At 38.6% G+C, this 129800-nt stretch overlaps 2 protein-coding genes across 8 annotated transcripts; one reads left to right on the top strand and one right to left on the bottom strand.

Annotated features, from left to right (window-relative positions):
- The first annotated feature begins 8192 nt into the window (after positions 1–8192).
- LOC102222042 (serine/threonine-protein kinase/endoribonuclease IRE1-like) lies at positions 8193–42741 on the top strand. 6 transcript variants are annotated; one of them, XM_023333927.1, is made up of 24 exons: positions 8193–8500; positions 9723–9840; positions 9929–9962; positions 11422–11494; positions 11577–11649; positions 13554–13676; positions 13770–13871; positions 14251–14310; positions 14400–14616; positions 17010–17088; positions 17245–17395; positions 17573–17715; positions 24327–24515; positions 26997–27150; positions 27323–27427; positions 27570–27660; positions 28615–28804; positions 28879–28975; positions 30069–30268; positions 33880–34027; positions 35706–35833; positions 35934–36057; positions 38906–38973; positions 39069–42741. In XM_023333927.1, exons 1-24 carry the CDS (start codon positions 8411–8413, stop codon positions 39249–39251), a joined length of 2940 nt encoding a protein of 979 aa, XP_023189695.1. In that variant the 5' UTR covers positions 8193–8410; the 3' UTR covers positions 39252–42741. The 6 variants fall into 6 exon arrangements, with proteins under 6 accessions (XP_023189695.1, XP_023189694.1, XP_023189693.1 ...); XM_023333926.1 differs by having other exon boundaries at positions 24327–24533; positions 27573–27660; XM_023333925.1 differs by having other exon boundaries at positions 24327–24533.
- A 13570-nt stretch (positions 42742–56311) lies between these two features.
- Positions 56312–98994, bottom strand: gna12 (G protein subunit alpha 12). 2 transcript variants are annotated; one of them, XM_023334259.1, is made up of 6 exons: positions 98240–98994; positions 87016–87234; positions 66884–66934; positions 66618–66818; positions 64048–64254; positions 56312–59796 (listed from the first exon to the last, which is right to left on the bottom strand). In XM_023334259.1, the coding sequence occupies exons 1-6, from the start codon at positions 98555–98557 to the stop codon at positions 59635–59637; spliced, it is 1158 nt and encodes a 385-aa protein (XP_023190027.1). In that variant the 5' UTR covers positions 98558–98994; the 3' UTR covers positions 56312–59634. The 2 variants fall into 2 exon arrangements, with proteins under 2 accessions (XP_023190027.1, XP_023190028.1); XM_023334260.1 differs by lacking the exon at positions 87016–87234.
- Positions 98995–129800: the final 30806 nt, after the last annotated feature.

Here is a 129800-nt window from a genome sequence, read left to right as displayed (position 1 = left end):
TCGGACCTCGCCATTGTTGTCTGGCTGATGACCTACGCGGCAATATTCCATGATTCAGCTCATGTCTATGATCGAGGTGAACCAGCACCAGATCATGACATTTCGGCTCCTGTGATTAATTCACCTTGGCTCGCAAAACAAGCTGGCACACGGGCTTAAAACCAGCCTACTCTCTCAGCTTTCGCTTTAGCATTTTCGTCATTGTAAGTACATGTAGTTAATCGATAACCACTAATCATGAAGTTACCTGGGTTACTGTTTCTCCTCAGGCATCAACCTGCTGTGTGGGATGTGGGATCACCGCAGAATCCTATGGATTCATTTGGGTGGCATCGTCCGCCCGCTGGTGTCACAAATGCGTGAGCAGCCATTTTAATGATGTAACGGCAATTCTCTGCGCCACAGGGCTGGAGGATTTGCCCTACATAGCGGATTCCACATCTAGATCCCTGGAACGGGTGCACAAAATCGTGTGGACCTCTGTATTTGGCCTAGCCGACGACGACTTTCCAGCATCTCCATTGTATACGGGGCTACGGCTGCCCGTAATTCATAAGTTGTGGGAACACCAACTTACTCGGCAATGCCTCCCAACTTTACATCTGTTGGATGGCCGAATTGTGGCGGTGGGCGACTATCTTCCGCCTACACGTCCCGTGTCTCCGGATTTGTTTATCGACGTCGGATGCCAAGCCAGCAGTGCGACTAACGAGAGAGGTACCCAAACTGAGAACCTCAGTTCATCTCCCCAAGCATGCCAGACTGAGGACATCCTTTCCCCTTCATCTCCATCACCAAGTGATATGGATTTCCAGGATCTGCTGGCAGAGTTGGACGGCTACTGCAACAATCCATCAACGCTGCCAGACTTCGGCATGGACTTGCCTTCGCCTCTGCCGCCTCCGCTGGAACGTTCCACCCTTTCCGTCTCAGGTGACTCTACACTTGACAACGATTTGGGCGCAGAACGCTGGCTTTCTCCGCCATCCAATCTGTCGGAGTATGCGGTTGTGGATTCCTGGACACCTTCATTGTCTCCGGTTACCTGCTATGAGCGGGACATCCTCACTATCACTTGTGATGATGGACTTGATCTCTTTTGACTTTGGACTCTGTGTTTTCTGCGAAGCACCGTCCGATCTCATGGAGGGGGTGTCAAGAAAACTGGCATAGGGTGTGAGATCTTTCCGGGTGCATGCAGAAAAGGTGCATGGAGGCCTGAGAGAAAATAAGTAATCTTGTAGTTTGATTAAAAGCTAATTAAATTGAATATGAAGGAATAGTAAAATGAATACAAGTAATCACATAATAACCTTCTGAAATGTATTATCTGAAATGTGATCTGTAATGATTTCTGTAATGAATTAACTGTGGAAAGATTATGGTTGATGAATTATAATAAGTAAGAGATGTGATTGATTGTTAACTAAGGATCAAACTTGTGATGATGTGAAGTTGTAATCATTTGAAATTAATTCAAACAGGTTTAACAACAGATTTAATGTGTTTAATGAGCTATAATACATAATAGTGGGTTATAGAAAAAGAGAGGAATACAGCACAGTCCTGAAACAGGAAATGTCGCAAGCAGTTCTGAACAGATGGTCAGAGCGCACAGGATGGTTGGAGTGTTGAGTTTGGCTGAAGCAACGGAGAAAGGGGAAGTACGGGACTTTCCACCATGGTCAGCAGAAATAGATTGGGCAATGTGAGGACTTTTTCATGAGATACAGCAGATGTGGAGAAAGTCACGTAGGCCAAACCTCCCCATACACACACATGGTGGAGAGATGCATAAAAAGGGGCTGAAAAGAGGAACCAGCTGTTCCCAGTCCGACGGCGCAGAAGGAGAGACAACTTGCTGAAGCAGATTGAGCCACGGACCGCACTTCAGAACCACGGGGGAGCTCGGACTTCACACCGCCAAGAAAGGACTGGGTTCCATCGCCCCATCCCTGGTTCTTCATTCGATCGTCGGTCTCGTCTCAGCCCAGCAATTACAAACTCTGCAACAAGACTTGGAGGAAGGACAAAGCTCCCTCAGGGATGAGGAACTGGGTTTTGCAAAAGGATTCGGACCCGTTCTGCTTTGTTTCTTTTCTAAAGAGGGTTTTTTCCACACAAGGCAAAGACCTCAACCAAGGATGCTAGAAATTCCTGTTGCCAAAGATCCACCATCGTCTGGGTATGAGTTGAATCTGCTCATTGAAATTCCATCTCAGAACTTGCGACTTTAGTCAGGGAAAAGAGGACAGGGTAGTATGATTGTACATGTAAATTTTATTACACTGTTTTTGAATTATTTACGATTGATTATTGATTTGTATGTCGCATATCCCTGCTTAAGCTTGCTTAATAAATTTATACTATAAAATTCTAAAGAGGTTGGTGGACATTGGAATTAATAGAGTCATTTAATCTTCGTTCAGTTCTTTTAATTAAGGTAAAACTAATGTACATGATTCCAGTAAATAGGAGGCTTCATAATTTCCTTTGGTGAGAATAAATAATGACCCTGGGACTTACATCTAAGTCACTAAACATAATCTAGCCGGTTCCAAGTGCAAGTTATGATTTAGAAAGTGGGCTACCGTTAACAGAAGTGGTTATTGGAATTATGCAGCTGTGAGGGCTACTCAGCTGATTGTTTCTTAACTGTAAAGGGTCATAACTTCTGGATTGGAGGTAGTTAGAGCTAGACGAATCACTTTCGCCACCAGTTTAAATAGATTATCTCTTATAGAGTACTTTTAGGGTAATACCCATGTCTCAGAGATTTTCCGGACCTGTTAGACAGAGAACTGGTCAGTGGGCAGCCCTGGGTAGTAGTGAGGAGTGGGCGGGGCTGACTATTGCAGGATAACCTTCAATCTATTAGCAGGTTTAATTTTGCCTGCACTTGGTTGGGTACATTATTTTAAGTGTATTTGACAAGTTTACCAAAATATAAAAAATGTCATTCAAACTGCATTTGCCTTGTTTTACTTTTTACTTGTACTTTTCATTACATTACTTGAGTACATCCATTTTTACAGTAATTTCCATACTTAAGTACAAGAAGTTTCAGATACTTTAAGACTTTAACTCAAGTAACATTTCAGTCAGTGACTTCGACTTTTACCAAAGTCATATTTTGGAGAGGTACTTGTACTTTTACTTGACTCTGAGATTTCAGTACTTTATACAACACTGCCCATGTCCAACAGCCCAGATTTCCACAGTTATTTATTGGTAATTCAGACCTGTTCCTTAGTATTAAAACCAGAAACAAACATATTATAGAAATAATCCAAAGGAGTACTATTACTAAACCTGCTTCAATCGTTTTTTGGAACAATCTTTACTCAGATATTGATTGGGAACAAAAATGGTTATTGCCAAAAAAGTTGTTTTTTTTTAATTTCTCAAATAAGGTACAGGAGGTGTCTCTTAAAATTTTACACAGGTGTTACCCTTCAAATTCAGTACTGACTAAATATATTCCAAATATTGATTCCTTTTGTCACATCGAACAGAAACATTAACCCACCTTTTTTGGGAATGCTCCTTCAGTAAAACATTTTGGTGTGACATCAATATTTTCAGTAATTGGAAATGTGATATACTTATTCCTTTGAATGTTAAATATGTTTTCTTTGGTATTTCGAATAATAGAATGTCTGGGAAAGAATATATTATAAACTTTCTTACTTCTGTTGGCCAAGTTCTACATACACATGCCTGCAAATTTGCTAAAAACAAATCTAACCTCACTGTTTTTAGACCTTATTTAAGATGTTTTTTAGACTCTTTCAAATTGTGCACCAACTCTAAAGCTATGAAACTTATGGCCTTAAGTGATGAATTTGATTTGTAAACTTTTATTTCTTTTTTGTTCTCATGGAATCCTATGGATTTATTACCCCAGCACTTTGAGCATACTAATACTGTCTGCAATTGTATATTCTTTATTTCTAAATAAAGTTTATTCATAAAAAAAAGTTAAGCTGCCATACTATTGGCTGTACTGCTTATTAAAATAAAAGCATCGAATCAAAAACCAGAAGTCAAGTATATTGTAACGATTCTGTGTTTTAGTTCTGCTGGGGTTCATATGGTTATTTGTATTTGTTATACGTTGCATTGTGATCCTTTCTGTTAGAGTGTTATGGGCTTTCCCTGTCTGACTCTGCTGGCTCCCACTCTCATGTGATAGGCCTGTCATGTGGGCAGGGGATCGGTGGAGCGGGAGTACCAGGACCGGAAGTGGGGGAGAGTTCAGAGGGGAGTTAGCAATGAAGCTAACAGTTGAGTGTGCCCATTTGTTAGAGGCGTGAGCTGCAGCCTGAGGAATAGCAGCTTGTACCTATTTCTAATAAACCCTGTTTGGCGGGACTACATCTCAGGTGTTGGCGTCATTACAATATATTATATGAAATAAAACAAAATAAAGGCAATAAGCGCAAAAGCGGTGATACAACAAATAAGGAGCTTAATTTGGGGTTATTTGCACACAATATAGCTGCATGTTTGACTCATGACTAACAAGTCTCAGGAGAGATCTCTATTTCTGCTGACAATGATCAGACAAGGATAAAATATGACATTAGCAGTTAGGAGAATCCAAGGGAAAGTAGAACGAGGTGACAGAATTAAGCACCCAATCCAGAACTGGGCTCTAAATCCAAACAGACAATCAGAGAGCAAGAGTACGGTACATCATCTAAGAATTTGCAACTCATCCTTGAGGAGATGCAGGTGTGAGATGAGTAATGAATAACTTTTGGTGACATGGTGAGCAAGAGATAAGATCACAGGTGACTGAGGCCACCTAGCTGTGATAGTGATGACAAAAGGGCAAGAAAAAAGAAAAAAAGAAAGATCTCTGACCAAAATTTGACTTTTAGTTTTGTTTAATTAAAAATAGCAATTTATAGCTCCATTGAAACAAATGCAGCTCAAAGTGCATGCAAACAAAGTGAACATGCAATAAACAAAATGTGAGAATTATTTGCAAAACAGAGTGATACAAATTTGTACATTTGTAATAGACAGAATCTCTTTTCTTATGTAACTGTGTTCATTTAACATATACAGTCATTAACCCTTTCGTAATGGTCACTGCAGTGGACAGCTATAAAAGCCATTTTCTTGCGTTTCTTGCAGATGTTTATGTTGTAAATGCACAGAGACCACTGAAGTGGACACCATTGCATCATACAATAAACTATCAACTACTGGCTATCCACAGCTAGTGCAAGAACATTTTTGTGAAACAGCATATGTTTCTTCAAAATTGTCTAAAATAAACTCGTCTCAGAAAGATAAAGTGTTTTTTGTTTGCGTCTTTGCTATAATTACATTTAGACATGCTTCACAGTCACATTTTAATTTCTAGAAATTAAAACATTTGTTTTTAAGCTTACTAAAGTACACAAATAGCAAATAAACATGATGAAACAGCATATATTTCTTCAAAGTGACCGGAGTGGTGGTCTCCTTATTCAAAAAGGGGTACTGGAGAACTAGCAGATCCTTGGATTCAGGAAGAGGTTGTAGAGCTGGACCAGCTCTTCACCCTCAGCAGGGCTCTGGAGGGAGTGTGGGAGTTTGCCCAACCAGTCTACATGTGTTTTGTGGACTTGGAGAAGACGTTCAACCATGTCTCTCAGGGAGCCCTGTGGGAGGCGCTCCGGGAGTATGGCGTACCAGTCCCTTGATACGGGCTGTTAGGTGTCAGAGTCTAGTCCACATTGCCTGCAGGGGGTGTGGTTTGTTTACAGTGAAAGTTGGACTCCGCCAAGGCTGCACGTTGTCACTGATTCTGTTCATTACTTTCATAGTCAGAATTTCTAGGCGCAGCCAAGGTGTTGAAGGAATCCGTTTTGGTGGCCTTAGGATTCTGTCTCTGCTTTTTACTGATGATGTGGTCCTACTGGCTTCATCAGGTTGGGATCCACAGCTTTCACTGCACTGTAAAACATTTCAAGTCAGTTAAACTTGCAAATTAAACTCCACCTGCTGCCTTAATGTTAACTCAACTAGCACTTTATTGTTTTTTCAACTCAGAAATTAAAGTTTAAAAAGATGATTGTACTACCTTGTTATTGTCTTAATGCAGTTCTTTAAGTTGTCAAAGTTCATTTAACTTTCAAAGTTCATTTAACGGTCTTACTCTAATCATTTAGTTTACTTCAAATAAGGAAGGAAACTAATAAATGATCTCTTTTTTTTACCACGGTTTTTGGCTCAGGCAGCCTTGATTTGAGAGTAGTTAGTCATGAAAGTGGGTAATGAAAGAGAGGGAAGACATGCAACTAAGGCCATCAGGCCAGAATCAAACTTACAGACAGCTGCATCAAGGACTACGGTCCCGTTATGTGAGTTGTGCTCTACCCCTGCACCACCGCAGCACATCTGTCCCTGGTGAAGCTTGAGTCATGACATTGCACGTCAGATATGAACGTGGCATTGAACTTAATTATTTCAAATACACTTTTGAGAGTGAACTCTCAAAAGTGTATTTTAAAAGTACACTTTTTAGAGAATACTCTAAATAGCTGAAAATGTGTTTCTTCCCCACTCCTGAAAAGCACAGTTTACATAGTTACTGTTTTTATGTTGTTGCATCAACTGTTAATAGAAAAGTACCGGTAGTAAATTTTAGGATAATAAACTTACCTAACACGGATGCTGCATGAAGAATTTCCACAAAATAGTGGAAGTAGTAGTCCTTTGTAATTTGCTTTAAAATGTGTATATTTTGACAGAATTCAATACATGACTTAAATACAGTGCATGCATGATCATTCCCAACTCAAAAGTCACTGCAATATGTTTTTTTCCCTGTGACTTCAATTCCATACTCTTGCCTTTTCCCATCTCCTTTCTTTTTATAAATTGATGACTTACAAATCCAAGTTCAAACAAATCTGATAAATTTTCAAATAGTAAACACAATGGATAACTGAAAGTTTTACTTTCTTAAACCCATAATGTAGAGTTCAAAATATAAAACATGTCAGAGCTCTTTGTGTTAAAGAAATCTAGTAAGTGGAATTAACTAAATGAGGCTGCTGTCATGTTTTGTAGTGTAGAGTGGTTCGCAGCCGAGTGTAAAGCGGATCAGTGCCTCCAAATTCGAGGCCATGGTCTTGAGCCAGAAAAGGCCAGAGTGCCTTCTCCGGTTCAGAGAGGATGTCCTGCCCCAAGTGGAGGAGTTTACGTGTGTTGGAATCTTTTTCACAAATGAGGGAAAAATGGGGCAGAAGATCAACAGGCGACTTGGCGCAGGGCCAGCAGTGAAGCGGCGCTGTACCAGTCTGTCATGGTGAAGAGAGAGCCGAGTTAAAAAGTGAAGCTCTCAATTTACCTGTTGTTACAACCCCGCCCCAACACAACGAAGGATGGCTTCCACAGTCACCAGATCTCAATTCAATAGAGAACCTTTGGGATCTCGTGGAACTGGAGATTCACATCATGAATGTGCAGCCGACAAATCTACAGTAACTGAGTGATGCTATCATGTTAGTATGGACCAGACTCTCTGAGTACCTATGCCACAAAGGATTAAGGCAGTTCTGAAGGCAAAAGGGAGTCCAACCCTGTACTACCAAGGTGTACCTAATAAAGAGGCCAGTGAGTGTATAACCCCTTTTACAAAAAAGTAAAAAATTAAATAAAATTAAAATGAAAAAATGTCTGTCATATTTCAACTGGAAAATGTAGTCTGGGCTTTGTCATTGTATTCAGATTCAGGTTCCATTATGGTTTTATGGAACACTGGAGTATTACCTAAACCTCAGGGTATGAAAAACAAGTGATTGAGAGAATAGAAAAAAACACTGTGATGAAATAAAATAAAAACTTATGACAGGTAGATGAAGAAGAAAATTTATACCTTCTGAAATTAAATTTAAAAAAAGTTTAATTAAGAGACCACACCACCCTTCATAATGCAGAAACCCTTCCTGTCACTAGTGTGTGTGTGTGGATATATTGGATGTGAAGAAAAGAGAACAATTAATCTCTCCACCTCTTTCTATTGCACAAAAAGGCTTTCTTGTTGCGTTTACACTTGTCCTGTTGTCTGTTTCCACGTGTTCCAGTTCTTTCCATAGCCCCGCCCATCATATTCTCAACGCCGTTTCTGATTGGTCGAGCCACCCATCAGTTAATTTCAGGACAGCGGCTCCACCTACCTCTCCTTTCCCTCTGACGGTTTGCTCCTAACTCTACAAGGTCCGTCCCAACACGGAAATGTGGAAAAGTGCCGCTTTTATGGATGTAAAGCGACACTTTAATTGTCACCACCAGATGTTGGACGTTCGCTACGCGGCAGACGGACACTGGAAATGAATATAGAGTTCGACCTCTGTCGCTAGTTTAGCAGCTTTAATTGAGTCCTCTTGTTTATTTGTGTCGGACCACCATGAAGTCGAGGGTTTTAGGGATTATGGGGAGTCTGGAACACATTCTGCTGTCTCTTCTCCTGCTGTCCTGGGAGAACAAACTTCTTCAGGTAAACTTCACAGCTTTAAACTGTATGTTTCTGTTGCTCTCAATACGGTTCGTGTTCCGTCATTTATGTGCACAGAGGAGCCTGGCGCAACTGGATTCTGCGGCTATTTCAGGCTCCAGTAAGGCTCCAGTGAGTAGCTGGTTGGCCAGGGGGGAGAAAACTCTATTAAGACAGTAATAAAGAGTATGTACGTGCGTTTTTACGACTGTTCGCGCTCATGAGTCTCCCAATGCACGGTTTGGTTCTGAGTTTGCCGGGTTCTGTTGTTCACCTGGACACCGGCGCAGTTAAAAGGCTGTCTTCACTGGGTCAACATGGGAGCGGTATACACACACACACACGCACCGACTCACACACGGATACAGCGCTTGTCACCTGACAGGACATCCTTTGTCCCATTGTCTCATCTCAACAAAGTTTAATATAATTTACATAAAATTTAATCTTATTGTTGACATAAATCTAGCCTAATCCAAGCCCTTGCTTAAATATTTACGGGTTTTTTATTACTTTTTTGTATTTAGTGATTTGATTATTTATTTTACTGTTATTCAATAAAATAAAAGAAAAATACACATAGACATACAAAACAGCTTTGATATGTTGTGTCACTTGGGGCATATGCAAAAGAAGTTGAATTTTGGGTGGTTATATACTATTTGATCAAATAACCATATAGAAAAAAATCAAGACAAATTGCTTTTAGGTGACAGTATATCTAAAGTAAGTTTTATTATGTTTTACTATAGAAAAACATAATAAAAGTTCCTTTAAATGGGAGTTGATTTTTGGTTTTTTAGACTTTCTGAATGCCTTCCAGTGTTTTTCTTTGGCTACATCTAAGCTCTTTTTCTTTGGTTCTTGTGCCTGCCAAAACATTGCAATTTTATGTTTATGTTTAAATATTCAGAGAGATGGAAAAAAAGACCTTAAGTGATGAAGGGACTTTCCCATACTATAAAAATAGTATGGCAAATAAAATTTGTCATCAGTAAAATTGCAACATGAAACACACTTATGAAAACTCTCACCACTGTGTGTTTTGTTAGTGGTGGGTGTAGGGAGAATCAGCATATGCTGCTAAATAAGGAACACAACACAGTTATTACAGCCCCTCCCATTCACACTCACCCATCAAGTACTCAAAGTTTGGTGAAATCTTTTGACATGACATCCTTCTCTGACAACTGACAAAGCTTTTCTTTCCTTTTTAATCCTTCAGGTTGGAGGAGTCAGATCAGTCACACTCCCAGAGTCCCTCCTGTTTGTCTCCACTCTGGACGGCAGTCTGCATGCCATCTCCAAGCAGACAGGACACATCAAGTGGACTTTAAGAGAAGGTTTACATGCATGTGTTGGTGGTATTCATTCTGTCTCTCATTGTTAATGTGGGATTTTTTATAAAAATATTTTTTAAATATGTTTCAGACCCTGTTATTCAAGTGCCTAACTACTTTGAGGAGTAAGTAACACTTCAGGACATACATATTTAGCTGGATTCTTTTCTATTGGAGATTTATGTGCATTAATAACCCAGTTTGCTGAACGAACTTCCTTCTGTTTGCATTTTATGTTTACTTGTTAGAATTCAGAGTTGCATGGTGATCACATATGTATCTAAGATTCTACTTATTCCTGCCATTAACATGTCTTGGATTATCCAGTCCCAAGTAGATACACGTGGATGTAATGTAGTCCCAGTATAAATCCAACAAAATCCACTTGAACCAATTGCCTTCATCATTTACTAGTTGCCTTCATAACTAGTAAATGTAGTAATTTATTCTCAGGACACATATAGTTGTTCTTCGAAGGCCTCTGATACTTGTTAGAGAACATTAGAGAACAAATGGTGTGATGAAGGCCAGAGAACACAGCAGACGGGTCGAGGAGAAAACAATATCCTTGGCGTTGAAATCTCAACAAGCTCCTATTGATCCATCCTCTGAAAATGTAAACAACATGGCAAAACTGCAGCTTGGAGTAGAAGAGCACTAACCAGATAATCAGCCAGGAGTGCCGTGGTATCACTGGAGTTGTTGCTGAGATCCACCCCCAGATCCATCCAGGTGGGAGAATCTGTAAAACAAAAGTATTAGTAATGCACTGCACACAACTGGTCTTGAGAAGCCCATACCCCAGGGAAATGATGTATGACATGGAAGAAGAAGCTAAAATGAACCAGCTTTTCTTTCATACAAAACACCAGTGGATGGCAACATTTAGCATTCTACATCCCTGCAGTTAAACAGAGTGTAGGCCAGCAGCACCATGCTTTTCTTCAGCAAGACAGAGGGAACTCGTCACCCCTGCAGGTCACTCCTGGAACAAAACCTGTTGGAGGATTCAGAAATCTTTCGGCTGGGCAAATATTTACCTCCTTGCAGGACAAACATCCAGCCAGAGCTGCAATGAAATGGTTTCATGTTAAAGTATTTTCATGTATTAGAACGGCCCGATCGAAGATCAGAATTAAAGCCAATGGAGAGTCTGGGACCAGGCTTGAAAATGAACTTGAGCTTGAAATATTTTTCAAAGAACATTGGCAACAATTTCCATCTTTTGAAGGGCAAAGTCAGTTGAGCCATACATTAAAGGCACTACTATGTGTTGATTTATCGCATTATCACCTGATATACATGAATATATAAAGGTTTGTGGTTGTGACAAAATGGGAAAACCTTAAAGATGTCTGAATACTTTTGCATGGCACTGTGATTTTGTGCCATTGACAAGCTTTACCAACCTATTCCTTACATTATGTTTGGCTGATCTTCTGTTTAAGTGCCATATATGTATGGAACTTTTTTGTGATTTGTAATTGACTATCATTCACTGTAATTATTAATAAAGGAATAATGTTAGAAATTATAAATATTTTTGACAGGTTTAACTGTTTTGTTTCTGTTTCTAAAATGTAGGCCTGGTTTTCTCCCAGATCCTAATGATGGCAGTTTGTACGTCCTTGGTGGAAAACATAAGGAGGGCTTGATGGTAAGATTGTTTATATTGTGTCACATTTTCTTTTGTGTTGTTTTTTTGACAAAACAAGCATGACGGTTTTCTGTTTCCACAGAAACTGCCTTTTACCATCCCAGAGCTGGTTCAATCCGCCCCCTGCAGAAGCTCTGATGGCATGCTCTTCACAGGTCTGATCTTAAACATGTCCTATCAATTTCTGATTTTTCTTTGATTGTAAATTGTCCTAAAAGAAGACAAATACTTTGCAAAAGTCTATGGTCATTTCTAGGCCTGTCACGATAGCAAATTTTGCTGAGCGATTAATTGTCTCAAAAAATTATTGCGATAAACGATAATATTGTCTGAAGACCTTTTTACACTGATTTAATGGAAATGACGTAATCATGCATGTGATTTCCTGCCAAAGATAGATACACATTATTTTCAAAAGAATATTTAACACTGGAGCTGATAAACAAAATAAACAAAACAACCAAAAACAAAATGGATTCTCAGTCTCCATTAACAAAAAATTTACTTTATAGAAACTAAACAACATAAAGCCAAAGTGGAAATAAACACTGCATTCAACCAAAAGAGTGCAGATTATGAAGTCTGTATATTATGTTGCCCTTCAGTAATAATTAGATTTAAATAGAGACAATGGGCACATCGACTACCTGATGCAATAGTTCACACTACATGATTTTTTGCTCCTATTTTTCCCCTTATGACAATCTTAAAACGTTGGTCTTTCTAAGAGTGTGTGGTGTGTTATGGTAGATCTTCGTGGCGCTCTGATCCAAATCAGGGGTTTTCCCCGACTGGGAGGTTAAAGCAGCCTGTTGAATGTGACAGGTAGCCAATCAGAAAGCGAGGATTCTCCTCCATGTTTTCTGAGGGGAAATTACGTCGGGGAATCACAAACAGCTGACATGGCGCAACCCGAAGTCCAGCGGACATTGGAGATGATATGTGGAAACAACATTAATGTTTATTCAACATGCAAAGATTATAGAAATGACAAGAGGAGGAGTTGGAGCGAAATTGCTACCGCAGTTGATAAACCCGGTAACTTTTCAGCTGTTCTTCGTTACGTGACGTAAATAGGTTATAATGATTTTCATTCAGTCAGGACTTTACGCTGACACTAGCCACATGCATTGCAGGTAGATTGTAGTAAAGCATTAATTAATGCCTGGTTTTAAAATTAGTTCACTGGACTTGTAGCCATTATTTTGTGCCCATTGTTGGACACCACACGGCAGGAACGAACCGATGGAACCGTTATACCAAGGATTTCTGTCGGCTAATGTGTTGTCTGTCAGGTTTTAAAAATGGGCCGACAATCAGCCATGTCGTGTGCGCTGGGCTTTACACTAAGGAAATGAGGAAGGGAGGGTCAGTGGAGAGCACCGGAGTTGAGCCTTTTTTCATTCGGTGTCATCAACAGAAAGAGAAAAAAGGCCGGAAGAGACGACAATGCCGATAATTGAAATGACCTCGATAGTTTTAATTTATCGTACGATTAATCGATTTATCGTTTATCGCGACAGGCCTAGCTCATATCATTATATATTTCTCCCATGGAGACGGATCATATTTGATCATATTAGGTGATCTCGATGAGCAAACTTTCTTAAGTTCTTAATAGTTTTTGTCTGGACGTTGGCTGTTTTTTTGCTCACTTTCTGCTAGGGCAACAAGTAACGATTATGTTATTAACCAATTATTCTTTAATCAGATAAAAAAATTGGCATATCCTACAGATTTTTCATTCAACCTCTTTAGCCTATTTTCTGCAATATTAGAATATATGTTCTTTTTTAAAAATAAGAATATAAACATGTTATTGTGTAACTGTAATAACAGCATTCCTTTATTGAATTTGGACCAGGTAGAGCTAAAACTGCCCCTTGATGAGAGAGTGACACAGAGAGAGTGTGTGTGATACAGTTAGAGAAAAGTCTGGCTCTTAGGAAGCAAACTATAGAGTTTTACTTTTACAGTATAGAGCTGTATAAACACATAAGTCACCTGTCTGCTGTTTGTAGATAACCTTCCTTCTTCGTGTGTGTGTGTGTGTACACAGGGAAAAAACATGACGTGTGGTTCGTAGTGGATCCTGAAACTGGCGAAAAGCAAACAAGTTTAACCACCTCCTCCTCTGAGTCCATCTGTCCCAACACTCCTTTGCTCTACATTGGACGCACTGGTCTGTCGCACACACACCGCACCTCAGGAGCCAGGCTCATGTGAGCCTGGCTCAATTAGTCTGGAGTTAATGAGTGTTTCCCTTTGTTTCCAGAGTATATGGTTACCATGTTTGATAGTAAGATACAAGAGCTTCGATGGAACGCTACGTACAACGATTACTCTGCTCATCCTTATGATGAGAAGCAAAACTACAGTACGTCTCTGCGCACAGATTCACAAAGTTAAACAAGTAGTTTGTTCAACAACAACCTCAAAGACTTAAGCATTGTCTTAATATACATTTATCTGCAAAAAGTATTTATATCTGTTGAACATTTTTAAATTTTATCAAATTACAACCATAAAATTCAGTGTATTTTCTTAGGATTTTATGTTTTTGACCATCACAAAGGATATATTTAAACAATAAGTTTCTTGGTGCTGTTGCATAAGGGCCTGGTCTGTGGAATTCATAACTTTGTTGACTTCACAAGATATTTGGTTGCAGTTGTTTTAAGGCATCATAATTAAGAGGGCAGTACACAATGTTATACTGCCAGTCCTAGAACTAACTTTAAGTAATCTTCCTCCAGAAATGGCTCATCTGGTGTCTAGTGGTGATGGTCTGGTGGTGACCGTTGACCGGGAATCAGGTAGGAGGATCTGTATGGATTATACATTTCCTGACTCTTATCTCAGCCGTCTAGCAGGGATTTGAAGTGTTTGTTATCTTGCTTTTCAGGCGATGTCCTGTGGACTCAAAACTACGGTTCACCTGTTGTGGGGGTATACCTCTACTATGAAGAGTCACTGAGACACGCCCCTCACCTCTCGCTAGCCATGGAGACGCTGCGCTTTCTCACCTTCTCCTCTGCTAAAGACCAGGCAGAAGCTCACTCTACGTTAAAATGGAGCTACCAGTTTGTGACGGAGCAAGCCAGAGCACAAACCCAACTAATGTAAGAACATTTCCATTGCTACCATTAAAATGAAGATTGTGTCTGGTAGGAGCAAGTCTTCATGAAGATATGTGCAAATAGTTGGATCTGCAAAAAAGCTTTGTAGTAGGGCCACACGTTAATGGCATAAAACTCAACTTCATGTTTGTTATGAAATCTATAAAGAAAGATTGCGAAGCTATCACTCTACACTAAAACATGCAAGGGAAAAATTCTTTGTGGAAATCATAAACAAAAACATTAACAAAGCTCAAGCTTTATTTGCAACAGCTGACAGGCTCACAAACTCTCCTGTGATTGTACCACCTGAACTCCAATCAAACCTGCAAACATAGCCTGCAAGAAATTTTCTAACTTCTATTAAGAGAAAATTACAAAAATTAGAGGATTAATCTGCACATAAATCTAAATATAGTTCCAATGCTATGTACAAACATAACAAAACATAAATAATGACTCAGTTTCAACTACTTAACTATAAAAATTTAGGATAAATTATAAATAAATAAAACTCCTCTTAATGATGTCTTGATAAAATGCCCACAACTTAAGAAAGTTCTGTCTGTCATTCCATCTGATCTGATTCAAACAGTAAACTCATCCTTCTCTCAAGTTTTCCCCCATGGTTTAAAAATAGCAGTTATCAAACCACTGATACAAAAGTACAATCTGGATAAATCACTACTGCAGAATTACAGGCTGATCTCCAATCTTCCATTCATCAGCAAAATTATTGAAAAAATTGTTTTAATAGTTAAAAAGTTTCTTAACAATTACCAATCTCTTTGACGTCTTTCAGTCTGGTTTCCGTGCTCACCACATCATTGAGACTGGCCTATTCAAAGTGTTCAATGACAGCAGGGTTTCCCACAGTGTATTATAAGCCTGGCGGCCCGCCATGCTTTACCACTTATAGTGGTGCTTTCAGAGGTGCGCATTGAGAGAGTGGTAAGAATGATTTATCTATGTGAATAGAGAATTATATGCGGCATTTACATCTCAACACGCTGCCCAGCGCCTGGCTCTGTTTTCCCTGTAAACTTTATGATCTCGTTTGGCCGGTGCGTTAGTAGTTAACGAACCAGCGCTAACCTTATCATGCAGGTTAATCCCAGTGAGGAGCTTTCGCGCTCGCCTCGTAGTCACTCCTCACACTGGTTTTATATTATTTTATTATTATTTTTAGTATTATTATTCCAGTTACACGATGCTTCAAACCATACCAATTGCTTTGCCCACTTAGTCAGCCAGAATTAAGGCGCGCAGCTGTGCAGAGATTTGCGCGTGGCCACGCCTGAGCAGAATTGAGTTATTAAAACTCAACAGACACAAAATAGAAGAGCTACTAATGCCACATTAGCAGCATTAAATTAAATTTCCCATTAGTTGCGCATCTCTGTGTGCAGGGAAGTGGGTTTAACTCATCCACTGGGCCAGTCAAAGGCTGTATGAGGCCTTGAACAGAATTTGACTTGCTGCTACAAACATCAGCACCTCTAACAGCTTCTGTGTTAGATTTAGTGAAATCTGGGAGATGGGGAGTAGTTTAATTGGTCAACCTAAAAAGCAATAAGTTATAATTGCAGTTTACTAATTTGTATTTTTGAACAAACAGAGCTCAAACCCAAAGATTAAACCCAGAGCATCAGATTGTAGCTGTGGTAACAAAACAATCTAACTATGAATATTGTTCTTTGAATTTTTACAAAGTAAACTTGCCAGCTCCTTAAAATCTTACGTTTAAATGTTAAACGATTTAGAATTTGAATTTTTGTGTGATGAAACCATTAAATCAAATTCAGCAGGATTGATATTCTCAATAATGTTCTCAAATATTACATTTATATTTAGATAGCATTTCACTGGTGATGTTTTCCCGTAACATAAACTATTCAGTAATATTTTTACGTATCCTGTCTACTTAACATCTTTAAATACAAAAACACAGTGGACCGCCGGTGGACCGCCTAGAGCTCTCCGACCAAAAGTGTTGTGTTATTTTATAACATAAACCTGCTTTAAATCTGTCCAGAATTACAGTATATTCCCGGGCTGTTTGCTGTTTTCCTTGTTTTTCAAGATACTAGTTGCTCTGAACAATGATTGAGTGCAAATGTGCCAATATTCTGGTTTTCATTTGTAAATCATTATTGAAAATCATGGATCTTAATCTCTACATGTCACAATTATATGAACTCCCAATGAAATATAATTATGCTTGTGGTCATTGGGTTTAAAAAGTACAGGTATATGAATACTTTACAGGCATTTTGTGTGTGGTCTGATTTTCAACTTGTTGTTTGAGGAAAAGTAAAGAAGGCGCAGAATGCAGTTTAGGCACTCAGATGGAATGGAATAGAGGACAAGTGAAAATGTTTTTTTCTTTTCTCCAGACCCACTCTCTATGTTGGAAAACTTGACTCCCACCTTTATGCTTCAGCTTCACTCGTCCATCGTGGAGTGTCATTAGTGGTGAGTGCAGCACATAATGCTACACGTTCTGCTAACAAAAGTCCCTACTAACACTATATTATGATTAAAGAGCAGATCAGATCAGGTACGAGACGGTGAGCAACTGATAAGGCTAGAGATAGGGCGATTATTTTATGCTTTCTGTTACCATGGCAGCCTCGGGGACTGACGCTGGCTCGGATCGAGGGTCCAATGACCGCGGAGGTGACGGTCAGTCAGAGAGGGGAATGTGAGATCACTCCTTCCACTAATGTCCAATATCCACCAGGGAGCACAAACAGCCAGAAAAACCACTGGCTGCTAATAGGTAAGGGCATCTTATCAATCTTCACATTAAGCTTACTATGTTGATGAAAGTGAATTATTTTGTATTTAAAACCTTTTTAATGCCTGGAGAAATACTGCTTAAGCCTGAATCTTTAGATTAAAAATAGCAGATCACTCAAAACTTTTGCACACTACTGTATGATCTTTAACACTACAGGCCACCATGAGGTCCCTCCATTAGCCCACACCACCATGCTGAGGGATTTTCCTGCCAATCTGCAGCATTCTGGTGAGCCAGTCATCCCACCTCAAACCTCTGCCTCTCCCTTCTCCTCTGCTTCCTTCTACCACCAGCACTATGTAAGTCCACACACAGTACAGCTACATCTGAAACCGCCTATTTACACACACTAAATAAAAATACACAAGCACATTTTTTCCTCGCTGTCGGAAGTTAAAACAGACCAAGCTTTTTTTGTTTTAACATATGCCTCTTTTCCACTGGCTCTACTTAAGCAGCCCAGCTCGGCTCTACTTCAGAGTGAACGTGTTTCAGCTCTGTAGCAGGGTGACACATCCTGGCGGTGGGGGTATTGTTTGCCTCAGTTCTTCTCCATGAAGCTCTGCCATCTCAGTGCTGATAGCTGCTTCCTCCTGAAGGAGATCCAGTTGCTATTCTGACGGTTCCTCTCATCGTTCACCATTGTGAATGCTATGTTCTTCTTCTTCTGTTTCCTGGGAAAAGTAATCAGATGTTATAGCTTATAGTAGATAAATGACACAGAGTTACTAATGTGAAAGTTTGTCATAGAAAAAAAATATTTCCAAGCACTGTTCAGGTAAAATCACTCAATCAGGTGTATTCATATATTGTGTACAATACAGAGAGCTTGTAGGACAATCAGTAATGAAGCAGGTCTGGATGAAAAGCTCTGCCAGGCAGAGACAACACATGAGTTTTATACAAAGGGATAAGGGATCCTAAGTATGGGAAACAGACTGGTTCCCATGCAGCTGTGAAAAGCAACGTCCAACCTTGTGCATATAACGCAAATAGTTTTAACTTGGTGGGAACATACAGGAACTTAGAATAAACATATAGCAATACAACTAGCAGGTGTAACCTAATTATAATTTTTCCACATCATTTCCCCCCTTTTGATTATAAGTAAATATGTAATATTTAATATTAATCATTTTCCTCCTGAGTCAAAAGATATAACATAACACTATCCTGGAAGATGTAACAAAAAACAACAAAAAAACCACATATACGCAAGATACGAAAAACCTACCGGCATTCACTTATTCAACCCTGTAACAATATGACTGTGTTAGGTAGGAAAAGTTATCCTGCGACCCCTCCTTGCTAAGGAGACGGTTCTGTATATGTCTGTCCAGGAAAATCGTGGTATATATCACACCAATGATTGAAGACATGAAAAAAAAATCAAGAACAATAATAATAATAAAAAAAAATTAATACAAAAGCTAAAACCAAAAGTTAAGAAAAAAAAACAAGAAATAATCAAAGCAAGTAGTAAAAAACAAACAAGTCAGTGTCGAACAAAAATTCAAGCTTAATAGAAAACACCCCCTCTAAGTAGCTAGAAAAACAATTTGTACTGAACTGCATTTTTCAATTTAAAACCAATGTCACAACAACAATTCTTAACAATGAAATACCCTACTCCAACTAAATTTAAAAAGGAAAAAAACCTAAAAAGGAAAAAAAACTAACACATTTCAAGATCAAATGAAAAATAAAATCAAAATATTAAATGCATATTTAGAACATGCAGAAAGGATAGGCATTTGTTTTTGTGAAACATAAACATTTCTATTTTAAGTAAAGCATGGTATTAGGAAAGTCATCCTAGTTACAATTATACAACAATGCATAAATTCATAAAGCTTTCATTGGTCATTTAATTTCTTCAAGTTGTAGTTCAGCATTAAAAGTTAGAAAATTGAGTTTTAACCTTTATGGAGTTTACTCAGGGTTCTTTTCAAATGAGATGTTTATGCTACTTTCGTAAAAATCTCAACATGCATTACATGCCTTAATGTGGTAACAGAGAACATAAATTTGTGTATTTCCAGTGCTTTACTTATAATTAACTTAGGCTAAACTTTTAAACTTATCAGCTAAATTTTAATTTTACACACATTTGAGTTATTTTAAGTTATGCCTAGAAGAATGAATGTCTAAATTCTTAACTCTTTTGAAGTGAAACAACTAAGAATAATCATAATTAAGTTACTAAATTTCATGTGTTTCTAGGAAACCCCTAAAAAAAAATCAAATAAAAAAAAGAAAAGATTACATTAGTGCAGTGAAGGTATAGATAAGTGTCCGTTCAAAACCCAACAAGAAAGCACAGATTTCCCATCTGAAAAGTAGGTACAGTGTTGTAGAAGCAGGGACACTGATAGTGTATCTGCTCAGGAGGATTTATTGCCTCCTGTCAGAAAAGTGTTGGTACAAATCTTCACTCTCCGCTTCGACCACTCGCCAGTGGACCAGCAATAGTTCTTTGAGTGGAGAGCCCTTCAGAAACTTTTAAACTAGCTGTTGCTCTGGACGTTGTCCTCCTAGGTGTCAGAAATTGAAGTACTTGATACTTGGTAGAATGAAGTTTTGCTACTCACTCTGTTGTTGTTTCAGATTTAGAGTTGTGATCTAGATGGATATTACAAACAGGTAGTCCTTCACAGTGGTTGGTGTGGATTCAGGTTGTTCCTTCCTGGACTTTAGCAGGTGTGCTGGTAACGAGTTACACCTGGAATAGCCTCTGGAACAGCCTCTGCCAGCGTTTGGAGTTCCAGTCCTTCCTCTGAAAATCCTTCATCATGACCCATCACCTGGTCTGATGGCTGCAGCAGCACTTTGGCAGGAAATGGCAGGAAGGTTTTCACTGTCTGTGAGGCTCGACAAAGCATAGTGGACAGGTTTTAGCAATAAGACAACATAAGAATCTTTTATTACTTTTTTCATTTTCAAAATTTTTATTATTATTATTATTTTTTAAACTTTAGTTGGTGAGAGTTGAGCAAAATCCAATATTTAATGGTTAAAAGGTGTGTTAGGTGGAGAATGTTTTAAAGGATTGTACCATCTCAATGTCAGCAAGTGTGAAAGAAGGGGCAGGTTACTGCCGAAGGTGCATCGGCTCTTTCATTGCCAGTGGCAACAAAGTCATCATAAGCATCAGAACCATATGCTTGAATTCAATGGGTTGTTTCACGTGAGTTGAGCGGTGTAGGCCTCACTTTCACACAGAGATGGCAGTGGCTGACAAAACAACATCCAAAAAAAGGTCTAAAACCTAAAAGGAGTAAGGAATGGTCTCACCACCAATCCTGAGCAAAATGTCTTAGCTTTCACTGAACTTCAAAAGAACAAACAACTTGGAATCAGTGAGAATAATAGCACACAAACAACTAGTTTTCACGCTTCAGTTAGTGCTACTAGCGCAGATGTTTTAGCAGGAAAATGTTTGAACATAGAGCCAAAGATAGGTGTTTTACATAGGTGTTTTATGCAAAAAGCAAACAAGGTTAGAGCAATAGTATGGTCAATAGCATGGTTAAATAGTAATTATCAAATTTACTGAAGCTTCAAAATTTCCTCAATTGTCTTTTAACAACATATGTTAATGGGCGGAAACACTAATTCTACACTAATGAACAGGATCCTTTTTTAAGCTATGTGTACACATACAAAAGAGATCTCAATATAATTTAGGATTACAGCAACCAATTGATCATATTTCTGCTGAAGCGCTTCATTAATTAAAAAAAACAAATGATTAGAACTAGTAGTTCATTCTGAAAAGACCTTACAGAGGTCTTTTAACCTCTCTAAGTTCAACTTTATCACAGCTGTATTTTACAGGAATTTTCTTCTGTTCAATTGAAATGCAACCAAATATTATATGGTATACCCAAAATGTAATCTGCACTGCAGTATTAATGCTATTTAATTCTTAACACTAAAAAAAATATTTTGTTTATTTTGTATTATTTATGTAACTCAGCGTAGATTTTCAAAAAGGGAGAGGGAAAAAAATCTTTAAAAATATTTAGAGTCAAGGGACACTGGTATTTTATGTAGGACCACTTAATAATTCCCATTGAGAACTTTATATTACTGTCTGTGTCTACAATGGTTCAGCTTTTTAATTATTTATTTATTTTAAAACTTTTATTTCAAAACCATTTTTCCTTAGAATGTTCTCTACCTGTTTTACTTGTTAATGGCATAATTTGTTAGTTTATTGCAGAACTAAAGTGATTGCAGATTCCCTTCACAGTGTCTATATCTATGGCTCATGGACCCTTAACATTGGGAGTACCAGGGTTTCGACCTCTCCCCTGAAGTCCCGAAAGAGGGTCAAAAGACCTGAGTCCAAACTGACGATTCTGATGGCTCAAATTAGCATCCCTTTTTCAATTGTAAACGTGGCCACTGACCGTCAGGCCAGAAAGGAGGAGTGGAAAATCATGCAAAACTGGTTATAGCTAAAATAACCAAATATAGCTAAAATCCTTCAGGTCAGTCGACCCGTCTCTGGGCTCCAAAGGTAGAAATGTGAACATAGGACCCTTCTCTGGTACTCATTAAAGGATCTTTAGTATTGGTCCTTCTGTTCAGAGTTAACAGTCATTCTTCTTAAAGTCATTCTTTTCTCGCTAAAGAATTTCTAAATGTGAACAGGGTTAGTAGCAGGCAGTCTTCGTTACAGTGGCTGTGTGTGTGTTATAGCTGTGTGTGTGTGTGTGTGTATAGCTTATTGTAATGGCGATTGTTTGTCAAACCAAACATCCAATAAAAGGTTCCATCCGCCACTATGAGGTACTGGGGTCCAGATTCTTCACGCAGGCACAAGAAGTTTAATGTCCAAACTTGTTGATTATCTTGGTTTCTTTTATTTTCCTTTTCAGCAAAACACTTATAACGTTCAAACTTTCCTTTGTTGCTCCTGTCTACTTCTGTTGCTCTGTTGCTCTGGTAAAAACCATAGGCCCCAAACCCAAATGCCTGCTGGTCCTTTACCAGGCCGCTACACTTATAGAAAGTGGATTGATCTACCTCACTTCCTGTCTTTAGAAAACGAATAAATAAGAACAAATAATAACAACAAAAGATAAATAGAATTGACAATTATTAACCTGCAAATAATACAAAAACTAGAAATGTAAAAATAAACTAACAAAATTCAAATGCATAAATAAATAAAGAATAAATAGCTCCAACACTTATCTTAAATGTCTCTTTTCACTCCTCTCTCCCTCCTCTTGCGGCGTCGCTGCAGCAAAATCCTCTCCCATCTCTCTCCTCTGATTCCTGTCAGTCCAACTGGTTCTGGCGTTGGATCTTTGGTTGTCCAGATCGTCCCTCAGTCAATGTCCATGTTGTTCACAGATGAAACAAGCGTCAAACAGTTCAGAGTCTTCTTCTCTCACAGCTCCGAAGCTTTGTTTAGTTTTTCTTTCTCTACACTGATACTGGACAGCAGACCTGCGGAGGTCAGCTCAGTCGCACACAGTTTTCAGTCTGAATGTCCAACAGGAGACCGACAGTTGTCCCCTGGAGGTGATGGTGGTCGTCTTTATCTTCTTAATTCTCTGGCTCTTCTCTGTCACTTTCATTGGCTGGTTTTGTAGGAGGGACAGCATCTGGTCCATGGGAGGACAGGTTTGAGGAGTTGAGGTCAGGGGTCAGATGCACTGCAGTGAGGCTCAGACAGAGGGAAAGAGAAGAAGCAAGTAGAAATCGATTAAGGAATGTTGTTTTCCTTGTTTTTTCTATACGTACGTATTTATGAATCTTATTTTAACCTTTTGCATGATCATCAGTGAAACCTGAGGGCTAATTGTTTGTACAGCTCTTTGAGCTGCTTGTAGTAAGAAAGGTTCCCTTATAAATAAAATTGATTGATCGATCCTTTTAAGAAATAAAATCATTTTGTTTTTAAATACACAAAAAAACAAACAAAATTTTTTAAAACATATTGAGGCCTGTAATTTATCCACAAAAGATTTATGTTCAGCATTTTTATTCTTTCTTCGTTTCCCCTGCTTTTCTTTTCAATATTTCATTATCATAAAGTCAAACTGAGGAGGAGATTGTGTTCTGGAACCACATAGACCCATTCTTTCTTGAATTGGGTGGGATATCCTCTTTAGACTGCAAACGTCAAAATTTATAATTTGTTAGGTGTAGCCTAACTAGCAGGCTAGTTATAATTATAATTTTTCCACATCAAAGTTACATATACAGAAGGAATTATTTAAAACACACATTTTACTTTAAACACTTTTTTAAACCATCCAGACATAAATAATTATAAAAAACTGGAATAGTTGTGTAAATTAAAGACAAAACATAATTACTTGCAAGTTTTAGACCTATGCAGACATACAGCCATGGAAAAAATACCACTTGTTTTCTTAAGGTTTATTGATCATTCTTAAGTCCTGTACTATTAATAGTTCATAACTGTTTAATTAGAGAACTGACATCCATCCGTTTTACAATAATAGAATATCATATAACATGTGGAGAGCAGCAGCGGCGTTAGCATGCATTAGTTAGAGTTACCTTAGTGAGAACATCTTTTAGAGATTAAAAGATTTGACCCAAGTCAGACAGTTTGACTGACTTGATCAGTACCTTTGGTTACTGACCAAAGGTATCCAAACTTTTGAATTTGAGAAAAGTTACAAAGAAATTTCTAAAAAAAAAAAAAGAAAAGAAATAATTTTGGTAATTCTAACTAAACTAAAACAAGAAAGGTTTGGTCAGATTTAACTTCAGACAGTGAGGAAAAAAATATTTATGTGTCTTTTATTCGGGGTATGTAAAAATCTGGTTTTATTTGCATATGTGCTTTGGAGAAGTCCTATTACTTTAAAAAAAGATTCAAATCTATTCTCATCATGTATCTGTTGTCTTTGTGTTTTAGTTTCAAGCTGTCTCTGGCAGCCACAGTGACCATAACACCAAGAAGGAAGGGGTCAGTGAGGAGACCACTGGGCAGACCCAGAGACCTGCCACTGTGTTGCCCATCTACCTGACCCAGGACCGTCTGATGCTGGTAGTTCTGACCATTCTGGTTGGAGGATGGCTCTCCTTTGTGGTCACTTTTCCTCTTGTGAGTTCATCTGTGAAGGTCTGCATTTGTTTACAAGTCTTGAAAGATGCATGTTTGTTGGTTACATGCTACTCTGGTGAGAAATTAATGCAAAGAGAACAGTTTTCTGTGTTTTTCCATAAGAGACGAAATATTCTGCTTGCTTTTGTATATCTAGTGTTTTTAATCTAACATAACTTGATTAACTGAGTCCTGCTTTAAGAGGATCATTTAAAATTGCAGTTCCACTCAGAAGTTTAAGTACACTCATTATCGATTCCACTATTGTATTTGGGCTTTCATCAATCAAGCCAGTTTATTTTTATAGTACTTTTCAGCAATAAGGCAGTTCGGAGTGCTTTACGTCAGTGGTCCACAACCACCGGGCCGCGGACCAATTGGTACCGGGCCGCGCAAGAAATAATGAACTACTTCCGGATCTTTTATTATGAAAATGCTAAACCGGATTTTACCGGTTACGTCTTGCGTGTCAAAATTGAGGCAACTTGCAGCAGAATAAGTAACAAAACAACATCGGAATACAGTGAACCCTCGCTATTTCGCGGTTCACCTTTCGCGGTCTCGCTGCTTCACGGATTTGCATCGTGCATTGTGTTCTGCATTCTGATTGGCTAAACAGTCTCTCCGCTTCTTCTCTACCTGTGTGTCAACAACATTGCGGTTTAATATGTACACGTACGTAAAACAGCTTTCCATATTTAACATAATCGATGGTGGCATGTCGGTTTATAAGAATCTTTTTGCCCAGAAGAAAACAGAGCGACAACAGCTACAGATAACTATGTTCTTCTCTCGATAAAACACACCTGCACCGCGGGCTTTAGAAGAAAAAAAACGCTACAGAGCGGAGTCAGGATGCAGCGGCTCAGTCAGAAGAGCAGTGAAATACGCGTGAGTCACTATTTGTCCTACTGTACTTTGTTTTGTTTTATAACTCAGGTCGTGGTGGGACGGTGCTGATCTCCGCAATTTGGGCACGGGAATCCGCCTTCAGTTCATATTAAAATTATTATTTTACAGTACGGTACTTATTTGTAAAAATAAAAAAATTGTTTATACAGTACTTTTTATTTGTTAAACAAATGTTTGGGCCTGTAAAAAGGTTTTGTTCTATGGTTTCAATGTATTATGGAGTATTTCATTGTATAATAATTGTAAAAAGATGAAGGTTTCTACTTCGCGGATTTCGCCTATCAGGGGTTCTTTCTGGAACGTAACCACCGCAAAAAACGAGGGGGTTAGCCCTAACCCCCTCGCCCCCGACTCCATACTTACGACGTGCGCGCACCCCCCGGTCCGCAGCAAAATTGCGAAGGGCTGACCGGTCCGCGCGACTAAAAAAGGTTGGGGACCACTGCTTTACGTCAATAATAATAAAATAAAATACAAAGTTATAGAACATAATTGTCAAGTGCCATTGTTACACATCAGAATGTTGATTACAATGTTTCATTTATAATGATTCAAAAACAACTTGTTGGGTTTTAGTCTAGATTTAAAGGCACTCAGTGTTTCGACTGTTTTTGCTTTTATTTAGCAATCTTGGTTACTAAGATTCAGTGCAGGTATGAACATGAAGGCCTGTGCATATTCTGCAAGAACAGACATGGTTTTTTCTCTATTTTTTTTTTTTTACCCCAAAAGACAAAAACAGTGTTTTCTTTGGCCAGGAGATTTGATATTTCACAAGAAACTCAGATGTAGAACTGCTGGACAGGAGTCATAGGGCCCTCTCACTGCATCATATATTAGTTTAGTAACCAGGCTCTCGCCCACCTAGTATTTGTTGCACACCATACAAGAAAAAAAATTTGTCCAGATTTTGTGTAAAGGAAAAACTGAAAAAGTACAATCAAATCCATTTTTTTCTTACAATTCTGGGGGAGAGATTTTTATGTTTGCTCTTACTGAGTACATAGACATTTAAACACAAGAAAAGACCCTCCAACTGGCTCAATATATTATTTCCAAGGAGAGCCTGAATGCATGGCATATAAAATATAAAAGCCAGTCCAACACTGCATCCATGGCGTGCTTTGGAATAGCAAGTGCATTTTCTTCTCTAGTGCTGAGGGTTTTGATCACATCTTTTGCCAAGTTCCTCATACCCACAATGGATGAGCATAAACAGGATTACAATATTCAATCTTCTCAACACCAGCAAAGCTTCTTTCCATTGTTCATTGTAAACACCTAACCCTACGGCACAGAACAGTGAGCCAAAAAACAAACAAACCTCAAAACGAGGTACAGCCCAGCATGCGTCTCCAAGCCCTCTGCTTTATGTGCGTCATTACCTGGTCTCCTGTACACTTCGTCAGCAGTTAACTATGAAACTTAACACAAACAGTGCAGTAACTCTTTGAACATTTCAGAATCATTCTCTGCAGCTAAAATATATAAATTGCTGTACAGAGGTACATATTGGCGTATGGTTTGAATTTTGCTCTGACGTGAACGGTTTCCATGGCTGTTCTGCAGCGTAAAGCCCAACAGCTGGAAGCTCAAAGGCAGCTGGAGGAGGTCTTACAGTCTCGCCTCCAGGAAATGCAGACCAGCATGCAGACAAATCTTCAGCTAGTCACTTTGGTTTCCGCAGATAGTAGTATGTCCACTGAGCCAACCATCACAAGTGGTAAGGCACTTTCAAGGTTTTCTGTGCTTGTCTTTACTAGTGATGTTTTTTTCTTTTATTTTAAAAATAAGAGCCAGCTCAATTCTGTAACAAAATGAGTGAACAGTATTTTGGAGTAATTTTTGTTTTCCTAAATTAATCTTATTTTGATATTTTTGATCTTCTCTGTTAGATTTTCCGACTGCATCAAATGATAATTCATCTAATATTCAGCATCACAACAGAAGAACATCAGAGTCAGATAAAAATGACTCGGTTGATCAAAAACCTTCAACTGGTGAGGCATGAAACAGTCTCATTGTTTTCTTCATTATAACATACATAAATAAAACCTCTTTTAAGGGGAATGAATGCTTTAATGAGTGATAAATTATTGTTAGTTGAATATCCAGTCATTTTTTCTTCTGGACCTTTTTCAGCAGAAATTGATAATGAAGTGCTGGTAGGAAAAATCTCCTTTACACCAAGTGATGTACTTGGACATGGAACAGCTGGGACCTTTGTCTTCAGGTAAAATACATCAAGAATCCTTTGTGGTTATTGAACAAATCTTTGAACTTTAAGTGCTTACTATTACTAGAGAATATAGGACGACTTGTAAATATATTCATATTTCTTGATCTTCTCTCATTTGTCAGATTAGAGCTATAATCTTCAATATATTTAAGTGGGATTTTATGTGCTAGACCAGTACAAAGTAGAGCCTTGTGAAATCTGAAAAGTATGGCATGCATTTGTATTCAACCCTTTCAACCCCATTTTTATTGTGATACCCTGAAACAAAGTCCACTGCCTTGTGCAGTCACACAATTAATAAATATGATAATTTAGTCTCAGTACACATGTAGCTCTTCTTTGAAGGTCATAAAGGTTTGTTAAAGAACATTAGAAAACAAAGAGCCTCATGAAGACCAATAAACAAAGCAGACAAGTCAGGGACGAAATGGGGGGGGAAAGAGGACATAAAGTGTCACTAAGGCATCAAGGACTGACACATCCATAAGTGGGTCTATTCCCTGCGCCAATGCTGCGCCCCTGTGATTTTCTTTAGCTGGAACAAGGTAAATGGTCAGAATTGATTGAAATATGGATGGACCAAAATAAACAGTAACTCTTTAAGAAAATATGTCAGAGGCTTGAAAAAAACTTGAGGGCGGAGTGGAGGTTCACCTCCCAGCAGGAAAATCACCAGAAACAGAATGATTAGAATGGGTAGACCTGGTCAAAGTTCAAAGGAAAATCCCATTGAGGATCTGTGGCAAAGCTTGTAATATGATATTCAGTCTTTGAAGTTTGTAATGTGATTCAATGTTGAGTCACATTACAAATCGGGAATGAATACTTTTCCAAGACATTATATAACTTTAGGATCAAATAACATAAAATGATAGATCTGAATCTTTATTCATATTATGTGTTAATTTACTCTACATTGTTTCAGATAAATATTGTCTTGAACTTTAGGGGTAGGTTTGACGGACGTCACATTGCCGTGAAGAGAATTCTGCCTGAGTGTTTTGAGGTAGCCGAACGAGAAGTACAGCTTCTCCGAGAATCGGACACACACCCCAACGTCATCCGATACTTCTGCACAGAGAGAGACCGTCTCTTCACCTACATTGCCATCGAGCTATGTGCTGTGACTCTGCAGCAGGTCAGCACTGCCCAACAGAATGCTTCATGCATCCCTATACCAAGAGTTCATGTATCTGACTGTGTTCTCTGCAGTATGTGGAGGATTCCTCTTGCTTTCCTGAGCTGGATAATATAACTCTTCTGGAGCAAACCATGTGTGGCCTTTCTCATCTGCATTCACTCAATATAGGTCTGAAATTGATTAATTTTGTGCTCATATTAGCATTTCATCAAAGTGTAATTTCTAATCCACATCTTATAGCTGCAGTATATAACTTTTGTAAATATTTATTGAAACTGTCACCATGTGGTGACAGTATGGTATTAGACTGAACATGGGAGAAAAAAATATATATAGCTACTCTGCCTTCTCCCAGTATTTACTAGAAACAATCAGAGCCAGGAGGCAGATCTTAGCACTGCCAATCACAATCTCATGTGGCACTGCTCCTTCCCCCTTTCATCCCCCACTAGCTCTCTGCAGCTTCTTCCCGACAGCAGAAGAATGTTCACATAGTTAACATAGCCACCAATGACCATTTTCTTGTAGCAATAAGTTGTTTCTCCAGCATGAACACATTGAGCAATGTAAGGACATTTTGTGGGGACCTGGAAATTCAACCACTCACAGGAGTACTCAAAGGAAAAAACAAGTTTAATTTTAGTTTCAAATTCTGGTTGCTCCTCAGGCCGAGGTAATTAAACACAGCTCTGAGAAGAGAGGGGAGAAAACTGGTGATACACAGTTAAAGGTGGGGTAGAGCTTGGGTCAGGGTGCAGAAATCCAAAACAGAAGGGATCCGTGAAGGACTTGGCAAAGGGTAAATCCGTGGGCAGAAAAGGGTCTTAGAGACACTGAAGACTTGGAAGAAAACGCTTGATCTCGCTTGCCAGATTATCGACAGCTCGTGGCTGTCGATAATCTGGCAAGGAGGCAGAGGCTGAGAGGTGTTTGAGTAGGGCAGGACCCAGGTGGAACAAGTAAGCATTCAGGCGTGGCAGGTGAGCTGAACACAGTGACTAAACACAGCATTGACATGACATAGAACATGAATCATGACAGAGCAGTGCATTCACAAGGTTGATTAACAGTGCTAAGATGACAATAGTAGGTCAGGCAGGAGGTCAGTCTATTCACAGATGATCTACCTCATATACTGTCACAACATGGTAACAGCTTTTACAAATATTTAAAAAACATTTTTTATAAAAGTTACATACCGCAGCATTAAGAAATATTTTGTTGTTGCAAATTAAAGTTCCTCTGTCTTTTCCTTATGAAGTCCATCGTGACCTCAAGCCCAGAAACATTCTCCTCTCTGGGCCAAATGCTCTGGGTCAAGTCCGAGCACTCATCTCAGACTTTGGACTGTGTAAGAAGATCCCAGATGGTCGGAGCAGCTTTTCACTGCGCTCTGGAATACCAGGAACTGAAGGCTGGATAGCTCCGGAAGTTCTGCGAGAGACACCTGGAAACAAGCCTGTAGGAAAAACTGAACCTGAACTCGCTAAACTTATATTCCCTGTCTTTGTTGTTTTGGGTTTGTTTTAAAAACTTTAATTTGAATAATTTTTACAGAGCAATTACATAGCCATACATCAGCAACAGTTAACAGGAGTGTTGTTTAAGTTTTTTCGCAGCTTAGACATCTCAGCATAACATTTCACAATTTCAGCATCAGATTTGTGGTTTCAGCATCACCATACAGTCCTAAAATAAGGATGCACTTTTAATGGGACAGCTTGGCACCACACACCAAAAGCCAAATTTGTTGGACTTATTTACATAAATAAAGCTCCTGCTGCCCCCCCTCTTAGACTAAAAGTAGCTTTTTGAAGTCTTAATAAGTATACACTGAACCCTTGTTTTTTGCGGGGGGGTGCGTTCCGAGAAGAACCCATGATGGGCAAAATCCGTAAAGTAGTTACCTTTATTTTTAACAGTTATCAAACAGCATAATTAAATACTCTACATTGAAACCAAAGAACAAAACCTGTTTTCAGGCCTGAGCATTTTTTTAACAAATAAAACGCTTTCCTACAAATAACTACAGTAAAATAATCATTTTAATCATCAATACAAAGTATTCTTTTTTCTTCTGGGCAAAAATATTTGCCAAAATTTACCAAGCTGTATACGTATATTTAAATACCGTAACATTATTGGCACACAGATAGAGAAGAAGCGTGGAGACTGTTTAGCCAATCAGGATGCAGAACACAATGCATTTGAAAAAAAATGCACAAAAAACTCTGCGAAGCAGCGAGGCCATGAAAGGTGAACCGTGCTAAAGCGAGGTTTCACTGTATTATCTTTTCCATTTGGTACAATTTCCTTACTTTTTGAACAAATGTGGTGTAGGAGGGCATTTCTAATTGCATCCATTTGATTGTAATGCATTTCAGGGCTGCTGTAAAAACAATATTTAAAAAATATGCTTTGGCCTGTCCTTGCAAACCAGCTGGGATAATACAGAGTAATGCACTTGTTACATCCTGGAGGTATAACCTCCTATATGATATAGTTTATATGTAGCCTTTTGCACCCAATCCCAAAGTTTTGTAGTTTAGGGCATGACTACAAATGTGTGTATGATTGGGGACCGCTGAGCCACAGTTTCTCCCAAACAAGCTTTGTACTTTAGGATCTATCTTAGCAACTACATCTGGGGTGCTAAAATATCTACTAATAATTTTCCATTTATATTTTCACCAAGCATTTGAGTTTGTAACTCGATGTTCCTCAGTCCAAACTCCTTCCTATGTTTCATCAGAAATGATTTTGGCCGTCTCTGCCTCCTATCTTTGTTTTGTCCAAGTGGGTTCGTTAAGGTTCATTGACAGAAACACCCTATAAACTTTTATCAGTTTCTTACCCGCTTCCCCTTTTTGGAAATTAATTAGAAAGTTCTCTATTGGTGTGAGATTTTGTACTCTTTCCCACAAGAGTGTGTAGACAAAAAATAACGCAACTGTAAATATCTAAAGAAATCACATCAGATGAAAATGCCCACTCAACTCCTCAAATGACATAAGGTTGTTCCTGTCGAATAACTGATGTAGAAATGTAAGTCCCTGTTCAGCCCATTTTGAAAAAGTTTTGTCTTAAGACATTGGGAGTGAACCTCTTGACAACTTAAAAGCAACTAGTACTTTTTTTTATTTATTTATTTATTTTTATTGAATTTTCTCTTTTTTGACATAACAAATTTACACACAACAAACGTAACATTATAACATGTACTTATACACTCTTGCATTCACTCCCACACTCACCTTTCAAACCTGCATTTGTTTGGTTCCAAAAATATCAAAAATCTTTTAGATTAACTTAGAGAAAAAAGAAAGAAAAATAACAGAACAATATATGAATAGAAACTGTAGACAAGACAGCCATTAATAAGTTCCACCTTCAGTCCCTATGATCTTCATATATGGCTCCCAGAGAGTCTCAAAATCCCGTTGTTTACCCTTGGCGATGTATGTTAGCTTTTCCAGTCCGAGCGAATTTGCAATTTCCTTCTTCCAGAGTCCCAAGGAGGGTGCATCCATGCCTCTCCAGCATAATGCTATAGATCTTCTGGCTTGAAGAAGTCCATAGTCTATCAATTTAGTTTTCCTCTGTGATTGTTTAAATTCCGCTGGGTATATTCCTAGTACACAGATTTTAACCTCTAATGGGACTTTTACCTTAAACAATTCAGATAGACACCCAATAACATCCTTCCAAAACTTCTGAATTTTAAGACATTCCCACAAACAATGGAGAAGAGTTCCTTTTTCAAACAAACATTTAGTGCAAGTATCTGGAATATCACTGGACATATGATGAGCTTAACTGGTGTTATATAGGTTCTCATAAGCCATTTATATTGCAAAAGTTTAAATCGTGTGTTTATCGTTTGTTTTTGTGCTTTTAAACAGGCCTGATTCCAGTAGCAACTAGTACTTTGTTCCAAATGTTAATTGTGGTTCTAATGGCAGTTCCTTTATTGGAATATCTAAAAATGGCAATACCTTTAACTGTGCAGAGCAATAGCTCAATGCTCAGCCATCTTGTTTGAGAATCCTGTTGAATCCCCAAAATTAAAGGTTTTAACTGTGCTGCCCAAAAATAGTATTTTAAAACAGGGAGATTTTAAAACAGGGAGATTGAGATCCCCTTCTGTCTTGCTTCTCTGTAGCGTTTTATATTTTATGTGAGGGCGCTTGCTCTGCCATATGAATTTTGATATAATTTTATTCAAATTAGTGAATGTGAATTTTGGTATTCCAAACGGTAACATCTGGAACAAATACAATAAAATCTGGGTAACAGATTCATGGGAATGGTTTCAATGTGACCGAGGAAGGACAAAGGCAACGTTGACCATCACCATAGGTCCTTAATTATATACAGCGTTTTACTGTAGTTGGCGTGATACAAATCATTTAATGAAAGAGGAATACTGATGCCTAGGCATTTGACGCCCTCTTTATACCACATAAAACCGCTTTGTTGTTTAACCCCTAGTGGAATATTGCTATTGACATCTATTGTCTGTCTTATCAATATTTATTTTATAGCCAGAAAAATATGCATAAACAGAAATCATTCCTTTCAAGTGCAGCATTGATGTTGTAGGATCGGACGAATACAGAAGAACATCATCTGCGTAAAGAGATATTTTATGTTCCTCTGTGCCAATCAAAACCCCTTTAATTTCATCATTGTCCCTAATGAGTTGGGCCAACGGCTATCTAGATTTCACATTATGCAATTAATATCTCCCACCATAATCAGTAGGCCAGAGCTGTACTCTGCAATCACATTGAAACCTCACTTAATAAACCCTGGTCATCCTCATTTGGAGCATATACATTTATAAATGACACTGCTGTTCCATCAATTATCCCGTTTACCAATATAAATCTACCCTTCCTGTGTTTATGTACCAACATTTCAGTAAATTTAATTTGCCCCTTTTCCTAGGCATGCGATGAATAGTAAACTTTAACAGCAAAAGACTTACTTAGTTTTGTATCTTTCACATCTGACAGGTGTGCTTTTTTTGTTTTTTTGAGATTCACTTAATCCTCCTACCATTTTTCCAGACATCAGCGGTGGATGTGTTCTCAGCAGGCTGTGTGTTCTACTATGTAGTCAGCAGAGGGCAGCATCCTTTTGGCGAGGCTCTGAGACGACAGGTCAACATCCTTTCAGGAGAGTACTCACTCTCACACTTCATGGATGACATTCATGGTGAGGGCAGCTTTTCACTTGTATCCTTAAGTTATTTAAAATGAGATAAATACAACCTCACGTTCAATCTTTCGGCTCATTGTTTTTTTTTTTTCATTTACTATGATGTGGTTTATATCATAGTAAATGATATGTTGCATAACTAATGCTGAACAGTTTCTTACTTGATTTTCTTTTATTTATTTAGTAATGGAAGAACAACATGGTTGTTTTAAAAAATGTAAGATGCATAGTCATGGCTACAAAACAAGCCCATATTATCATCCCTTCACCACTATGCTTGGCAGCTGCTTTCTCCAAATATGACCCACTCCAATAACATCACCTTCCTAAAATAATGGTCTAGACATTTTCTGCCGAAAGATGATTTAAGCAATAAAAGACTTGGCTGTTGTTTTAGGGAGGTAACAATATAACAGATCATCTCCCCTTTTGTTTGGCCAGTCCAGGGAAAAAATGTGTAAGCAGAAAAAACTCAAAAAGTTAAAACACCGTGACTGTACTTAGAAACTCTGTTTTTTCTAAAAGTGATGAACAAAAATTCTTCACCCTGTGAATTGGTAGACGCCCCCTCTCTGACATGTATGAAGGACTTCTTGGATCAGAAAAGCAACATGTTTTATTTTTGCTTTGTTAATAGAGTTGGACCAAGCAGAGTTTGGTCCAACAGTTGCAGTATCATGCAAAAGTCTTCATACACCTGGAATATTACCCATAAATGTCCATGTATTTTTTGGGGATTTGCTGACCTAATGTTTTGAATTGTCCTCAAACCAGGAGTGTCAGATGCTTCCCAGCTGTTACTCCTCTGCTGTGGAATCAGCTGTCTCTATATATTAGGCAGACTGCATCTCTACTACTTCAATACACCAGTTGTATTTAGTGCAGTTGTACCATGTTGAATGTGCTGAGTTTGCACTTTTAGCAGGATATATTCCAGGAGTTACTCTTTCTCACGACTGTTAGTTTCACTGTGAGTTTAAACTTCGACTGAACTCAGTTCTTATTGCAGAGAAATTGCATAATTTAGTGTTTTTATTAGTAAGTACTTCCTAATTGTTTCAACGATTTCTGATGATTCATAAACTGTAACCTTTAAAATGTAGAATATAGCCTCTAATAATTGTATTAAGTATTCTTCATTCATGAAAAATCTGTGCTTGGATTCATTTTAAATTGTGGGAAATACAGATTTTTTACATTCCACAGCAATAATTACCTACTCTAAGATTGTTGTTAATATCTTTTTCCTCTAATTTAATAGCAAGAACCTGTGATTTGACTGGTCCTCACAGAGGCTGATGATCAGCTAGTCAGGACTGTTGGATTTAAAACAACTCAATCTCCTTATTCCTGTGGCAGATGTCAGGATATGTTTCCTGTTTAACACACTGCTTTTACACTTTGGCTTACTTTTTGTAAAACAAGTTGTACTTAAATTAGCACAGGCAAGCAACTTGTATTATGTTCTCATACTGAAAATCTTGAGTTGACTTTATTTTTAACATGCATCTACTCTAAAAGCTAGAAACTCAGGTGATTTCTTGGGCACAATTTCTTCCTGCATAACAATGATCAATGGTGACTTTAAAATCAGCCAGTCCCTCAGTTCTAGTGAACTCATATTTAACCAAAGATTTAAAAACCTGGATATCACCCTTGTGTCTCGCTCTGTTAGATGATGTCATAGCAAAGGACTTGATTGAGCAAATGATCAGCGCTGACGCAGAGTCCCGGCCCTCCACCGCCTGTGTGCTCAAACATCCGTTCTTCTGGAGCCCTGAGAAGCAGCTACTCTTTTTCCAGGTAATTTACAACTTTCCCATCAATCACAAAGCAGCTTTGTTATCAATAGAGGTGTCTGCTTCCTTTACGCTCAGGTTTGTCCTGTGTTTGCTGTTGAAAGGACGTCAGCGACCGCATAGAGAAGGAGCCAGCAGAGAGTCCGATTGTGGTCAGACTGGAGACTGCAGGCAGAGCAGTGGTCCGAACCAACTGGAGGATGCACATCTCTGTCCCTCTGCAGACAGGTGCAGTACCATACAAAAGTCTTCATACACCTGGAATATTACCCATAAACGTCCATGTATTTTTTGGGGATTTGCTGATGCTTCCCAGCTCTCAGATGCTTCCCAGCTGTTACTCCTCAACTGTGGAATCAGCTGCTTCTGTATATTATTCAGACTGCATCTCTGCTACTTCAATGCACCAGTTGTATTTAGTACAGTTGTACCACTAGAGAATGCACTCATTAAACTTAATTGTATTTTATTGATATTGATTGATATTGATTGTACTCCATGCTTTCAGGATTTCTTTATTGTCCTCATGTGTTCACACATAAGATCTTTTTAGTAAACTCTGCATCTCAAGAGGCACATATGTGACAAATAAACAAACTATAAAACACCAAGGTTAATGTACTATACTAGTATGTGGAGGTGTGTAGAATAGAATAGAATAGAATTCAACTTTATTGTCATTGCACTGTCACAAGTACAAGCAACGAGATGTAGTTTGCATCTATCCAGAAGTGCTCTACGAGATATAAATATTTATTTACAGATGTACAAGACTATGTATGTATGGACTATAAGGGGTTATAGCAAGAGATATAGATATTTTGTATAAATATAAATATGGGAGCTATATGCACAGATTATACAGAATATACAAGAATGTTGGGGAATGGATTATAGATAAATAATGGCAGATAAAATTTACAGGTTGTATATGTGTGTGAAGAAAACAGTCCGTGATGTGTGTGTGTGTGTGTGTGTGAGGATAGTCCATGTGTTATTGTTGCATGAGAGGATAGGGGAGTACAGTCCTTATAGTTTATGTTTTATGTCAGGAGGCGTTCAAAAGCGTGACAGCTGTGGGAAAGAAGCTGTTCTGGTGCCTGGTGGTTCTGGTCCGTAGGCTTCTGTAGCGCCTCCCAGAGGGCAGGAGGGAAAAGAGTGTGTGTGCTGGGTGAGTGGAGTCCTTTGTGATTTTCCCGGCCCTTTTCAAACACCGCTTCCTGTAGATGTCCTTGATGGCAGGGAGCAGTGCCTCGGCGATATACTGGGCAGTTTTCACCACCCTCTGCAGCGCCTGTCAGAGACAGAGCAGTTCCCGTACCAAGCTGTAATACAGTTGGTGAGGATGCTCTCAATGGTGCAGCGGTAGAAGTTCGTGAGGATCTCTGAGGACAGGTGGTTCTTCCTCAGGGTCCTCATGAAGAAGAGGCGCAGGAACTTAAAGGTGTCCACACGCTCCACCACTGTCCCCTTAATGTGGATGGGTGGATGTAGGTTAGCGTTCCTCCTGAAGTCCACGATAAGCTCCTTGGTCGTCTCGGTGTTCAGCTGCAGGTTGTTTTTGTCGCACCACTCAGCCAGACGGTCTACCTCCTCCCTGTAAGCGGCCTCATCATTATCTCTGATGAGGCCGATCACTGTGGTGTCGTCTGCGAACTTGATGATGGCGTTAGAGCCATGGACAGGTCTGCAGTCGTAGGTGAAGAGGGAGTAGAGGAAGGGACTCATCACACAGCCTTGTGGCACTCCGGTGTTTATGATGATGGTGGATGAGAAGTGGTTGTCCAGCCGGACATGTTGAGGTCGACTGGTCAGGAAGTCGAGCAACCAGTTACACATGAGTGAACTGATGCCGAGGTCTGTGAGTTTGGTAATGAGTTGTGATGGGATGACAGTGTTGAATGCTGAACTAAAATCTAAGTACAGAAAGTCTGGCGTAAGTGTTCTTACTGTCCAGGTGAGAAAGGACAGAGTGCAGCGCTATAGAGACTGCATCCTCTGTGCTCCTGTTCTGCCTGTATGCAAATTGGTGGGGGTCTAGTGTGGGGGGGAGACAGGATCTGAGGTGTGCTAGGACCAGCCGCTCCAAGCACTTGGTAATGATGGGGGTAAGGGCTACCGGACGGTAGTCATTGAGTCTGGTTGGGTTGGGATTCTTGGGGATTGGGACGATGGAGGTAGACTTGAAGCAGGTCGGTACCACAGCGCGGGCCAGGGACAGGTTGAAGATGTCCATCAGCATCCTGCCAGCTCCCCAGAGCACGTTCTGAGGACACGTTCAGGTATGCCATCAGGACTCGCAGCCTTGTGGGATTTAATCCTGCTCAGAGCTGCTCCTACGTCAGTGGGGAGGAAAGTCAGTGGCTGTTGGCCTGGGGTGGTAGCTGCTTTGTTTGCAGTTATGGTATTCCCTCTCTCAAAACGAGAGAGAGGGAATACCATAAATATGTACAGAAAGTCATGGTGTGTGTGGCTGATGGGGGAATCCTGCTGTGTTTGGTATTAACAGCTCTGGGGAAGGAGCAGTCTTCCTGTCTGGTGCTGTGTGTTTTTATGTCCCAGTACCACTGTCTAGGAGGAGGCAGTAGAAACGGTGGGAGGGTTGGAGGTCTGGTGGGGGGTGGGATCCACAGAGATACATCTAGCCTACTTATACTGAAGCCCCTTGTGGGAGTAGAGTAAAGTGGCAGTATTATGTAAAATTGATTTGTTTTTAGCTTTACGTAATGTTACAATGTTATTTCCTCATCAACATACCTGGAGTGTTGCCTTGATTCTTTTAGGCATGTTTAAGAAATCCTTTAAGCTCCATGGCAGCCATTCAGCAGTGCAACAGGCCTGGGTGGACGAAGTGCTACCTTCAAGGTGCAGCTGCTCTTCAGAAAAAGCAGGAGTTTTTAAAGAGACAGAGGTCCAATTTCAAGCCATTAAATTACAACATCTAATTTATGTAAAGTCATATTTGATATATGTAGCATTTGTGAATATTCATGCAAATCGCTGTGTGCTAAAATTAAAACTGCTCCCTTTAGCAGAAAAAAAGAGGTATGAGTTGTTGCTCTAATTTTTGCTCCAGATTTGAGGCGGTTCAGGACGTACAAAGGAAACTCGGTGAGAGATCTGCTCAGAGCCATGAGGAACAAGGTCTGCCTGGTCCCCACATGTTGCCTGTTTACAGAGGACAGTTACACATCCTCACTCTCATAGTAGGACCATGTTTTGTTTTCAAAATATCACAGAAGCATCACTACCATGAGCTGCCACCAGAGGTCCAGGACACCCTTGGGGAACTTCCAGAAGGCTTTGTCGGCTACTTCACCTCCCGGTTTCCACGGTTACTGATGCACACGCATGCCGCCCTGCAAATCTGCACCCATGAGAGGCTCTTTCACCCTTACTATCTGCCACCCAAAGCCAAATAGCTTTCACATGACTCAGCCCTCCTTGTTTTATGCACAGAAAGAAAAAGAGCCTTTTACAGTTTCCTATTATTGCTTTTGTAAAGCCTACACTGTTTCAGGGGGAGGTTACAGTGCTGTGAAGAAGTTTTTATATGCCTTTGGAAATTTTATAAAGTATTTTTAATGGGTTTTATTAGACCTTTTCTTTACAAAGGCTTTAAATGATTTAATAAACACCTTTTAAATAGAGGAAAAGTGTTTCTGAGAACTAAAACACTAAACTAAATGAATAGGAATAACATTATTATCAAGCCCTGGTAATGGTGTGTAAAAAGCCCTAAAAGTCCACTATTATTCCAAATTCACTTTTTGCTTGTTTTTCTTCTATGGGGGATTTTTTCTCCCATAATCCAAGAGCACAAACGTTAAGTCTGAAAGCAGGATTTCATGTCTGTTGTTCTCAAAACTTTTAACATTTTTGCTTACATTTATATTTTGAAAGCATCTATCGATCTAGGTAAATAGGTAGATCCTCTATGTATGTTAATGTTATTTGTTTGAAATAAAGTAAAGAAAAGTATGTTTGACGGGGACAATGATGTATCAGAAACTCGCTAAATACTAAACAGATTTTGTCATGAGGTGCGGTGTGGATGAGTGGTGAGACAGACACGATGGAACCAGGTTAGATGAATAATGATGATTTAATGAAGAAAAAGCCAACATAAAGTCCAAAACCAGGCAGCACTGCAGAGTGGAGACCAGGGCTCAACACAGGTAGCACTAGCTATACGAATGGACATGAAGACAGAGACAGCACGCACAAACGACTAGGACCCGACAAGGACGCAGACACACGAGTGGCATTAAATCCACAGAGGGTAATCACAGAAACGAGACACACCTGGGAATGATCAAGAGGAGACAGGACGGCACAGAGACTCAGGGACACAGAAAACTCAAAATAAACACAGATAAAAACACATATCCTGACAGATTTTCAAGATTTTTTTTACTGTAAACTGTATTGAAACAGCTTTCATAGCTACAGGAAATGTATTTTTTAAGTGTTTTTGAATTGGATTGATACATGGTTCAGCAAATTTAAGTATTCTTATTGGGGTAAACATAATAGATTCGGAATAGAATATTTTGATATTGATGTATGATGAGCATTTTACATAGCACACAACCAGTCATATATTAGCCTTCATTGTGGGGGCTGAATTCCAGTATTACACCAAGCACTAGAGCCAATATTAGCTGGCATTTTGTTGATGGACATAAATACAGTATAGTAATATTCTATTCGTAAGATATAAATGGTAATATATCCATCTTACTTGTGAAACGTAAATTGTTGCATCACAATTTCTTACCTGGCAACCAAAGGCCAAGTCTAGCACCCTCACCTGGCATCACAAGTGGAGCTCCACCCACTTCATTACAAGATGTTACACATATGCTGCGTGTAACAAGCAGTGCACTTCAGTTTTACCAAGTTACCGCTGCAGTGGCTACTGGAAAAGGAAAATGTTTTGCTGTCGACTGCAATACAGAGCATGCGTTCATGCATTTTCTCCCAGTCACATAGAACAAAGCTACATGGCTTCATTTTTATTTTTGCTTGCAATGTCTCTGTGATGTTGCGAAAGACAACAGTAATTTATACAGATCAGTTTAGTTAGGAATCCTTTGAAAACTATCAACAGAACATGACAGAATTTACCAAAGACTGGGAATGAAGGAGGGTTCTGCTCCTACTCTTAAACACAAATCTGCAAATGATGGAGATGTAAGTAAATAATGGTATCTTGTGTGTTTTGTAGTGTTGTTTGGTATGAACATCATTTGTCAGTTAGTACAATTCCAGTAAACTGGGATTGTAACTGAAAGTCTACCTTGAGAAGATGCAGTTTTTGTGTAAACATCTCAGATTCTTGGACATTACTGACATTGCATGAATAGTTTTTTACATCTTGGAAGAAATGCTTGTCCGCTAACCTCGCAAATATATATTTTAGCATTTGTCTGCTAATGCATTTGCGGACAAAAAAACGATCTTTGTGCTGAATTAGTGTGCTGATGTCATTTGCTCAACTTCACATCATAGCACATTGCCCCAAAGCACAGCAGAATCTTCAGAATTTGAATTAATGATGTAAATGTGCGTCAGATCCGCCATGTTTAATCCTTCAGTGGTTGTGGCTTGCTGGTTGTTCAGGATGCTTCACTTCTGCTTCTGGGTCTAACTCAGAGTCAAAAATGTATGGTCTGCTGTATGGTCCATTTTCGTATGTCTGCTAATGTAAACAGTGAGTTGAGAGAACTTGGCCAGCTTATTTGCATAAGCATGATGTAACCCTAAAACAGTTCATTGCTAAATGAGCTCAAAACAATGAACTGATGGGGTGAAATTTTAATATCTGAGAATGATTTTGTATATTAAATGTAATGAACATGCTGTGTATAGTCCATAGACTTATCCAAGCCTGAATCTATCCAAGCATAATAGTGGACCTTTAAAATGAATAAATCTTTTACTAAATCTTTTGTAGGAAAGTTACATTTTTGTTTGTTTGACTGCAGATTCAATCACAATTTGTGTTTTCAAATATGCTCTTGTAGCAATTTTCAGACTTGTGAAGATTAACATACCTGCCTTACATGAATGACCAGGTTCTCTTGTCTTTGTCATTTTGAAGAGTGGATAATAAAAATAGGCCTCTGTTCAGCAGTTTCACTTTTGTATTAAACTCATTGTACGTCGCAAGAAAACCTGCTCAGGTGTCCAGAAATTATTTTAAGAATATTTTTAGAGCCTAAAGTAGATTTGAATGAAATTCAGAAACTGTCACCAGACAAACTTTGTTTGAGCACTGTGGGTTCTTGAAAGTAACGGACTGTAAGTAACAGTCCGTTACTTACAGACACGGACTGTGGGTTTGTGTCAGTATGTAAGGTGAACTTACCTAACTTACTGAAAACAACATAAAAAGGAAAATATTTGCATATCAGGAAACAGATACTTCTTTTGAGCAGGTAAACATTGCACTCTTGTTGCTGCTGAATGTCTCCACTGTTGGTTGTTTTTCAGTTTGTGTTTGTGTGTCTGACTACACTTTTTGTTGATGGTAGCTACACTGACTCCCTTCCTAAAGCAGAACTTGGAGCATCACGGTTTCAGACTGCATCACAGATGTAATTCAGACGAGGATGAGAAGTTCTGGTCATTTAGCCTTTAATGACTGTAGAAACATAAAGCTACACGCCTGAGTGGATGGTTTTGGATCTGCTGTTTCAATGGATCACCACTTCTAAGTAAACATCTGCACTTAAACATGCCAGAAAAAATGCTTTTTTGTTGTTTTGTTTTGTTCTTATAACTGCTGGATGCAAGCTTGTTGTTTTTGTTTCTTTACCAGCACAAATGATGACAAATAAAACTTTTGTACTTTTTTTCAATTGAGCAAATTAAAGCAATGCTTTGGGTGTGCCAAAGGATAAATGAGCAAGTTTCAGTTTCATTATGTTTTCTGTTTTTAAATCAAGGAATATTAGAGAGAAGAAATCATCAGACAGAAAATGACATACTATTCTGCGTAAAAGTTTTAGACCAATGCTAATTTTCCAGACAGACTGCCTTGTATTCTTGACCAACAACAGACTTTTTGGAGGTCTTTCAAAGCCTTTCTTTGGACTTCTTTCCCCTCATTTCTGCCCACTTGTTTCACCTGACGGTGACAGCATTCTGTGAAGCCTGCTTAACCAAAGAGAACATTAGACTAGTGGAGGACAAAAGAGGTCAGATCTTGTCTAAAAAGGACTTCTACAGCACCCCAGCCTATTGCAAGGCCAATACAGCCATGTGTTTTTTGACCAGTAAATAAAATCTAATGTACTTAAAACACAACACAGTAACTGAGAGATGCATCATTCTCAAGGTTCATGCATCAACCTAAAATCCAATATTTTGTCTTAAAACTTTTTGTGTTGTCATTGGGACTGAATAGAGCTGAAAAAAAGGCAGAACACTGTAACTGCAGACGGACTTTTAACAGTAACCCTGTCACAGACGGATCCCATTTAAAGGGGCAGTAATATGTAAAATTGACTTTTCTGCATTATGTTATATTATTCCCTCATCAAAAGCACACCTGAAGTGTTGCCTTGATTTTTTCATGCATTTTGAGAACTATTTTAATCTCCATGGCTATACAGCTATTCAAAATGCCTGGGTGGACCTAACCCTGCCTTCAATGCAAAGCTCCTCCTGCAATTTCTGAGCTGCAGAGCTTCCCACCTCACAGAGCAGCCCCCACCACTGCACCCCCACTCAGCTCCTTCAGACTAGCAAGCACCTGGTGGAACTACACATCACTGAGCTCATTAAATGTGCTACTTCTCTGTGAAACGTTGGTAAAAATGTTTTTAAAGGGTTAGTAGAGAAGCCATGTCGATGTGACTTTATGAAGGTGGAGATTCAGAAAGAATTTTTAAAGAAGCAGGTCCCATTTCAAGGCACTAAATTACAAAGTAAATGTTTTAAAGTTTTTTAAACACATTTTTATTTTGTGTTTTCACAAGCAGAGAAAAGAACAGAATCGTACACTGCTGCCTATCACATTACATGAGTAGATAAGGAAGAAAAACAGAAAAAACTGCCACCGTACTGTCACATTCATAGTATGGTGAATGTGACCATATTGTTACATAGTACAGTAAAATCATGTCAAATCTTCATGATTTGACATGAAGATATGTCAAATAATGTCTTCAATGGTAGCCAAACATTTACAAACAGATTTAAAACCTGACAGTAACACAATCATAGCTAGCTGCTATGGTGACAAAAGAAAATAAAAAAAGATGCATAGCAATACAAAAGGAGGATATTCTTTCGTTAAGAGCTGGTGAGACTTTCCACTTTATAGGATTCTGACTTCTTATCACAAGTTGGGTCAGCTCTTTAGGCAAATAGCTTAGTCAATGAAGTTTGAACTTCATTCACTAAGTTCAGACTGGGAAGCTAACTGGCAAATTGCTAAAGTATGTGGAGCAGGAAAATAGGTCGTATTTACTTAAATTTATGCAAACCAATTGCCTCAAAAGATTCAATTACTGCATCATATAAAAGACAAGCGTAGTTACACTGTGTGATTTTGGCAAACAATATTCTTAAACTCATCCAAAATATTCTCTGCAAAACTTCTTTTATTTTCTGCTTCCTGCAGCAGCAATATATTTGCTACATAGATTAAAGATACATGGTCTCATTATTCGACATGGTTGTTCTGTTCAAAACCTTTTGGTTTGCTTGAGCAGAAATGGCGTAGTATGTTAAAATGTTAAACTTTTACCACCCAAAATCCTCACTACTTTCAAATAGTTCACATTTTATTTTATTTTAGTTGTTGCATGGACTCAACTTAAATAGATTAACTTATAAAGCTTTTTTTTTTTATCCAAACGTTCCTGCCACTTGTTTAAGATGAGTACAAACAACAAGTTGATGATAATTAAGTGATGTTTAACCTTCTCTTAAGTCTAAGGGTTTATTTTACAGTGAGGAAGGCCAGAGTCTAGGTTTAGCAGATGGCTGAAGGTATTTGATCCACGTTTCAAACTCAGTACCTGTTTGCTTTAAGGCAAAACTTTGGTAAGGTTAAATTTAGTGGGCTAAAGGAAGTCAGACGGTTCATTCTCCAATGTGAGAAATCCCTTGAGGTTGTCAAGTTTCTTGTTTGATCAGATCTTGTTAGTCATTTCCATAGTATGATTACTAATTAACAGCTGATTCTTTTGTGTCTAGATGCAATGTAATCATTCAATACACAATTGAAGTTTTATTATTGGGATTCTGCAAATTAAATATTTCATAGTACATTTCAATGATTCCTTTCATACAGTCTAAGCTCCCTGAAAAGGAGAAATTACCTTTCAGAGAAATATAATTTTGATTGGTTTGAGTATGATGATATTTTACTTAATCTGACTGATATGATCTTCTTTAATGCATAGTGATGCATTCACCTCTACTTTCTGAGGCGGCTGAGGTCATTCAACATCTCCCGGACTTTGCTCAGAATATTTTATGACTCTGTGGTTGCCAGTGCCATCCTGTATGCTGTAGTGTGCTGGGGCAGCAGGCTGAAGGTGGAGGACAACAGACTAAAGGCCAGTAGCGTCGTTGGAGTGAAGCTGGAATCTCTGACAGTGGTATCAGAAAGAAGGATCCTGTCCAAGATGCAGGCCATCCTGGACAACGAGTCTCATCCACTTCATGACGTGCTGGCCGGATACAGGAGCACCTTCAGCCAGAGACTCATTTTGCCAAAGTAAACCACGGAGCACCACAAAAAGTCATTTCTGCCTGTTGTCATCAAGCTTTACAATGCCCAAGTCTGTGCTAATTGATTCAATTTTTTTCTGTGTTCATTTATAGGTTATTTATTGATTAATATATTGTATGTGATTGCTTGTTATTTATTTATATCTGGTCATTTTGAACTTATCACGCTTCGGTATATATATTTTACAAACTTTGTATTTGTTACCTAAGATGGAGTAGCTTTCAACAAATAAGCAATTTCCCTTTGGGGATCAATAAAGTATATTCTATTCTATTCTAAAATATGAGAAGTCATTTTATCAAGAAAAATTTTGGCTCAAGCTGACGAAACCACCTCAGTCCATATGGTTCTGACACATTCGTCAGTGGTTAAGAGGATGTACTCTGCCACCTCAATTGGCCAAGTAAGCATTGATGTAAGAATAAAAAATAGAGCTACTGATGTAAAATTTTCTATGTTAAAGAAAAGCAAAACATGTTAATGACAGGAGAGAGAAAATGTTGCGTTGTTAGCAGCATTAGCTCAGCCAATGTCTCCCTCCAGGAAGCTACCATGGGGAAAATAACCTCCAGTCCAGCTCCAACTATAATGAAGATGAAAAAAAGAGAAATAACAGAAAGTTAAAATAACAAGAAATAAAACAAGTTTGATCATTTGGTTCTAATGTGTTCCAGATGCAAAAAAGCTCAGATATAAGCCTGATTTCTTCTGTCACGATGTTGGTGATAATTTTAGAATTTTTATTACAATGTGTACAATGTGCCATTATCAACACTAGTTGCATTAGTTTTAAAACCAATAAAGAACTGGAACAAAGAATTAGAACAGCAATTTTATTTCATAACATAAGACAGCAAAAGGCATATTACATATAATTCAAAATAAAACTCTTTACAAGACACACACACCAATTAACACTAAAAAAAGACAGAAATTATGTGCATATCCTACTTCGGCCTGTGATCTACCAGCTTGGTTTTTCATTTTGCATCTGGATTAAAATATATATTTAAGAGTTACATTGCTTCCCCTCATCCACATCACTGATTATGTGCTTGGTAAATAAATAATGTGTTGTTAATCACCTGACGTGCGGTGAAGATTAACGTGAACCTAATGACACACTGGTGCAGCGGTCCGGTGTGCTTTCCCACTTTAGCTCCATCCATCCATCAACCCATCCACCCACCCACCCACCTCTTCCGCTTGTCTGGGGTCGGGTCGCGGGGGTAGCAGCCTAAGAAGGGAGACCCAGACTTCCCTCTCCCCAGCCACTTGTTCCAGCTCCTCCGGGGGAATCCCAAGGCGTTCCCAGGCCAGCCAAGAAACATAGTCCCTCCAGCGTGTCCTGGGTCTTCCCCAGGGCCTCCTCCCGGTGGGACGTGCCCGGAACACCTCACCAGGGAGGCGTCCAGGAGGCATCCTAAACAGATGCACAAGCCACCTCAACTGGCTCCTCTCGACGGGAAGGATCAGCAACTCTTCTCTGAGTCCCTCCAGAACTTCTCACCCTATCTCCAGACACCCTGCAGAGTAAACCCATTTCAACCGCTTGTATCTGCAACTTCGTTCTTTGGGTCATGACTCAAAGCTCATGACCATCAATGAGGGTAGGAATGTAGATTGACCGGTAAATAGAGAACTTCGCTTTTTGACTCAGATCTCTCTTCACCACGACGGACTAGTACAGTGCCCTTTTTTACTGTAGACGCTACGCCAATCCGTCTGTCGATTTACCCCTCCCTTCTACCCTCATTCTTGAACAAGATCCCAAGATACTTAAACTCCTCCACTTGGGGCAGGATACCCCCGTTCCTGCCCCCCACCCGATCCGGAGAAGGCACTCTACCTTTTTCCGGCTCAAGACGATGGCCTTGGATTTGGAGACACTGATACTCATCCCGGCCGCTTCACACTCGGCTGCGAACAGCTCCAGCAAGAGCTGCAGATAATGACCTGATGAAGCCAACAGGACCACATCATCCACAAATAGCAGAGATGCGATTCTAAAGCCACCAAAACGGATCCCCTCAGCACCTTGGCTGCATCTAGAAATTCTGTCCATGAAAGTAATGAACAGAATTGGTGGCAAAGGGAAGCCATGGCAGAGTTCAACCCTCACCAGAAACAAACCCGACTTACTGCCGGAAATGCGGACCAGGTTCTGGGTGAATCTCATCCACCCCCGACCCAGAGTCATCAGGTTCAGCTTCCTCAAAGGAAGGCATGTTGGGCAGAGTACTTCAAAGACCTCCTCAATCCCACCACCGGCCCACAACGTCCCGAGTCGAGGTCCGCATCCCACTATCCCCGCTATAAACAGTGTTGGTACTGAACTGCTTCCCCCTCCTGAGGCGCCTGATGGTGGACCAGAATTACCTCGAAGCCGTGCGGAAGTCTTTCTCCATGTCCTCTCCAAATTTCTTCCACCTCCAAGTTTTTGCCTCAGCAACCACCCGAGCTGGATGCCGCTTGGACTGCCGGTACCCATCAGCTGCTTCCGGGATGCCACAGGCCAAAAAGGCCCGATAGGACTCCTTCTTCAGCCTGACAACATCACTCCACCAACAGGCACAGACAACCTTGCGGTCACAGTTCCGATAAGCTCCAGGGTGGGGCCCCGGTGACCCATGTCTGGGCGAGGGAATACCAAATCCAACGTTATTTCTCATCATAAGGGGTCTTCAGGCTGCACTTTGTCTGGTTTCTCACCTAGAACCTGTCTGCCTTGGGTGACCCTACAAGGGGCATAAAGCCCCAGACAGCATAGATCCTAGGATCACTGGGTCACTCAAACCCCTCCACCACAATAAGGTGACAGCTTTATCTCTCTCCATGGAGAGGCTGCCACCTCTCCAGGGGCTTTAGGTTCAATGCACCATCTAATACGCAGATAGAGGGAGGCATTACATAACAGTTTTTAACACATATTTCCTCTAGATACATTTGGTATTTTGCAACGCTTAGTGCAACTCAATAAAAGTGTGCTGGTTAAAGAATTCAACATAAACACAAGCGAATATTACACAAGCCTAGTTCATACACTTTACCTAATGCTAACATTAGCTAGCACTAGAGATGCGACATCTGAATCCAGGCTTGTGGCGTGTATCGAGTAAAAAGGGGTCAGTCGGTCAGTAGCTGGGGTGACCACCATTTGCCTCATGCAGTGCAACACATCTTCTTCGCATAGAGTTTATCAGATTGTCAATTGTGGCCTGTGGAATGTTGGTCCACTCCTCTTCAATGGCTGTTCGAAGTTGCTGGATATTAGTGGGAACTGGTATACGCTTTCGTATACGCCGGTCAAGCACATCCCAAACATGCTCAATGGGTGACATGTCCGGTGAAGTATGCTGGCCATGCAAGAACTGGGACATTTTCAGCTTCCAAGAATTGTGTACAGATCCTTGCAACATGGGGCCGTGCATTATCTTGCTGAAACATGAGGTGATGTTCATGGATGTATGGCACAACAATGGGCCTCAGGATCTCATCACGGTATCTCTGTGCATTCAAAATGCCATCAATAAAATGCACCTGTGTTCTTCGTCCATAACAGATGCCTGCCCATACCACAACCCCACCACCACCATGGGCCACTCGATCCACAACATTGGCATCAGCAAAGCGCTCACCCACACGACGCCACACACGCCGTCTGCCACCTGCCCTGAACAATGTAAACCGAGTTTCATCCGTGAAGAGAACACCTCTCCACCGTGCTAGACGCCATCGAATGTGAGCATTTGCCCACTCAAGTCTGTTACGGTGACGATCTGGAGTCAGGTTAAGACCCCGATGAGGACGACGAGCATTCAGTTGAGCTTCCCTGAGACGGTTTCTGACAGTTTGTGCAGAAATTCTTTGGTTATGCAAACCAATTGTTTCAGCAGCTGTCTGAGTGGCTGGTCTCAGACGATCTTGGAGGTGAACCTGCTGGATGTGGAGGTCCTGGGCTGGTGTGGTTACACGTGGTCTGCGGTTGTGAGGCCGGTTGGATGTACTGCCATATTCTCTGATACACCTTTGGAGACGGCTTATGGTGGAGAAATGAACATTCAATGCACGAGCAACAGATCTGGTTGACATTCCTGCTGTCAGCATGCCAATTGCACGCTCCCTTAATGCTTGCGACATTTGTGGCATTTTGCTGAGACAAAACTGCGCATTTCAGAGTGGCCTTTTATTGTGGGCAGTATAAAGTACACCTGTGCACTAATCATGATGTCAGATCAGCATCTTGATGTGGCACACCTGTGAGGTGGGATGGATTATCTCAGCAAAGCAGAAGTGCTCACTATCAAACATTTAGACAGATTTGTGGACAACATTTGAAAGAAATTGTAATATTGTTTATCTGGAATGAATTTTAGATCTTTGAGTCCATCTCATGAAAAATGGGAGCAAAAACAAAAGTGTTGCATTTATATTTTTGTTGAGTGTATATATATATATATATATATATATATATATATATATGTGTGTGTGTGTGTGTGTGTGTGTGTGTGTGTGTGTGTGTGTGTGTGTGTAAATCCTGGGGCTGGGGGGGTCCGGACCCCATCAATCTTGGCAAAGTCTAGAATTCTTCTCCCACGCCCCCCAAAAAACAAAAATCATTGAAGAAACGTTTGCATTTCAATAATATCAATATGAAAAGGCAAAAGAAACAAAGAACAAACTAAACCTGCCATTTATCTCAGAAAAAATAAGAATAAATTTTTAGGTCCCCCCTACCATTGTTAGAACAATGGTTCAGTCCAACTTGAAGGAGGAGCAACAGCAGCGCTGAATGTCACAGGCTCATGACAGCCAGTGAAGAGCTAACTGTTAGCTGTGGCTCTGCAGCATAAACATAAAACTCTCTAGTAAGTAAATACTTAAACCAAAAGAAATGTAATACTTTTTATTTACTTTCATTGATCAATTGGAAGAAACACATTAACAATAAAAATCAGACTGCAGTTCGTTATTTCATTACTTTGGCTGTGTTATAACGCTGCTATACGTCTGGGGTTCGGAATGAAAACTGTGATCGCAGAATGTGCACCGACTAGATGCCCAGATGACCCCGAGCCAATAACGAAGCCAGGTGATGGTTTGACTCTTTAATCAGCCGGTGACAACTGGTTTACAGGCAGGATGTGCGTGGATTGAAGTTTGTAGGCATGTGTGTGTGTGGTCCATTCATATGGACGCACACTCGAACGAAATCACAAAACCACCTTCAAACACCATGTCCGCTGACCTGCACAGCTTCTCAAACAATGTTTTTGTATGAAAAAAGAAATACTACTCACAAACGACCGCGCCACCTGGTGACGAAGCTAGAAACTACAACATGGCCTTCAGAACAGGCTGAATCATGATAAGCTGCCTTATTATCAAAACTGCTACACTGCTTTCATAGACTTGAGCTTTCTTGTCAAAGGTAGCAAACATCTCATTCATATTTAGCTCTTTAACTTTCAGTTAATTAGAAAAGTTTGAAATGGGAAGGAGGGGCTGAGCAAATGGACCCAGCTCTGTGTGTGGGAGCCGAGAATAGAAGAGAGAACAGATAGGAAAAAAAGAAAGTTTTGCCTTTATTTCTCACCGTCTTCAACATAGCGCTTTTACAACCACAAAATAAAATCTGAAGATTTTTCTATAAAAACCCTGGTGCTTTAAATGTTACATGATACCCCCAGATATTCATTTCTATCTACCTGTTGGTTCTCCATCACCCAGGACATGGCAAAACTAACATGGCAAAACTAACAAAGTTCTGTTAAACTAAAAATAAAGCAACTTAAGTTATAATTTAAATAGCCCATAACTTGTATTGGGAGCCATTACAAGAAATCAATGTTTATGAGGAATTTTATTAAGAGGAGTTACTCATTAAAGCTTTTTTATTTAGAACCTTAAATTTTTGTAAAGGTGAAGCAGAGATTAGATCAGTGAGACTGAACAAAACTTGTTTCTAAGCAATATCTGAATTTTACTTCTCAACAGTTTGCTTACTTAGTAAAACACGTTTGATGTGCATTACTAGTCATTTTTGGTCCTGCAACTTGAATATAATTTAAAAACTTTTTAAACCACAATTTACGTTACATTTCACTGTAACTTTGTTGAGCCCCCCAAAATTGGTCTTAAGAAATGTTCCTGTTTATGGTCCCCCCCAATAATGAGATAGGATTTATATATATATACAGTACAGACCAAAAGTTTGGACACACCTTTTAATACAATGAGTTTCCTTTATTTTCATGACTGTTGACATTGTAGATTCACACTGAAGGCATCAAAACTATGAATAACACATGTGGAAATATGCACTAAACAAAAAAGTGTAAAACAACTGAAAATAGCCCTTATATTCTAGTTTCTTCAAAGTAGCAACCTTTTGCTGTGATTACTGCTTTGCACACACTCTGCATTTTCTTGATGAGCTTCAAGAGGTCGTCACCTGAAATGGTTTTCACTTCATAGGTCAACCTGCCCTGTCAGGTTAATAAGTGGGATTTCTTGCCTTATAAATAGTCATGAAAATAAAGAAAAGCCATTGAATTAGAAGGTGTGTCCAAACTTTTGGTCTGTACTGTATATAGTTCTTCTTAAATTAAAATATAAAAATAAAATCTTTACTTGCGTATTTCTTTGTTTTCCTTCATTCACTTTTCTGCAATATGCAGTATGTCCCTGAAAACATCCTGTAGAGTATGTTTGCTTGGTTTAATTTTGTAAAACCATATCCAAGATATCTTGGATATCCTGACAGAGTTTATTTCACTGTCAGGCTGAAATTAAACAAAAGTGGCTTAATGATGCCACAGACCAGGGAGCAGCGATGTGTCAGGGCCAAATCACCATCTAATGAGCCACTAGTTGTTGATAGTTTGCTAGATGATTCAGTGGTTTGGCCTGTCCCTGTGTGTCACTGGTGTGCTCTGCTCATTATTAAATATCAGAGTTCAGCTGTAGGTCCAATCAAATCAGCCTCAGGGAAACATCAGCCTAACCAGAGTCATAAGACCAAACAGCAGTACACTCACACACATGCACACACGCAGGCAGGAAAGAAAAACCAATGAACTGGCAAATCTGTCCATGTCAAACTGTTTAACAGATCTTCCTAAAATGTTAAATGTCAGTGCAATAGTGTAAATAATACAGAACACAAACAGTAGATGAAAAACTCTATTTTACTGTGCTGTAAGCAGTTTTTCTTGGAATTCAAACTGAAAGGTATCAAAATAAAAATAATGTTTATTTTTTTAGTTTTACAAACCCTGTGCCTGGGTTAGCAAAAACATGGTACCTACCTATGTGCATCTACTGTTGTGCAGCACTGTGTTCTCCATGCAAGCTGGTGGAGTATCTAAGAGGGAAAAACAACACCAAACTAAAACCAGAAGGCAATAGTCTGCTAATTACATTAGCTGATTTTCAGGAAGATTGTCAGTTTATTCTGTAGCAGCGTTAAAATCACATTGGTCATTAAGTTTCCTGGGTTCTTCACCTAAAACGGTGATGTCTAACATCAGTCCTCCAGGCCCAGAAACCCTGCACATTTTACTTGCTTCTTTGTTCATTGGCAGGCCTCTGCAGAATTGGAAGACATGCAGAGGAGGTAGTTGGGCCAGCTGTGATGGAGTGGAGAAACATGTAGAACCGTCTGGAGACGATTGGAGTTTGACATATCTAGTGCAGAGGTGCCCTGCAGTTATCTGGTATCAAGCCATTTATTATTTTGCTATCTGGAGGCAGGGATTATTCAAAATACTGCATGGTAGTAGCTATTGAAGACTGGAGTTAGGCACTGAAGGTCAAGTGCCTTCAGACTGGTTGGTCCTGAAGGCTGTCACTATCATGGCAGTTTGTACAAACTCTAATGTCTGAATATTTAAACTATCATCATGTTTGCACTAAAGCTGATGAATCTTCACAGCAAACTAAGAGTGGAGTCATTCCTTACATTTCTATGCCATTTTTTGCAAATTGAGTATATACTGGGTTCAATAGATTCACCAAACAGCTGAAGGATGTCCAAATAGTCATGAGTAATGAATGAATCTTAGTGATCTTTGGTTGAGCTATTACAGGTGGTTGTCAAGGTATCTTGGGAAGATAGTCTAATGATCCAAGGTTGTTTAGTTTTTGTTTAGTTCTGCTCTACAGGTGCCTTAGTGTTTCAGCAGGACATAGTTGATGCTAGGCAATGGCACATTTTACAATTAAAGTGTCAGGATCTGTGTTTTTCTGTGTTTATTTAGAGTTTTCCTTGTCTTTGAGTCTCCGTGTTGTCCTGTCTCCCCCTTGATTGTTCCCAGGTGTGTCTCGTTTCTGTGATTACCCTCCCGTGTATTTAATGCCACCTGTGTGTCTGCGTCTCCGTTGGGTCCTTGTCGTTGTCAATGTAGCTTGTCCATTCGTGTAGCCTGTTGCTACCAGTGCTGAGCCCTAGCCTTCTGCTCAACTGTGCTGCCAGGTTTTTGGACTTTTGAGCCTATTTTCATCATTAAACTTCCATTATTCATCTCATCTGGGTCTACAGCGTCTGCCTCACCACCTCACACCCGCACATTGTGACATAAAGTTGGTTTCTATGGGATTCCCTGGTCTGAGGGCCATGGAACAACTAGTTGCAGTGGTTTTTATTATTATTTTTTTTGCACTTGTTAGTTCCTTCCCTTCTCCCACTGCATTAAAAGTCTAGCTCCATATTTCAATCCACCCAGAATTGTCTGTGTAGCAAAGGGACTATAATCATGTTATATTGATAATATGCTTATATTACATTATAAGAGAGACAAGAGGATTGTCTCTCTTTACAGACAATCCTATTCTTGTAGAATGAAGACAATTTAAAAATTGCCTTCATTAAATCATGTCAAAGAAATACATGATTTTCTTCAGAGTCCACTGAAGAAAAATTATGTAGTTCTTTTCTTAAATCTTTCAAACTCTAGAAAACCAAAGCAGTTCTGAACTGTAATAAATATAGATGTACAGTTCTTGATACATTAACACATAGCCCATCATGAAGTGGGAGGACTATAGGTGGTTGCTTTCAACATCAACCTGTATTTAACTCTGTCCATTTTCCTATCAACACAGATTAGATTCCTTGTCCCTGCTTAACAGCATGATGTGACCACCGCAGTGAAAAAGGTGTGTTCAAGGTCCTGGTTAGAATTGGGTTTTTTTTTGTCCAATTCTGAGCAGAATCCTTTTCCCCATGTGTGCAGTGTCTCCTTTCATGGCTTGTGAAGAATCTAAGAGTCGTCACAGCTCTTGAGCTTCTGCAGGTCTTTTGTCTGATTAACACTCTTGTTCCCTCCATTCAGTAATGTCCACTAGGCCTCTGGAGAACAGGAACAGTAAGGTGGACTCTAACTGAGAGACTACTGAGAGCAGTTGGAATTCTGTTTTTTTCAGGGGTATCAGAATAAAGAGGGTACAAAAACATATACACACACACCACACTTTTTAAATTTATATTTATAAAAGGTTCTTAAAACTATATGCCATTTTGTTTCCCACTGACAATCTTAGTGCTAAATAAACTCAGTGCTAACTCTGGAGGAGCTGCAACCAACCTCTGCTCTACCGCATGAATTTTCAGTAAAACAAAAAAGGTTTTTGAATTTGCAACATTTTAAAAGTGAACATCTGAAAAAGTTCAAGCAGTATGAGTTCTATTGCCAGGTATGATATTTAGCAAAAAGTTGGTGTTAGTTTGGGATGAACATGTTGGATCTATTTCTGTACAGGTGTTTAGATGTTAACCGCAGACTTAAACACAGAAAAAGACATATTGTCCCCATATTGGAGTGAAACATGAGGACAAAATGTCCTGCACTCAACTTCTTTAAACTAAAGCTTCCTTGTAATTCAGTCTGCTGAGGATGTTTTCTGCCTTTTTTCCCTCTGTAGGATCTCACAAGAGGCTTCTTCAAGTTTCTTTGATGTGTGTGCGGGCGTGCAGGGGTGTGTGTGTGTGTGGTTGGGAGGAGAAACAGGCCCAGAGATGTTGCTCTTACAGTTGCACCATTTTGGGATTGAGACAGGAAGTGGGCTCAGAGGAAACATAACGTCCCCCCTCCCTCCTTTTACTTTTTCTTGTGTTCCCTATTCCTCCCTTTGTCCATCCCTCCCCAGTCTGTGCCATTCATTGGGTCCTGATTTTTCTTTTCCTTTCTTTCTGGTGCCAGAGATCTCACAGTTTCTCATGAGTTTGTCCGATGTGCATGTATTTTATTGACCTTCATTTACATTCGGCTCACTTCCTGTGTAAATAAATCCAAGCTGATGGGTGATTTCTAAAACAACAGAGAAAAAGTTGTCTGGCTGTTTCTGAACCCCCTCCCTGTCTCCTGAGACTGGGGCCTGTAATGCAGCAAACCAGTTTGATTAACAGCCAAAGCAAAGGTCAGACTGCTGGGTAACTCAGATATTGCCAGACTCCAGTTCTGCTATTCTGCCCAGTGGCCTGATAGCTGTGGCTGATGAGCATTGTATTACATTATGTAGAATGAGGCCTACAGTCGGTCTGACATTACTTATCAGGAGCTTTTTGGATTTGCATGAAAGCTCCCTGTGTTCATATAGATGCTGATTCGATCCACCCCTGGAAATGAGAAAAGCATCGACGAAGGAAAGTTTTTTTTCCCCATTCTAGTCATCAGTTTTCCAACTCCAGGGTCATGACCTCTACACTGACGAAATAAAGAAACAGACTGTCAGCTAAAGGCAGTTTATTTCACCACAGAGCACAAAGGAAAGGCATCAGAAAAAAACAAAATATAGAAACATAAACATTGAAGGAATCTCCTGATTTTTCCTCTTTCTGCTTGCCTTTTTAAAACTGTGTTTTACTTCATTTTGACATTTTCCTCCCGAACATCCAGTGCAACGACACTCACTCAGGAAAAATCAGAACAAGTGTGCAAGAAGGAGGGTTAGTTAATTTTATACAGTCATGCCTGAAAATCAAAAATCCCAGCAACCCACAAGATGGATCATCTTTCAGCTAAATGTCCACTGTACGCCAGGTCTTCGCCAAACACCTCTGTAGTACAATCCACCAAGGTGCTAAAAGCATATTATTTTTCCATCAAGTTTTTTTTTTGTGCATATTTTCAACAGAAAAAATTTGATAAATGCCTAAAAAATAATTTTAAATGGGTTTGTTGCTACTCTCAATTTGAAAAGTTTTTCTGTCTCAGACTTAAGAGGCTGAACCAATAATCGCTCCTCTGAAAGTGCCTAAGATCTGAACTGAGAATGATGCTGGAGCTGTTATACATAGCATGGTACTGGCCCCTTGGAAGGAAAATGTAAAGAAATGGGAGATCATTGGAGACTTTTGCATGGTAATACTTATATACACACAGTGTCAGTCAGAAATTTACAGTGTTCAGTGTATAAAAGGAAAAAAACATGCTCACTTTGCAAACCAACTAACAGTATTATAATTAAGGCGTGTGTGGTGCAGTGAGTGACATGTTTTTCCACCTCTTGGTCAAGCAGAGGAAACACTGGGAGTGAGAAAGGCAGCCGGCCGGTGTCCTTATTGCTGCCGTACCAAAATACGACTCAGTCATGTCAAAAAATTTCTCCACTTTAATTAGCAAATTTACAAAGGCATACAGTAGTTGACTGTCTCTGGCGAACCTGACAAACAGTAACACATTTATTTATTTAGATTTATTTACATTTTGGTCTTGAGTGCATTCTTCGCAACCTGAAAACAAATTTTTTGCACTCTCATGTCACCCTCATGATTGATGCAACTAAAGGTGCACAAGATTAAATGTCCTTGTTGGAGAATAATTTATTTGAATTACTGCTGACGCATTATTAGAGCATCAAGCTTTCCGTTGTTCAAAGCATTTTGGGTGAGAACTTTTTTTCCATCACTTCAAATTTGACAAGATTTAATCAGGGATGTATTTGCAGGCTGTATTGTACTGCTGGAAATGACTTTGTTACGTTTAGATTCTCCATTTCCATCAACATTGGCTTCTGAAGCTGCTAAAGTCTCTGTTGCATGAACCAGCTTGCTGGAATTTGAATGTTTTTCTTCAATAAAGCAGACATAAAACAGAGTGATGAAAGCAACATTCAATAAGTTTAATCAGACTGATTTAGTGCAGCACCTGTCTCCTCTGTTCCATCCTAAAATATATTAATGCACAGTGCTTTAAAATGTTGCAAAGCAAGGGCCTCTAATATTTAAATATTTAAAATAATCTATTTATAAAATGGTAGCAATCAGTTTAGATTTTTGGAACTTTTTTATTAGGAATTTATGCTGTTTTTTTGTTTGATTTTCTATGAATGACCTCATTAGTAAAATGTCAGTATTTAAAATTGCCATCTAATTTCCTTAATGTTCCTTAATTTTCCATTAACTCATTCCTTAATGAGTTAATGGTCTGTGCCATTTTGAGAATTAGGAGAATAAAACATTCAGAAAAATAAATACAGTGACCTCTACTTTTATTGCTACCATTGGTAAAGATGTATAAAATGCGTGAAAAGAGATGAATCATGTTGAAGTTGCATCATTTATTTATAAATCTTCCTCATACATTTGAGTTAGCTGTAGAGTACCACAGGGTGTGGTGTTTGAGCCAGTTCTCTTGTCTGTAAAGATATGCCTCTTCTTGGTAAAATTATTGGACATCATGGGATCCAATTCAATCATTTTGCTGACGATATGCTGAAGTATTCAATCAAGAAAGTCTCTTGAAGACAAAAAAGTCTGGTAGATCTAGTTTTCTGCATTTGAATAAAGACATTCCAAAAAAACACTACACCTTTTGTGATGGTGATCTTTTTTTCTGATTTTTTCCCAAAAAAAATTAAGATTTCCCTTCAGAAAATTGTAATTTTTAATAAAGCAAATAATTAAAATTTTTTATTGTGCTTACTTTTTAGTGGGAGATTATACCACTGTGAAAAAAGATTTGTTTATATGTGTTCTATCACATCTATATCATTAGCATCAATAAATGTAGAAGGGGTATTAAATGTATAAAATAATCTGTATTGCCAAACGTGTAAACAGTGATTTTCTTAGGTCTAGCAATTGCTCAGGTTCCTCAATACTGTTTAAGTCTGTTTATGTCTTTCAAACTGCAACACAAGTCGGAAATCTCAAGCAGTAGTATGGGAAATAGGTCAGTTATACTTCAGCATAGATATTTACCACGGTTCCCTTCATATTTACCGAAAAAACAGAAAAAGTTAAACAAAGAAAAAAACCCAAAATATGTCCAGTAAATACTTCAAACCAGCCCCGAATGAAGTCTGGGGTGTTTGTGGTGTATTTAAAGAAGACAAAGACAAATCATAAGAGGAGTAATAACTCAGGAGTTGTGTATTCCTTTCATCAAAGATGACTTTCTAATTAGCCTGTCTACAATTTGTATTTGTAAGGGACGAGACAAGCAGTCTGTCCATTGTACTGCTGAAGACAGGAGATGAGAGAGGAGATTAGAAGAATAAGACTTCTTCTCTGCAGCTGTTTCTCCCATCGTTACACGATGGGAGAAAAATACAGAGAGATATGGAGCACAAGAGGGTCTCTTGCTTCTTCTCTCTGCTAAAGTTCACTGACAGGAACACTTGTGCAACTTTATCACATAACGCAGCATATGACCAGTCAGGGGCCAGACCCTCCACTCTGGTCACATGTACTGGAGGTGGAGGCCTTTTCCATCTGGCTCATGCTGCTTTCAGGAGGCAGTGCTCCAACTCGGTTTAGTGACAACGCTGTCATCAGTCTTATGTATACGAGGGGAAGGAAACTCTCAGTGCTAACCCAGGTGTAGTTGGTGTTTCCCACCTTTCAGCTCAGTTGCACATTTACAGAGGTTCAAAGCAGTTGTCAACATACATGTACAACTGCTGGGATGCACAGGTTCAAATATCAGTTAGATCCACTGTGCTTCCACATGTCAGTGCCTATATAGGTTCATCAGAGTGTCAGAGCAAAATCCTTCATGCCTGGAATGGTGGCAGGTTTCACAGTTGCAGTCACAGAAGCATGAAAGTCATTGCAGCATGATGTCTTTGAGGTTCTCCTGCAGAATTGTGTCTTTGACGGCGTGAAAGACGAAGCGGATGTTTTCTGTGTCCACTGCAGTGGTGAAGTGGTGGAACAGTGGCTTCCCCCGGTTTCTCCTCTTCCGACTGAACGACTGAACCAGGAACTCCTGGAGGAAGCAGGGCAGGAACAGGAAGTATGAGTCAGTGTGGCACGTTCCTAATTAAAGTATTCCTACACCTTCAACTGTTTTACAGTTACAACCATAAACTAAAAATGATCCACCAAAACTATGTAATGCATACTTCATTTACAAATTGTTTAGATATGCTATCTAAACATATAAAGTTTCTGTTTCTGCTGCTGACAGTCCTGGAGGGCTGAGCTGATCTGAGACTGTAGCTGCAAAACAGACCAGAGGAGAGAAGGTCGCTGGTTATGAAGTTATGAAATTTGCTGCCATTTTACTAAATAAACCCTAATAATATCTGACGGTTTAACCTCTATAACAACCTGGCTGCAGACTGCTTTGTAGATCAAAAAAGCTAAATTTTTTTATGTTAGCACCTCTGAGATCTAGAATTGTAAGACTGAGATACCGAGGCAAAGAAAACTCAATAGCTACTGGTAGGGACATCCAGATATTCAGGGGCCTCCAGACATTCAGGGGCTCCTAGAAATGGTTTAATTGTAACATAGACCATAGATCTAAACCTGTAGCATTAACTTATAGAGAATGACAATGTTATTAAATTTTATGTAATTCATTCCGCAGAGAAAAAAAAGTACATTTGCGATTTAATTAGGAAGTTTAGGTGTGTCGACGTGGGAGTGACGTCACCAGGTATGAATGGGAAGGATACTGGCTTTGTGTGTATTAGGAAGCGGTGAGCGGGGCGGTCAGTCCTTGCAAAATTTGGAGCCTGATCATTAAAATGGAATAAATCGATAATTGTGACAGAACAAAGAAAAGGTTTGGAGTTGATTGATACACAGACAGATGAGATTCCCCGAGTTAACCCAGTACGGCCCTTTACCATCATTAGTTTGTTGTGTTTTTAATAATAAAAACTTGTTAATAGTAAAAACTGTTTGGTGTAAAACACTGATTGAAAATCGATTTTTTTACTGCATGTTTATGTCTGTTAAGGCTAAGACGGAGCGGCACTGAAAACCATTCAGACTACGAACACAACAGAGACACAATCTAAACTGTCAGATGATTTATTACCCGCGATAATAACTCAGAAATAGTCCAAATTAGGATGTATTTTTATTTCTTTCCTACTTACGGAAAGTTTCTGTTTATATCGTAGGTTTGTGGTGCCTTTCTATCCTAAAGAAAAATATAAAACTTCAGATATTTCACAAAAAGATACTAACATTCATGGAAAAACCTCACATAACCTTATATTAAAGCATAAAGTACGGCAGCCACCGTAAGAAAGGCTTACAGTATTCAATTATGCTGCATAACTGACCAGTACAGTATTGCGAGGTAACGCAAAAGTTTTGCGAGGTAACGCAAAAGTATTGCGAGGTGATACTTTTGCCTGAATGAATGGCAAAATTCATTCAGGCAAATAAATTTTGCCTGAATTCATTTAGGGGACATGGGGAAAAAAAATGTCCCATGTCCCGTAGAGGGCTCCGTACAGTGTCTTATATCAGGATGTCTGATATAAAGACAGACATTCTTTATACCGGTCAGTGGGACCGACTCAGACTGCCTGTAGTGAACCGGGCTTTTAGCAGAATGATTAAGTTTAAGTCAGAAGTTTCCTCTGCAGCCGAAGCATTTCTGTGGTTCTGTGGAACCGCAATAGCGGGGTTTTTTCCCCGCTATTGCGAGGACAATTACGAAAATATAAATAGAAATAATTTTTCTAACATCAATATCAGACCTACGTTTTTATTCACAAAACACGGTAAATAAATAAATAAATTCTTGCCCATAATTTGATAGAGGGCACAGATCCGCCCCCCTCCTCTTCACCATGGACCCGATGTCTGAACAACGTGGAGGTAGAGAAACTGAGTCATTATTAGACTGAAGGCAGCCAGACTAGCTTATTTTGCTAAATTATTATATTTAGCTAAATATTATTGCTGAGGGACACAAGCAGGTCACATACGGATTTAAAAAAATGAAAAATTTGAAAAGAAAAAACCAAAAAACTCCAAAAGGGCACTAGATGCATCAAGGATAAAAGGGGATTGAAAATCTGTCGCAAGTCTCAAAAATTGTCAATGTCAAATGTATTTATATAGCATTTTTAAAACAGGTGTAAAACTACACCAAAGTGCTGTACAAAAATGATAAGAAAGCAAATTGATGAAAAGAAAAAGAGAAATAATACCACAAAAAAATCTGTATATATTGTTAAAATAATGAGAGTAATAATAAGTAATAAAAAATCCAAAAAAACAGAAGAGCTACAGTATCAGGCCTCAATTGAATACCAAAGAATAAAAATGAGTCTTAAGAACCGATTTAAAATGATCCAGGCTGTGGGCAGATCTAATCTGGAAATGCAGATTATTCTAGAGAATAGGAGCAGCAACAGAGAAAGCCCAATCTCCTTTTCTCTTGAGTCGAGTGAGAGGGACTTTCAGTAGCAGCTGATTATTTGATCTTAAAGTTCTTGACACAGAATGAAATTTCAAAAGATCCTGAAGATAAGGAGGAGCTAACCCATTAAAAAATTCATAAGTTGTTAAAAGAATCTTAAAATTTCTTCAGTTTGAAACAGGCAGCTAGTGTAAGGAGGCCACTATGGGCCTTATATGCTTCCGGGTACCTGTAAGAAGCTGAGCTGCTGCATTCTGGATCACTTGAAGACGCTGTACCTGGGATTTATCCATACCTTTATATAATGAATTACAATAATTCAATCGAGATGTAATGAAGGCATAGATAATTCCTTCAAAATCCTTGAAACAAAAATAAGATTTCACCTTTCCTAAAATCCATAAGTGATAAACGCTGGATTTAACAACAGAACTAACTTGTTTGTCAAATTTTACACAGCTATCAAAGATAAAACCAAGATTCCTGGCTGAAGTCTGACAAAACTGAGCTAAAGCACCAAGTCTGAATTTTTTGTGTGAAGGTTTTGACCAAATAATGTGACTTGAGTTTTACTGATTCACTAAAAATTGTCATTCAGAGATGTTTTCCATCCAATCAACTGAGTATAAATTATTTATAAAAGAACAAATTGCAACATTTTCAGTTCCTCAACGTGTCGAGACACCGAAACACCTGCTGCTATGTATTGATGAGTGTTGAATCAAGGAGCTTAATGCTCCTTGATTCAACACTCATCGATACGATGTGGCATACATCTTCTGATGTATGCCACATCTTTTGAATCTATATCTGTAAAATGTAAAGAAAAATTGAAAACCATGTACCTCTTTCCTTCCAGTAAGCAGTTAGGGTTGATAAAGATAAAGAGACATCCCCCTTTTTTATCACTGTTTGAAGTTAAATCAGACCAAACTTCTCTTCCTTTGCTGGAATCACCAAAATGATTTTTATTTGCTAAATGAAACAACAATGAGAGAAATAATATGCCAGAGATTTATTTGTTAATGTCTACAGAATGATAAAGATCTCTTGAAACAATGAGGTAGAGCCCAGATGATCATGTGTTGGCTTGGGCAACTTCTGACAGGTTAACAGACACATTTGAGTTAATTAGAGGCTAACCTGTGAATGTAGTTTAAAAAAATGTCTGTATCATTTTATCTGGTGTGTGTAAACTTCTGCTTTTAGCTGTATGTGGGACTTTTACTGGCAACTTTCTGGTCTGGTCGTAACATGAAAAGACGTTTTAAGCTCTACTTTTTAAGAGGTACTGTACTTTGAAGCAAGAATAATGCCTAAAAAAGTAACATCAGGTTTAGCCATGAACTTTTACCGTTATTGCTTAAAAACTATGATAAACTGTTAAAAAACCTAAAATAAATGATCTATTTGAGTTTACTCTCCATCTGTTAAGAAGTAAATCTGGTCTGGTGGAGACACAATCCACAACACACTTATGTGAAATCATCACATAAAATGGTCAGAATTCTACTCCAGAATTATTCTCTAGTTGAGTTACTGTAAAATGAGATTGGTGGTCATAATGTGACAAATATTGAAAGATTTTAGAGGTATGAGCTACAACGGCTCACAAACAACCAGAACAAACATTTCTTAAAGAAGCTGTTAACACAACCAAGTCATAGTTGGTCTTCGGAGGTTTCTCTTCTCTTCTTTTTTCTACTCTTCTCTTGCTTCCTTTTCTTCTGTTTTCTTTTCCTTTCTTACAGTCAAAACAAATCATGAAGGAATATTGGCAGAGGCAAAGCTTGAAACAAAGCATGACCATGAACTGTAGTAGACAAAAGCCTTTTTCTGATCAATCACCTGTACGTCATCCAGCAGGCGGGGGTCTCCTCTGAACTCAGGGAAGTTCTTGCGGATGTCCACAGTGTGGATCTTCTCCACCAGCAGGTCCGTTTTGTTGAGGAACAGGATGATGGAGACATTGAGGAAAAGCTTGTTGTTGACGATTGTCTCAAAGATGTTCATGCTCTCCACCAGGCGGTTTGTCCTGCGGTCCTCCATCAATACCTGCACACAAACACACTCTACATTATTCTTTGTTTGGGTTTAGTTCCAAGCCTTATCAGAGGAACAATTAATGATTCAGCCATAATCATATGACCCCTGATTTGAACTGGAGCCATATCTGTGAGAACAAGCAGGGCTCCTCAGTGCGCCACAAAGGCAGCCTTGTATCAATCTCAGATGTTGAGATTCTTGTCCATTTTATAAGTCCAAAAGTCAAGAGCCTGCATGAAAAAATTTTTTACAGTATCAGCATTACATAATAATAATAGTCTATCCTGTGATGTTCTCTCCACATTATGCACTGCATTTAGATCACTAATTATTTTAAGTGGCTCTCATGCAGCCTCTCCGCCTACATAATGGCGCTGTTGTTAAAAGTCTTTTATTGCTTTAGTGCTGCAGCATTAGTTCAAATGTGTTAAACCAGTCCTGCTTTAACCACCAAGGTTTCTGCACCATTATAATGTTTGTACTAACTAACCCTCCAGGGATATTTTAGATGGTTTACCTACAATTCTCATTTGTAATTTAGATTTTATGTTTATACAAAATGTAAATCAACATTTTTAACTGTCCATTATACTCCCTGGTGCCCATCTCCAGAGGTTATTGGACAAGATGTGGGACATGTCACCAGTCCATCAAGACACACAAGACAAACATTCATGCACACAACCATAAGCAGAGAGAACATTTGCATGGATGGACAACATGCAGAAAGACTCCAGGCTGGGATTTAAAACAAGGTCCTCCTTACTGTGCAGCCATTTTTAACCAGTATTTTCCAACCTTCAGTACATGTCATTTATATTGAAGAAACTGCTCATATTTACCAAACATAAATGAAATACAGCAGTTTCAGCCAGAACACTTAGCTAGGATTTAATTCTCATGCTCGTTGTTTTACTTTAATATTTAGCTTTACAGTCTGAGCACTGACTTTATTTAAAGCAAATAACAGTTTCTATCAGACTTCCCTCCAAATGCTTTACTAACAGTTCTTTTATGTTTTTCATATTGGAGTCTCATCTGACATGATAAGGCTATCCAGTATGTCCTGTCCATATGTATGCTAATCAATCATGTTAGGCTCAGGCAGCCTAAAGAAATTTTTAATCACATTTGAACATTATTATATATTAAAGACTTTTTGTCTCTCAGGTTTCAAACACATTTACACATATGGCTGGGTAATGTCATTTTTTCTGTGTTTTACACTAAAGAAAAATAGTTTTGGTGCCATCTATACTATTTGTTTAACAAATATTGAAGTGAGTTAATCTGTTATCGAAGTAGCATATTGATCCCATTCCCTAAACTATGGAGTGAAAATAGTCTCATAATATCTGTGCGTGTGTAAAAGTATCTGTGCGTGTGTAAAAATATCTGTGCATGTGTAAAAGTATCGGTGCGTGTGTAGGGGTGGATTTGTAACACGTGTAAGCATCTTTGTGTGTAACTTTGGATATTTGTGTCTGTGAAACATGATTTGTAAACCGTAAAAAGAAAATAAACCTTCTCCTATGCCTACAAAAGTTGACAAAGTACACACAAGTCGCCAGATACACACACACAAAACTGCATTTACGCAGACCCGGTTACGAGTGCACAACTATTTTTGAGACTCATTTCACGCTGAGAAAGTGCTGAGATATACCGTTTTCCACCGAACTAACGTATTTTCCACTTCGGCACAAGCACAGTGAGAAACATTTAGAGGATAAAAACACTAGACTCAGAGCAAAACTCAGATGACCCAACTTTCTACTAGCATGTAAACGCACCATTTACACACAAATCTGAGAGCTCCGGAACGTGAAATGAGTCTCAAAAATAGTCGTGCACTCGTAACCGGATCTGTGTGTAAATGCAGTTTTGTGTGTGTGTATCTGGTGACTCATGCGTACCTTTTCAACATTTGTAGACTTATGAGAAGGTTTATTTTCTTCTTACGGTTTGCAAATCATGTTTCACAGACACAACTATCCAAAGTTACATACAAAGATGCTTACACGAGTTACAAATCCAGTATTACACATACACAGATATTTTTACACATGCACAGATGATTTTACACACGCACAGATACTTTTACACACACACAGATATTTTGAGACTATTTTCACTCCATACTAGACTTCAACCTTACAGACAACCTGTTTGGTTAGCTGGAATGAGAGAACATAAGTGAGGAACCAGGACTGTGTGAGGAGGAATGGTCGAACATCTCCTTTCTGTAAAATGATTTCTGTGTACTTTTAAGTTCTTAAATTTGTCTGCATTTAAAATAAATATTTAGAGACATTCTAAGCCTGACCTTTATAGATTCTAATGCATGCATGTGAGCTTAAGAATGCACTTACTTGGTCATATTCTGAAGAAGACACCATGAAGAGAATTGATGTGATCCCATCGAAACACTGAAACCACTTCTGTCGCTGTGACCTCTGACCCCCAACATCCACCATTTTGAAAGGAATCTTTTTGATGACAAAGTCGTGCTCAACAATCCCTTTGGTCGCTTTTCTTGCAAACAAAATATCTTGCTTGCTTGGAATATAGCTCTGAAAACAGGAGAGAGTCATTGTCTTGTATGAAGAAATAGAGAGCTTATTTGAGTGAGACTCACCAGCTGTCCAATACGGTCCAAGTTATCCAGGAAGTATTTGACTGATTCGCTCTGCAGGCAAGAAGGGAAGAAAAGAGCTTTGACTCAACTGTCATCTTATTATCTTATAGAGCACTGAAAGAACATAAATGGTTAAAAAAAATACAATTACAGCATCTAATATGATTATTAGAACAATTTAATTTCTTTTCCTTAAATCACATGTGTCAAACTCAAGGCCTGCGGGCCACATGTGGCCCGCTACGTCATTTTATGTGGCCCTCTCCCCCACCACCGTTTTACAGCCCCATTGATTGACTTAAAATAGGTTTTGAGCACGAATTGACTACAAACTACATCTCCCATAATGCCTTCCGATTGTTACCAGCCAACATTACGGCTTCTCGCCACTAGAGTGCAGCAGAGTCACCTCAAGCTGATTATTAATTTTCCCAGCGAATAAAATTGAAACATGGACAAGCTAACAAGCTAAAGAGCTTAGTCTCGTGATGTTTCAATCGAGGACTTTTACCGTCTCCTGCCCCCTGATTTGATGCCACAGCTTCGACTCCATGCTGCTCGTGTTTTTTGTCCATGTTTGGAAGCACCTATCTGTGCGAACAGATGTTTTCAATAATGAATTTAAACAAGACCAAGACCAGATCGCGCATTACTGACGAAAACCTACACGCCGTTTTGCGGATTGCCACAGAATAGAACTAAAACCAGACATGGACGAACTGTCCAGCGGAAAACATTGGTAAGCACGAACAAACTGAATTTAAATAGAATGAATGTAAAACCAAAACTCAGTATACTGGAATATGCATATAGTTTATTGATTTTGCTTGTTTTGTGTTTATTTACACAACACAACACAATGAGGATGTGTGTGAGTTGGTGACAGGGTGAAGAGGATCAGCTTTGTGTTCAAGGACAGGCAACATCACCTCATTGTTTTGTTCTTATGTGAAATACATGTTCGTTGTGTGAGAAATAGCGAAAAAGTTTTGTGAATGAAGTTGAGAGTTAATATCAAAACTTGTTTTTATTCTTTGTCTGCTTATCTTTAACGCAGACAAAGATAAATATTCCCAGCGAATAAAACTGAAACATCGACAAGCTAACAAGCTAAAGAGCGAAGTTTAGCTGAGCAGTTTAAAAATACTGTAATTTTTAAACTGAGCAGTAATTTTACATCCATGTAAACTCAAATGTAATATTTAAAACTTGAATACATAAAATCAGTTATTTAACAATGTGAGGTGTTGTTTAATTTATTTTTAACATTGTATTTTCATACATTTATGCTAGGGTTGCCCAAGTCTAGTTTTCCAGACCTATCACTCTGCAACTTTAGATGCGTTCTTTTTCTAACACACCTGGATCATTGACTCAATCATAGGCCTCTACAGAACTGAGTTGTTGCTAATGAGGGAAGTCAACCTTTTGTCTGGGGTACGTTTTAGCAGGGACGCATCTAAAAGTTGCAGTCTGGAGGACTGCACTTGGGCATTCCTGATTTATACTGTCAATGTGGCCCGCTGAGGGTGGCCAATATGCTGAAGTGGCCCTTGGTGAAATTGAGTTTGACACCCCTGCCTTAAATGATTCTTGTTCCAGAGAAGAGGCTTCTGATTAAATAACACATACTGTAAATCAATGCAAACACAGAGACCAGATGATCCCCTGTAATCATATCAGGCCTATTATGTTTCTGTTAAATATGCCAGTCTGTTATGAACAGACTGGACCAGATGAGCAGAATGTTTCATGCATATTTGAATCAGTAGCTGGAGCAGAAATGTCCAGCACTGGATCAGAACCCCACTAACGAAATGATAAGTAATATATATTTTTTAATCCAAAGTTTGAATTTGGGATTTGACAAGATGGCTGCAAGTGCAGCAGTGCATATTGGAGGTTCTCAAACAAATCTGAGATTTTTGTATATAAAACAGCAGATGATAGAGTGGTCATAGAGGATGAACCTTTATACTTTATTGTAATCAAAATGAGGCCTCTGTCACAAGATGAAATTGTATTGTTGGTAGGCCTGTCGCATAAACGATAAATCGATTAATCGTACGATAAATTAAAACTATCGACGTCATTTCAATTATCGGCATTATCGTCTCTTCCGGCCTTTTTCTCTTTCTGTTGATGACACCGAATGAAAAAAAGCTCAACTCCGGTGCTCTCCACTGACCCTCCCTTCCTCATTTCCTTAGTGTAAAGCCCAGCGCACACGACACAATCTTAGAGCTGTTGGCCGATTGTCGGCCCATTTTTAAAACCTGACATACCACACATTAGCCGACAGAAATCCTAGGTATAACGGTTCATAGGTTCGTTCCTGCCGTGTGGTGTCCAACAATGGGCACAAAATAATGGTTACAAGTCCAGTGAACTAATTTTAAAACCAGACATTAATCAATGCTTTACTACAATCTACCTGCAATGCATGTGGCTAGTGTCAGTGTAAAGTCCTGACTGAATGAAAATCATTAGAACCTATTTACGTCACGTTAACGAAGAACAGCTGAAAAGTTACCGGGTTTATCAACTGCGGTAGCAATTTCGCTCCAACTCCGCCTCTTGTCATTTCTATAATCTTTGCATGTTGAATAAACATTAATGTTGTTTCCACGTCGGCTGGACTTCGGGTTGCGCCATGTCAGCTGTTTGAGATTCCCCGATGTAATTTCCCCTCAGAAAACACGGAGGAGAATCCGCGCTTTCTGATTGGCTACCTGTCACATTCAACAGGCTGCGTTAAGATCCCAGTGAGGAAAAACCCCTGATTTAGATCGGAGCGGCCATGACGATCTACCGTAACAAACCACACACTCTTAGAAAGACCAACGTTTTAAGATTGTCATAAGGGGAAAAATAGGAGCAAAAATCGTGTAGTGTGAACTATTGCATCAGGAAGTCGATGTGCCCATTGTCTCTATTTAAATCTAATTATTACTGAAGGGCAACATAATATACAGACTTCATAATCTGCACTCTTTTGGTTGAATGCAGTATTTATTTCCACTTTGGCTTTATGTTGTTTAGTTTTTATCAAGTACATTTTTTGTTAATGGAGACTGAGAATCCATTTTGTTTTTGGTTGTTTTGTTTATTTTGTTTATTAGCTCCAGTGTTAAATATTCTTTTGAAAATAAAGTGTATCTATCTTTGGCAGGAAATCACATGCATGATTACGTCATTTCCATTAAATCAGTGTAAAAAGGTCTTCAGACAATATTATCGTTTATCGCAATAATTTTTTGAGACAATTAATCGCTCAGCAAAATTTGCTATCGTGACAGGCCTAATTGTTGGTGTCAAGCAATTTCTCATCTGAATGGATTGAAGAGTCCAAGCGCTTGCTGTTTGAATTGTGTATGCTTCAGTATGCTGCATCAGGCATAAAGGCCCCTAACAGGATACTAACAACATTAAGACTACCTAAAGGTGTTCAATGAATGTGGAGAGAACATTCCCAGGTTTGTCTCACACTACCTGTCGGATTTGGCAGCATGGATGTGTAAGCTCTGCTTAGCTGAATGGAGCAGCTGAGCAGAGACGTATCGAGCCTGAGGGAGGCAACGGAGACCCAAGCAAGTACAAATAAAAACCTTGGAGCAAGTACAGTAAATGAGCATTAATATTGTGTCATATAATGTGCGTGGTTTGTGCGTACAATGTGAGTGTAGGACATACATCACATCGTCTTGTGATGGATAAATGTCTGGAAACGTGTGATGTATTATGCAAACAAGAAGACACTTTTTTATCCAAGCAGGACCTAGAAAGACTCAAATCCCTGAATGAAAATTTTTATGGTGCCCTGCACTAACACCACGTTAGTGCAGGGCATAATATCTGCCGGTGTTGCAGTGTTGTGGCGTAAAAGTTACGGTCAGCTGATTAAAGTGATCAAACTGGAGGTTGATTGGGCTATAGGTCTCGAGTTCAGTTTTGGAAATAAAAAGTTTATCATCATATTGAATATATATACACCTTATGAAAGCACTAAGAATGAAGAAGTATATCTTAATAGGCTGGCATATCTTGTGTCATATATCCAGGACAATCCATCCACTTCTTTTTTAACTCTGTTCAAAGCTAAGTGAGGTTCTTCTCTAGTTTGTGGAATCACTGGTGCCTTAGTTAATATGGCAGTGGATGATTATTTTATTTTTATTGTTTTTGTTGTTCTGTTTCTTTTTTTATGGACCATAATTGGGTCTGATTAAATAGGATTCATTGCTTGCTTGATTAATTGATTGGGAGTCTCGACTTTGCATAAATTAAGTTTTTTTAATGGCCTGAAATTATAAACCAGTGCCTGCATGCTCACTCAATTATGACATTTTTTAAAAGTATACATATTTTACTAAGACTTTATTCCATATATGGGTTAGTACAAAATAAGGCAAAATAAGTACTGAATATATCAACATTTTTCTTATTATCTTATTTTTATTGGTAATATGTAAAATTATACTTTTCTATAAAAAAAGAAAAACAAAACAGAACAAGAACAGAAGTAGCAGTTTTTATGCAAAAAGGTCAAGGTTACAGAAGGTTGCTGCTGACATCCTGTAAAATAATTCCCACAAGTTCCATTTTGCACAGAAAACAGGAAGGAAATGGTTTAAATCTGCACATTGAATTAAAGAATGTGATCAGTGCGACTTTGTAACAGGAATCCGAAAAATGCCGAGCTTAATCTGAATCCCAGCTTTTTGCAAAGCTTGAAATTGATTTTCTAACAATGGTTAATGACTGATTTCCTCTCTTCCCTTTTCTTTCTTTTAAATACCCTTCCATTCAACAGGAAACAGCTGTGCATGTGAACACAGAGCAGAGAACATGGACGAGGAAGGGACAGCACAAACCTGTTCAGCAATTTCAGTGCAGAAACACGAACTTGTACAGATAGCAGCTTTTTGCAAAAGTCCCTTCTTCTCTCTGATCAGCCATGACACAGAGGCCTCTCCGTGTCTGGCCCCATATACAGGAAATGTGACCATAGTGACCCTGCTGGTGACCCCGCCAGTGACCTACAGTGTCGCACCAATAGGAAGCACAAAGCAAGAGATTTTGACTGGCAGGGTGTGAGCAGCAGTGGCAGAAGGTTGGGGGTATGGGAGGTGGGGGATCAGAGGAATAGTGAGGGATTCCCAGACATGAAGGGATTCATAACAGACACAAGCCAGTATAGAGGATCAAAAGGAACAAATTCCAATGAATAAATACATCAGTACTGCAACAGACTAGCGACCTGTCCAGGGTGACCCCGTCTCTTGCCTGAAATGTTTGCTGGATATAGGCACCAGCACCCCTCCTGACCTCACTAGGGACAAGAGTGTACAGAAAATGGATGGATTGTTAAATCAACTTCATGAACTTTAATTTCTGAGTTAAAACTAATACAATTTTCTTGTTGACTTAAATAGCATTTTCAAGGCAGCAGGGGGACTTTCATTTTCAAGTTTAAGCACCTTCAAATGTTTTACAGTGAATGAAAGTAACATCTTGGTAGGTGTGCTAAACAGGAAAAGTTATTCTGTTTTATGAGCTTTGCACTTCACTAGAATTCATAATTCATAAAATTTTATGAAATTTTATGAAATTAAGAAAACCTAGATTCATTTCAACAAAAATGTTCACAAAATAAAAATCTGGTTTTAAGCCACGCAGGTCAACAAATGAACAATAGGCAGTGAATTAAAAATGACTTTGTGCAACAGTTTTAAAGCTTTAAGTGAAGAATCATGGTTGTCATCATCTTGGTCTTTTGAAACCCAGCAAGGTAAAAAGATAACATGACTGTGATCTGCAGAAGCATCATATCAACATCAGATAAGAAAATTATGCTCTAAAGCAAACTGTATTATTTCATACTTCACTATCAGTTTTTCCCTGAGAACTTAGCAAACTGACATTTTGCTTACTGATGAGGACAAAAACAAATTTTTCTAGAATAATCTGTAAATTGTGTTGTAAATTAGAGGTGAGAATTACATAGGAAAAAACTGCAAGTTTGTCACTTCTGTAGACAGATTTGTTTTAATCCTTATTTAGCAATAGATTAACCTCAGCTGTTAATATTGATGACATATTGTAAATGTTGATCTAACTCGCTCTTCTGTGCTTTTGTGTTGCAAAATTGTACCGTCAAAGTCCAATGTTGAAACTATCTTTTAACCCAGTTTTAATATGAGTGATAATTAACTTTTAGCTGGAACCATCCTGGAAAATTAGAGTTATAGGAACCCCACTGCTGCTGATAGAGGCCTGCTGACACACAGCTCCTCTCTGCAGCATTTGTATCCTGGGCAAATGGAAATCTCATTTATTTATGAGTCTATGCTGTAGCGTGGTTGTGCAGTCTTGTCTTGGTTGGGCGCAAAAGGTTCATGTGTTTATGTCCTATATCTAACAGAGTGTTATCTGGGTGTGGTAGGAACAGAAAAACCAACAAGTAAACAAAATCCTTGCCTGCGCTCACTTGTTTTTCCTCCCTCAGTCTCCACTTCCCTGCCCCTTCTTTTCTTCCTCTCCTTGGACTTTCCTCAATTCCTTCCTTCCTCTCTTTTTTTCCTCTCTCTCTTTCCCTCCCTCCCTTGCCCAGCCTGCCGGAAACACAGCTCCAGCTGTGCCTGGGAAAAACTGACTTTGGTGTCCCCGGAAAACCTCTCTGAGCAAAGAAAAGGAGAAGTGGAGAGAATCTACATCAGCACATTTACTTCACAGCAGAGATTTAGTTGGTTTTTATTAAACCAAAGGGCTGACAAAACTCATCTTACTTATTTCCAGTTGTTTTTATGCAGTGTCTACTTTCTCTATTCGCTTTTTAATGAGGTTTAAATTCAGTTTAAAGCACTGACTTAATGTTTTTACACAGACTGGTTGCTTTTTCAATCATTCCTGTCCAGTTCATGACAGCTGTCATTAGCATTAGATGTGAATCTCCAGGAAATGCTTTTTAAAATTATTGAAAAGCTAATAAAATTCAGCAATTCAATTCAAAAGGTGATTCATAAAGCTGTGTAGCCACAGATTTATTTCAGGCATTGTGATTATTTTCATGATTATGACAAATATAGCCTAATAAAAACCAGCCTCTTGTTCTACACTGTGTCTTTCATACAGGTTTGGGCTCTTTGCTTTTGAGAAATGATTGCTTCCTGGAGGCGTTTTAAATTTTAGCCAATCGCTAACATTTGCTGGTGACAAATGCGTGATGCGTTAAAAGTTTATCGGAAATTGCCTGCGCTCTAAACAACCATCCTCCACAGAGAAGAGAGAAGAGCCCAGCTGAACTAGGCAGTGTCACCAACACAGACTGAACGGCTTCATTCACTTCCTCCTCTGCCATTGCTAAAACTACAGTCAGACTACAATTCTAAAACAATGTCATCATTCTCAATTTCTTCTTCTGTTCACTGATTGGCCCAGTATTGTACCAGAGACAATCCAAGTGAAGGGAATAAAGCCCAGACTGTGCTGGAAGCAAGAGGTTTTTTTATGGAATTGCAAAGGAAGGCAATGGCCAGGCTAGCTTAAAACTAATAAAAACACAAAATTCTGGCTCTCAAAAAGTTACGTTTTCAACAAAAAATATTTTCAATGCAAAGTCAGAACATTTAAAGACCGACTGAAAAGAATATCCATGCCAGGTCCGGGCTCCTGGTCCTTAATTTATGTAATCAATGCAGTATGGTTGCTGTTTATGGCGTCCTTCAACTCTTGTGTATTGTTGGGTCTGGTGTCTGTCTCTTAAAAACAATCCATGAATTCTATGTCCAGGCCAGTTTAGTGCACAGTAACACCATAGTGGTTAAACCAAGTAATGATTCTTTTGACAGTGTTGGCGGAGCAACGTAAATCTGCACCCCCTTCAAACCTTCTGAAATAGGGTGTGTTATTTTGGACTTGATAAAAGACAGTGACCAGACACTAGCAGATTAAGACTTCAAAACCTTGTTTTCTAAGTGAAAAACAAAAATTATTTTCATATTTAGAAAAAACTTAGGACAACTGAGCAAAAATCCATGTAAAAGAGGTAGAAGACTTGTGACATGATCTCTGCTTCAGGACTGTGGAATGTGACAGACGATGTCACATGGATATGGATATGTACTTGTGTACAGTGGCTGTAGTGAACCTCTCTCATTACCTCTGCTACTTGTGCATCTTTTTTCACCCCACCTTTCCTTCCACTCAACTTTCCATTAATATGAAAAGCCAGTGTTTTCAGCAAAGGCCTTCAGTGGCTCAACCATTTTTATATTCTGGATTTCGGGTTTTCTTAACTAGTAACCAAAAGCATCAATAGCAACAGAAATAAATGACTGAAATGTGTCATTTTGTGGATACCTATAATATATAATTAAAACTTTTTGAATTACTTAAATAAATGATATAATGTACTGAGATCCAGCTGAATTTTACATATGTTGTAACTTTTTGATATAAAAGAATCTGAAAGAGTTTGATAGACTGACCATTAGTTAAAAAAGTCCTTCTTAGTTGCATGGCCTGATTTTAGCAATATATTCATTGATTTGTTTCAGAAACAGTTTTAGCCTATCATGGTCAGGAAGAAGGATTGGTCTAAAATTGAGTGGAAAGGGGGGGAAAGCATTTTGAGTTTCAGGGCATTCTAAGGGTCCATTCACACCATCCCTGTTTGGTCTGTTTTAATCAGACTAAGGCTGCGTTCACACTGTGGTGTGAACTCAGCTGTGGCCTGAAGTGACCCAATTCCTATTTTTTGTCAAATCTGATTTTTTTTGCCGTGGACATTCACACTTCCAAATATATGTGACCTGAATGTGTTCTCTAGTGTGCACAAAAAAGTCAGTGTTCTAAGTGCTTTGCCAACTGCCATAAAAAAAAGAAGTGCTCAGTGTTTGAAAAAGTGAACATGGATGCTAATGGGGGAACATAGCTTATAATTTTGAAGTTGTGGTCCGACTGTAGGCTGACATTAGGCCTGTCACGATAACAAATTTTGCTGAGCAATTAATTATTTCAAAAATTATTGCGATAAACGATAATATTGTTTGAAGACCTTTTTACACTGATTTAATGGAAACAATGTAATAATGCATGCGATTTTCTGCCAAAGATAGATATACTTTATTTTCAAAAGAACACTTAACACTGGAACTGATAAACAAAATAACAAAATAACCAAAAACAAAAATAAAATGGATTCTCAGTCTTTAACAAAAAATGTACTTGAATAAAAATTAAACAACACAAAGCCAAAGTGGAAATAAATACTGCATTCAACCAAGAGTGCAGATTATTGCCCTTCAGTAATCATTAGATTTAAAGATGGGCACATCCGACTAACTGATGCAATAGTTCACACTACACGATTTTTTGCCGATTTTCCCCTTACGACAATCTTAGAGCCTTGGCCGTTCTAAGATTGTCGCTTGCAATTTCGTAACCGATCATCCTGTAGTGTGTGGTGTGTTATGGTAGATCGTCGTGGCCGCGCCAATCTAAATCAGGGGTTTTCCCCGACTGGGAGCATGGACCTTACCAAGCTGCGCCCACAACCGACCCACGTGACTGCAAATTTCACAAGCAAAGCCTTGCAGCACGTTATTTCTATGTAAACATGACTCGATTAGTGCATCATTTCTACCGGATTTTCACAATATATCAGCTACTACAATGGACAGAGGAACTGGCAAGTTCATGTCATCATCTGGGAGGGAGGAGGTTACTGGTTTCTCAGTCACAAGCAGGTTGCAAACCTGAGGCCAGCAGGTGTCAGTCAGTTATGGTAGATCTGAAATTTGGTTTGATGACCTCAATATGAGAAGCTACAGACTGATAGGAGGAACCAAAGAGCTCTGTAAAGGTAAAGACAAATCTTCTGAAGTTGGGATATAATTAATTTAATTTCACATAATTACCACGGTAGAAGCCATTTGTTTGTTAAAATTTTATGAAATATATTTGTTCTATTTGATGTTTGTTGTGAATGACGTATACTCACACACGAACAAGGTAATTAGTCCAACGTTTAGAAACTACAGCGGCTGTAATGCGCTGTAAAGAAAGGTAAACAAAGGTAAAATAACCCGAACAGGTGATCAACTCAAAACCACTAGTACCTTTTTACTCTCTCTCTCTTTGTAATTTAAGCACACCTGTTACCATGGCAACCGCCTGCGCCCCGCAAGACGAGCAAAGATTACGTTAAAAACATAACATTCAGTCCGTTACGATATCAAGTTCCCAGGCTTGATATTTATTTCTCGATTATTAATCAGCCCTTCCCTGAACACAGCGATGGATGATTGAGTAGCTGTACTTGATGCTAGAGTGGCTAACACGAGTAACAGTTTAGTCCAAAGCCTTTTCTGCTAAAATAAAATCTTTAGTGTATGTCAGATACAGTACACATTGCATATTGATCTGTTTAGCTAAAGTAAGACTGTGTAGCAGACAGGCTTCAAGGTGTAGAAGTTGTATCAGTACTGCCATTATGCTGTACTTAGCTAACGGGAAGCGTCTGTTTGTGAGATGACCACGCACGTGACCACGTAGAATGGGCATCAGCCAATGAAAAGCGGCCCCTCTGGTAAAGTACATTTACACAGTCTGTTGAATGTGACAGGTAGCCAATCAGAAAGCGCGGATTCCCCTCCCTGTTTTCTGAGGGGAAATTATGGAGGGGAATCCCAAACAGCTGACAGCGCAACCGAAGTCCAGCGGAGATGATATGTGGAAACAACATCAATGTTTATTCAACATTTTGTGTAAGAATATAGAAATGACAAGGGGAGGAGTTGGAGCGAAATTGCTACCGCAGTTGATAAACCCGGTAACATTCTTCGTTAACGTGGCATAAATAGATTATAATGATTTTCATTCAGTTAGGACTGACACTAGCCACATTCATTGCAGGTAGATTGTAGTAAAACATTGATTGATGCCTAGTTTTAAAATTAGTTAACTGGACTTGTAGCCATTATTTTGTGCCCATTGTTGGACAGCACGATTGAACCCGATCGAATCGTTATACCTAGGGCTTCTGTTAGCTAATGTGTGGTCTCTCAGGTTCTGAAAATGGGCCGACAATCAGCCGACAACTCTAAAATCGTATAATGTGCGCTGGGCATTACACTAAGGAAATGAAGAAGGGAGAGGTCAGTGGAGAGCACCGGAGTTTAGCCTTTTTTCATTCAGTGTCATCAACAGAAAGAGAAAAAGGCCAGAAGAAACGATAAAGCCTATAATTAAAATGAGGTTGATAGTTTTAATTTATCATGCGATTAATTGATTTATTGTTTATTGCGACAGGCCTAGCCAGCATACCAACAACTTAATCCTCATTATTGTCAGTCGTTGTTTTTCTTCCAGCCTGGGAGTATCAGGGCACAGAATAGAAACATTTGTCAAGTATCAGTGACGTACAGGTCGGATGAATGCGACCTGGACGTTAGGTCACATTTGAATTGTGATGTATCGGATACCCAAGTGGCCTGGGTCGCATTCGAAAAGAATCCGACCTGTGTTGTTCAGACTGTCATAAAAAGATCACATACAGGTCACATTATTTTAAAAAAAAAATCATAATTGGGTCATTCGTTTGTCTAGAAAGTCTGATTCGTTTGGGAAGTGTAAATGCACATTTGAATTCCAAAACAGACTACAAAAGCTAACTCAGATCCGCCTAAAAACCTAGGTCTGCAGAGTTTTAGACCTGTATCAGAGTGAACTCTGATGCGGTTGGAAGGCAATGTGAATGCAACTGGACTGGAAACCGTTCCAAAAGCAGGAAGCTAACTAGAGTGCAGGGCATTCTGGTCAAACTCTTCTCTCTTCCGTTAATCACACATCTGCAGGTTAACAGAAATGCTTGATTTGAATGTTGCCATGGCAATGTTGTCGGTTGCTATGGCAACCGACACAACATTGTCTGTGTGCCTTCACAGCGTTTGTTTGAATATATAAAAGTCATCAAATAGGTTTACATATTGTATGAGTCATACTGTATGACTCATACAGTATATGATTCATGGTTTGTTACATTTTGACAAACTAATTTTAACAGAGGCCATTATATAATATTTAATTACTGACCAAAGTAAAAGAGAAATTTGTTTAGTCTTCTATTGCATGCTGGCAGAAACCAAACTGTGCATTGATTTATATTCAAAGAGAATGCATATTTTACATATCAAAACATCAGCAATTTCCTTAGTTTTAACTTAAGCCATATCCATAGAAATCAGGTAAAAAATAATGGCACTACGATCATTTCTGTGACAAATTCCTGCTCATCCTGCATTGAAACAGTCTGGTTTTGTGAACATGACTCACTGGGTAGTAATGGCGCCTGCAGGAGCATTGCTAGCAAACCAGTAATGTATATCAATGGAGAAATCCTACAACCAGTGCAGTGTGAATGCGAACCACAGCAGATGAAAATATAAGAAATATTGCAATTTTGGTCCCCAATTGGACCCAGTCTACTGAAATATCAGATGTGAAAACACCCTAAATGTTTCACAATTAGTGTTTGCTGTGTTTTGTTAGTGACTGACCATTCCTCATCTGCCCCATAACTCACCAGTTCTCCTCAGCATAAATTCTTCATGCTTTCCTCAGTCTCACACAGACTCAGATCCTCGCTCAGTCACACCAGCCTAGTTTGTTAATTTCCAGATTTCAGTTACTGTTCAAACCAGTTCCCAAACTTCTTATCATGCACTTCCCATTCTCATCTCTGCGTCAGGGTTCAGAAAGGCTGGGCTACATTGATCAAGGCCCTGTCAAAAGTTTGTCTTTAAAGCAAAGAAAGAGGAACATAATGTTAACAGAACTACAGAATTAAGCTGTTGTTGGCCTTCTGACTGGGCCAGCTGTTGCAGCAGCAGCACAGGCTGCAACAATTGGTGTCAAAACTCAAACTGGAGGTCAGAAGTCAATTATACACTGCAAGTAAATACCTATGAACCCACACAGACATAATTAGATATGATACAAATTCACTAATAAAGTATTAAGGAATTTATTATTGGTGCAGTTGAGTAATCAAAAAGCCAAATTTACTAAACCAAATACATTTCTTTCACTTAAAAACCTCAATCTTTTTGTTTCTGACTTGTTAAAACCACACTGCTGTGCCATTATTGCATAGCCATTATTCAGATAGATTGACAGAACTAAATCATAAGTACTATCAATTTTCTGTCAAAGTTCTTTCTTTAAACAGTAAAGTATATACTCTTATATACTCAATATATAAAAGTATATTGGAACCCAAATCTATAATTAATTATTTGGTAAAGTTATTTGGAAAAGTTGTGATTAGTTTGGTAAGTCTTAGATCCATCCATTAATTAAGAAATTAAAAGCAACCACCTGTGGCCACCTAGTATTTTTGTTTTTGGAGCTAAAAAGGCTGAGACAGACACACAGTTATGTTCTACAACCGTAAGCCATTAACATGGCTCTTACACATTTGTCTTTCCAAATTTCTTAGTCAGTATGAATGTACATGGTATTAAAAAAGACAAAGACGTAGGCCTGTCGCGATAAACGATAAATCGATTAATCGTACGATAAATTAAAACTATCAACGTCATTTCAATTATCGGCATTATCGTCTCTTCCGGCCTTTTTCTCTTTCTGTTGATGACACCGAATGAAAGAAAGCTCAACTCCGGTGCTCTCCACTGACCCTCCCTTCCTCATTTCCTTAGTGTAAAGCCCAGCGCACACGACACAATCTTAGAGCTGTTGGCCGATTGTCGGCCCATTTTTAAAACCTGACATGCCACACATTAGCCAACAGAAATCCTAGGTATAACAGTTCATAGGTTCGTTCCTGCCGTGTGGTGTCCAACAATGGGCACAAAATAATGGTTACAAGTCCAGTGAACTAATTTTAAAACCAGACATTAATCAATGCTTTACTACAATCTACCTGCAATGCATGTGGCTAGTGTCAGTGTAAAGTCCTGACTGAATGAAAATCATTAGAACCTATTTACGTCACGTTAACGAAGAACAGCTGAAAAGTTACCGGGTTTATCAACTGCGGTAGCAATTTCGCTCCAACTCCTCCTCTTGTCATTTCTATATTCTTTGCATGTTGAATAAACATTAATGTTGTTTCCACGTCGGCTGGACTTCGGGTTGCACCGTGTCAGCTGTTTGAGATTCCCCGATGTAATTTCCCCTCAGAAAACACGGAGGAGAATCCGCGCTTTCTGATTGGCTACCTGTCACATTCAACAGGCTGCGTTAAGATCCCAGTGGGGAAAAACCCCTGATTTAGATCGGACCGGCAACGACGATCTACCATAACAAACCACACACTCTTAGAAAGACCAACGTTTTAAGATTGTCATAAGGGGAAAAATAGGAGCAAAAATCGTGTAGTGTGAACTATTGCATCAGGTAGTCGATGTGCCCATTGTCTCTATTTAAATCTAATTATTACTGAAGGGCAACATAATATACAGACTTCATAATCTGCACTCTTTTGGTTGAATGCAGTATTTATTTCCACTTTGGCTTTATGTTGTTTAGTTTTTATCAAGTACATTTTTTGTTAATGGAGACTGAGAATCCATTTTGTTTTTGGTTGTTTTGTTTATTTTGTTTATCAGCTCCAGTGTTAAATATTCTTTTGAAAATAAAGTGTATCTATCTTTGGCAGGAAATCACATGCATGATTACGTCATTTCCATTAAATCAGTGTAAAAAGGTCTTCAGACAATATTATCGTTTATCGCAATAATTTTTTGAGACAATTAATCGCTCAGCAAAATTTGCTATCGTGACAGGCCTACAAAGACGTGAGCAACTAATGGGTTGATTAGACACTGAAAACACAGAACTGTGGTAACAAAACTTAAAACCAAAAGCAGAGCTTAAAAACATGTCACAAAACTGAAAAAGAGTTTACTCAGTTGTGTGTTTAACATAAATGTTAAAAAGAGTGCATAAGGTATTTAAGAAGTTGAGGAAGTTTATACAGGGGTTCACCTTTCTATAAAACTTTTCCAATGAATGACTACGCTTTCTTTATGAAGCAGTTGAAAGACAGAGACAAGTCAGCTTCACAGCAAGTTCAGATAAGAGAATGTAGTCTGACCTGAATTTGTGCATCTCCTCTACTACACCCACGGACAGCACGTTAAGTGAGAGGAAGTGACATCTGCCTGACTCCACATTGCTCTGTCACTGATGAATGCAAAACAAGGTAAAAGGTCAAATTTACAGCCCCAAGGAAAATGCGATGCCACGGTGTCACTTTCAATAAAGTACAAATAAAACCCGGCTGCAGGTGAATCATTCAGAACGTGCCAACAACGGGAGCAGCTGGTGGGGGTGGAGGAGCATTTTCCACATTCACAATATGGTTAGTGGTCACTCATAACAGTCTGTTGAGCCATTAAGAGCTTGTCTGGCCCCCCTCACAGCAGATTTGTTGGCGCTTGTTGAGTTATTGATTTCTCTGGTGGTTCTGTTTGTCATTAAACTGAAGTATGTGCACTTTAAATGACTCTCAGTTTGTTTGGGTCCCAGAAGGCCGGAGGGAGGCTGCTTAAAAGCAACAACGTGTGTTAAGAAGTTGCCACATGTTCCCCAAAATGTTACCCAAATCTGTTTAATATTCAAAATACTTCATGGAAGGGGTTTAGAAAATACTTTGTGGTGCTTTCAGCAATAATGGCAAAGAAAAATCCACTTATTTTCATGATCATCTTCTGTGGCCAGCAGTAGGATTAAAAAAAAGCTTCTGTGCTCTCTGCAATACACTGTTTATCAGTGTTTATTAAATACATCAGGAAAATGCATTGCACTACCGTCAAAGAAACATTTCAGATTGGATCTGCTGCATGGGACATGTGAGATGTAGCTCCATGGGGCTCCACTTCACCAGTTTCATTTCCACTCAAAAGTATATTGAGGAATAATTGCATCTTTAGAAAGTCTGCCAATAAAAAAGAAGTTATGCTGAAAATGAATAAGTTCTTCCTCTGGCTTCCCTCTCTGCAATTCTGAGCAGATCACAGTAACTTCTACTTTCTAGTTGTCAGCTCTAAGCATTTCTTATGACCCTGTTGCTTTCAGTGGAGGACTGATATTGTCCTGGGTCATTATTATATAAGGTTGAATGGTATGTCAGACATAATGTAGATCCAGGGCTGTGAAAAAAAATTTCAGATCACTAAACTCTCTGAGATTAACAACAAATCTAGTCACATACTTGCTTTAGTTGAAGACATTAATTACTGTTTCTGTTAACCTTTTCCCCTACTTGTCATCAAAGCTGCACCTGTTGCTCTCTAATCTCATTTGGTTTCATGATCTACTTTTACGTTTCTTATCCTTCTCAGCTGCATTTCCCTTCATAGTAGCAACTTGGTTTAAATTAATTCTTCAACAGGTAAGACCAGTGCTTGACAACCATGTCTAAAATCCACTGAACTTCTGAGTGTGTGTCCAATTACTGAACTTAGTTCAGTGCTTGTACAACAGCACACACTGTTTCAGCAACACCATGGGATTACAACTGTGACATTTCTGGGGACTTTTTGTGGCTCTTGGTAGCAGCTTTGTGTTTCTCACACTGCATAAGGCTCCCTGCAGTTTTTACAGTCATTGTGCCAAGCTTTTTTGCACAGAATGGATGTAGCATCTTATGGATTTGCTACAGAAGTGAGCCAATGGCAAAGACAAAGGCTTGTCAGGCCAACTGGCAATAAATTTGCATTTACCCATGACAGACACAAAAAAGCTAGCTAACTAGCAGAGGTATTTTAGCATCAAACTACCAGCAGCTTCAATGCCTCAAGTCATAGAAGTCATGTGCACTACTTGAATCTTTGGCGCTCAGAAAAGCCCAGTAAAATGAAAAAAAAAAAAAAACATATGTTGTATACACAAAATTAAATAAATAGACCTGTCATTAGTGTATTTAAGACTAATTTACCTTTTTAGATACATGAATTTAAGGCTTTTTAAGGAAACACACTGATGTATGGAGAGAGTGGCATACTATCAATCAAGAAATCCCTTCAGCTATGGTAAGGACCATTGGAGATATGAGTTGTAAGAATTTGTGTACAAGTCAGAATAAATATTGTGAAGTATGACATGATTTGCGAATACCACACCTTAGTTCAAATTTAGGGGTGGAGCCATTTCTCATTTTCATACAACTATTACCAGTTCTGACAGCTTTACAAATAAATTCTCCAAAGATAAAGAATGGAAAGTATGTTGATGTTCGATTGTGTCAAATTTCTTATAGAAATCCAGGAACAGAATACAGCCATCATCTGGTAGGAGTAATCAAGTAGATCTAAAATTAGGCTGATGTTTTTTTATAAAGCCTAACTGTATCTCACCAATAACTGTGTCCAAAAACTCTTGAATTCCATTAGAAAGTATTCAAGCCATAATCTTATAATTATTGTTGAGTAGACATATATGTCTCCAATAATCAATAAAAGTAGATTATTGTTTGGTTTCAGAATGAGTGTTATGAGACCTTGAGTAAAGGTAGGAGGGAGAGTGTTATTATCTAAGCCTAAACCTTTTATTAATTGATTTTAGTTGCCTCTACGATGAACTCTTTGCATAAAGTCATGTGTGCACATGTGCACCAGTCAAAGGTGTTAATTATAACCTGTCAAATGACCGACGGGCTTAAAATTTTCCTGTCGTTTAAAAAAATAACCGGTCAAATACGGAAAATATTCCATTAACGCGACCTCTGGTATATATAATGGTATATAAAACACATTCACAACAGCAACGAGATGGAAATAAAATCAGGTCTTCTCTTCTGAGCTTAACAATAGGAACTCAGATGCATGTAATGGAACAAGGTTTGACAGACATATTGAAGGTGATTTTTTGACTATTTTCTACTACTGTATGTGATTGCTGCTACTGCTGGTCTGATGGAGAGGTGCGAGTGAGGGAGCTCGGCTGGGGACTGCAGCTCAAAGACGGAGCTTAGTGTAAATGGGCGGTGTATTGCATGAGGAAGCATTGAAGCGCCACCAAATGGTTACCATGGAGATCCAAGAATGTTTCAAACATGTTTTGATGAGGAAATAACTCATCATGAACATGGAAAGATAACACGATTTAAAGCTCAAACCTAAGCAATTGAGGTTGATATACACACACCAAATAAAGGCTGTTCACTTTTTAAATAATCCTTTTGTTTTTGAAATTTTTGGTCATTTTTTCTGTTGTTGGACAGTGGTACAAGACCAGACTTTTTCTGCATTGCATCTTGTGTCATCTATCCTGAATGAGTGGTCAAAACGTAAAAAGTTGTAAAGAGAACCATGTTTCTCCCAAAAGGGAGGATGGAAGAATGAAAGAAAATTCCCTGAAACAACAGGTCTTCATTTGATGTTAGTGTTTTTTGTCTGTTTACAGAGAGGATCACACCTGTCGACAAATTCTGAAGTTTGAGAACTTCTGAATTTTCAGTCAGAAATGACCACACCGCCTGGCTGAAATACCAGTCTCCATGTGTGTTTCATGTGTGCAAGTCAACAAAGGTGAAACAAACATTTAAGTGAATGTTGAGTTTGCATGATGTTCATGCAGTGCATCATTCTAACTTTTGCTTTGTTTCTGTTTTCTAACTGCAGAGAGGATCTAAATACATGATTGACAACATATAAGCCTCAAACTCAACCTTTGACTTGGAAGACCATATCTGTGTTGCACACCCTCCTGAACAAAGTCTAGACTCCATGACTTGTTACTCTTGATCAACCCAGAGCAAGAGTCCTTTTATGACGTGTATTTCTTCCGCCATGGGAATCCCTTATATGGACACATGCTGGAGCTTTTTCAGATCTCAGGAATACTGTGAGGAAACTGGACATTAAATAGAATCAGTTCTTTTTTTTTAACTGAATGTTTAAATAGAAATTGTTTCTTTAAGTAGATTAATCATAGTCTGTATTTTTGCTTAACTTAGACTTATTTTCTTTAACTTTCCATATTAAAATGCTGACACACGACATTCCTTTGTGTGTTGTACTGTAATTTTTATGGTAAAATTCAGCTACCAGTAATTTAACATAATGTTGATTTTTACAATAAAGTGTCATAATGTTTTATACAGTCCTGCTGTGTTTTTCACTTATGTAGACGGTATATGTGTTTTTTATAGTAAGTTGCCATAAAGTTTACAGTTCTGAACTGTTAAAGTGACAGATACCAAAATATTATACTGTAATGCCTCACACAGTATGAGCATATTTACTATGGTAAAACCACATTTTAGGATAAAATCCTGGCAACCACAGCTGACGGTATTTTACCGTATTTTACTAAAAAGAGCAAAACACTGTCAGCTGTGGTTGCCAGAATGTTACTGTATTTCAATGAATATGGTAAAATACTGGCAGTTTTGGTTGCCAGACTTTTAGTATTTTACCGTAAATTAGAGCCTTTTTTTTTTTTACAGTGTACCCCTAGAGTTAACTGAGCCGTGCCGGATCAGCTAATGGAAAATGAATCCGGCTGGAGTGGATCAGAACCGAACTGGTCAGAGGCGGGCTAGTGGAAAAGCACCTCGTGAAGCCTATGCATTACTTAACAGTGATGATAACTTATTATTATTATTCCACATATTTATTATCTGCTTCACAATAGATGAGTATATTGGGACCTTCAGGAGATTTTTCCTTAGCTGTTATGATCGATTTCAGCCAGGAAACAATTTAAAATGCCTTGTCTTAATTATTGTGAGGAGTAGCTAAGAAAACATAAAGTATGAAAAAATAGAAGTATGAATAAAACATGCTTCAAATATATTTATATTATTGAAATTCACAGCAGAGCCACAAAAAAGAGTGCAGATCTGTTGCTGAAGTTAAAGGTTAATATATTCTGAGGTTTTTTTGCTCATCACTATATGTGTAATAGGGCACCAAATCTCGTTGCTCATGTGTTGAAACTTGGAATCTTGCATAATAAAACAAGACTCCGCTTTCATGTAATGAATAGTTGTACGCAAACTACCAATTAATATCTCAGTGCAAAGGAACTCTACAGGGAGTGGTAGTAGTAAGAGGCTGCATGAACACAACAACCTGGAAAGCTGTCTTTAATCTACTCACCAGCTGGAACTCAGAGCGGCGTGTGTATGCCTCCTGTATGCCGGCATCCATCCAGAGCGTGCTCAGTGCCATCACGTAGAGCTGGAACTCACCGGGCTCCACCCCCGAGGCACCCACACGCCCCTCCCATGACATCACCAGCATGCCCTGCTTCTCATTCTCACAGCTCTGCCAGGTAATGCCCAATTTGTCTCGAGCATCCACCAGCACTCGAATACCCTACAGACAACGAAATATTACCAAACTTCAGAATGGCAAAGGATCAGCTACTTTTCTCACAGCCACCATTACTGTAAAAATATGAGATCAGACATTACAAAAAGTCAGGTGCACCCAAATGTTCAACTGCAATGCATTATTTAACATCACAGTTTTACAAAAAATTTTTTTTAAAATTATCCGTCAAATTGAGGTTAGATTGACCTCTAAATCGTTAACAATCTAGTAAACAAAGTTATATAAAATTTTAAGCAGAATTACTGAAAATATGTTTAAAGAGCTTGTAAGAACTGAAATTTAAACATCTCAAAATAAATCAAATAAAAGAAAGCATAGAAAACATTTTAATGAATGTAAATATTTAGATCAAAGAGGGTTCATCTGATTGAACAAATACATTATTTTCAAGTTCTGAGTAAATAACATGGTTCTATGACATAGTCATGTTCACATTTATTATTTTTCTTGTTTTTATATATATTTTATATTTGTGTGAGCCTATTTGCTGTTATTGCCCATCATTTTGCTGATGGTACACAAAAATTTCTCAGTTGTGGGACAATAAAGGATACTTCTTTTCTATTCTTCCATTCTATTCTACTGTCTGAAGTTACCAACATAGATTTCAGTGGATCTAGTGGGACTTTATGCCATAGAACATATATGTGAAATGGAAGGAAAAGACTGTTTACAACATTTTGTCAAAAGAAAACTGTGATAGACATGTGTGTTCACCCTCCTGAGACAATGTTTTGACAAACTACATTTTCCTGCAATTACAGCTGCAAGTCTGTGAAAGGTATGTCTGTATCAGGTTAAACCATCTACAGATTGGAAGAAGAGAGCATGTGAATATACAGTACATTTCAAAGCTTTACTCTGAATCTCAACTGGATTTAGTTCCGCACTTTGACTGGGATTAAAACCATTGCATTGCAGCTCTACCTGTTACAAACTGTAAATGTTTCACATTGGATGCTGTGCAGTGTGCATTTTTTCAAGCACAGTGGATTTTGAATGTAGTCCACAAAGTTTCATTTTATTGTCGTCTCAGCTAATCAGCTTATTTCACTGGTTTGTTGGTTTCCCTACATGGCTTTTAGCAACATTTTAAAAGGGCCCTTTTACACAGTTATTGCAAGATCACTGCTAACTAATCCAAGAGATCACTAAAGAAACTACAACAACATTTATGATTCATCAATAAGACAGAGACTGGACATCCTGTCATGAAGTGCGGTGTGAAAGGTGGTGAGGCAAAAGCTGTAGACCCAGGTTCAAATGAAAATGAAGGTTTATTGTTGAGAACAGTCCACAAAAACAACCAGGCAGCACGGCAGAGCAGAAAGCCAGGGCTCAGCACCGGTAGCAACTGGAGGCAACAAATGGACAAACGACACTGACTAGATGCATTGACAAGACCCGACGATCAACAAGGAACACAGGTGGGGTTAAATACACAGAGGGTAATCAAGGAAATGAGACACACCAGGGAGCAATCAAGGGGTAAACAGGACAGCACAGGGGCTCAGAACATAGAGAACTCAAAATAAACACACAAAAACTCAAATCCCAACACATCCTTGTGTTCCAAGGTCAAAAACAACACAGGGGTACACCTTATATTTATTAGAATGATTCTTGATGAGTCCCAAGACTTCTGGGTTAATATTATGTGGAATGGTGAGCCATAAGTTCAACTTATTGGGATACAAGTGTCTACTTACATCTGGTGTAAACCTAACAGAAATTCAACAGGAAATGGTTATGCAGGACACCAGCAAGTCCACCTCTGAATGACTCCAAAACGACTTCTCAGCTCTATGAACACAGCTTCAAGCACTCCAGATGAGACCATAGCAGCTACAGCTCTCAATGTTACAAAGGTTGGTCAGTCAAACAGCACATCAATGATTGTTCCTGTATGTGTGTCCACAGTTCAAAACCCATCTAAAGAGCAACTAGTGTATGCACTATTAGACACACAAAGCGACAGCACATTTGTCAGTGAAGGAGTAAGCAAACGGCTACAAGCAGATGTTCAACTTGTAAAGCTAACTCTAACTACCATGCTTGGTGTCTTCTCTACTGTTGAAACTAACCGAGTATCAGAACCGTGTGTGAGAGGTTATAACTCAGATATTCGCATCAACCTCCCCTCCTCATACATTAAAGACTTCATACCAGTAAATTATGACAATAACCCACCAGTGAGACCGCAAAAAATTGGCCCCATTTGACAGAAATTGCTGATAAGATCTCACCTCTCCTGAGCTGTAATGTGGGACTCCTTATCGGATTCAACTGTCCCACAACTTTAGCACCAAAAACAAGTTGTACTAGGAGAAGATTACGAGCCATATACAGTTTGCACAGACTTAGGGTGGACCATTGTTGGAGGCTTCACATCATCACTCGATGTAACAGAGTCAAGTTTGTGTCACAGAGTCACAGTAAAGGAATTAATCCCGGTGACTCCCTTGAATGCGATTAATGTGCCAAAGTCAGATTTCAAGGACATGGAAGGAAGTGACAATATGATCTCAAAGGAGGATCTCATGTTTTTGGACACACTCAAGGAAGGAAAAAGGAAAAATTCACAAGGAGATGCCTCTACCATTCAAACAAAAGCCACACTTACTTGACAACAGAAAGCTTGCTGAAATCAGACTCGAACACTTGAAAAGAAAGGTTCAACAAAGAGGAAAGCTACAAAAGAGACTACATAGCTTACATGAATGACATCATCAAAAGGGATAATATTGAAGAAGTACAAAATGAAACAATGGCATATTCCTCAACATGGGATTTATTACCTCATAAAGCTCACTAAGCTATGTGCTGTGTTCAATTGTGCTGCAAAATACAATGACACAACTCTAAATGATCATCTTCTTCAAGGGACAGCCCAAGGTTTCAACTGGAACAACCCCCTGCCAAAATCACCGAAAGCAAGGTGCCAGAGCTGGCAATATGGTTTTACCAACCCAGACAAGGAGGAAGACCAAATAAGGTTTGCAGTGATCTATTTCCAGAAACTAATCAGAGGACGAAATAGTAAATATAAAGACAAAGAATATCATCTGAATCTCATCAGTGAGCTAAGGAAAGTTCATGGGCTGCAGAGTAATGTTGTGTTGGACATTGACTAACTTTTGACCAGACATGAATGTAGACTTGCCAGAGTACTAGAGACTGTTACTGTCATAAGGTGTGGTGTAGAGGTGGTGAGGTAGAATGCTGTAGACCCAGGATGCGGTAAATGATGAATGTCCATAATAACACAGTTCAACATGGGCCAAAACAACGGGCAGCACGGCCGAGCGGAAACCAGGGCTCGACGCCAGTAGCAACCGTTACACAAATGGACGAGACGACGGACTGGAAGTCAAATGAGACGAGGACCCGACAAAGACACAGACACACAGGTGACACTAAATACACAGGAGGTAATCAGGGAACGAGAAACACAAGGGAGTAATCGAGGGGAGACAGGACAACGAAGAGACTCGAGGACACAGAAAACTCAGAAATCAACACAGAAAAACACAAATCACAACAGTTACTGGCAATGATGGACTCGTAAGAAGAGTAAAAATCTTAATTGGAGTTAAGAAACTGAACGATAAAGGTCAACGCTCTTGCAAGCATTCTGTTGTGGAGCATTCCGTACAAAAGCTAATTCTGATACTAGAATGTTCATAATCTAATAACTACAAATGGTTACTGCCTTTAGAAAATTATTAGTTCTTGTTTTGACTTAAACATAATTTTGGTGGGAGTGTAAATAACCCCTGGTTAAGCTCCTTATTTGTTGTATTCCCTTTTTGTCGCTTGTTGCCTTTATTTCATCTTATTTTGTGTAGTATATGGTTGACTTCCGGTCTTTGATTTGATGCTTTTATTTTGATGAGAGAGCTTCTGCTGTTCATGTTGTGCAGCGGCAACTTGGCAACAGAAGGAACGGAAGATAAGTTGCAACAGTGTTATAAAAATGTATTTTGTTATTAGTGCCCCTTGATAGAGGCACAAGGAATGTTTATTTTGTAAATAGGATATTTCTAATGTTGATCAGTTGGAATTGTGAATTTGCTTTATTATAATCAAATACGGTATAGTTTTTGAATCAGTTGATATTGTTAGTAGTGAACTTTATTTTTAGTTTTCAAACGTTACGATTGTTTTGTAGCTTACTGTCTTTTTGTGTTTGTACATACAGCTCTTATGGTGAAACTCAGGGTTTGCTTCAATAAACCTCACTGTTCATCAGTAAAGCCAAACTCTTTCATTTAAGGGGGCGGGGGGGGGGGGGGGTCTGATACACTAATCGTACATTCAACAGCTCTTTGCACACCCACAACTTCCTCTTCCACTGGCCCAGTTTAACATTTTCTCCAAATTTAGCGGAAAATCTTCTAAAAAACCCAAAACAACCTGACACAAGGAAGGTCAAGAAGAGATGGATGGTTATGCAAACAGGAAAGCTTTTCTCACAAGTGCATCATCAATGTGTGGATGTTTGCAGTCAGACAGATGAAGGGGCCCATGTGACTCAGGATTGTGGGGCGCTTTTAAGGCTAATCCCACATCTGAAAGGTGTTATCATGAATGAATGAATGAATGAATGGATGTTTTAGATGACCTCACCCAGGAAGAAACCCACTAATGTTTGACGCAAACACTGACAGGTATTTGTGTCAAACATTAGTTTGACACAAATACTGTGTGTCCCATTCTGCTGTGGGACACACGCTGGCCCACAGCAGAATGGTATTGGTAATAAAAATAAAATCACTGTTTCTGCACAGAAAGGTGACCACATTTTCAAGCTGTGGTCACATATTCTGTTAGCCCTCATGACCTTTATTGCGTCACTAATCTGAACAAACTCTTGCATAAACCCTCATATTGATGTTTGCCTCTCTTCCTGTATGCCTGCATGTTTAAATAGCTTTTCCGTTTTCCTGTTTGTGAGCCTTTGTCTTCTGGAAGAAGTCAGTTAGTGTTGCTCAATTTTACACCAAACAGCACAGCAAGGAAAAATTAAACAAATTCTCTCAATTTCATTTGTCAGTCATGCAGCCTTTTTTTTTGCTCAAATAATTAGGTGAATCTACTCAGCAAGTAAAGTTAAGAAAATCACATGAGAACATAATCTTTAGTAGGCACATCATTAGCACTGAGATAGCCATGAGTTGCTACAGGAGCAGAAGAAAAAGCCCAATATCAACAAAAAAAGTCTGCTTTATTTGTTGATTATCATCCGAATGCACTACTAATTGTGCTCAGAAACAGATGGATTTACATTTAGTCATTTTGAGTAAACATATATAACAAAAAAACAATGAACATGCAGTAGATTCTGATTGCCAACCTATGCAACTTTGCATGCTTTTTTAACATATTTGAAGCTGCGAATATTTAATATTAATTTAATTAATGAGTATTAAATATTCATTAATATTCATAAAATATTCATAAAAGGAAATCAAATAATTTAAAATTGTACGTCTTTTAAAAGTTTATGCAAAATGTAATCTAACAAATGCCGTTTCTTGTGACAAATGCATTAGACTAGAGCACCGCATAATAATACCTGTCCTCTTGAAACCTCAACAGTTCTGTCTTCTCTAACTATAACCAATTTTTGGAGAAAGTAAATTTTGTGTTGATCAGCAGTACGACATACTGTATTTGTGGTTAACAGAAATATAGAACATACCTGAAATATATATTACTAGATGTAATAAATACATTTATAAGTTTTAATTTTTCAAATAATTTTTCAAATCATCTAAATTTTTCAAATTTAGATGCTGGATCCCAGCATCTAAAGCCTGAACTGCTGCCTTGTCACGATTGGCACGGTCAGCAGCATTAGGATCACCTCTCTGTAGCAGATGGCCTGGACTGCCTTAGGTCTCTTTCATTTATCAGAGTTGGGCAATTATGAGACAACCCTTTTCCTACCTCAATGCTGCTGATTATGCAATGTGCGTGTTTTAATTCCACATGAGGAACAAGGCTGAGTAGCACCAAGACCACCACCAACACGTATGGATACACGATCATATCAAAAAATGAAGACACTAAATTACATATTAAGTCGATTATGAAGAATATTAATAATATATTAATATAATATTAATAATATTATCCGGTCTGCACACTTCCACCTCCATAATATTAACCGACTTCATCCATCCCTCTCCTTGCACTCTGCTTCCATTCTGGTCCACAGTCTGGTCATTTCTCGAATTGATTACTCCCTCCTGGTTGGTCTGCCTCATAAATCTATCCACAAACTTCAACTGGTTCAAAACTCTGCTGCTCGCATAATTACCTAAACGGCCTCATTTGACCACATCACTCCAATTTTACAGCAACTTCACTAGCTTCCTGTTTCTTTCAGAATTCAATTTAGAATCCTGTTTACACTCAAGACAGTTCACAACCTTGCCCCTCCTTATCTGTTTGAGCTACTCGTGTGCATATTACCACCCACTCACGTTCCCTTTGTTCATCCTCTTCCATCCACCTCAGTGTGCCTCTTGTCCGTCTCAGCACCGTGGGGAAAAGAGCCATCTCTTACTCTGCTCCTCAACTATGAAATGCTCTTCCCCTGATATCCGTAATATTGACTCTCTTCTGATCTTCAAAGCACAATTCAAAACTCATCTGTCCTAGCTAACCTTCTCACTTTAATTGTGTAGTTATTTTGTGGTTTTGTGTCTTGTAGACATTTCTTTACTGTTTAATTTGTGATTTTAATGTTGTAAAGTGTCCTTGGGTGTTTTGAAAGGTGTTGTCAAATAAAATGCATTATTATTAATTATTATTATTATCACCATTAAGAAATGTTCTTATATATCTGCTAAATCCATTTTTTTCTCTGGAAAGTGACTTAATTATTGAATGTTTTGTTATTTTTGTTGCTTTTTACAAATCAATTTTCCAATAACATTTGACTTGTTGACAAAATTAAAAAAACAAATAAAACTTTTATGTCAAAGTGAAAACTGCAAAATAATGACAAATAAATAAATATTTAACAGGTCCAGTGAAGTGGTGCCAACAGTATCACAATGAATTGAATGCTGATCACCTGAGTGAAGTAACTGTGTCTGAACGTGCTTTGGTCTAATGAGAATAACATAGAGCAGGTCTGGAAGGCTTATAAAAGTAGAAGGTAAAATGTATTCAATTAAATATCAGAAAATCCTGGAGGAATAGAATATACTCGAGAACTACGGCTTTAGAGAACATTTATTTTCTCGCTAGACTGTGCCTCCAAGTATCCAGCTAAAGCTATACAGAAATGATTTGAAGACAACAAGGTGTATCTTCTGGAGTGGCACAATCAAAGTCCAGACCTCAATTCAGGGTGAGCTTGCTTTAATGGCCAGGGGCCTCATGTATAAAGTGTGCATAAAAAAAAAATGTGCGTCGTTATATTTCATGCACAAATCAGCATGTATAAAAATGAATGCGGCATGAAGTTAGCGTAAATATACGCAAACTTTTTACTAGAGATGCATTGAAGCGATATTAATATCTGTATCGGTCCCGATATTGAAAAAAATTCTAGATCGGGTATCAGTAACAATGAGCCCAATCCATAAGGGCGGATCATTCAATCCAATTCTATGTTGCGGGCGGCGCACCATGACAAAATAAAAGCCCCACACTCTCAGAATTAAGTTTTTCTGTTGTTCTTTTTTATGTTAAAACAATGTAAAGCATATACTGTAAGTTATATATATATATATATATATATATATATATATATATATATATATATATATATATATATATATACAGTACAGACCAAAAGTTTGGACACACTTTCTCATTGAATTCAATGATATATATATATATATATATATATATATATATATATATATATATATATATATATATATATATATATATACCATATATTTGTGCGCATACTAACATAATCAGAGTCTGAAATGAATTTAAATATCATGAAACATTAAATTTTACTTTTTTTAAAATTAACACCCGGCATACCACCAATTCCTGCCTATCTACACTGTCTGGCCAAAAAAAAAGTCGCCACCTGGATTTAACTAAGCAAATAGGTTCAAGCCTCCTATTGGATAAGTACTGCATAGGCGATTATCTTTCAGCTGGCAACAAGTTATTTAACCCCAGCTGATGCAATGAGTAACTCCTCATTTCTTAAACAACCATGGCAAAAGACACATCCTGTGGTCGTGGAAAAGACGTTAGTCTGTTTAAGAAGGGTCAAATCATTGGCATGCATCAAGCAGAGAAAACATCTAAGGAGATTACAGAAACTACTAGAATTGGGTTAAGAACTGGCCAACGCATCATTAAAAACTGGAAGGATGGTGGGGAACCATCGTCTTCCAGGAAGAAATGTGGTGGGAAAAAAATCCTGAATGATCGTCAATTACTTAAACGTTTGGTCAAATAAAATCGAAGAAAAACAACAGCAGAACTCAGGAGTATGTTTAATTATGAACGCAAAAGCATTTCCACACGCACAATGCGAAGGGAACTCAAGGGTTTGGGATTGAACAGCTGTGTAGCCGTAAGAAAACCTCTAATCAGTAAGGCTAACCAGAAAAAAAGGCTTCAGTTTGCTAAGGAGCATAAAGATTGGACTCTGGAGGAATGGAAGAGGGTCATGTGGTCTGATGAGTCCAGATTTACCCTGTTCCAGAGTGATGGGCGTATCAGGGTAAGAAGAGAGGCAGGTGAAGTGATGCACCCATCATGCCTAGTGCCTACTGTACAAGCCTGTGGGGGCAGTGCTATGATCTGGGGTTGCTGCAGTTCAGCAACATTGTGTGCCCAAAGAATGAGGTCAGCTGACTACCTGAATATACTGAATGACCAGTTTATTCCATCAATGGATTTTGTCTTCCCAAATGGAACGGGCATATTCCAAGATGACAATGCCAGGATTCATCGGGCTCACATTGTGAAAGAGTGGTTCAGGGAGCATGAGACATCTTTTTCATACATGGATTGGCCACCACAGAGTCCAGACCTTAACCCTATTGAGAATCTTTGGGATGTGCTGGAGAAGGCTTTGCGCAGTGGTCAGACTCTCCCATCATCAATACAAGATCTTGGTGAAAGATTAATGCAACACTGGATGGAAATAAATCTTGTGACACTGCAGAAGCTTATTGAAACAATGCCACAGCGAATGCGGGCTGTAATCAAAGCTAAAGGCGGTCCAACAAAATATTAGAGTGTGACCATTTTTTGGTGGCGACTTTTTTTTTGGCCAGGCAGTGTATCTATGAGGAGAGTTAAACAGTTAAATCTAGTTAAAACGTTTGTCACAAAGAGTAGAAATGAAGTAAACGTTGTTGCTTCATGTCCTCCTGAGCCTGGGAATCAGTGTCCTCCTCCTCATCATATGGGTAGGCTTTGCTTTCCTGTCTTTATTATTTAGTATAATTTGTTTAAATAAAATGTTAAAGCTATGTAGGCATATAAGTTTATGTGTGTGTTGCATTATGCACGACAGTTGGGCCATGAGGGGATCAGATCCGAATTTCTGTGTGCCATGCGCATTGTGTTTGTGGGGCCTATCAGTGTGGGTTAGGTTTGTGTGGTTCATGCATGTTGAGGTTGTGGCTGTGTTCGTGTGGATCAGATGCAATGATCCACACCTGATCCAGATGGAGGGTTTTATGCGTACCCTCTGATAACACCCTGCCGGTGCCGCTGTCCGAACTAATACAGATATAAGTATCAGATCTGTGCATCTCAAGATCTAATATGTAAGCTTCTGAGCAACATACAGTCATGAACAGGTTCTTATTTTCCTGGGAAAGACTTGCTTAGTTTAGCAAGAAAGCTGTAGAACCTTATCAGCACTTTGAGTGTAACTTCCGACATCCTCTATTTGCAACTAACTTTTATCTCTACACATCTGTTCATTCTGTTACAAGCTAATTCTGTTGAAATGAGCAGATAATGTGTGTAGCTTATATTAAGCAGTGATTAAGCTTGAGTATGTTTGAGCTTAGAATGTGGCTGTATGCCTGCATTTGTGGGAGGCTTGTAAACGCTATTTTGTCTGAGCTGGAGTCCAGGATTTTATCTGACTTGCCTAGGCTGTGTGGCACTCGGGGCGGATGTGCTCATCCCTCAGGAATAGTCTGGTATTGTTAGCTGGTGAAGGAGGCCCAGCCATGACAGCAAACAAAGGAACATCACACACAGACTTCAGGATAAAAATATGCACAATGTCAACAGAGCTCTGGGTGCATGTTGGTGAGAATTTCTCGAGCTCATTTACATAAAATTAATTTTTATGATGATTCAGTCTGCCAGTGATGAAGTCCATACTATTATTTATGGTTATCTGAAAGCTAATGGTTTCAGTTTAATGAGTAAAAAGAAGAAAAAAAAAACAACAATCTGTACATCTAAGGAGCTTGCATCAAATTTGCTTACTTTCTGACTGATTCATGTTAAAATGTTAGTCCTTTCCAGACACAAATTTGGAGATCTCAAGATTTTGGAACAAACATTTTAATATGTAGCCTGCTAAAAAAAAAAGAAAAAAAAGTGTAAGATGGACGGATGCATAAAAGGACAGACAACTGTTTGGATAGATGAATGGATGATTACTTTGTCCTTCGGTCACTCTGGCCAAAGGACAGATTAGATTACGTGTATGTTAAACAATAGATTGTCTAAAAGATGGATGGATACTACTTTTAGACAATGGGAAGAGGAATTAAGTTTATTAATATTATTCTATCATTTTGGTTTTCAATACTTTTTCAGACTGTTTACAGTTAATAATCAACTGCAACTGACAGAGCTCACTGATCAGCTATTTGCCATGTTAAGTTTTCTAATATTGTCTCAGCTGAATAATCACAAAAGAATCCCTTTTGGCTGTGATAAATAATCAAAATGTCCATTTAGTTAGACAACTCTTGCAAGTTTAAATATCAGTCATGAAAGAGCAGTGAATGATCCTTACCTTTAATATATTCTCATATATAGTGCCCCGGAAATCTAGCAGCGCTTTCTTATCAAACTCCTGCCCGTTAATGATGCGCATCTGTTTCAGGAATGTGGACTTTCCGCTTTCTCCGGCCCCGAGAAGGAGGATCTTCACCAGCCGCCGAACGGCTCTCCTCTCCCGTGCGAGCATGGCATCTATCTCCCGGCTCCGGCGCCTCGCCTCTCGCTCTTGCACTGCGTCCCTTTCTCGGCTGCCCTGCTTACTCGCGCCCGGCTCTCGGGTGGCCTCGGCTGGGAGCAGGCAGCGGCTTAGGGTGCGGACCACTCCCGACATTGCGAGTCCGTGGGGAAAATAATTAGAAAAAGTTTACTGAAACTCCAGTGCGAAAATGTTCATTATATGACTGCCACCTCCGGAAAGGGACTGACCCAGTTCGACAACATCCACTATGTCAGACAAACCGTCTCCACCGGGTAAATCAGAAAAGTCTACATCTAGTGGAAGAAGTCCTTATTTATCATCCGACCGGCAGACAAGCCGTGTCCATCTTGGTTGGGCGCATCCAAGATAAATTTCATGGAGAAACAAAGCCTATAAAACTACTTGAACATCCACTTAAATAGCCAAAATAAAGCCCAGAAAATAGACCTCAAGTCGGCGTGTCTATCCGAAGCACAAGACTTCTAGCTGTGGAATCTCCCGCAAAGGGACAGCCTGATCCAAACTACCCAAATAGACAGCTAGTGGTCGGTGAACTTGAGAGAGCAGCCCCTGCGGGCGGCGGGGGGACGGTCACACTGATGAGGAGCACCGCTGAAGTACCGTGGCCTTACCACAGGGTGCGCCCTCGGACATAATGGGGCGAAAAATCCCTTACAATCACACTAATGAAAAGAATATTTCATTATAAATATTTATCTGAATTCTTATCGAAAGAAAGATACAGTGTGAAACAATAATACAAAAATAATGAAAATAATATTTAATTGTTTTTAGAGATAAGTGTTTGTCATTACAAAGGATGTAAGCTCCACTCCCTCAGCTCTTATTATTGCTGCTACTAGGGACCTCCTGGCATTTCACTGATTTAGAACTTCTAATTGGGCTACGAGTATGTTACTTGTTTCTAATTATCAAGTTAAAAAAAGAAAGTACATCAAAGGAAAACAACTGTGTCTAATCTAAAAACACACAGGCTCCCTTATAGAAAGAAACCTGTTTTATGATGAACTTTTATGACTTATTATTTTTGATTAGTTACTTGGTGGTTTTTATAAAGTTTTTAAGATGCAAAAGTATTATAGTCATTTTTAGATATTTAATGAAGTAATAATTGCCACATGGGGTATAACCATTTCCCCTCTCCTTATCCTGGTTACTGTGCAAAATTGGTTAAGAAAGAAGGGTCCTCATTCAGTCTTACAAGCGATTAAAGGAAATGCCCCTCCATCTTTGTTTGTACTTACAGTACACTTTTGGTTAACAGGATGTGACTTGCACCTTACTAATTTGAGATTTGTATTAACCCAAATCAACTTTAAAAATCAAACTAAATGTTTGATTCATTTTAACAAATGCCAACCTTCCCATTAAAATATGCACTTATATAATGATTTGACTTCTTTAATATTTGGAACCAAAGAACAAATGAAGCCTAGGAGTAAATTCAAACTGGAAGACTCTTCATCTCACCCGCCCAACCAATCACTTCATCACGCTCCTCCTTCGCAGTCTTCTCCTCATCTCATCCGATCATCGGGCGTGGCTTCCTTCATAAAGAGTAAAAAGTAATTTTACTAATTACTAATAACTAATTTAGTAATATAAAAGTATATTTAATTTCAGTATATTTTGTAAGGTACAAAGCAGCATGTAAATGTTTATATTCCACATAAACTTATTAAACTGAATAAAGTAATTTTGAGGTAGAAGTACTGTTGTCTTACAGGGACCCATGATTATTTGTAACAATATACTTTATTTGAGAAATATTTATTTTAGATGTAAAACCAATGCAGTAATAATACTGCAGTTTTTATAAACTTTATTGTCACACAAATGTCGCCATGTTGTTCACTCTTCAATGCGTTCTGGGTAAATGACGCCTACTATGTCTGGCCGCGCTAGTTCTGTTCAGCCAAAACAGCGATGACTAATGTCATTAAGCCTTTTCAAATTGAACCAGAGTCCTTTGAAATCTTTAATTGTTTTTCCAGGTAGTAAGTACATTAATTTTGAATTGGAAGATTTAACTTAAAGCTGGAACTTAGACCAAATAATTATGATACGCAAGAAAAAAATGCAATTACCTAAAGAGCACACATTTCTATACTATTTTCACTCACAATGGCAAGTGAACATAACTACTTATTTTACTTTAAAATAATTTAAATTCTTGTTTCAAATTGTATGAACAAAATTTATGATTTTATAATGAATTTTATTAAGCATCATAATGAATTCTGGATTCTAAGTTTATTCTAATTCCTGAAGTATATAAACTAAATGCTCCCGTTCTGGACATATGACATAACATGACATTACTAATTGCTTGCTTTGTGGTGTTGATATCCAGCTCAGACAACAGACGCCATCTAGTTAGGTGAAGTCAGTTATCACCTGAAAGAAAATTATGTACCTCATACAACAGCATAAATCCCATCTCATTATTGGGGGGCCATAAACAGGAAAATTTCTTAAGAGCAATTTTGGGGGTGTCGGCGAAGTTATAATAAAATAAAACCTAAGATATGGTTTTAAAAGTTTTTAAACTGGGCTGCTCAGTGGCGCAGTTGGTAGCACTGTTGCCTTGCAGCAAGAAGGTCCTGGGTTTGATTCCTGGCCGGGCTCTTTCTGCATGGAGTTTGCATGTTCTCCCTGTGCATGCATGAGTTCTCTCCGGATACTCTGGCTTCCTCCCACAGTCCAAAAACATGACTGTTAGGTTAATTGGTCTATCTAAATTCTCCCTAGGTGTGAGTGTGTGTGTGAATGGTTGTTTGTCCTGTATGTCTTTGTGTTGCCCTGCGACAGACTGGCGACCTGTCCAGGGTGAACCCCGCCTCTTGCCCGGAACGTAGCTGGAGATAGGCACCAGCAACCCTCCCGACCCCATTAGGGACAAGGGTGAACAGAAAATGGATGGATGGATGGAAGTTTTTAAATCACATTCAAGCTGCAGGACCAAAAATGACTAGTAATGCATTTCAACAAACTATTGAAAAATACAACTAAAATTCAAATGTTGCTTCTATGCAAGTTTTGTTCAGTCTGACTGATCTAATCTCTGCTACACCTTTACAAAATTTAAGGTTCTAAATAAAAAAGCTTTAATGAGTAACTGTTCTTAATAAAATTCCTCATAGACATTGATTTATTGAAATGGCTCCCAATACAAGTTATGGGCTATTTAAATTATAACTTGTTAAGTTGCTTTATTTTTAAGCATTTTTTAGTTTTGCCATGTCCTGGGTGACGAAGAACCAACAAGTAGATAGAAATGAATATCTGGGGGGCATTATAACTTAAACATAACACCTAAAGCACCAGGGTTTATATAGAAAAACATTCAGATTTAATTTTGCAGTTTTAAAGGCTCTACGTTGAAGACGGTGAGAAATAAAGGCATAGCTTCCTGTTTTTTTCTACCTGTTCTCGGCTCCCAAACACAGAGTTGTCTGCCACTCCTCAGCCCCTCCTTCCCGTTTCAAACTCTTCTAATTAACTAAAAGTTAAAGAGCTAAATGTGAGATGTTTGGTACCTTTGACATAAAAGCTTAAGTCTACGAAAGCAGTTTTGCTAATAAGGCAGCTCATCATGATTCAGCCAAAGTAATGAAACAATAAACTGCAGTCTGATTTTTATTGTTAATGTGTTTCTTCTTATTGAGCAGTGAAACTAAACAAAAGGTTTACATGTCTTTTGCTTTAAGTATTTACTTACTGGAGCGCTTTATGTTTGTGCTGCAGAGCTACAGCTAACAGCTTGCTCCTCACTAGCTCTCATGAGCCTGTGCCGTTCAGCGCTGCTGTTGCTCTTCCTACACTGAACCATTGTCTTTTATTTCGTTCTTTGTTTCTTTTGCCTTTTCATATTGATATTATTGAAATGCAAATGTTTCTTCAATGATTTTTTGGGGGAATGGGGGTTATCTAAGAATCATTTTTAATATCTCAGAAAGCCGAAGCAGCACAAACTAAAATTTTAACGGCACAAACTTGCACTAACCAATTTTTCACGTGGGTGGAGTATCAGGTTCACTCGGCGAAATTTCAAAAGTCAATGTGGCCCCTGAGCCAGAAAGTTTGTCCATCCCTGGTTTAGATCCTTTGATAAATGAAATTATCATTTTGCTCCAATCAACTTGGTCTGATATTTAGATGAGTTGATGTTACATTTGAAACATTTAGGTGTCACAGTGGGTCAGGAGCAAGGATTAATCCCTTGCTCCTGAGGGGTTGCTGGTTCTAACCCCCCACCTCAGTAGCTGTTTTGTCCTTCTTGGGCAAGACGCTTCACCCACATTTCTGCTGACGGTGGAATGAGGCCCCAGTGGTGCTGATTATGTGGCAGTTCCTTTTTACTCTGCCCCAGGGCAACCGCAGCTGAAATGCAATATACCATCATCAGTGTGTGAATGTGTGTATGAATGGTTACATGTAGTGTAAAGTGTATTCAAATGCTTAGACTTATACAAATGCAGGACATTTTATCATGCAAGTTTGACAAAAAAAAAAAGAAATCTGCATGGAGAGAAACATTTTTTGACAGCAGTGTTTAAACTGTACTACAAGAAATTATCAACTATATTTATATACAATACTATAAATCACTGTTTCACCATCACATCTATATGGCAGTATTTGATAAGTGACCTTATAGATTTGGAATGACAGAGTAACTTGGCTCCGTTTTTGTATAATTTATCTTAACAGGCGGACACAACATTTGTTGGTCTTGTTGTGATTTGGTTCCAGACCAGCAAAATATAAAAAATTGGAACAAGATTTACTAATCTTCTCTGAAGCTGTTACAGTTAAAAACAACAGCCATACTCTAGCAATCCATGTTTGTCTAAGTAAAAACGACCTTCCAAAGCTGAGGAATTATTTCTGGAGGCGTAAGCAAAAAATCAGAGCAAGTGTTATTTTGAGTGGAAATGAATAGAACAAATATTCCAGCTTTAATTTAAATGATGACCCCTTTCTTTTCAACGCATTTTCCCCAAGTCTTGTTTTGTGGGACACAACAAGCCCCACAGGCTTGGGACAAGCCTACTCTCCTTCCTCTCTATTAAGCAAGGCACAGCATGCACGGCTGGTAAAACTGGACTGAGCCATCAGGACACCCTCTGCTGCACAGACACCCTGCCAGTGAAACCAGCTGCAGACAGAGAAAATCTGCTTCATTCACGCCAATTGGGTGTGCAGAACTCAGTGCTCCAGAAGACTGTCCTCTTCCTACCAACTGCTGTTCCCAAGATAAAAACTGAATCAAAGGAAGTGGACCCAGTAGAAATGAGCCAGTTGTATGAGGCAGCAGCCATGGAGGTCCATCAGAGATAATCCATTTGGGCAAGCAGAAAATTAATCACTTTTTCAATCAGTGATTCAAACTGCCCCAGCCCTATGCCAAAAAACAGATTTAACCAACACAAGACATGTTGTATAAAGATGTAAATATCTATCCATAAAAATTAAATATTAACTGAATTATGTTATATGGTAATGAAGTTTTACTCTAATTTTAAATCCCTACCCATTTTACTATTGTCAGTAGATCAATATTTAGTTATGACTTATTGCTATTTTGTGTTTTCTATGACTGAGGATACATTTGCTTACAGCAGGCACTTCAGTTGTAATTGATCTAAAAGTACCCATATAGCAAAATATGAGTGAATCAACATTGAAAGTGGTCGGTGACTTACATGTTGTATATATACAGGTAAAAGCCAGTAAATTAGAATATTTTGAAAAACTTGATTTATTTCAGTAATTGCATTCAAAAGGTGTAACTTGTACATTATATTTATTCATTGCACACAGACTGATGCATTCAAATGTTTATTTCATTTAATTTTGATGATTTGAAGTGGCAACAAATGAAAATCCAAAATTCCGTGTGTCACAAAATTAGAATATTACTTAAGGCTAATACAAAAAAGGGATTTTTTAGAAATGTTGGCCAACTGAAAAGTATGAAAATGAAAAATATGAGCATGTACAATACTCAATACTTGGTTGCAGCTCCTTTTGCCTCAATTACTGCATTAATGCGGCGTGGCATGGAGTCGATGAGTTTCTGGCACTGCTCAGGTGTTATGAGAGCCCAGGTTGCTCTGATAGTGGCCTTCAACTCTTCTGCGTTTTTGGGTCTGGCATTCTGCATCTTCCTTTTCACAATACCCCACAGATTTTCTATGGGGCTAAGGTCAGGGGAGTTGGCTGGCCAATTTAGAACAGAAATACCATGGTCCGTAAACCAGGCACGGGTAGATTTTGCGCTGTGTGCAGGCGCCAAGTCCTGTTGGAACCTGAAATCTCCATCTCCATAGAGCAGGTCAGCAGCAGGAAGCATGAAGTGCTCTAAAACTTGCTGGTAGACGGCTGCGTTGACCCTGGATCTCAGGAAACAGAGTGGACCGACACCAGCAGATGACATGGCACCCCAAACCATCACTGATGGTGGAAACTTTACACTAGACTTCAGGCAACGTGGATCCTGTGCCTCTCCTGTCTTCCTCCAGACTCTGGGACCTCGATTTCCAAAGGAAATGCAAAATTTGCTTTCGTCAGAAAACATGACTTTGGACCACTCAGCAGCAGTCCAGCTCTTTTTTTCCTTAGCCCAGGTGAGACGCTTTTCGCGCTGTTTCTTGGTCAACAGTGGCTTGACACGAGGTATGCGGCAGTTGAAACCCATGTCTTTCAAGCGTCTCTTGGTGGTGGATCTTGAAGCACTGACTCCAGCAGCTGTCCACTCCTTGTGAATCTCCCCCACATTTTTGAATGGGTTTTTTTTCACAATCTTGACTAGGGCGCGGTGATCCCTATCGCTTGTACACTTTTTCTGACCACAGTTTTTCCTTCCCTTTGCCTCTCTATTAATGTGTTTGGACACAGAGCTCTGAGAACAGCCAGCCTCTTCAGCAATAACCTTTTGTGTCTTTCCCTCCTTGTGCAATGTGTCGATGGTCGCCTTTTGGACAGCTGTCAAATCTGAAGTCTTCCCCATGTTTGTGTAGGCTTCAGAACTGGACTGAGAGACCATTTAAAGCCCTTTGCAGGTGTTTTGAGTTAATCAGCTGATTAGTTTGTGGCACCAGGTGTCTTCAAAATTTAACCCTTACACAATATTCTAATTTTGTGACACACGGAATTTTGGATTTTCATTTGTTGCCACTTCAAATCATCAAAATTAAATGAAATAAACATTTGAATGCATCAGTCTGTGTGCAATGAATAAATATGATGTACAAGTTACACCTTTTGAATGCAATTACTGAAATAAATCAAGTTTTTCAAAATATTCTAATTTACTGGCTTTTACCTGTATATTTATTCAGAATGTATGTCCATACAAAATCAAATCTACATCCAAAGTACAATATTATCCTTTTTTTTTTTGTGGAACCCCCCCCAAAAAAAATAAAAATAATAATAATTCAGAAATAAAACCCGCCCACCCCACCCGCTCTCTCCATGTAACAACACATGTAGTAGTATCACATTTAGCACTACCCACACTTTTGATAGGCCAAAGTAAAGAGAAAAGCATACAACAAAAATATTAAAAGAATTGAAACAAGGCAGCAAAGATCAATACAGAACAGTCTCTCAGGTCTATTCTGGTTAAAATGTCCAGGAAGGGAGTCCATATCCGGTCAAACTTAGCCAATGTCCCACGTATTGAATGGAGAATTTTTTCAGGAGTGCAGTATGACAACAGTTCGTTGATCCAATGTTTCTGGTTTGGAGGCTCCATAGATTTCCAATTTTTCAGTATACACTTTTTTGCTGCAGATGATGCTAACAAAACAAAGTGTTTCTTGCAAGAATTTAATTCCAAGGACCTAACATCTCCAAGTATCCAAATCCTGGGGTCAGGATCTAAAGAAAGTCCACAAACTGCTGATGTTACCAGAATTACATTATCCCAGTAGGTTTGCAATTTTACACAATTCCAAAGCATATGAAGAAGATCCCCTACAGACGTCTTACATCTCTGGCATTTGTCAGTGAAACTGACCTATATGGGGTATAATATACGCGGTGAAAAATATTAAATTGAATTTGTCTGTGTTTTGTTGATGTTAATATTGTTTGAGATGAATTTAGTAATCTGCTCCAGCTTTTGTCATCATAGTTGCAGTTTAAGTCCAACTCCCATTTCGATTTTTTCGAATACTTGTCATAAGCTGGTGAATAGTCAAGAACAATTTTGTAAATACAAGAAATAAGTCCTTTTGTAGTAGTACGTTTAGGATCTAATAAACATGATTCAAGCAAGGTTTCCTCTGGTTTACTTGGGAATATCTCTAATGTTTGGCTCTTAATCCAATGTCTGATCTGCAAATATTTGAAATAATTGTGCCTATGCAAGTCATAAAATTCCGATAATTGATCGAAGCTGGCAAAGACATTATTGGTATGAAGGTCGCCTACTGATCTAATGCCTTTTCTAACCCAAGTTTGTAGTATACCATCTGTTATAGGTTGAGGAATGTTGGGGTTATCTTTAAGTGGTGTGTTAACCAACAATTTTATGTTTAGGTTTAAGAGCGCGTGTAACTGAAGCCATGCGTTGTAGGTAGCTAAAATTAAAGAATTTGATGTAATTGTAGAAAGTTGCTTTTTTGAACTCAAGAAGGGAATGGTTGCTAATGACATGGATTTCAACTCTTGTTGCTCTATCAAGATCCACCTCACATCGTTGCCATTTGAATAAATCCACATCCATAAAATACGGAACTGGGAGGTTAGGTAATACATTCTGAAATTTGGAAGATTTAATCCACCTTTAGCATATGGAGCCTGTAAAGTAAGAAGCTTAACTCTTGGGACCTTCTTTCGCCATAAAAATAGAGATATTGCTTTATCTAAATCTTTAAAAAATGTCATTGGGACTTTTAAGGGGACACATTGAAATAAGTAAATAAATTTAGGTAATATAGACATTTTAATTGAGTTAACTCTGCCAATCAAAGATAGTGGGAGATCCATCCATCGTTCCAGCTCTGTCTTGGTTTTATTAATTAATGATGTGTAATTCTTTCGGTAAATTTGATCATACGAGGAACTAATATTAATGCCAAGGTATGTAAAACCATCCATGCACCATTTAAATGAACCAGGCAGTAATTGTGCCTCCTGTTCTGTCATATTAAGTGAAAACGCTTTACTTTTGGAGTAATTGATTTTGTAGCCAGAGACTGCACTGTATGTCCCAAGGCATGCCAGTAAAGATGGAAAGGATTTAAATGGCTGAGATATAAATACTAACAAATCGTCTGCATACAACGCAAGTTTATGTTCTTCTGTACCTACTTTTATACCTGTAATTGATAAGTCAGAACGGATAGCAATCGCTAATGGCTCTATAGCAATGGAAAATAGGCTAGGAGAACTTGGGCAGCCCTGTCTACAGCCTCGGGAGAGCGAGAAGGCGTCCGACAGAACCCCATTGGTCAAAATCTGTGATCTAGGGCTATTAAAGAGTGTTCTTACATATCTAATAAAGGTTTCACCAAAATTCATAGCTCTCAGGGTCTCAAAAAGAAAATCAGGTTCAATTCTGTCAAACGCCTTCTCAGCATCCATAGAAAGTATCACCAGGGGGTACCTCTGTCTTTTAGCAATATCAATAACATGAAACAACCTCCGAATATTGTCTGCTCCCTGTCGGTTCTTAACAAAACCTGTCTGGTCTGCATGAATAATTTTTGGGATTATTTTCTCCAGTCGAGATGCTATTATTTTAGATAAGATCTTATAGTCGGTGTTGAGAAGGCTCAGGGGCCTATAGTTACCGCACTTTTGTACATCTTTTCCAGGTTTGGGAAGTAATGTTATTGTTGCAAGTTCTAAAGTTTGAGGAAGTGCTGTCTGTTGGAATGCCTCCCTGATCATACTTGTAAGTGGGGTTAATAATTTGTTTGAAAAAGTTTTAAAGTATTCAATTGTAAAGCCATCCGGTCCTGGGGCTTTATTATTTTGTAACGATTTAACAGCAAGACGAACCTCCTTCTCACTTACCTCACCATCCAGTATGTCTTTGTCGGTTGTATTAATCTTGGGTAAATGTAATTGATTCAAAAATTGTTTTATATCTACACTGTCTTTGTGCCGTTCAGATTTATATAATAATTGATAATATTTTTAAATTCCAAATTTATGTCCTTTGTATTTTCTAAATGTCTACCATCATCCGTTTTAATTCTCTGAATACATTTTTCATTGTCCTCCTTTTTTATTTGCCACGCCAGTAGCTTGCTTGTTTTATTGCCGAATTCGTAGTAATGATATTTTGTTCTAGCCATTGCTGCCTCAGCTTTACTTGTACAGAGGTTGTCATATGAAATCCGTTTTTGTTTTAAAACACTAAGTAATTCTGGGTGTTTTGTTTTTGAATGGTCAATCTCCAAAGTCCTTATATCTTTTTCTAATTGAGCAAGCTGTTCCCTTTTCTGTTTGTTTTTATGTGAAACATATGAAATAATATGCCCCCTCATGTACGCTTTGAGTGCTTCCCATATATTTGAATGTGAGGAGGTATTTAAATTTACTTCTAGATACATATCAATTTTGGCATTCATAAAAGTGACAAATTCAGGATGTCTAAGAAGATATTCTCTGAATCTCCATCTAGGAGAAGAGGAAACAGGATGATGAAATTCTAATTTCATTTGTATGGGGTTAAGGTCTGAAATCGTGGCTGCTAAATAAGAACAGGTTTTAATTTGTGACAAAAGTGGGTGTGAGGTTAAAAACATGTATATTCTTGAATAAGTGTTATGGACATTGGAATAGAATGAGTAGTCTTTGCAAGTTGGATTACGTAAACGCCATACGTCCCCCAATCCTAATTCTTTCATGCCCTGAGCCAGAGCCACCGCAAATCTGGTTGGTGTAACAAGTTTACACCAACTTGTTACACCAAGTAACAAGTTGGTGTTACTTGGTGTAACAAGTAACACCATCATCTAAATCCATTTAGATGATGGATTAGATCCATCATCTAAATTGATGGATTTAGAACCAGGTTATAGTCACCGCCCAATATACATGGAGCTTCAATCGCAGCCAGTTTTAGAATTAAATCATTAAAAAATTCTGGGTTGTCTAAATTTGGGCCATATAAGGATACAAGTATTACCCTGTTTGTGTTTATTACACAATCTACCAGAATGAATCTGCCGAATCCATCATTCTCCATATAATTTAACCTAAATGTGAGGTTTTTATTGATAAGTAAGGCTACACCTCTAGGTTTAGATGAAAAAGAAGAATAAAATACATGACCACCCCAATCCTTGCGCAACTTTAAATGTTCTATATCTGTGAGATGGGTCTCTTGAATAAAGGCGATGTCTGTGCTTTGTTTCTTAAAGTATGTTAGGACTTTCTTCCTTTTAATGGGGTTGTTAATCCCTCTAACATTCAATGAAATACAGTTTAATAGTCCTGTCTTATTCATTATAAGTAATATGAAAAAATATTCTGGTTAAGTGACAACACAAAATGCACATAACTTGGACAAAATAAAGAAATCCCTTTGCTATAAGTTTACAGCTTTCAATACTCACAGAATGAACCCCATAGAGAGAGTGCCCCACAAATCCCAAGAAAAATAAAATAATAAAGAAAACCCACACTTTAACACCCAGTAAACAAACTGTGGGATAAACCCCGCTTCTAAACATTTGTGGTATCCTCAGCAGAGAACATTTTTTCTAAAAAATAAGGATATGTTTGCTCCAGCAGAAACCACTCAAGAACTGTATTAACTATATTTAACAAAAAATACTTAACACACCTGTAGTGTTAGCAGGCACAGGTGCGCCCGATAATACACGAAATGGTTTAACATTTGAGGGACAGCCAGTAATTATGGATTATCTTATGTAACGTTATTTCACCGTTAACAGTCATGGTGCGTGGTCATCTTGCAAAGGAAATGTCCTATCCCTCATCCCGAACAGTGGACAGGAAGGTCTCCACCTCAGATGGGGCCGAAAAAAGCTTAAATCCACCTCCGTGTCGAATCCTCAGTTTAGCAGGGTAGCGGGTGGCGTATTCAATATTTTTCTCCCGTAGTTTTTTCTTCACCTCTTTAAAAGCGAGCACTTTGCGTTGCACCTCGATGCTGTAATCTGGGTAAAATGAGACTCGATTATTATCCAACTGTACCGTCCCCTTGTCCCTGGCCAAACGGAGCACTTTGTCCTTGTCCCTGAAGTTCAGAAACTTCACGAGGATAGGTCTGGTCCGCTCCGATTCTCTCCCCAGGCGGTGTGCCCTCTCTATGGTAACCGGGGTTGGGAAGTGTTCCTCCCCGAGAAGCCGCGGGATTAGTCGTTCCACGTAACCGATCATGTCCGTACCTTCGGATCTTTCTGGGATGTTTATAATTTTGACATTTGATCTCCTGCTCCGGTTTTCCAAGTCGTCCGATTTCTCCTTCAGGAAAGTTATTTCCTTCTCCATTTTGAGTGCGTGCTTGAGCGTCAGAGAGGTTGTCTTCGTTAGCTCCAACTCTGGCTTCCATTTGCTGCACCTGTTCAGCCAGCCTTGACAATGACTGTTCTATTTTTGTTAGCGATTGTTGGATATGGTCTATTTTTTGATTTATATGCCCAGTGAGCTCTTCTTTCGATTCACGGATAGCATTCATCAGGAATTTCAGTGTTGGTTTATCTTGATCAGCCGCCATCTTCCCCACGTGAGAGGACTCTCTCTCAAGCCGACGAAAAACGTCCAAAAACAGCTAAATTTCAGCCCTAATTAGTCAGGTTCGAGTAGTAAGTATTTGTTCACTGTTTCGGGAATAAATTCTATATCTGGAGCAATGTAGTCGTTAGTATAAAGCCATCACCGCTGAGGACTACCTGGAGCTCACCGACACACGTCTGCCTGCAGAGGCTGCATCACGTGACTCCGGTGACTTACATGTTGAGTCAACGTGTAAGTCCCCTAACTCAGGTTTCAACCCAGTTAGGATTTCAACCATAATTGATACTATATCTATGTTGATTCAACTATCATCTGAATGTGGATCTACATGCACAGTGTTGATTGTAAATAAAAGTTAAGTAATCAATATTGATCCATGTGCATTTTTTGGTTTGATAGATCTACATCAAGTTTCTTCACCGGTGATAAACAATTTTGGCAGACAATGGGTATTGTGTCATTGAAAGTTATCTTACATTACCATATTTCCAAACATTTGTGTATGCAAACTTAAAAATGACAACATGGCATTAATAATACATTTTATTTAAGAAAACAGGCATAGATATGTAAACATATCTGACTCCTTTTTGACTTTCAAAACAACAGTCTATTGTCCATGAAAGAACAGGGTCCATGAGGTCCCTGTATGAACCAGGGAAACTGTAGGCAGGGGTGCCGTATAGGGGGAAAAGTTATTGCAATTCCAAGGCCCCCTGACCGACAGGGGGCCCTCCACAATTTATTTACTTATTTTTTTCATAGAGATAAAAATAAAATGGGGCCCTGTCAATAACAAAATGAATCATATAGTGTTTTCTAAAATTGCTTTTAGTAGTAAAAATTAAATGTTACTCCTCCCAGACCAAAAAGCACACATCTATATTTGTACGTTTGTTCCTGCTTAGCGCACTTGATGGCGACGGTGTTCAGCAGCAGTCAATGGACCTTACCACAGGGGCCGATTTTCATTGGCTGATGCCCATAATACGTGGTAGTGCGGCTACCACGTGGGTGGCAGTCTCACAAACACATGCTTCCCATTAGCTAAATACAGCATAATGGCAGTACTGATACAACTTCTACACCTTGTAGCCTGTCTGCTACACAGCTAAACAGATCAATATGCAATGTGTACTGTATCTGACATACACTAAAGATTTTATTTTAGCAGAAAAGGCTTTGGACTAAACTGTTACTCGTGTTAGCCACTCTAGCACCAAGTACAGTGTATCAGGCCTAGGCACACTCAAACATTTGCCAACAAACCACAGGAATCACCCACTGATTTCAAAAGTAACCTAAAAAGCAACAAATGCCCGACTTACCCAGCCTTGCAAAAACAATAGGCATCAGTGATCTTGTCCACAGCTACATTGATGTAGAGGGTGTGTGGATTTGCCATTTTCCTCATCGATTGAAAGCTTTTTGCTGTGATGTGCACAATGTTGGAGGCATCGCCTGGCTCAAACACCTTGATCTCATCCAAAAAGATGACATAAACTTCTTAGTTCCTCTGTCCATTGTGGTAGCTGAAAATCCGGTAGAAATTATGCACTAATCGAGTCAGAAATACACTGCAGAGAATCAGTGGAAGTGGAAGACGCCATGTTTACATAGAAACAACATACTGCCAGGCTTTGTTTGTGAGACTTGCTGCCACGTGGGATTTTCTAGGTCGGTTGTGGGCGGAGCTTGGTAAGGTCCATAGGAGACAAGAATGACTGTGGCAGATACTATGCTACTAAAAAATGAGATAAAATCAGGTTTTCAAAAAAAAAATAGAGATGGAGAGAGGAAAAGGTAAAAGTGTCAATTTGTAGCCCAGTTCTCCAGTGAGTGGACTGTGTGAGATTATCAACCATTCAGCATAATTAGCTTAGCTACAGACTACTGTTTGCCTCCATTTCACTACCATTTAATGAATTAAGGAAAGAAATTACCAACATATTCATATATTTAACTTGTCTCTGTACCTTTTACCACACTTAACAGATGAGTCAGTCAGCAGCAGCTCTAAGCCACGCCCCTCCTGACCTGTCCTCTCCTGAGTGAAATTAAAGCTGCAGTATGTAACTTTTATATATATATATTTTTTTACATATTTGTTAAAATTGTCATTATGTTGTGACAGTATGGCCTGAGAGATAATCTGTGAAAAATCTATTTTCACTGCCTTCTCTCAGTGCTCTCTAGAAACAACCAATCGGTGGCAGGAGTTTTAGCGCTGTCAAGCCACAATGTGGCTTCTCATCCTCCCTCCCTTGCTCTGTGTTATGCTGTAGCTACACTGAAAAAACTCATCTATAGAATTTACCTAATAAATCTGAGGTAACAATTTGCATTGACTCTTTTGGGGTAAATTCAATTCCATATATTGAGTATAAAGTAACTGAACAAAAAATATATGAAATACTTAAAGAAATTGGGTAAACTTTACCTCATATTTATGTATATATTCAACAGCTACTTACTCAGTTAAATCAGGTAAAACTATGTCTTGTTTGCTAGTAGGTAATACCTGATAATTACAAATCAAAGTTAATTAAAATCAGTTAATAACCATTACTTATTCAGAGAAGGTAAGATGTACCCCCAAAAAAGACATTCAGATCGTACACCTTCTCAATGTTTTTAATCCATAAAGTCATCAAAAAAAAACCACAGAATAAACTGCAGCACAACAGTGTCACACAACATTTCAAATAATGAACCTGCATTATAACCCAACAACTTCAACTGTTGTTTCAGTAATGTTGGACAATAAAACATATCCCTGCTTTAGAACATCCAGACTGCTCGATAAGAAAGGAGTACGGTAGATCAGAGAAAAGGAGAAGTGAGGTGATCAGAGCAGAGGTGCAAGAGATGTCCAATCACATGAAGATTTTCTTGTATCTAAACTCTTACTTGTGTTTCTTCGGCCTCACACAACAGTGACTGAGCAAATCTGAAATCTGCAGGTGTATTTATACACAACAAAAAAACTGAGAGAGGTTGCAACATACTTATGTATCCATCTGTACATATATTTCTGTGTCTGTATGTGGAGCAGAGGAGGGAAGATAACAAAAATATAAAACTATACTCCATTAAAACTCTCTGTCCAGACAAAAGATCCTCTTGGAACAAGAGGGGAAATGTATGTCTATTGCATGAGCTTGTTTTTGAGGCTGTGGATCTTCTTCAGTAGTTTTGCCCCATCAAGTTCCAAAAAAAGTTTTTGAAAAGCTTCAAATGTGTTCTTGAGCTGCTTTGGATAGTCAAGGTTGAGGGCATATATCAGTCCCATCAGCAGTACACACGCCTTTGTTCGGCTTCCACATCCTTCCATCACTTGGTTTCCCTCAATCACAATCGACACATCTGATGGATCCTCCTCAGCCATGATGTTGTGCGTCACGATCACCTTCATTGTTTTGTCTGTGTAGTCCTCACATTCCTACATGTTAAAAAGAAAGAAACAAAAAAGATACACATTTTTAATTTTATTGAATATGCTGTTTCAATAAATTTCAACTTATCTAAAGGAGAGCAGAGGGGAGTGATCAAAAGGGGAGAGGGAAAAGGAGTGGAGAGGAGAGGATCCCTTGAGTTAATCAATCATCTGTTATCAATGACATACCTGGCAGTCATGGAAAAGATCTTCTTGTCTTTCACCAAGGTAGTTAATGAGGCAGCAGACAACTGCATCCCTTTTTTTCTCAATGCTCTGTGTCTGTAGGGAGATACAATTTAGTGAAAAGACTGTTAGTGGAGAGTGGGGAGAGAATTACATATACTAACACCGAATTGCTTAAAAACCAAAGGGTAGTTTAAGTTGGCAAGGAGCTCAACTTTGTGCACAACAAAGCAATTCTTTACAAATTAATTCACTTTTAATTCATGTATATCAATAATGACATATTTGTGGAAAAAAAGCTAAATAACATACGTCATTTAAAGTGTCCAACAGAGGGTGCATCTTGGAACCAGCAGCCCCTCCTTTAGCACGCATAAGCTGCATAAGACTTGGTGTGTACTCATCAAGCTTTAGCATGAATGTCTCCTCCAAGGAAACTGTCGTGATACATCTGAACTCTTCCTTGATCTAGGAAATAAAAGGACACAAATAAAATTTTAAATGACAGACCAGATCTCATAGTAATCACATGAATGTTTCTTGATGGGAAGGAAAAATTATAAATACATTCTCACCTGAGCCTCAGTGAATAATGCTGGCCACCTTTCTTTAAGCACAATCACAGAGGGGCATAGGCTGACTACTTCAACTCTTCAGCTAGAGAAAGTTTTATTCATTTTATCTGCAATTATCTTTGCATTGTTTTTCTTTGTTATTTCACAAATTAATTCAAGCCTCTCTTTCTCCAGTGTCTCTTGGCTTTCACCAGTAGGGTGCGCAGGGAGGTAATTAACCTCTGCTTTTTTGGGCTTTTTTACGTTTTTTGATGGCACTGCATCAGCTGGATGCTTCCTTTTTAAGGTGTTGATTTCAATTTCCGGGTAAGAATATTTTCGAGATCTTAGCTTGGCCTGGTAATTGTGCATCTTGTATTTTATGCGCTGCTGCCAGCCATATAAGCCTGCAAATGATCCCGGTTCCCTAAGACATGGAAACTTGGAAACCAAGGCTTCAGCCACTGAAAGGATCTGCTGATTGGTTGGGTAAGCAGTGTACGAAAAAATTACTTTTGCAAGGTCTTGCATTATTGCTGATTTAACACTGGCATCCATGAAGTGTCTTCCAGTGGCATGATATGAGTTGTTTGCCTCTGCAAGGATTAGTTGTATGTCTCGGGAAAACTCAGGTACTTGAAAGGGCACTGGCCATGCAGCAAGGCGACATGAATCAGGCAGAATAATGGTGTCACTGGAACCTGATGATGTGGAGTCGGACACCTGTGAGGATGCATCATGATCTTCAGGGCAGATGTCTGTTTCAGGAGTACTTGCAGGATGGGTGCTCACAGAACTCAAAGAGCTCAATGTAGATGATGGTCCTGATTCAAATATTGGGTGTAGGTCAAGGGTGATGTTAGGCTCTTTTAGGATCATTTTAACAGTGGCCTTGTCATACAAGTCAGCAGTTGAGGTGACACTGAAAAACTGATTGTCAAAGTCTTTGTCTTGATATAGTAGTCCATATTCCCCATTCAATTGGAAAGTTTCAGTAATTATGGAAACAAGATCGTCTACTGTATTGGGAATTCCTGTTGGAAGTGTCAACTTCTTAATGCTGTGTTCTTGTAAAATGACTCTTAACTGGACCGCCATTGCTGTTTGGTGTGTGCTTCCTCAGCTGTAGAGACAGAGAAAGAAAAGAAGTTGAGACTGGTTGTTAACAGTTTATGAGATTATTTGAATAGGTTTGCTTCAATATTCTTCTGCCAAAGAAATAAATGGAGATTTAGTTCAGTAGATTTGAATAAGTAATCTTTGATTGTCATTATTACTTTAAGAAGAGGGAGATGAGGGAAGATGGAGAGGAGAGAAGAGTAAATATGCATCACATTTTCCCATTTTCTGTGGCAATGTCGTATGTATCATGTTAAATAAATATTACAATAAATAAATAAGACAGGATGCCTGGCCACATAGTTGTTGGTGAAGTAATTTTCTTTTTAAATAACTGTACTTGAAAAGTGCAAACACATTTGATATGATAACATGTTGTATGATAACACTGATATAACAACACATATGATAACAGAAATAATCAACCCATTACACTTACTCTGATGCAATGAAGTGTTTAAGGGACACCATACGGCCATCTGCTGTATTGTATGCAGCCAAGGGGTATGTATCTTTAAATTCAGAATGTTTAAGGATTTCTGTCTCTCCTGTGGGCTCTACTTTGAAACTCCTCAGGTGTTCACAGTAACAGCCACTAAGCAACTTCAGAACAAAGACAGGAGTTTCGTGCAAAATTATTATTTGCTAGATTTCTCCAAAGTCAGGTAGGCCTCCTGTTGAGCCAAATGGCAGGATCATGCCAATATTATAGACTGTGCCTAAAATGGTTGCTTTATTTGTCATGTTCACAAACTCTTCCCCAGGGAACTTCATTGCAAAGGACTCCTTAATGCTGTCTTTTAAAACATCGACTACCACTTGGGTCCTTTGTGACACTGTCAGTGCTGGCCTTTGGTTGTTGCAATTGTGGGCATGATACGCAATCATCGATTGGTGTTTTCTTGCCATTGTCATGAGAATGTTTCTAAAACATCCAGTCTGCCTAACAATCCTTTTAAAGAATCGATGTTTGGCTTCAAACCGCACAGTCCAGAAATGTACAAGTGGCCCGTAAACAGTTGTAAGCAAAGGATAATGCTCAAGAAAGTGATGTTTTGGTCTCATTTTCTTGTCTGGGAACACTTCAAAATATCTGTAACGGTGTTCTGAGATCTTACTCTGCATGTATCCTATTGTCTCAGCTGTGTGGAGAGGAGCCTTGACAAGCTCAACAACATCTTTCAGGGTCATCAAAACCTCCCAAGCAGGCTCATCTTCTGGGACTTTGTCACCAATCATGAGTGGTATCATTCTCAACAAACACCAGTTTTCGTGTGCGTTACCTCCTACACTTTTTCGTGATTTGAAATTTGGGGCAATGGGTTGTGGGCAGTTTGTTTTGTCACTCCATTTGTAAGGAAAGCAAAGGATGAAATGGTTAAGATCCTGAAGAGAGATGTATTTCTTCCTGATTAACACATCAAGACAGAGTGATATTTCCACAGGTACAATCCCTTCAAGCAAATCATGCAAAGCATCAGGGGGATAACCTGATGTAGCATGAAAGTGACTGAGTCTGTCTGAGATGGGACATTGTCTTTTAACTCCACAGTGGTGAGCTTCTGCAGGATTAGACAGTGCTGCTTTGACGTGCATGGCATAGTTAGACTTAGTACGTAGAGGAAATAGTCCTTCTCCTACTTCATGCTTCTGAATCTCTGACCGTTCTCCAATGCAAAAGCGACAGAAATGTGAAGCTGAAAAGCTTTCAACAAACCCACCTATTGAATGAGCGCCAAGATTGTCAGCAACAACAGCAAGTACAGTGCCCTTGACCACTTTGCCCAGACTTGAAACAAAAATACCATTATCTTCAAAGGACTTCAAATCTTTGAGCAGTGGGTCCAAAACCTTTGCGTAGCCATACTGGTTGACATCATTTGCCTTGCACAAAATGGTTAAGTAAATGGAAGTCAGTGGAGATCTCAATGTGGCAGGTATGTCTGCAAACACACAGTACACTGCTGTGACTTTATGCTTCTTGCGCGATGTTCCCAGAGGGTTGCATATCTCAAAATCATCTATATAAAGGATGAGTGGGATTTTACGGTCATCTTCACATAAAAATCTGTTTTCTCTTAGTAAAGATCCATCATGAAATGATTTGTAACCAGAAGAGACATCAGATGACCTTTTGTTTTGTAATCTTGTATTTTGAATGTGTCTGTTGTCCATAAGTTGAGATAATAATGGGGGGATTGGTATATACTGAAATGTTTTTTTCTCTGTACTATCAAGTATGTACTCAACTGGTTCAGTTGATGAGAGATGTTCCTTTCTAAATTGCTCTCTCCTGAACTGACTGCTTAAAGGCCCATCCACTCGTAAAGCAGCACAGACAGGGCTTAGAAGGCAAAGGTCTTTGACCAGTTCTGATATCACTGAGTCTTCTAATGTACGGTCATGTTTTCTTAAAGTGCTCAGAATTATCGCTTTAATGACGGGGCCTGATGCAGATGCTGTAAGGAAATGAAATTCCTCTACTAGTTCATCAATGCACGAATTGGAGACATTGAAAATGCTCTCCATTTTTATGAGGAGCAACCCCACTCTCTTAGTAATAATTTTGTTTAAGTCCTCATCCTCCTCAAGAACCGAGCCACAGTCATTTTCATCCTCACCAAAATCACTTTCTTCATCCGGGTTGTTTTGGTGTTGATGAAGAACATCAATCTTGAAATCTTCCAATGAATGTGGGTTGTGTTTTCTACTCTTGTGGCTGTGGAATGTTGTATATTTGTTGGCTTTATAATCACAACCCTCAAAAACACATGGCACAGTTTCAAACTTTTTTAGATGGACACCAAGATGTTCAAAAAATTGCCTCTCATTGTCAAAACAGCATGAATTACAGACAATGCATGTGAACGAAAGGACGTTGCCTGGCTGGGTTGACTGAGAATGATGCCTTGATAAATGTGTCCTTAATGCACCCCATGTCTTGACGGTGCAAGGACAATCTGCATAGAGGCAGGGTATGGAGTGGACTCGACCAAAATGCCCATGCATTATCCTGCTGTGTTTCAGCAGGTCTAATCTTTTTGATGTTGTGAAGTTGCACAACTTGCATATCCAGTTCATTTTCCCATAACTGAGGTCTTTGGTTAAGGTAACTACACCTTTAAGGTCAATGTTATTTATTTTATTTAGCAAACTTGCATACCTGTACAGGATACACTGGGTGTGGGGACGTGGGAGAGTGTGTCAGCCCCAGAACTGGAAGCAGAGTGGTCTATCAGTGAGTCCCTGCTTGTGGAGAACAGACAAGAGGAACTGAAGAGAGGGCAAATACTGAGTGTCCACATACAAAGACTCTGGCTGCAAAAGAAATAAGAGAAAAAGAAATGATCAGACAGGTACCTGGGAGAAGAAATATATAAGGGCTAATGTATAGTTCAGAGGTTATTATCTTCATGTTAACCTCATGAACAACCTCATAAACAAGAAATTATGCTTTACGGGGCCCAGAATTGTGATGCCGCAGAGACGAGAGTTGTGACACCGGGTCCAAGGTTCTGATCATGCAGTTTTGGTTTTAAACCATGATGTGGAATTGAGCCTCCACTCTCCCTTTAACAACCAACAAGTTACAAGTCATTTATCTAACATCACAATTAGTCTGAGGCTCTTTAATGAAGGTAGAAACTAAACATACGGTAAATATTTTTGCATAGTTTCTCTGTGCTCCTCTGATCAGAGCGGTCTGTCTGTCTGACAAGGGTCTGTTGTGCAGAAATAACTGTACTTACCTCACTAAAATAAAGGCAATGTAATTGCATAGATCAATATTCATTCTACATAAAATTAGTTTCATAGATCATTAGGCCTGTCACGATAGCAAATTTTGCTGAGCGATTAATTGTCTCAAAAAATTATTGCGATAAACGATAATATTGTCTGAAGACCTTTTTACACTGATTTAATGGAAATGACGTAATCATGCATGTGATTTCCTGCCAAAGAGAGATACACTTTATTTTCAAAAGAATATTTAACACTGGAGCTGATAAACAAAATAAACAAAACAACCAAAAACAAAATGGATTCTCAGTCTCCATTAACAAAAAATGTACTTGATTAAAACTAAACAACATAAAGTCAAAGTGGAAATAAACACTGCATTCAACCAAAAGAGTGCAGATTATGAAGTGTGTATATTATGTTGCCCATCAGTAAAATAGAGAAGATGGGCACATCGACTACCTGATGCAATAGTTCACACTACATGATTTTTTGCTCCTATTTTTCCCCTTATGACAATCTTAAAACGTTGGTCTTTCTAAGATTGTGTGGTGTGTTATGGTAGATCTTCGTGGCGCTCTGATCCAAATCAGGGGTTTTCCCCGACTGGGAGCGTTAACGCAGCCTGTTGAATGTGACAGGCAGCCAATCAGAAAGCGAGGATTCTCCTCTGTGTTTTCTGAGGGGAAATTACGACGGGGAATCCCAAACAGCTGACACGGCGCAACCCGAAGTCCAGCGGACATTGGAGATGATATGTGGAAACAACATTAATGTTTATTCAACATGCAAAGATTATAGAAATGACAAGAGGAGGAGTTGGAGCGAAATTGCTACCGCAGTTGATAAACCCGGTAACTTTTCAGCTGTTCTTCGTTACGTGACGTAAATAGGTTCTAATGATTTTCATTCAGTCAGGACTTTACTCTGACACTAGCCACATGCATTGCATGTAGATTGTAGTAAAGCATTAATTAATGCCTGGTTTTAAAATTAGTTCACTGGACTTGTAGCCATTATTTTGTGCCCATTGTTGGACACCGCACGGCAGGAACGAACCCGATCGAACAGTTATACCTAGGATTTCTGTCGGCTAATGTGTTGTCTGTCAGGTTTTAAAAATGGGCCGACAATCAGCCATGTGTGTGCGCTGGGCTTTACACTAAGGAAATGAGGAAGGGAGGGTCAGTGGAGAGCACCGGAGTTGAGCCTTTTTTCATTCGGTGTCATCAACAGAAAGAGAAAAAGGCCGGAAGAGACGATAATGCCGATAATTGAAATGACGTTTTAATTTAGTTTTAATTTATCGTACGATTAATCGATTTATCGTTTATCGCGACAGGCCTATAGATCATATTCATAGATGTAATATGCTTCATAAACAATATTACAAGATTCTGAAAACATTTATTAAGCACTGACGTTTTAACAATACCCAATATAATATAAAATCAATTCTAAAATGATTTACTTGAACACACAATTCCTTTAAAAAAATAGACCCTTTTCACATGACGTCACACAGCTTCCGTTTTGGCTCGAAGCTGTGTATCCTTAGTTCCGGTGTACATAGTAAGTAATGATAAAGTTGTCTATTTCATATATATATATATATATATATATATATATATATATATATATATATATAGAGAGAGAGAGAGAGAGAGAGAGAGAGAGAGAGAGAGAGATGTATAAATCTGACAGCATATGTTGATCAGACAGATCACCGGAGCATGGAGTTTACACAGTCTCTAAAACATTTGCCTAAAATAAGATTTGAAGATATATCACGATTTGCAAACCAGTTCTCTCTGACAAAAAAATCAAAATTAGATAAAGGCTACAAATTCTTCACCGAACAATACCTGTTTGACTATGAAGGTAGGTATTTTTGTTTTGCGTAACCGTTAGCTTAGCATTAGTGAATTTTGTTAGCTAGCTAACTACGTGACATAACTGTTCCTTAACCAGAACTTTTTACTGTTTTTGAACTATAACGTTTTAGGCTCTAATCTTGATCAGATTATTAAATTATAGACTGGAGTTGCCACTCATCCCATAAAATAGGGATTTGTTTGTTATAAGCAGAGATGTCCGGTGCCGCCGCTGCTTTGTAATGCCTTTAATCGGACCACTTTTTCGGTAACGAATAATCTAACGAGTTCGTATTTCAAATCCAGTAATCAGATTAAAGTTATTTATCCAAATCATTGCACATTAATATTTTCTTGTGTATTTATTTTTATTCCTTCTTTGCGTCTTTGGGAGAGACTCTGTGACAGTTAGCAGTGACAGAAACATGAACAGTGCATGGAGATGCGCATTTTGTTGCTGGAAAAACAGAAATATCGTCAAGCCCAACTGTTATTTGTGGCTTTTGTCTTGTTTTTATTTTCCATTAATACAGAAAATGAACCTCTAAACGTTACATCACTGACAGGCGGCGGTGTATATGTTTCCTAACTGTGGCTAAAGCTGCTGCTAGCTGGTTTACTCATGATCAGAGGCTGGTTCCTTTGAATACAGTTGGAGAATGGTAAATTGACAATGACTGATAACGGTTATCTAGCACATAAACACTGTTTTATAAAACACAGAAAGTGAACCTCTAAACGTTACAGCGCTGACAGAGAGTATATTTTTCCTAAATGTGGCTAAAGCTGCTGCTAGGTGGTTTACTCTCCGATCGGAGGCTGTTTATTTTATACACAGATAGAGAATGGTGAATTTACAATGATTAGTAACAGCTATCTAACACTTAAATGCTGTTATTATTAAACTTACCTTTTATTATATCCTTAAGATTATGAGAATGCGGGAAGTTTTCAGCTTGGTTCCCAAGGCAAAATCACACCGGAAGTAAAGATACCCAGTTTTGAGTTATGGCGGCCATTGTCTGACGTCACTGTGAAAAGGGTCTATTAGGTGCAGCAACAGTGGGTGTTTACACACATAAAGGTGGGATACAGTGGTACTTTGTTTTCATTTTACAACATGTTTGTTTCCACTCTGGTCCACATCAGCACGCTGTTTCCATGACGACTGACCGGAAAAGACGTACGACACGTCATCTTTACATGAGTCTTCAGAGTCCCGATTGTAAAAATAAAACTCTGAGAATTAACGCTAAACTTTAACAACAGAGACACACGTACGCAGGCATGCAGGTAATCTGGAAAGCGGATGATTTTGTTTTTAAACAGACCGACTCTAGCAGCCATGTTAAGGGAGCTAACGGAGCTAACAGGCAAACAACATAAAACACATCAGTCATTTCATATGTTGGCCACATGTTAGTATAGTAGTATTTTAAGACGGGACTTAAATGAATTGTTCCTCGTTGACAGCAGTGTATTTACTGCCTGTGTCTCGGTGCAGCGTGATGTGGGAGCAGAGACCTGCAGGTACTTAATGACCATTAGCTATACCTTAACCACTCGGCAAAAGCTGAACTATCCCCTTTACAGTCTATGTGTTGCCTAAACAGCCGCCCATTCAATATATTAGGAAACGCTGGCGTTGACTAGTTTCTAACCTTAAAACCAGCGGTCAGACACAGTCATGCATGCTGGCTAATCTTGTAAAAAGCACACCGCAAACATTTCATTGCAACTTACCTGCAGTTGCCATGGTGGCGCCAGGGACAGATTCAAACTTTGATTTCGAGTAATGGCATGTTACACAGATGCACATCGAATATAAGTGAAGTGTAACATCTCATCATTTCAAATATTACAATTTACCTTCGCGCTATTATTCACAGCACCCCTATGTAAATAGCTTACCTTTAGCTCCCGGTTCGATGGCAGAAACGATGCAGACTTCCCAGTCCCGCTCGTTCAAAAACACGGTCTGACGCATGCGCAACTTTGGAGCACCGTACTTAAGATTCGGGGGTATATTTTACTGTATTTTCCTATGTAATGGTTTTTAATGTTAACGAGTGGGTAGCATGTGTATAATTTACCCATTATTTTATAATTCCTTGGCTGACTGAAAAAATTAATTAAATTTTATATGATTTGTATAGATCATATTTACCACTCCAAAATCACTTTTTTCAGTGTAGTGCAGCCTGTTGTTAATGCTCAGTCTAGTTAGCAGAGCTACAAATGACAGCAGATAAAAAAAAGTCTGTAATGATAAGTTGTTTCTCCATAATTAGCCCATTTAGTAGTGATTAAATGAGGTACCGTATTTTCCGCACTATAAGGCGCACCTAAAAACCTTCAATTTTGTCAAAAGCCGAGAGTGCGCCTTATAATCCGGTGCGCCTTATATATGGGCCGATATTGAGCCACAACAGGTCTCACAACTACGGTAAGCAGCCGCCGACTTCATTTTCCCCTGTAGAAGAAGAAGCGCGCGGTGCATGCTGGGTTTTGTGTAAAGACCCCAAAATGGCTCCTATTAAGAGACACGCTTAGGACGCAGAGTTTAAGCTCAAGGCAATCAGTCACGCAGCAGAACATGGGAATAGAGCAGCAGCGAGAGAATTTAACATGAACGAATCAATGGTGCGGAAGTGGATATATATTGTGAATGCACTAACGTTTCATTTACCGTAACAGTATCAGACTGTTTTTTACGTGTTTATTGAATCGAGGAAAAGTTCCCCTCCACTACATGTTATACCTTGCTGTTGTTAAAAGATAAACTGTGTCACGAAAATACCACGTCACTTACTTTACCTCGGGGAAAATAATAAAACAGCTGTTTATTCATTTTGGGAATGAACGCTGGTTTGTAATCTATTAATAAAGTTTGACTGACCTATCTGACTATTTTGTTGACATTCCCTGTAGCGCAGTTCCATCTAATGGATGCATAACGTAACCCCAGCCTCTACTGTAGCGTCTATTTTATGCGCCTTATAATGCAGTGCGCCTTATAGTGCGGAAAATACGGTAGATTGACAGCACTAAGACCCTCCTCCTGGTTCTGATTGGTTGTTTTTGGTCGGAATGTTGCTTTACATTAGCTAGCAATCATAGTTCAGGGAGGAGGTGGAGGAGATTGATTGTTTTCACAGATTATCTGTCTCATAACAAACTGACACGACATGGTGACAGCTTCAACAAATATGGAAAAAACATATTTTTTTATTAAAGTTATATATTGAACAAAATGCAACTACATAGCATTTTTGAGAAGTCTGGATTGCTTTATGTATATTTTGCACGTTGCCTATGACTGTTGCTCATGAGAGAGGCTTTTCAGTAGTCTAAAAATAACAGAAAAAATTTAAGCAAACTACTATGTGGACTGTTGCATGTAAAATTCATGAGCAGTAAATATTGTGCTAGTATCAGTATTGGACCAAGGACAGCAAAGCAATTGCAAGCCTTTAAAATTGTGACGCTTTTGATGGGTCAGATAGACTCAAGAAATTGTAACAACAGCTGCGGGGGGCAGGAGGCAATCTAATTTTTTGTGTCATGGGGCCAAGATTCCTGACAGCGCCCCTGATTGTAGGTGTTAGGGTAACTCAAGTTTGACTCTGGTTGGTGTCACTTTGGTTCCTTGATGCCTTCCTCCCACTCTGGTACATAATGACCACCTCTCTGCAGTTTTGCTGTAGTCTTTGTCAGTCAACCTTGGATCAAACTGCTGAGCAGCAGCTGAAAAACACAAAAATAAGAGGAAGGAAGGCACTGGTTTGAGCTAGTTGGAAAGACAATAAAAAATATTTGAAAAGTTTTGAAACACATTGAAAAATTAAATAGTGTATTGGTTGTAGTTCTGAGAACAAACACACAAACCGTACAGTTCCCCTTGTACACTCAAATTAATAAGGACACACTAATGAATATTCATAAGCATGTATCTTAATGTTACTTAACATATATAATTATATGCACAGTGTAACATGAGCAGGTTTAGATAAGTGTTTCTCAGATCTGGTCCTCACCCCATCTGCCTTGCATGCTTGAGGAGGTTCCCCTTCTGCCACACACCTGGATTGAATCTGTGGGTGATTAACAGCCTTCTGCAGTACTTGATGGCTGCATAAGAGGTCATGCAATCATTTGAATCAGCTGTTCTGGGATAGAGGAACATCTAAGCATATTAATAAGCACATCATAATAAGAAAATGAAAAACAAGTGATTTTAAATTATTTAATGCCCATCATCTTTTAATCTAATTGAGTTAATAGCTCTATCTGTTTCCATTTTTTTGATTCTCTATGCAAGAAGCTTGCCTGCATTGTCACCTTGGTCGTAGGATTGTTTCCACCAAAGACGTTTTGCTGCAATTTTGTTAGTGGAAAGGTCTCTGTACCTACTTCGCAACACCAAAAACTCTTTATGTTTCTCTTGGCTGTCAACTTGATATAAATATAAAATGTTTTTTACATCTTTAATGTAATTTTAATAAGCATATCCACTTGATAACATACTAAAATGTATTTCAGAAAAATACAGCACATTTAAAACATAATTAAATGTTATTTTTTCACCAGGGTTGCTACACCAATTCTGGTGTGAATTGCATGTCCACAGTCCTGTTAGCAATACATAAGAAAAACTATGTTCAATGTGTTTTCCTGCTATCTATTTCACAACATTGGAATATAAAGCTTCTCATTAACAAACATATCTAAATCCACTAAGATAAGGAAAAAATAACATAAAGGAAAAGTAATTTCTACACAGCATCCTGTAGTCAGAGGAACTAAACAAAGAGCAAATAAATTGTGCAGATGAATATGTTGTTGGACTTTTCCAGAAAATCAGATATTTTTATGTATCTCTTAAATGTCACAATGCTTCTGTTTATGGATAATGACCCTTTGTATGATGCTCTTCACTTTATTTCCCACATTTGTTTGCCTCATTTTGAATAAATTATCTTTCTTGAAAAGAGTGATATAAGATTAAATCTCCTTGACAATCCACTCTCCTATGACAACCATACTTCATAATTATTTTATACTGTCTTTCGTTTATGTTTTTTATTTCCAGGTTTGCTCTTTACATTTCTGACTTGATTCTTTTCTCTCTTTGGTTTCTTATTTCACACTCTCTTTATTCCTTGCTTTATAATCTTTCTCAGGGAAGTGAAGTTGCATTTTTGTTTTGACTGTTATTATGCAATGGTCTACCTTATTACAAATGTTGACAGTTAATCCTGTGGTGTAGAGACCTAAGTTTATGTAAGTGATACTTTCTTGAGAATCAATAAAGATAAAAAAATTCTAAAAAAAGAAAAGAGTGATATAACCTACTTTTTGTAAATCTAAAGTAATTTGCTTTTGAGTGAAGAGAACTACATTTTGTTTTTAAAACGTAAAATGTAGGGCAAAGTCTTTATTGTCTCAGTTGCAGTTCTAGCTTTCCAAGGATAGAGGGCGCTTTTCGATTATATTTGAAAATAAAAAAACGTACTGTTTGTAACAGCTTCCTCTTCTTTAATCCTTCCCTTTCACTCAACAGTATTATAACAGAGAAGAAATAGAGGGAACTGAATAACGTCCTTTATCAGCAGGAAAGCATGGTGAGACTGCATAGGCCACTCCTTGAACATCTTGTTTTTTTATTGGCTCAATCATAAAGTTCAGGGTTGTAGAAGAAGTGACAGCAATACACACTAAAATCATACATCAGAACAAGTTATTCCATTTGGGAAAAAAATCCAACTCCAGCGATTTGTGCTCTGTGGGTCCGGATGGATTTGCATGCCTGAGAGGAAGAGTGACACAGATGGTAGCATGAAATAAAAGTTTACATGAACAGAAATCGGGCCGCCTGCAGGATATTATCGGAGGGTATACACAAAATTATCATTGTATCTATCATTGAATAGTGAGAGACAGTGTTCACCCTGGACAGGTCACCAGTCCATCACAGAACCCTGAAAGCTAGCAATGAATAAAATGTATGAAAGAGAAATTAATAAGAGGAATAAATTTTGTCCAATTATTTTTAGATCAAATCATGTTGATTAAACACTTAGTGTTGGAAACACACCAGTTTTTGTTGTTGTTAAAAATGTAGCCAGCTACTCAGTGTAAAAAAAAAAAAGCCTTACACCATAAAGACGATGTGGAGGTTCATCCTCAGAACTGGTTGGTGATCTGGTGGAGCCAGAGCCTCTTCTGAGACAGAAAAGTCTTTAGATTTTCTACTTTCTGATCCCTAGCCTTCTCTTTCATCTTAATTTGCTTATACTGCAAAAATATGTTGAAGATAAAAACAATGATGAGAGAGTTATAACAACAGCCTCAAAATTTCAAAGTCTCTTTGGCATACTGAGCTTAATTAAAACCAGGTTAAGTTTATGAAGAACACTGACAGAACACTGTTTCATTGGTACACTTGAGCAAATACATATTCACTTAAAGTATGCTTTTATTTAATATATTTCTTAAAAGTGTATTTTGGTACAATTATATTTAAGTGAGTTTAAAGGTATAATGTCAAAATTGGTACAAGCATGCTTTTAGTATACTTCATATATATTTATAGGTAGTACACTTAATACTTAGTATATTTAAAATGTACTTTCGCAAATGTAAGTATATTTGAAATATACTAAAGTATATATTTTCACTAGGGTGTAAATCTAAATTGTGTGACGGAGAGTAAACACAATAAAAACATGCTTTATCTGTGAGATTGTTCATTAAAATGGCACATTATTGATGTATTAAAATTAAATACGATAGACTTAATAACGTTGTGTTAGCGATTAGGTTATACGTTGCGCAACTACTTTTATTTTAAATACTTAATTATTTTTAAAAGCCAGTACTTTTTTTTACTTTTACTTAAGTAAAACTGTTAATGTGGTACTTTTACTAGAGTACATTTTTGTCTGTTTACTTATACCGTACTGAAGTTTCTCCACCACTGCACTACTAATATATAAAATATGTAATGCTTATATACTTAGAAGACATTCTAAATATATTTTAAATGTATTTCAATCACAAAGATAGTACACTTAAGATATACTAATAAAGCATGTTTATATTACATAAAAAGCTGTATACTTAAAGTATACAAAGTATAACTTTAGTTGTTCCAAAAAAGCATGTGATAGTACACATGCTTTATATAATGTATATACATTATATATATATAATGTATATACATTATATGTATATACATTATACATATATAATATACATTATACATATGATAGGTTTATTTGTCATAACCTGCAAAGAATCAGCCAGAGACAGAGATTAGGTTTCTTTTAATTTCTTTTCTGCAGAATAGGAGAATTGAGAACAGACGCGACAAATCGCTGTCAAACACTGTCTGGACTCAATTCTGCCAGTTCTTTCTTTGCATTTCTCTTTATTGTATAGAAAAAGGAGGTTGGGCTTCTTCACACAGTCACACAGAGAATTGACCAACCGTCTTTACATTCTGAAACCTCCTATGGACATGCCCTTACAAGGGCATGTGACTGACCACAACTAATCAGTTACATATGGAACTAATAACACATGAATGTTTAACGTTTTTAGCTTCCAAGCAAACATCCTAAACAAAGTTAATGATATACTATACTACAAAAGAAAGAGAAGTTAAGTAAATATAAAAAGAAGAATAATATGAGAGTAATAATATAAAA

The sequence above is a fragment of the Xiphophorus maculatus genome, chromosome 5 (assembly GCF_002775205.1).
Source record: "Xiphophorus maculatus strain JP 163 A chromosome 5, X_maculatus-5.0-male, whole genome shotgun sequence".
Classification (NCBI taxonomy): Eukaryota; Metazoa; Chordata; class Actinopteri; order Cyprinodontiformes; family Poeciliidae; genus Xiphophorus; species Xiphophorus maculatus.
The sequence above is the reverse complement of the archived record's forward strand: the minus strand, read 5'-3'. Positions and strand labels throughout refer to the sequence as shown.

What these genes read in the sequence shown, in the direction of transcription:
- gna12 (XM_023334259.1), bottom strand. Translation starts at nt 98,557, where the DNA reads ATGTCGGGAGTGGTCCGCACCCTAAGCCGCTGCCTGCTCCCAGCCGAG. An exon ending in TATATGAGAATATATTAAAG is followed by an intron (nt 87,235 to 98,239) that starts GTAAGGATCATT and finishes CGTTGTCTGTAG; the next exon opens with GGTATTCGAGTGCTGGTGGA. An exon ending in CTTCTTCAGAATATGACCAA is followed by an intron (nt 64,255 to 66,617) that starts GTAAGTGCATTC and finishes GTTTGTGTGCAG; the next exon opens with GTATTGATGGAGGACCGCAG.
- LOC102222042 (XM_023333925.1), top strand. Translation starts at nt 8,411, where the DNA reads ATGAAGTCGAGGGTTTTAGGGATTATGGGGAGTCTGGAACACATTCTG. An exon ending in GTGCCTAACTACTTTGAGGA is followed by an intron (nt 9,963 to 11,421) that starts GTAAGTAACACT and finishes TCTAAAATGTAG; the next exon opens with GCCTGGTTTTCTCCCAGATC. An exon ending in GTGCTGTGACTCTGCAGCAG is followed by an intron (nt 28,805 to 28,878) that starts GTCAGCACTGCC and finishes TGTTCTCTGCAG; the next exon opens with TATGTGGAGGATTCCTCTTG.